This window comes from Lagenorhynchus albirostris, chromosome 11 (assembly GCF_949774975.1).
Source record: "Lagenorhynchus albirostris chromosome 11, mLagAlb1.1, whole genome shotgun sequence".
In the NCBI taxonomy this organism is placed as follows: Eukaryota; Metazoa; Chordata; class Mammalia; order Artiodactyla; family Delphinidae; genus Lagenorhynchus; species Lagenorhynchus albirostris.
Genome location: NC_083105.1, coordinates 65565127 through 65709305, shown reverse-complemented (window position 1 = coordinate 65709305; position 144179 = coordinate 65565127). Strand labels below are relative to the sequence as shown.

The 144179-nt window shown below is 38.4% G+C and overlaps 1 protein-coding gene across 1 annotated transcript; it reads right to left on the bottom strand.

Moving 5' to 3' along the window:
* Positions 1 to 39593: 39593 nt before the first annotated feature.
* On the bottom strand, positions 39594 to 107585 carry SLC38A4 (solute carrier family 38 member 4). The gene is made up of 16 exons (XM_060166454.1): positions 107455 to 107585; positions 69960 to 70189; positions 65516 to 65606; positions 64893 to 65008; positions 61820 to 61893; positions 61272 to 61364; positions 57004 to 57085; positions 56835 to 56917; positions 56676 to 56734; positions 55461 to 55736; positions 55250 to 55329; positions 53819 to 53919; positions 51957 to 52081; positions 44557 to 44701; positions 43589 to 43686; positions 39594 to 42087 (listed from the first exon to the last, which is right to left on the bottom strand). Exons 2-16 carry the CDS (start codon positions 70076 to 70078, stop codon positions 41986 to 41988), a joined length of 1644 nt encoding a protein of 547 aa, XP_060022437.1. The 5' UTR covers positions 70079 to 70189; positions 107455 to 107585; the 3' UTR covers positions 39594 to 41985.
* Positions 107586 to 144179: the final 36594 nt, after the last annotated feature.

Genomic DNA, 144179 nt, shown 5'->3' with positions numbered 1-144179 from the left:
GTGGGACATCCTCTAAGAATTATTTTACTATAATACAGATATAAAAAGAGCATTTAAAAAAAACTAAAATTTCTAAGTAATAGTCAGTGCATCTCTTCCTTCTTTACTTATAAGACTCTCCCTATATCCATAGACAAAATAAATACTTACGAAGTATAAAATACTCTCATTCACACTAACAATATGCTATATTTCTGGAAAAAATATTCTCAGCAGCACTTTAATATGATGTTTGTCTCCACAGAAATAGGATTGGACTTAGGTTATTTTTTCTGAAAAGGAACTGGTTACTGGCTTTTTAACTACAAACTCCTTTTTTCCCTATAAATAATATTTCTTTATGCTACATAATAATCAATGGATATTTCTTTAGAAAGTTTGATGAAGGAAGCATTACAATAACCAGTTATATAAATTACATTTAATGAGTCTGCTTCATAGTAAACCATATAAGATTCTTAATTTTGAACAACTGTTTAGTGCGACAAACGTGAAGACAAAGAATTGCCTTTATAAGGTTGGAGAAGTGGATTGAATATTGTCTATTTTGCTCTTTTTCTTACAGTGAATTTCAAGATCAGTTTTTCTGTTATTGAAGGAGCTGGAATCAATTTTCTTTGCAATGATGAGTACTAATACATATGGAAAAAACATTGTGTTAGAGTGGAAGTTGGCATGGTCAGATGGACATGGTCTGTTAAAAGCTAGTATGAGCGTTTGTGTGGACAAGAACCCAGAAAATGAAACAGATAAACAAGTCGCTAAAGGAAGCAAGCGCTTCAATGGCCACTTGAGAAATTAGATACAACTCAGATTATAATTTACAATGCTGTCTACTCATCTGGCTCTCTAGGCAGTGTTCCTTGTGCAATTACATCATCACTAAAGTTATATGATCACCTGAGGGAAAACCTAAAAATATCAGTTTCTTGTCACATGGGCCTCTGAGCAGAGCTGCTCACAACATGGCAGCTTACTTCCCCCAAGTGAGAAATCCAAGTGAAAGCAAGTGAAAGATGACTCCCCCAAGGCCGAAGCCGTGGTCTTTTTTTAACCTAATCTTGGAAGTGACATCTTATTACTTCTACCGCATTCTGTTTGTTAGAAGCAAGTCACTAAATCCAGTCCACATTCAAGGGGAGGGAATCGCACAAGTCACGATAGCATGAAGCAGAGACCATTGGAAATCATCTTTGGCATTGCCTAATTTATACACTCTTATAAAAAGACCAATGTTTCTGTAGCCATGGAAACAAATAACCACCATACCAATTTTAAACCCATTTACTAGATGAACTACAACTTGCCTCATTAAACCTGCTTTTGCAAGCCCAACCCATGCGTATTATTAACATCTCACTTTTGTAAATCAGTCAATCTGGAATAAATTCACTCCAGTTAGCACACCTCTGAGCAACAGTCTCATTCAAGTAACCATGATTAAACAGATGATGACCATGAAAATCCACCCATCTTTGAACTTCACTGATTTCCCCAAACTCTCTGTAAGATCAGTAGTCTGCTCTGCTTGGAGAGACTGTTCCTGATCAACATAGCTCTTCCCTACTATGTCAGCAATAAATTCAGTTTTATGTTTTGGTTTGTTTGAGGTATTGAGTGCAGGTCTACCACCCTCTGACAATCCAATACATACTGTTTTAAGCTTACTACTAAGTTTGGGTAGTAAGTTGTTAGGAAGCAAAAGCTAACTCATACACTCTGGCAAATAACAGGTCCATCACAAGTCATTCCAGTTTTCATCCTAAAAAGAGTAGGATCCTGGCTCATTTGACATGGAAGTTGGCGGGTATAGATTGCAAGTCACTAATGGAAATGATGGCTGTAAGAGCAGTGTCGACGTAATCACTGTCATGAATTCAGCTTAATTTGTGATTTAATACATTTTATTTTCTCACTCCTATTACAGCCCAGAATTACAGATGTCTTCAGTGTTTCTGGAGGAGTCCTTTCAATTTGGCTTTGAAATGCATTCAGGGATTTGATCTTTTCTCTTAAAATACTAAAAATGTTAGTGTTGGTCTTGTGAAGGCACATGCTCTCACACAACTGCAGAGTGATTTCTGAGAAGTCGGTATCTGGAAGGCATGTTTTAAAAGCTCTGATTTATTTTTATGGTGAAAGAAAGAGGAATTATTAAGAAATTCTTGGAAGTGGGATATGAGTAGGATTTTTTCCTCCAACATTTATAGGCTTTCATTTGAAGCTCCCTTAATGCAACACTGGTCAAAACATGGTCCATGGTATCTTGTGCTGATTTTCTTGAAGAACAGCACATTTTAAAAATTCTGAGGTTTGTCACAACCAGATGATCAGCGAACCCTACAAAGGAGGAATATGGCAAGAAATAGTCTAAGAAATAAAATTGATATTCCCAAAACCAATTGTATTCAATACTCATTTAACATCTTAGTGTATGAAAAGGACTGGGTTTAGGGGCTGGAATTGGAGATAAAACCAGGAAGGTTGAACCTTAAATGCCGTAATAAAGAACCCTAAGTATATTTTTAAAGAGCACAGGGAGCTTTTGAAATGGTTTAAATACAGCAATGACATAATTAGATCTGTGTTTTAGGAATATCAATCTGGTATATGTGTAGAATGTGTAGGATGAATAGCATTGGGGAGATAATGGAGGGAAGTAAACCAGTTGGGAAACCATCATGGTACTCCAGGTCGTGAGTTCATATTGCCGTTCTACCACTTAACAAATATGTAACCTTAGAAGCCACCTAACAGTTGCACTTCAGTCTCTCCATCAGCGAAACTGGGTGAGATTGATCTATATGATCCCTAAGATCCTTCATAGAACCTAGAAAAGCAACACAAAACTCTTTAATTCTCTGGGGTTCTAGGAAGCAAAATTAAAGCAATGTAAGAATTTGGGTCATTGAAAGAGCAAAAACAGCCTTGATAAGTGTGGGTCAAGGATAAACTTCCTTTATTACTTTAACCCTCACCCAATGCAGAAATATCGCCTACGTACTGGTTGGCAGATGGCCCCCGGGCTCTGCTTCGGTACCTCCAGTGATAGAGGACTCTGAAGGGTACCATTTCATCCATTGCTGGGCAGCCCTAATTGTGTTTTCGTTTGCTTTTATATTGAGGTGAAATTTGCTCATTATTATTAGGTCTGGAATTACACTGAATAAGTCCCTTTTCTTTCTTCTGTGTGACCATTAAACTTGAGCCTAGTCCGTCCCAGCTAAACATTCTGAAGTATTTTTAACTGTTTTCTGAGGGTGTGGTTTGGGACCCTTCACCATCTTGAATATCCGGGGTGACATGGGTGTAGTTTCCATGATCATCAGAATGCTGCAGTGACAGCCCCTGGGTCCTCCACAACCCCCCCCATTGCTGTTGGAGTGAGAGCAGAGCTCAGACTCTCCCTCTGCAATCAAAACTTGTGGTTCTCCAGTGTGCAGGCTCCAGGGATGATGCTTGTGCAATGATCCAGGACGTCTCTGTAGATTGTTAACAAGTGGGCTGGGACTGAAGGTCCCTCTTTTCCAGTGGGAGGGGCTGCACCTGAACCCAACTTGCCAAGGACATGGTGGCCTCTGGACTGGTAGCTTCTTTCCCACAGCAGGAGCAGCTGTGAATTCCCATGGGCCCTGGGCGGGTACCATTTCTCAGTTCTCCTGCAATCAGCAAGCACTTAAGTTCAGTCAGCTCAGCACCTGAGTCCAAAAGAGTTTGTCCCCCCACCGACTTTTAAGTCCACTTTCAAGACTGTACAATAAGAAGGAGAGGGCTCTCCAAATGTCCTTGGGTTTCATGTTTCCCCAGTACCTTTATGCCTAGTCTGAAGGTATGGTATTCACCCTCATCCACTTCACCATAGAGTTATAGTACACACACACGGTTCCCCTCCTAATTTCTTTTTGCTGAGAGATTAGGTCCCAGTTTTAGCACTGGATATAATTTCTCTTCTCCACACCATGTGTGGATTGAAGTTTTCACTTAATGGGTTTTCTGAAAGCAAAAGATTTAATCCCAACCACCTGTCTCTTACTCAGAGGTGATCCATGCCCTTAACCCAAAGGACACAGACGTATCCCACAAATATATGAACCAGCTAGAGATAAGGTCTGGGGGAAGTTGTCTCGGGGCCCCAGAACATCCCTCTGTGGGTGGCCCCTCGATACATCCAGCCTCTGGAGAGCAGCCATGAAGGGAACAGGAACTGGAGCTTGCCTGGGCAGGTCTCTAATCTCTGAATAGTCGTTTCAGAGGGCTCTGGTAGTTTCTTTGTGAAAGTGAGGATTTTAGTTCCTGAAAATCTGAACTATTATATTATTATTCAAGCTGATCTCTGGCCACTTAGTCATCATTCTGTCTAGCACGATACCGAGGCAGGAAAAAAGTGGGCTTCAGGCTGGACACTTACAACTAGCCTCCTGTTTGCATTTCCTGAGACAGGAGATAGGTGGGCTCCAGGTTAGGCACTTACAGTCAGCCTCCTGTTTGCTCTCTGAAATGGAAGTAACAACAGAAACATGGTACATAACCAGGCTTTGTCTCCTGTGGACACCTTAAGATAACAGTCATGGCAGGAACAGAGGGGGGCTAACCCTTGTTTGAGTAAAGGATCAAGACGTCATATATTTCCCAACCTTCGGGAAAGGGAGACATTGCACATGTGCAGAAAGTCTTCTTGGGGGTCAAAAAAGAGGGGGCACCACCCCAAAATATATGATGCTAAGGCTGTCCCATAGGCCTCTGGGCTGGAATCCATCTTGGAAAAATGTTGCGCACGCATGTTGGGGAGGGTCCTAGGGCAGGTCAGGTGTGGAAAAAGAAACCAGATAATTGGCCAGAGGTAAACAAAGACCCAGAAGAACTGCCCTGTATAAGTGACTTAACGGCCTCTTTACTGCACTTCTCATTAGGGAGGACGCCCACATCCTTTCATTCCGGGTGGGCATCTCTGCCTTGTTTCTGTCTTAACTAAACAAACTGTTTCTCTGTGTGCTCTCCCACTTGTTGTTGTGCTATGTCTCTAATAATAAACTCTGTGCCTGTTTTTATAGTTTTTGCGTCCATGAGAAATGCATTTTTCGCTGGGGGCAAGAGCCAGGGGGTGTGGTGACCGGTTTTCATCCAGGCTATCTAGATTCAATTCCTGGCCAGGGAATTAAGATCTCTCTCCACACCAATGCTCACTGCTGCCTCTCCGAGATCAATACCCTTGGTCCTCTAACCACCAGCAAGAAGGAAGAGGTGACGTCTGCTATTGGCAGGAGGTTCCAGTCGGCAGCTGACAGTCCTCCTTTGGGGGTGGAACTAAGGAGCCTCATGGAGGTGGGGGGTGCCTACAGGTATCATCCAAAGAATAGAAAGTCTGAGGAACAGTTCACACCTGTTCTTTTAAGAAACCTCTGCTTATCTCAATCAGGTAAATGGCAGAGCCGTTTCTCATATGGGAAAGGCCCATTGACTTGGTAAAGGCTGATCAAATGTCCTCTGAGTGGCATGCATTTGTAGCCTGCCTTCTGGCTATGTCACTTCAGGATGAATATTTCAGCCTGCTAATAGGAGCTGGCCAGCTTTTATTGGGCATTTACTATGCGCCAGGCACATTTCCAATTGCTTTACAAATTTTAACCCTTTTAGTCCACAGAAAAGGAATACGGCAAAGACATTCATATTAACTTCATTTTATAGGTGAAGGAACTGAGACACGGAGTTAGAAGTCTGCTCTGGGTCACACAGTGAATAGGCAGGGCCGAGCCAGGAGTGAGACCTAAACAATCTGGCTCCAAAGCTCAGGCCTGACCACTGCACCACCCTGCCTACCCAGATATTGCTGCCCCTTCAGTTTGGCCCCTACTTACCTTTCCAAGTCCATCTCTTTACTTCCAAGTAGCAAAACTGGAGCATTCGCTCTTTCCTTGACAAAATCCATTCCCCACCTCTGTGTCCTCTCATGATCTTCTTTCTGCCCAAAATGCCTGTCTCCAGGCCCCTTCTCTGCCTGAAAACCTCACACCCATTTTGGGGAGAATCCATCTCAAAGATACCATCAAAGCAAAAGAAACTAACATTTGCTAAGTTCCCACTATCTTTGGGATACTCTACTAAGGAAATTCACATAAAATATTTTGTTTAATTCTCAGTCCAACTCTTTGTGGTAGGAGAGACAAGAAAAGGCTCTGAGATGAGTTTTCTGCTCAGCTAGGAAAGGGCAGAGCTGCATGGACCCTTGTGTAGAGTGTGGTCAAGGGCACTAGGGGTGTCCTTTCTTTTCCTTGTTCCTCTCACAGAGCACTTTGTCCATCTCAGGATGCGTTACTATACCTTATAGTACAGGGGGTTGTGTAATGCCCCTATCATAAGACTTCTGATAGCAGAAGTTGTGTCTATGCTCCCTTTCCTCCCTGAGGCACCCCGCCTAGTTCTCTGAACCTAAATCAATTAATAAATATCTGTGTAATTGAGTAAAACTGAATTGAGGATCAGGGAGGCAGCCTTGGTGGGGAAGACAGGCTCACACTTGCCAATTCCAGGGCTTCTTCCAAGTTCTGAAATAATGAGCTGTCAGTTTCCTTGAGAGGATAAGCCTTTGGGGAAGGAAGCAGTGAACTGAAACGAGCAAGTATATGCCTCAGTCCACCAAAAGAGGAAGCTCCGGTTCTCAGACATGACAAGTTCCCAAAATATGTGGTGTTAATTCTAATAGCGTGCATTTAACACAACTTCTGACTGCACGAACATGTGGGAACAAGCTCGGGAACAAAGAGACATCCTCACCCACAGGTGCCAGGATACATGAAAGCACCACAAAAGCCATTTCACTTGAATATTACATGGCTCCTGCAAAGGAAAACAATTTGTTTGGTAACTTTCTTTTATCATATGCCGTGTTTTTACTTAAACGTGTCTAATGAGCCTGTGTTTGTTGTGTGCCATCTGTGTAGGTAATTCTAGAAAGAGCCCAAGTCACTTGCCTATTCCACCATCGCTGGATCCTAAGTTCAGGAAAATAGAAAACAACAACAACAAAAATACATGTTCCTCTTCAATTCCTGCTGCCTTTTCCTCTCTCATTCTGAAGCAGAGGGCTGAGAGACATAAAGATAATCCAGCCATTCAGGGCTGGCAAAAAAAGTTTCAAGATGCCAAGACTCTTTATCTTGTCCTGATGCCATAGAGCTGAAAAACACAAGCGGCTTTAAAATACATAAACCTGATGAAACCATGACTCATAAAATACTGAAGGACAACCAAAAAGGGAACTTAGCTTACATTTTATCCTACACATCAGAACACAGGGAACTCAAGGGAGCATGGTGTGGTGGAAATTGGATTTGAACTTGTTCAAAAAGGCTGTACATGTGAGTGATACATTTCAAGGGGGACAGAAAATAGATGCAGGGAAACCAAAAGAAAACAATGGTAACTACTTTCTAAAAGTTGATAAGGACATCCTAAGTCAGTGTTAGAAGGAATGATGAGGCAATATTAAATCTGGAAACGATTTGGTAGGTATTGGGGAAGGGCTTGTAATTGATTGAGGATTGGTGAGGGGTGAAGGATGACTCCCTTTCTGCAGGCTTGAGTGACGGGGTAGGAAGTGCTGTTACCACATGAAACGTATCAACAGAATATAGGAGCAGCGGAAGGGCTGAGGAGAAGACCACGCGGAAGTTGTAGCAGCTTAAAGCTGCTTGCTCCAGTGAGAAGCAATGCCATCAGATAATAATGAGAAGACTGGCATGTGTTAGGGACTTGAGGATGGTCAAGGTTTACAGCGGTAACTGAATATAGAGAAGATGGTAAACAAAGGGAGCACAAAGACTGAAGGGCAGAACTGAGGACTCAGCAGAGCGTGGAGAACACAGATTGGCGGAGTAGTATGGTTTTCTCCACCTGTGTCAACTGTCCAGCTGTTGGAGGAAGGAGAGCAGAGAGTGGCACCAATTAACCAGAAATGAGCTTCAAAAAGGAGCCATTCTGGAAGGCATGATGATGACTTGGTTGAACGTACTCTGATTACCGAAGTCTTCACTGAGATAGTCAGGTAGTTTCTACCCAGGCCAGACACGTAACCCACGTGATTTGTGTTTCAAGTTAATCACTGTAGGGCTTCCCTGGTGGCGCAGTGGTTGAGAGTCCGCCTGCCGATGCAGGGGACACGGGTTTGTGCCCCGGTCCGGGAAGATCCCACATGCTGCAGAGCGGCTGGGCCCATGAGCCATGGCCGCTGAGCCTGCGCGTCCGGAGCCTGTGCTCCGCAATGGGAGAGACCACAGCAGTGAGAGGCCGGTGTACCGCAAAAAAAAAAAAAAAAAAAAAAAAAAAACTGTATAAACTAATGCACTTAGAGAAAGAGTTGAGGGAGCTAGGCCTGGAGGAAGGGAGACTAGCCTGGAAGGCGGCCTGTGTGAAAGAGAAATGGTTCTGGTCTGAGGCAATATTAGCTGAGCTATAAATTTGGGCCTATGAAGTCAATAGAAAGGTAGATTTTTGTTTGTTTGTTTCAGTTTTTTTTTGTTTATCTGATTGTCTGCACTAATGCATGACTGAATCCTTAAGAGAGAAACAAATGCAGATGTATTTTTAATTTTTATTTTTAAGAGACAGTATGATTTGGCAGGTAAGAACAGATGCTCTGGTACACAAGCTCCCTGGGTTTAAATCCCAGCTCTACCATGTAAGAGTCGTGTGATCTTTGACAAGTTATCTCAACTTCATCTGTAAAGTGGAAATAATGAGTTTACTTAATTATATGGTTGTTGTAAAACTTAAAGATGTTAATACGTTGAAAGAGCTTGGAAAAGTTGTACATATGAAGAACTCAATAAATATTGGTATTATTCTTGTATATATTTAATTCAAGAGTCATCATCTCAAAGAGTCATTTTGTTCTTGATATTAAAATTAAAATGGCTAAAGGGCCTATCTATGGTGCCCTCCCCCGGATCTGTGTGCTTTCCTGCATATTATAGCAGCTCTTGCTTACGAAGCCGCCATTTACTTCTCACGTCCTGTGGCTGTTCTTTGTTCTACGAAGAGACGGTTTCTTGTCCTAGATTTCCCGGAAGTATCTCCATCACAAGGCCAGTTAGAATAATTTCATCCAAGGCTTAGAGGGTAACAGCGGCAGTATACCACAGTGGCTGCAATTTACCACGGACCCTCAGACACCCCTGTTTTGGAAAGTCCATGGGACATTCCCATTTCCAGGAAGGTATGCTTGCACTACTTTGTCTCACTGGACAAGCTCCTAAGCCTCTTCCTCTCCCGTTCAGTTTCAATTTCTCATCTCTCTCCCTTTTTTAGTCCAGTCTCCTCAGATCCTCCTTCCTGGGCAACCAGAGGACCTCCATCTTTTTTCCTTTATTATTCACAGCAGTTAGTGTTCTCTTTGTTTCACACCCCTATCTTCCAGAAACAAGGCCTATCTGAGTGTTTTGTCAGATAAAAAATGAAGTCATGTTTTTAAAATAATATATTAGCAGAATATGACTCCATTCATCAAAGTGATCCTGGTTAATCATTTCCAAATGATGATTGACAGCCAAATGCAATTAATATTAACTGAAATGGTTAAAAATTAGAATTATTTAAATGTTTTTCACCAGTGAGGACACCACCATTAGCCTTTGTTCACGCCACTGCAAAACTGAGTTAAAATTTGTAGCTGTAAGTAAGGGCAAATGTAACCACATTGATAGAATATAAAAATATAAGAATTATTAGCCTTGATTTCAAGGCTTTACACAAATATTGCCTTACTTTGCAATTTAATCTAACTGTGACACTTTCTCCATATATATAATGGGAATAAATACCATATTATTCCTACTGCTTTCTCTTTGGGATATTGTAATGTCCAAATAATTTTAGTAAAAGGTCTTTATTTTGACATTATATGAGAAAAAGAAGAAATGCATATCCACTTAAGAACAATATTTTTAAAAACCCATATATTAACACTAATAAAATATGTTAATATTGCATATCCTATACTAACTAAAGAACCATTTTTTTTCTTAAACAAGGTGGGAAAAACAATTAAAGGACTAATAAACCAAAAAAAAAAAAAAAAGATTGTCTCACTAGGAAAATGCTGCTGTTGACTTTTCAAATAAATGTTTCCTCATTAAATGTACTTATGTAAACAACAAGTAGTTGTTCTAATATAAATGTCTAATTCCTTTGTATATCAGCGAGTCACAAACTCTAGTGAAAGTCTACTTTTATTCAATTTGTGGAGCATTTTTGCATCTTTGTTCATGAGATTGATTTGCAATTTTCTTTAATTGCAATTTTCTTCACAGTTGTTGGGGTCAAGGTTACACTGGCCTCAGAAAATGAGCTGGGAACACTTATACATTTTTCTTCTCTGGAAGAATTTGTATAAAAGTATTGTTATTTCTTCTTTAATGTTTGGAAGAGTTCACAGAAACACTGGACCTGGATTGTGTGTGTGTGAGTGTGTGTGTATGTGTGTGCATGAGTGTGTGTGTATCTGTGAAGGTTTATTGATGAGAACTCAAACTGTTTTTATTTTAATTTTTCTTCTATGTAAAAAACGAAAAATTAGTTATAAACTCAATATGGCCCATCATTCCTATACAGATGCAAGAACAAAACCAAATCATATGCTAAAAATCAACAAAGCTGTAAAACAAAGCTGTAAAACCTAAAGTATTCAAAATTAACAATATTATTTCAGTGTGATGGGTAATTGTTTTCCTTGGCTAAGTTGCAATTTGAAACCTAAATGCGTGTTGTTTGGGGCTTCCAAGTTTGCCCTCCCTAAGCTTTCTTGTGCCAAGCGATGACTCAAGTCTCCCACCCCTTTCTTCATTCAAATATAAGAAATATCTCTCATAAGGTACACAATGACATCATCTGGTCTTCATTTAGCAGAAATTAAAACCCGGATTAAAACCCTCAGCTGCTCTTTTTTTACACTGGCCTGGAATCGTGAGACTAGTTCATTATATTACGTGGTAGCAGGAGGTTGTTTCATATTGTCAAATCAAGCTCATTTATTAACTAATATTAAAAAATTGAAATAGCACACTATGGAAAATTTTTTAATTGAAAACAATCATCAAAAGAGAACCTGCATGTTCATAACTGGCAAAATAATTCAATTTCAGTGTAACTGAGAATAAGGGACAGGCATTTCTGTTTTGATATTAGGACACCTAAGGTCTGGCTGCTGATCTAGTATCAGGCAAACAAGCTTCCAATGCGTTGAAACTTAAGTGCGGTCACTTAAAATGACTCCTTGTGGCTACTGTAAACACAAATGGAGTAGGAACTAAAATTGCACGATGGTATTTGAGGATAAAGTGGTTGTCTAGATGATTACTAATATGTTTGTAGTAATTTTTAAGATTATCATCAAACAGAAAATATAGACTTAAAGAATTTCTGTAGGGAACATGTGGATCATTGAAAATGCATTTAAAGTAGAAACAGTAGATCACAGTAACAAATGCTAATATGTATAACTCAGTTCTATTGTTCTATAATAGCCAACAACAGGAGTTTGTTTCTGTAACCAGAAATTGTGGGAGAAAGCATATATACTATACAGTGACTATATTTTTGACAATAAATGATTAAATGAAAAAAAGAAGAAAGTGCACTTAAAGAACGCCGTGAGTCTAAGACCCCCAGCTGAGAAACACTATTCCATATAAAGGAATCAAGTTTTACAAATTCTGGTACTGTCTGGTGACCTATTCATTCATCATCCAGTTCTGTCGTCCTTTCCTCTGTGTGCTCTGCTGTCTTGTCCCAGAGTCAATGTTTACTTTTAACAGGGCCCTTGCTATTGGGCACAGAGATTTTAGGCTTTGCATCTGCACATGCAAAGTCTACTCCAAGTGTTGAGCTAAGACAAAGTGAGAGAGTGGCATGGACATATAGACACTACCAAACATAAAATAGATAGCTAGTGGGAAGCAGCCGCATAGCACAGGGAAATCAGCTTTGTGCTTTGTGACCACCTAGAGGGGTGGGATAGGGAGGGTGGGAGGGAGGGAGACGCAGGGGGAAGAGATATGGGAACATATGTATATGTATAACTGATTCACTTTTTATAAAGCAGAAACTAACACCATTGTAAAGCAATTATACTCCAATAAAGATGTTAAAAAAAAGAAAAGATGCCTTGGCTGTCCTGTAACAAGTGCCGTAAAGGAATAGCTACCAGCTATAGGGCAAGATCACATTCGTCCATGTGGTTTTTGTTGTTTATGTTATTTGTTTACCCTGTGACCTTCTCTTCTTGGGGATAGAGGATTTTATTGTCCCCCAAAGAAATCAGCACAGGAGAGCAGAGAATAAATGCATTAAATCCTTGCTTTTTAAGTGTTAAAAAACCTATCCTATTGAAACTACTGAGTGGTTCACCAGCCCTTCTGCTCCCGGCAGGGGAGGGGTCTTAGACAGAGAGTAAATTTAGAGGACAAGTAGAGAGCAAGCTGATAATGATACTCCCTGAACAGGTGTGCTGTGCCCTGCTTCCCTACTGTGTGGTTAACATGGTGGGTGGCTGGCAAATAGAATAATTCTCCCAGCAGTGGGAAACCCTGAGCAAAGGGGCCAGGTGCTCTTTTTCCTCTCCAGAACCCTGAGAAGTGCTCACTCAGCAGCAGCATCCTATGAAAATCTGAGATGGCTGACAGACTTGTGTTTGCAAGAGGGAAGGAGGTGGGAGGGATGGAGTGGGAGTTCGGGATTAGCAGATGCAAACTATTATATATAGGATGGATACACAACACGGTCCTGCTGGGTAGCACAGGGAACTATATTCAATGTCCTGTGATAGACCATAATGGAAAAGAATATAAAAAATAATGTATATATGCATAACTGAATCAGTTTGCTCTACAGCAGAAAGTAACACAACATTGTAAATCAACTCTACTTCAATAAAATAAATTAAAAATAAAAAGAGATAGCTGTATGGGGAGTAGGGCTGGAGGGTCTGAGGTAGCCCCAGAAGGCTTCCCACAACGCATTTTAAAATAGGAAGGAGTCAGAAGGAGTTGCAAGGAAAGCAGGATTTTTCCACACCCCAAGAAAAGCACAAAAACTAGATACGAGCAAACTGACAGACATGAAGTTGTTATATCAGTTGTAAGCGGATGTCTTCAAAGGACCTCGAAGGACAATATGTCTAAAAATCAGGGAGAATGTGACCTCTTAGAAGATGCTGGCATAAAGGGGTGATGCCATAACCAGGTGGGACAATGGCAATGGTAATGAATGTCAATGTGGACAGGTGACTAACATCTAGATGCCTCCCCTGATGCCATGATGGTACCTGAGCCTCAACATAGTTGCCACCTCAGGAGAAGGAGGGCGGGGAAAATCCCCAATGACTGACACTAGGACTAAATTTATCTGGAGTTGACGAATCACATTTTTATTTTTTTATTTTTTTTACTATTTTTCAGTCTCTAAAATAGCAAAAATTCAAAAGAATCATAAATTGAATTGGTAAGTTTTCTTCCGTAAAAATATTTATAAAAGAAATATATACTGAATGCAGGCAAAAAGACACTGAGAAAATATCTGGGTTTCAAAATTTTTCACACTTCAATATAAAAATATTGAATCAAGAATAGCTTCAGGATCAAATGACTCCTGTGATCTCAGAGACTTAAACCAAATCATTACAGCCAACAGCCGTGTGGATGAAAGGCTCTTGGTGCTGCAGCCAGGAGTCAGGGCTGTGCCTCAGAGGTGGGAGAGCCAACATCAGGACACTGGTCCACAAGAGACCTCCCAGCTCCACATAATATCAAATGGTGAAAATCTCCCAGACATCTCCATCACAACACCAGCACCCAGATTCACTCAACGACCAGCAAGCTACAGTGCTGGACATCCTATGCCAAACAACTAGCAAGACAGGAACACAACACCACCCATTAGCAAAGAGGTTGCCTAAAATCATAATAAGTCCACAGACACCCCACAACACACCACCATACATGGACCTGCCCACCAGAAAGACAAGATCCAGCCTCATCCACCAGAACACAGGCACTAGTACCCTCCACCAGGAAGCCTACACAACCCACTGAAACAACTTTAGCCACTGGGGACAGACATCAAAAACAACGGGAACTACGAACTGGCAGCCTGCAAAAAGGGGACCCCAAACACAGTAAGATAAGCAAAATGAGAAGACAGAAAAATGCACAGCAGATGAAGGAGCAAGATAAAAACCCACCAGACCTAAAAAATGAAGAGGAAATAGGCAGTCTACCTGAAAAAGAATTCAGAATAATGATAGTAAAGATGATCCAAAATCTTGGAAATAGAAGGGACAAAATGCAAGAAACATTTAACAAGGACCTAGAAGAACTAAAGATGAAACAAGCAACGATGAACAACACAATAAATGAAATTACAAATACTCTAGATGGGATCAATAGCAGAATAACTGAGGCAGAAGAACGGTTAAGTGACCTGGAAGATAAAAGAGTGGAAATAACTACTGCAGAGCAGAATAAAGAAAAAAGAATGAAAAGAACTGAGGACAGTCTCAGAGATCTCTGGGACAACATTAAACACACCAACATTCGAATTATAGGGGTTCCAGAAGAAGAGAAAAAGAAAGGGACTGAGAAAATATTTGAAGAGATTATAGTTGAAATTTTCCCTAATACGGGAAAGGAAATAGTTAATCAAGTCCAGGAAGCACAGAGAGTCCCATACAGGATAAATCCAAGGAGAAATATGCCAAGACACATATTAATCAAACTATCAAAAATTAAATACAAAGGAAACATATTAAAAGCAGCAAGGGAAAAACAACAAATGACACACAAGGGAATCCCCATAAGGTTAACAGCTGATCTTTCAGCAGAAACTCTGCTAGCCAAAAGGGACTGGCAGAACATATTTAAAGTGATGAAGGAGAAAAACCTGCAACCAAGATTACTGTACCCAGCAAGGATCTCATTCAGATTTGAAGGAGAAATTAAAACCTTTACAGACAAGCAAAAGCTGAGAGAGTTCAGCACCACCAAACCAGCTTTACAACAACTGCTAAAGGAACTTCTCTAGGCAAGAAACACAAGAGAAGGAAAAGACCTACAATAAAGAACCCAAAACAATTAAGAAAACGGGAATAGGACCATACATATCGATAATTACCTTAAATATAAATGGACTAAATGCTCCCACCAAAAGACACAGATTGGCTGAGTGGATACAAAAACAAGACCCATATATATGCTGTCTACAAGAGACCCACTTCAGACCTAGAGACACATACAGACTGAAAGTAAGGGGATGGAAAAAGATATTCCATGCAAATGGAAACCAAAAGAAAGCTGGAGTAGCAATTCTCATATCAGACAAAATAGACTTTAAACTAAAGACTATTAGAAGAGACAAAGAAGGACACTACATAATGATCAAGGGATCAATCCAAGAAGAAGATATAACAATTGTAAATATTTATGCACCCAACATAGGAGCACCTCAATACATAAGGCAAATACTAACAGCCATAAAAGGGGAAACTGACAGTAACACATTCATAGTAGGGGACTTTAACACCCAGCTTTCACCAATGGACAGATCATCCAAAATGAAAATAAATAAGGAAACACAAGCTTTAAATGATACATTAAACCAGATGGACTTAATAGATATTTATAGGACATTCCATCCAAAAACAACAGAAGACACATTTTTCTCAAGTGCTCATGGAACATTCTCCAGGATAGATCATACCTTGGGTAACAAATCAAGCCTTGGTAAATTTAAGAAAATTGAAATTGTATCAAGTATCTTTTCTGACCACAATGCTATGAGACTAGATATCAATTACAGGAAAAGATCTGTAAAAAATACAAACACATGGAGGCTAAACAATACACTACTTAATAACGAAGTGATCACTGAAGAAATCAGAGAGGAAATTAAAAAATACCTAGAAACACATGACGACCCAAAACCTTTGGGATGCAGCAAAAGCAGTTCTAAGAGGGAAGTTTATAGCAATACAATCCTACCATAAGAAACAGGAAACATCTTGAATAAACAACCTAACCTTGCACCTAAAGCAATTAGAGAAAGAAGAAGAAAAAAACCCCAAAGTTAGCAGAAGGAAAAAAATCATAAAAATGAGATCAGAAATAAATGAAAAAGAAATGAAGGAAATGATAGCAAAGATCAATAAAACTAAAAGCTGGTTCTTTGAGAGATAAACAAAATTGATAAACCATGATCCAGACTCATCAAGAAAAAAAGGGAGAAGACTCGAATCAATAGAATTAGAAACGAAAAAGGAGAAGTAACAACTGACAGTGCAGAAATACAAAAGATCATGAGAGACTACTACAAGGAACTCTATGCCAATAAAGTGCACAACCTGGAAGAAATGGACAAATTCTTAGAAATGCACAACCTGCCAAGACTGAATCAGGAAGAAATAGAAAATATTAACAGACAAATCACAAGCACTGAAATTGAAACTGTGATTAAAAATCTTCCAACAAGCAAAAGCCCAGGACCAGAAGGCTTCACAGGCGAATTCTATCAAAAATTTAGAGAAGAGCTAACACCTATCCTTCTCAAACTCTTCCAACATATAGCAGAGGGAGGAACACTCCCAAACTGATTCTATGAGGCCACCATTACCTTAATACCAAAACCAGACAATGATGTCACAAAGAAAGAAAACTACAGGCCAATATCACTGATGAACATAGATAAAAAAATCCTCAACAAAATACTAGCAAACAGAATCCAACAGCACATTAAAAGGATCATACACCAGGATCAAGTGGGGTTTATTCCAGGAATGCAAGGATTCTTCAATATATGCAAATCAATCAACGTGATACACCATATTAACAAATTGAAGGAGAAAAACCTTGATCTTTCTCTGATCATCTCAATAGATGCAGAGAAATCTTTTGACAAAATTCAACACCCATTTATGATAAAAACCCTGCAGAAAGTAGGCATAGAGAGAACTTTCCTCAACATAATAAAGGCCAAATATGACAAACCCACAGCCAACATCATCCTCAATGGTGAAAAACTGAAAGCATTTCCACTAAGATCAGGAAGAAGACAAGGTTGCCCACTCTCACCACTGTTATTCAACATAGTTTTGGAAGTTTTAGCCACAGCAATCAGAGAAGAAAAGGAAATAAAAGGAATCCAAATCAGAAAAACAGAAGTAAAGCTGTTACTGTTTGCAGATGACATGATACTATACATAGAGAATCCTAAATATGCTACCAGAAAACTACTAGAGCTAATCAATGAATTTGGTAAAGTAGCAGGATACAAAATTAATGCACAGAAATCTCTGGCATTCCTGTACACTCATGATGAAAAATCTGAAAGTGAAATCAAGAAAACACTCCCATTTACCATTACAACAAAAAGAATAAAATATGTAGGAATAAACCTACCTAAGGAGACAAAAGACCTGTATGCAGAAAATTATAAGACACTGATGAAAGAAATTAAAGGTGATACAAATAGATGGAGAGATATACCATGCCATGTTCTTGGATTGGAAGAATCAACATTGTGAAAATGACTCTACTACCCAAAGCAATCAACAGATTCAATGAAATCCCTATCAAACTACCATTCACAGAATTAGAACAAAAAATTTCATAATTTGTATGGAAACACAAAGGACCCCGAATAGCCAAAGCAATCTTGAGAACGAAAAACGGAGCTGGAGGAATCAGGCTACCTGACTTCCAACTATACTACAAAGCTATAGTAATCAAGACAGTATGGTACTGGCACAAAAACAGAAATATAGATCAATGGAACAGGATAGAAAGCCCAGAGAGAAACCCACACACATATGGTCACCTTATCTTTGATAAAGGAGGCAGGAATGTACAGTGGAGAAAGGACAGCCTCTTCAATAAGTGGTGCTGGGAAAACTCGACAGGTACATGTAAAAGTATGAGATTAGATCACTCCCTAACACCATACACAAAAATAAGCTCAAAATGGATTAAAGACCTAAATGTAAGGCCAGAAACCATCAAACTGTTAGAGGAAAACATAGGCAGAACACTCTATGACATAAATCACAGCAAGATCCTTTTTGACCCACCTCCTAGAGAAATGGAAATAAAAAAAAAAAAAGAAACAAATGGGACCTAATGAAACTTCAAAGCTTTTGCACAGCAAAGGAAACCATAAACAAGACGAAAAGACAACCCTCAGAATGGGAGAAAATATTTGCAAATGAAGCAGCTGACAAAGGGTTAATCTCAAAAATTTATAAGCAGCTCATGCAGCTCAATAACCAAAAAACAAAAAACCCAATCCAAAAATAGGCAGAAGACCTAAATAGATATTTCTCCAAAGAAGATATACAGACTGCCAACAAACACATGATAGTATGCCCAACATCACTAATCATTAGAGAAATGCAAATCAAAACTACAGTGAGGTATCATCTCACACCAGTCAGAATGGCCATCATCAAAAAATCTACAAACAATAAATGCTGGAGAGGATGTGGAGAAAAGGGAACCCTCTTGCACTGCTGGTGGGAATGTGAATTGGTACAGCCACTATGGAGAACAGTATGGAGGTTCCTTAAAAAACTACAAATAGAACTACCATATGACCCAGCAATCCCACTACTGGGCATGTACCCTGAGAAAACCATAATTCAAAAAGAGTCATGTACCAAAATGTTCATTGCAGCTCTATTTACAATAGCCTGGAGATGGAAACAACCTAAGTATCCATCATCGGATGAATGGATAAAGAAGATGTGGCACATATATACAATGGAATATTACTCAGCCATAAAAAGAAACGAAATTGAGCTATTTGTAATGAGTTGGATGGACCTAGAGTCTGTCATACAGAGCGAAGTAAGTCAGAAAGTGAAAGACAAATACCGTATCCTAACACATATATATGGAATTTAAGAAAAAAAAAATGTCATGAAGAACCTGGGGTAAGACAGGAATAAAGACACAGACCTACTAGAGAATGGCTTGAGTATATGGGGAAGGGGAAGGGGAAGCTGTGAGAAAGCGAGAGAGAGGCATGGACATATAGACACTACCAAACGTAAAATAGATAGCTAGTGGGAAGCAGCCGCATAGCACAGGGAGATCAGCTCGGTGCTTTTGACCACCTAGAGGGGTGGGATAGGGAGGGTGGGAGGGAGGGAGACGCAAGAGGGAAGAGATATGGAAACATATGTATATGTATAACTGATTCACTTTGTTATAAAGCAGAAACTAACACAGCATTGTAAAGCAATTATACTCCAATAAAGATGTAAAAAAAAAAAAAAAGAATAGCTTCAATTCAGCAACATTTTCTTGGAGCTTACCAGGTACCTCAATGCCTGTAGAAAGAGATTTTCTCAGGTAGACAAGGTTTACAGAACCAAGTCATTTAAAAGTATTAATCATTTCAAACCTATAAACCGTAAAATGCAAATTTGAGGAAAATTTTAGGCATAAAATTTTGTAAGCACCTTATTCAAAAAGATAAATTCTTCAAATGATAGCAAGACATGATACTAAAGATACTAATGCTAAGAAAGGGATTAAAGTTTGTGAATAAATAGAAAATGAATACTTTTTACATATTTTTGCAAGGAAGAGATTTAATTTAAAAGTTTACTTGTGGATAACATAAATATAGACATGAGCAAAATCATAAGTGTAGAGTTTATTGAATTTTCATAAACTGAAACCAGCAGCCAGCTGGTAAAAACAGGACACACCCAGGACTGTTCCCGTCCACAGAGCCCCAGAAGCCCTCCTGCAGTTCCCACCTACCCCTCTCAAAGTAGCCACTCTCCTGGCTTCTATCACCATAGATTAGTTTTTCCTGTTCTTGAATTCTCTTTATGCTTTCTTTTGTGTCTGTCTTCTTATGCTCAGCGTTACATTTATGAGATTCATCCGTGATTTTGTGTGTAGTTGGATTTTGTGTATTCCCGTTGCTTTGTTCCTCTATTGTAAAAATACACTACGATTTCTTTTTATTCTACTGTTGATGGACACTGTGGTGTTTTCAGTGGGAAGTTTTTATGAGGAGTGCTGTAAATGAGTGTATTCTTGTATATCTTTTGATATACACTTTTCTGTTGGGTTTATTCCTATGAGTGGAGTTACTGGATCATATAGTATACATATATTCAGCTTTAGAAGATGCTGCCCAACACCTTGCCAAAGCAGTAGTATGAATTTACATGCCCATGTGCTGTATCAGTAAAGCCTCAGGTGCTGAGTGTATCCTTATTAACATTGGCTTTTCTTCTCCCATTTCTTCCTTTTCTCAGTCTTCTCTGTCTTCTCCCCCTCCTCCTCCTCCTTCTATTCCGTCTTCCTTCTTGTTTCTCTTCCTTTCCCCCTTCCCCTTCTCTTCTCTTTCTCTTCCTCCTTCTCCTCTTTCTCCTCTCCTTCTCCTCCTCTCCCTCCTCCTATCACTCCCCATCCTCTTCTTCCTTCTTCTTTAGACCTTCTTTCTGGTGGATGTCTACCGGTAACATAGCGTGGATTTGATTTGGATTTTCTTGATGTCTAATGAACTTGAGCATCTTTTCACTGTATTGGCCATTTGGAGATGACCTTTTGTGAAATACCATTTAGAAAAACTGGGTTACCAACCTTTTTCTTATAGTTGTGAAGTTATTTATAAAGTCTGGATGTGAGTTCTTTGTCAGATACATGTATTTCAAATATATTCTCCCACTTGAAAGTTATTAAACAATTAAAACTCTGACATATATTGTAAGTTTTAATAAATACTCTATGAGAACACAAATTTCCTTTTTTAGTTCTAATTTGCTTTTCGGTTCTAATTTGCTAAAAGTTTATCATAAAAGAGTGTTGCATTTTATTTTATTTTATTTTATTTTTGCGGTACGTGGGCCTCTCACTGTTGTGGCTTCTCCCTTTGCGGAGCACAGGCTCCGGACGTGCAGGCTCAGAGACCATGGCTCATGGGCCCAGCCGCTCCGCGGCATGTGGAATCTTTCTGAACCAGGGCTTGAACCCTTGTCCCCTGTATCGGCAGGTGGACTCTCAACCACTGCACCACCAGGGAAGCCCCATGAGTGTTGCATTTTATTAAGTGCTTTCTTGCATCTTTCATATTGACCATATGCTTTTTTCTCCTTTATTCTATTAATGTATGTGAGATACATTGCATTTGAAATGATAAACCAATTTCAAGCTCTTGAAACAAACTCAACTTAGTCTACATACATTTTCCTTTTCTTTACACTTCAGAATCTTATTTTCTAATATTTTGTTTAAGGTTTTTGCATCTACTGAGAAAGACTGGTCCATAATTTTCTTTTCTTTTTATGTCCATGCCCAGGATTAATGTCCTCATACAACAAAACCAGTAAAAAGGGCTTCCCTGGTGGCGCAGTGGTTGAGAATCTGCCTGCCAATGCAGGGGACACGGGTTCGAGCCCTGGTCTGGGAAGATTCCACGTGCCGCGGAGCAACTGGGCCCGTGAGCCGCAGCTACTGAGCCTGCGCGTCTGGAGCCTGTGCTCCGCAACAAGAAAGGCCGCGATAGTGAGAGGCCCGCGCACCGCAATGAAGACAGTGGCTCCTGCTCGCTGCAACTGGAGAAAGCCCTCGCACAGAAACGAAGACCCAATACAGGCGAAAATAAATAAACAAAACAAAACAAAACAAAAACCAGTAAAAATTCTCTCTTTTTCTCTTCTCTGGAAAAAAATTATGTAAGGTTGATTATTGTTGCTTCCTAAAAAGTCTGGAAGAATTCATGGGTGAATCCAGCTGGATCTGGAATTCTCCTTCTAAGATGCTTTTAAATTACAGATTCAACATCTTCAATAAATATAAGAATTTTTTTCAATATTATTTTGGGGAAACTGTATTTTTCAAGGAATCAGTCTAGTTCATCTTGATTTTTCAAATGTATTGACATAGAGTTATATATAACTTCTCATTGTGATTTTTTTTTTTTTTTTTTTTGTGGTATGCGGGCCTCTCACTATTGTGGCCTCTCCCGTTGCGGAGCACAGGCTCTGGACGTGCAGGCCCAGCGGCCATGGCTAACGGGCCCAGCCGCTCCGCGGCATGCGGGATCCTCCCGGACCGGAGCACGAACCCGTGTCCCTTGCATCGGCAGGCGGACTCTCAACCACTGCGCCACCAGGGAAACCCTCATTGTGAGTTTATTGTCAGTAGGATCCATAATAGTAGTCTCTTTTTCATCCCTGATACTGTAATTTGTAATTTTTTCTTCTTTTTCTTGATCAGTCTTCTGAGGAGTTTATTCTTTTCATTAGTCTTCAAAGAGCCACCTTTAGATTTATTGACTATTTCTATAGTATACCAGTTTTCTATTTCAGTAATTTTGGTTATTTATTATATCTTTTTATGTACTTACTTTAGGTATAATTTGCTGTATTTTTTAACTTCTCTTTACGGGTACTTATGCCTTTTTAAATATGTGCATTTAACAAAATAAATTTTCTTATAAGCACAGCATTAATATCATCCCACATGTTTTGATCTGTAATATCTTTCCTAACCTTTAGTTAAAAATATTTTCCAATTTCTACTGTGATACCTTCTTGATCCTTATTTAATTTCTAAGCATTGGGAGATTTTAACTTATCATTTGTGATTAATTTTGAGCTTAATTTCACTGTGTTAAGAACATACTTTGTATGATTTTGATATTTGAAAAGTCTTTGAGGCCTATGAGTAATTGGGGTAACTATTCCATAAACAATTATAAAGGAAGTATATTCTGCAATTGTTGGTTCAGAGCTCTGCATATGTATTTTAGGAAAAGTTTGTTAATTGTGTTGTTCAAATTGTCTAGGTCCTTTCTGATTGTTAATCTGATTATATCAGTTACTAAGAGATAGCAGCTAAAATCTTCCATTATGTTTGTGGATTTATCTATTTCTCCTTTCCATTCTGTAAGTTTTTTTCCACTACCACATGAACAAACCCAGGCTATGCTATTGGAGGATGAGAGACCATATGAATATTCCACTGCCACCCCAGCCATTCCGGCTAAGATCTCAGACATGTGAGTGAACACAGGCATAAATAGTTGATCCTGGTCCAGACTAGAATGATCGCCCGGCTGTTCTTAGCCCAAACTGATAAAGACAGACTCATAAGCTAGGTAAAGCTTTTGTTGCTTTAAGCCTCTAAGGTTTTGGTTGATATGTTATGTAGCAATAGGTAAATTAATTAGCAAAGTTTTGTAATTTGGGGGCCATGTAAGCATTTCCTTCCTGGATTTGATTTTCTAATTGGTCTCCTGGGGCATGTTGGGATGCAGTTAAGCATCTGAAAGAAATGAGAGGTGGTATAGATGGAACGTGAGGAGACTTCAAGCAAGAAGTATTTCAGATAGAGAATGAGAGGGTGATTTTCTTGTCAAAGAATGATCAATAGAGTTGGGGGGATTCAGAACTATCTTATTCTCCCAAATGTCACCATTCTAATTTTCACGGTTCCACTCTTTCTCAGTCAATGCTCCGCTTTCACATAAAATTGTAAGACTTAATTTCCCAAACCACACGATGACACTCTGCATCAGATCTTTCATATATTTTTCTTGAGATAAGAGATTATATTAGGGTAATCTGAGAAATTCCCTGGTTCTCTGATCATGCCTTGATCTAAAAACTTATAACACTGAGCCTTGAATTTCCTTCTATTTCACTTCCTCTAAAGTGCAATAGAAGCATCTAGCCCTCAGTACTGTCTTGTATTTCTTGTGCCTCTCACACTGTGCTATGGAATAGTCCCCATCTGTCAAAAGTGCCAACAGGCACTTGCTCCATATGGCTTTAAAGATGGTTTAAGCAGCTATTTTGCCATTGCATATTGTGAATAATAAGTATTCTATTCTTTAACGGCAACTGGGTCGTCACTACCTTCCAGTCTACCAAGTCAGATAACCAGTCCCAGTCAATCGAGGTACCCCAGTGAGAGGTCAGCATAGTTAACTGAATCCATTCAAGCCAGTTTAAGCAGAAAGAGATTTAGGGTAGAGAATTAGATGCTTTTAAAACTGGAGGCTGGAGTAACAGGCTCTAGGCTCAGCTTCTAAGAATGACTCCTAAAATGGTCCTGAAGAACTGGCCCACGAAGGGAGCTTGTGCCTCGACCACAACCAGGAATCTGGGAAGATAGGAAACCGCCACCACAGCTACTGGTTCTAGAATGTCTCCTACCCCTGACCTCTGCCATGATGTGGGCAAGTAAATGTATCCCCTTGCTCCCAATACTCATAAAGCTAGGAGTGGACCTAAAAGACCAGCCTCTTCTATATCTGACACAGAAATACCCCCAAGGCACCATTTTCCAGAAGAACTAATAGAGCACAACTTCTCCCTTTCTAGATACCCTAGAATATTTTTTTTTAATGGAAATGTATTTCTTTTATTTATTTATTTATTTTATTTTACTTTTGGCTGTGTTGGGTCTTCGTTTCTGTGCAAGGGCTTTCTCTAGTGGTGGCAAGCGGGGGCCACTCTTCATCGCAGTGCGCGGGCCTCTCACTATCGCGGCCTCTCTTGTTGTGGAGCACAGGCTCCAGACGCACAGGCTCAGTAGTTGTGGCTCACGGGCCTAGTTGCTCCGCGGCATGTGGGATCTTCCCAGACCAGAGCTCGAACCCGTGTCCCCTGCATCGGCAGGCAGATTCTCAACCACTGCGCCCCCAGGGAAGCCCATACCCTAGAGTTTGATCTTCCAAATCTCATACAGGTATATCTGTTGGCCTAAGCTGTATGACTAACTGAACTCTTAAGGAATCACGGAAATGTGGTCTTTCACTTTTCATCTCCTATTTTCTGACTGCACAAAGTATATCGGTAGCTTAATGGCATCAGCAACATTAGTAAGGGAATAGAGGTGAGCAAGCCCATTGCAGAACCTGACCCAAGGGCTAGAATAGTTAATACCAGTGTCAGTGATATGGGTGATGCTCAGTACATATTATCTGCTTTTATTGTTATTGGTCTGGCATTGCTCATCAATGGGAAAAGGCAGACTCCAGGGTAGGGGAGCCTGAAGCTTCTTCAGGCCAGAGTAGAAACAAACCTTTATGTTGTTTTCTTTTTGCTGTGAGTGTCATGCTCTTACAAAAGGCTTTCCCAAAATACTAATGCTAGAAGGGGGCTAGTTTTTGATGAGTAACTTTTCATACTGTTTCTCTCTCATCATTAACTTTCTTCATCATTTAACTCCCCTCTTGAAAAAAATTCCACTTTCTAGCTCTCCTTACCTGGTCTTTCTGTTTCTGTTTCTTGGTTCCCTGCTCTCCCTCCCCTCTTTCCTGCCCTTCCGCTCCCTCCTTCTCTCCTTTTCCTGACTTAAAAGTAGGGCTTTTACATTATTAGAAACATTTTATATTATTGTTTTTCTAAAGTAAAGCCTTTTCTAGAGTAAAGCCCTTTTCACTTCACTATAATGAATTAATATTTGTAAAGCATTTAAAATAGTTTCAGGCACATAGTAAGCATTGTTTGTGCCATTTGTTCACTTTTATTTATTTACTGGTTTAAAAAAAAGACATAATTTAGGAATACTCTGGAGCCCACCTTGCATCATAGGGATTTTTCTTTTAAATCTTTAGGAATTAAACCACTTTGGATAGGATCCTATTTTTTTTACAGTTATAAATAATAACTGTAGATATAATTGAAACATAACATTATATTAGTTTAAGGTATACAACATAATGATTTGATACATGTATATTTTGCAAAATGATTACTGTAATAAAGTTAGTTATCCATCACCTCACACAGTTACAATTTTTTTCTTGTGATGAGAACTTTTAAGATTCACTCTCTTAGCAACTTTCAAATATACAACACTGTATTGTTAACTGTAGTCACCATGCTGTACATTACATTCCCAGGACTTATGTATCTTATAAATGGAAGTTTGTACCCTTTGACCACCTTTCCCCAGTTTGCCCCCTGCCCCGGCATTCACTGGTCTCTTCTCCATATCTTTGACTTCAGCTTTTTTAGATTCCACATATAAGTGAAATTATACAGTATTTGTCTTTCTCTGTCTAACTTATTTCACTTAGCATAATGTCCTCAAGCTACAACCATGTTGCTCTAATTATTTTATACTAAGTCCTGCCCTTGAGTGAAAAACATAAGAGGGTGATTTCAGAAAAGGACCCTGATGAAAGCAAGAAAGTAGAAGTACATTGATAGAGAATAAACACTTGCAAGTCTGAGAGGATGTAGCAGAACCTGCATTCAGGGCCCATGTCCTGGGAAACTCATGTCAGGGAAGGCCTTGCCTGTAAAGATGTCCTTTAGATTTGCAGGGGGCAGAGACAGGGGTTGTGAGTGGGAAACCCTGAGTCTGGCTCACCTGGGGCCCTTACAGCTATTAGCTGCTTTGTTTTCCTGCACTTCAAGCACAGTTGAGTTTAATAAGGCTGTTGGATGGTCTTTTCATCTATACATCCTTGCTTATGTTTTCCTCAGCTGTGACCAAGTCAAGTGGACACTGGGTGCCAAGCTTTCAGCCTGTGAGATAGCAATTTTATCTTTTAAGTCCCTTCAAAGGAGCATTTTACAGCCCCTGTCTCAGCTTTTTAAGGTGAGGAAATGATCATTTTAAACAAGGGCTGCAATAGACCTCACATTTGGCACCTTCTTTGTTAGATTTAGCCATTTCAGGAGTAAACAAGATGGCAGAGGAGGAGGTTCTTGACAAGAATAGTCATTAGCGGAGCCTGATTCAAGAACTAACAGATCCTACATCTGAAACTAAAACAACATTGTAAAAACTATACTCCAATAAAAAAATACCAAAAAAAACAACTAACAGAACCTGATGTTTGCAAACCGTTCCTTACATGGAATTACATACATTCATCAGAACGTAAGTTCTTCAGTAATGCTGAGGAAAACCCATCAATGATTTGTGGCCAAGCAAAGATCCAGCTGTTTTCTCCAACATGACAGGGCTCTATCCAGTGTAGTCAATGTGACTGACAGATGGCTACCTTATAGGCAAGATGACCATTTACCTTCATTTTCCAGGAAAGTGCTGGTTTATGCTTGTAGTCCTTGCATCCATCCAGTTAGTAGTCCCATTCACTCTCATGCATATACAGATTTGGATGATAATTCTTTAATAAACACACAAGTGGTCAGGAACAAGTTGCGCCGGGATATGCAACATCTGCTCTTGCCCTACAGGGTTCCTTCATAAATTGTGATTTCTGCTAATTGAATTGGGAGCTTAATGGAATCTTCAGTGACAGATTGGGGGAGGGGTGCTCCCCACTAACCTGTACCCTCCAGAGCACTGTACCCTCCCTCCAGCCTGCCCTTAAAACTATACAAGACAGGACCATTGACATCATGTTGCTCATTTCCCACCTCCCCACTCCTCTCCTTCATCCTTTGCTGCTCCTGCTTCCCCCTGCTTTCTCCTTCTTCCTCTCTTCTTCCCCCTCCTCCGTCCTCCCCGTCCCCCTCCTCCTCCTTCTACTACTACTACTACAACTATCATTACACATTATTTTTAAATTACATTTTCTATTTTAGGAGTCTTTGCTCAACAGTTGGAAAACATATTACAGCTGCACTATAAGAAATTATTTGTCTTAATTAGATGCTTTCCTGGTTACTTGTTCTATTTCTCCTATTCTTGTATTTCTTGTATCCCTTGTCATTCCCCTTCTTGGATTACATTTTTGTTTTGAGTAATATTTTTCAGAGGGGTCTGTGGGTGGCAAAATTTCTAAATTGCTTGCGTGTTCAAAATTATCTTCATTTTGCCTTCATACTTGAATGGTAATTCAGCTGGGAAAAGTTTCCAAATCCTTTTCCCTCAGAATATTTTGGGTATTTCTCCATGGTTTTCTAACTTCTTCACTTGCCAATCAGAAGTCTGGTGCCAGATTCATTCTAACTCCTTTGCGACGTTCCTTTCCTTCCACCCTCTCTCTCTCTCTTTAAAAGTTTGTAGAATTTTCTTTTTATCCTTGGAGTTCATGAAAATCACCAAAATGTATTGTTTGTTAATATTTGCATAAAGCCCACAGTGAGCCCTTTTGATTTGAACACACTTGTCTTTCTTTAGCATAGGGAAATTTCTTCTACTATTTCTTTGATTTTATTTTTCCCTCCATGCTCTCTGTTCTCATTTTCCTGGGTAAAATATCTGGATGTATATTTATCTGGATACAGCTCCAAGTTTATTAACTTTTCATGGTTTTCATTTTTCTTTCTTTTTGAGCTGTGTTCTTGGAAAAGTCCTTAGCCTAAGCTTCCAGGATGCTAAGTGTGTCTCTAGTCCTCCCCGTTCCTATATTCAGTCCTTCTAATGAGTTTTCATTTTAGCTACCAGATTTTTAACTTCCAAGAATTATTTAGTGTTCTCATGCTTAAGTTTCATACTAAACACTTCTCATTTAGTGGATATAACTTTCTTGAATTCTCAGAAAACATTTCTGTAAAGATTTTTTTAGGATTTATTTACTATCTTGCATTAATTTTGCTTCCCTTGATGATAATTCTTCTGCCTCTTCCATTTATTGGCTTTGTTTCTGTTTTATCAAATGCTGGGATCTGGCTCTATAGTGAGTTGTCCGATGTGATAAGTGGGCTTCTTTTGAAGTCCAGAGAGGCTTATCTTTTGAGTGTGAGGCTGTATGTCCACAGAGAAGCCAGAAGTGACCTCGGACATTACACTACCTCTCTCTCCAGCCCCTGGGCTCATGTTGGGCATTCTCTACGAGTAAACCTATTGTCTAGAGAGGTGTTCTTAGGACTTTAACTGGGGCAAATGCTATAGGCAATGGCCTGGAAAGCAGATTCCCAAACTCTGTTAGGTTTTGCCAACATCAAAGTCCAGTCCATCTGCTTTATATCATACAGAAATTCCTTAATATTCTGGTCTGCTAAAGTCAGCTTTCTGGTTGACTAGTGTTTCTAAAGATTTGGTTTTTATCCCTTCTGTGATATTTAGGAGCGAACAATAAGTAGTTCATCCATTTTGAACTTTAAGGCACACCAATTCTCCAACTATTCTCATCTCAAGGAAGGTTTGCCCAATCTGAACAGTATGGATTTTATGGTTGATAAAGTTGCCCATACAACACCTCTTACTATGTACTTCTATTTACTGCTTTCTAATTATGTCTCTAATTCTATGGTTTTTTAAAGTTCTAACTCATTAATGTTGAAGGAAATCCTATCATATGCTACAATAATATTACGACGACATTATGCTAAGTTAAATAAGCCAGTAACAAAAAGACAAATACTGCACGATTCCACTTATATGAGGTATCTAAAGTAGACAAACTCTTAAAAACAGAGACTAGAAAGGTTGTTGCCAGGGGCTGGGTGTGTCCAGGATGGGGGGATTGTTCAATGGGTACTGAGTTTTAATTTTGCAAGATGAAAAATGGTTAAGGTGTGTTTTTAACCGCAACAAAAAATATTAGAGCTTTAAATCTCAGTTTGAGAGAAGATTTATATGTAAATACTCCAGGAAGAGGGAAACAACTGGCTTAAATTTAGCCATAGCTGTAACTGACCAGTATCAGACCCTATTCTAACAGCAGGTTTGCAGAACAGGAAGGGTGGCTGAGAGTTTGACTCTGTGGGGCTTCTGAAGGGGCAGGGTGGGCACAGCATGATACCAAAGGGTTAAACAAATGCTGACTGTTACACAGGAAAGTCAATGGTATTCTGATGCTGACATTTAGGAATAGAGCAATAGAGATTTGATTGGTAGTTCAGTTTCCTACAAAATTCCTTCAAGGAGTCAAAGGATGTTTGGAAAACGAATCCTATGGAATCCTCTATGTAGTTCATGAGATTATGAGCTTCTTTTGAAGATTATCTTGTGTATGTGAGTGTGCTCTGAAAAGCTAAAAATATACAAGGTAGGTATTCAGGGTGACAAAATCAGCAACAAGAAATTGTTTTGACCTGCTTTTCCATTTTAAATCCTTAGTCATCTAACTTGCTAAAAGCTAAATTTAAAAAGCCTCTGTGTTACAGGATAACTCTTCACCCTGCTGTTCTAAGTGCATGCTTCCAATTTCATGGCAGTGACACCACACTGAGCATTAAGGAGAAGTTACAAAATATCAAAATTCCAAATGAACTAATATATGAAAATTAAGAAATACTAATGTTATCTTTTGATGAAAGATCATGAAAACAAAAATGGAACACTCAAATTTCTAAGCTGTAACCTTATTTGGAGCAGGAGAATTTTCGTTACATAAAGTTAATGGTTTTAAACACCTCAGGACAAACTAATCCAAAAGCAACTTTTTATTTCAGAAGGGTCTTGCTTAAGTGGTTTTCTATCTTCTTATCTTCTCATTATTGTGAATATTTGCTTTATAAATATATTCTCCCATGCAATCAAGATCAAGTTATCTGCAGATCTGGTATCTGGTGAGAGCCCTCTTCCTAGTTTGCAGATGGCTCTGCTTCTTCATGGCAGAGAGAGAGAGATAGAGAGAGAGAGAGGGAGAACACTCTGGTCTCTTCTTCTTATAAAAACACCAGTCCCATCATGGGGGCCCAACCCTCAGGACCTCATCTAAACCTACTTACCTCCCAACAGTTTTACCTCCAAATACCATCAAATTGGGAGTTAGAGCTTCAACATATGACACTGGCAGGGGTACAAACATTCAGTCCACTGCAGTGTGTGTGTGTTACTGATGAGTGATACATGGGACTGAGATGTGAAGAGTTGCATAAACCAGGAAGCTATGTCCTGGCCCTCTACTTTAATGCGAGATTCTGCCCAAACTGTTGGGCAATCTGTCTTTCAAGGAGATTTTGAAAGTATCACAGGAATACAGCAATTTTGCAACTTTCACTTGGTAAGTTTTCCTCTAAATTTTCCTCTAGCTGAAGGTGCCTTTGTAGACTCAGCGGGTGCCCAGGGAGGATCTGCTTCAGGTCATTTGTGTTTCTGATGGTAGGGCTTTGATGCAGGGGGCTTTCCCAGGATCCCCTGGCAGGGGGTGGTAACGACCACTCAAGCCTCCAAAGCCTCACTTCTCACTTTTTCTACTTTCCCATCAGCAGAATTGGAGTTGGAAGTAAAATAATTTAATTTAGTTAACTCTTATTTTAAACAAGTAGTGAAAATAATTACATAAAGTTCTACTAAATAGTACTTCATTTCATAACATTATCAAATAGAAAATTATCTACGTGATGAGCAACCTTCATAGATAAATAATTATTTTATGAAATAGTCCATCTTCTTCTTTTCCTTTTCCTACACAGCAAGATGAAGACTACTGTCATTTCAGCAGCAGCAATACTCATCCAGCAACCCATCAGCAGCTGGCTAAGATTTGTACCTTTAGGAAGAGATAAATGCAAAATGGCAACTCTTTTTGGTTCTCTTTAAGTTCCTGAGTTAGCATAGGCTAAAAGAAATGCTGATTACCCATCTAGGAACAGAAGTTTGGGCTGCAGACCAGGTTTAGACAATGTTTTACTCACCAAGTAAAACTTGTTGATTCCAAAATTTTAAGTTAAAAACCTGTCAATGACAGAAAAAATAAGCCCATCACTTTATGGAGAACAGTCAAGTTTTCCTTTGAGATAACAATACCAGGAACCTGACCATAAAATAATCAATATCATGTAGCTTATTCACAAACGACCCTGATAAAATGTTCCATGACCCTGTGCCAGGGAGGCTGAGCTATGAACAGGGGAGAACTGGGGTTCTGGTTTTCTCCCTGCACCCACAGGGCTGGTGGAAATACTCCAGCTTAGTGACAGTTACACTTAATATCAAACTAAGAGTAAAGATTCTTGTCTAAGAGGCTTATTGCTGGAACTACACGCTGCATGAGCCAGGCTTGGGACTTACGGAGACCAGGAAGGCCAAGTGCAGTGTGGAGACCATTTCACTATTATTCCTTCATTCCTGGAACTTCAATTTCCCTTTAATAAAATGAATATAATATTTTCTTCCTAGGAGTCTAATAAATTGACCAGTTAGACCAAAATTAGGCTGATTCGGAAAAAATTCAGATTGCAGTGAGTTCATGTTTTATTTGGTCACCTTCTGTAACCCTCCTTTGGTTGGCCTGGCCCGCTCCATCCCACCTCCAAAGCACAGACACACACACACACATACACACACACACACACACACACACACACACACACACACACATACAATACATTCTAGAATTAGAGTAGCCCATGGTGATAGTAACCATACTGTTTTGTACTACCATGCACAGGAACTCTAGAAAAAATAGACCCCATATACTTTTGACCAAAGAATGTTAATAAGGTGGGGTGTTTTGTTTTTTTTTACAAAAGTATATTTTGTTAAACTTAAGGCGTTTTTAAATTTTAAGATGCACCATTATTTTATGAACCACTAGAAAAGGAAAATTGCTGTCAATTAAACTAAAACACTGCTTTCTTTTCTCTTTTTATTTTGTCAGTCTTGCTAGAAGTTTATCAATTTTGAATTTTGCAAAGAATCAGCTTTTGTTTTGTTGATTTTCTCTATTCTTATTTTCAGTTTCATTGATATATGCTCTTACCTTTGTTGCTTTTCTTCCTTCTGCTTTCTTTTGATTTATTTTGTTCTTTATTTCCTAGTTTCTTGACATAGGAACTTAAACTATTGATTTGAGACCTTTCCTCATTTCTAATGTAAGCATTTTAGTGCTATAAATTTTCCTCTCAACACTGCATTAGATACATCCCACATATTTTGATATGTTTTTTTTTTAATTTTTAGTCAGTTCTATGTATTTAAAATTTCCTTTGATACTTTTTCTATGACCCATGGATTATATAGAAGTGTGTTGTTTAATTTCCATGACTTTGTGTTATTGATTTTTGGTTGATTCCATAATGGTCAGAAAACATACTTTGTATGATTTTAATTCTCTTAAATTTGTTGAGGTTTGTTTTATGGTCCATGATAAGGTCTATCTTGGTCAATGTTCCATGGGTGCTTGAAAAAATTCTGTGTATTCTGCTGCTGGAGATGTAGTGTTCCATGTGTATCATTTAGAACATTTTCGTTGATTGTGTTGTTCAGATCTCTATCTTTGCAGATTTTCTGTCTGGTAGTTCTATCAGTTTCTGAGAGATTAATGTGGAGATCTGAAACTAAATTGTGGATTCATCTTTCTAGTTCAGCTCTGTCAGTTTTTGCTTCACATATTTTGAGGCTCTGCTGTTTGGTGTGTGCACACTTCTGCTGGTTTGATCCTTTTATCTTTATTTACATGATAGGGACAAAGGCTCATCTTTTTGTCCCTAATACTTTTCTTTCCTCTGAAGTCTACTTTATCAGATATTAATATAACCACTCCTGCTTTTCTATTATTATTAATTTTTGGTCTGTATATATTTTCTCACCCTTTTACTTTCAACCTCTCTATGTCATTGAATGTGAAGCAAGTTTCTTGTTATCAGCATAGAGTTGGGTCATAATTTTTATTCATTCTTCTAATCTTTTTTTTTTTGATTGGTATACTTAACCATTTACATTTAAAGTAATTACTGGTATGTAATTGCTTAAGTCTGTCACTTTATTATTTCTTTTCTTTTTGTTTCTTCTCATTCTCATTATTCTGTTTCTCTTTCCTTGGCTTCCAGTGGGTTAACCATTTCTGAGGAATTCATCTTGGTTTATTGATAGTGTTTTTGAACATATTTCTCTGGATAGTTTTGTAGTGGTTGCTCTGGGTATTGCAGTATACATATGTTACTTATCACAGTCAACTGGTATCAACATTTAATCACCTTGAGCAAATTGTGAAGACCTCACTTCTATTTAGGTCTCTGTTACCTTCACCATTTAAAAAATTATTTCCTTGAGTATGAGATGGTATTATGATTTTTGTTTCAATCACAAAATGTATTTATAAAACTCATGAAGAGAAGAATAGTCTATTGTATATATCCATATTTCTGGTCTTTCCTTTGTTTCTTCTTTACTGTTGCTCTAACATCTGTTCTTTTATCATTTATTTTCTTTTTGAAGGATGTTCTTTAGTCAATCATTAAGAGTATGTCTGCAACAATTCTTTCAGTTTTCCTTTTTCTGGGAGTGTGGTTATTTCCCTTCATTCCTGAAGGATAGTTTTGCTGGATATAGAATTTGCAGTTGACAGTTCTTTTCCTCTCAGTGCTTGAAAAATGCTGTGCTGTTTCTTTCTGATCTCCACATGTTTTGATAAGAAATCCTCAAACATTTGAATTAGTGTTCCTCTATAGATAACATTTTATTTCTCTTGAGATGCTTTCAAGACCTTTTCCTTATCTTTAGTTTTTAAAAGTTTGACTATTATTTGGTGTGGACATTTTTTGATTTATCCTTTGGGTATCACTGAGATTTTTAAAATATGTAGCTCTGTATCTTTCACCAAATTTGGGAAATATTTAGTCATTATTTATTCAAATAGTCTTTTAGCACCAATTTCTTTCTCATTTCCTTCTAGGATTCTGATAATACAAATGTTGATTTTTTTGTTTGTTTTTGCCACATATGTTCACAGCTCCGTTCTCTTATTTCCTTCTCTCTTTCTCTCTCCCTCCCTCCCTTCTTTCCTTCCTTCCTCCCTCCCCTCGTCCCTCCCTCCTTCTCTCTCTCCTCCTTCCTTCCTTCCTTCTTCCTTCATTCCTTCCTCCCTCCCCCTCCTCCCTCCCTCCCTCTCTCTCTCTCTTTCTCTCCCTTTCTTTCTTTCTTTCTTTCTTCCTTCCTTCCTTCCTTCCTTCCTTCCTTCCTTCCTTCCTTTCTTTCTTTCCCCAGTCTCTTTCCTTCCTTTCTGTTGTTCAGATTAGGTGAATTCTATTGATATTTACTCAAGTTCACTGATTCTATCCTCCATCATCTCCATTCTACTACTGAGAACAACCAATGTATTTTTCTTTAAATTTCTGTTATTGCATTTTTCAGTGTATAATTTCCATTTGGTTCTTTTTGAACTTCAGTTTCTTTGTTGAGATGTTCTATTTTTTTCACTCATTTCACGGAAATTGATAACTGTTCATTGAAGCATTTTTATGATTGCTGCTTTAAAAGCTTTGTCAGATAATTCCAATATCTGATTCATCTCAGTGTTAGCATCAGTTGATTATCTTTTTCAGTCAAATTTTAATTTTCTTCATTCATGGTATGACAGATGATTTTCAATTGTGTATCAGACATTCTATTTAAATTTTTTACTGTAGCAGGCAGTCACTCTGTTTAGATTTGACACAAAGGTCCTGGCCTACTTTGTGGCTGTAGTACTAAGTACAGTTTAATGTTAAGAATCTTTGTTGTTTTATTTGCTCTACTTGGTTTATGTGACTCTGCTGGGGCTTCTACTGATCCCTGCTATTTCTGTGGTAAGAAAATAAAATATATTCTTTTAAGTCACTAAGTGTGTGGTAATTTTTTTTTTTTTTTTTTTTTTTTGCGGTATGTGGGCCTCTCACTGTTGTGGCCTCTCCCGTTGTGGAGCACAGGCTCCAGACGCGCAGGCTCAGCGGCCATGGCTCACGGATCCAGCCGCTCCGTGACATATGGGATCTTCCCGGACCAGGGCACGAACCCGTGTCTCCTGCATCAGCAGGCGGACTCTCAACCACTGCGCCACCAGGGAAGCCCATGGTAATTTTTTATAGCAGCAAAGGAAATCTACTACACAGTATGTGGAAAGCGTGTGCATATATGTGTGTGTGGGGGTGAGTGGTCAAAGAGAGGAATCATGTTCTTGTGCATAATGCTTGCTCTTGTACTCCATCTCTTTACCTGATAACTCCAATGTGTACTTTAGGATTTAGCTTATGGAGTATCTGTTGCCAGCAATCCCTGACAACTTCTCTTTCCCAAGGCTGACGTGGGCATTCCCCTTAGTAGTTCCAGGGAATCCTGGGTATATACTAAAGAATTTTCCATTTTATATTGTAACTATCTGTATACATGTGCTCCCTCCTCTAGACTATAAGCTCCTTAAAGATGAGGACTACTCTGTATTCTTGTACCTAGTGTGGAATCTGGCACATGTTCCTCACTGAGTAGATGTTTACCTGTTAAATTATTCAGCCTGAATGTCAAGGCAGAGTGTCCTTCAGAAGCACTTGACTTTTCTACTCATTTCCAGGACCAAGCTGCAGAAATCATTGCTGCATGGTATGCTTTGGAATTCTCCCATTGGAGAGAGTTCTTCCATCCCTTATTCATGACTATTGCCAAACATTTGAACTAGAGTTGTGACTATGTTCAAGAAAGAATCTTCTGACATTTCCAAAAATTCCAAGCTAAATGATCTTGGGAATTGCATTACACAGAAATTATTCCAGCAAAAATGAAGAAACTAAAGCTCAATAAAATTAAATGACTTGACCAAAACATGTATATGGGACTCAAATCCTGGTCTACTGACTATGCTACACCATTTTCTTCATGTCATCCCTATCTTGTCCCAGCCCTACCTCTGGCCATGGTCTGCCCCATCCTTTTAGGTTCTGCTTCAGTCATCAATGACTATTCCCTAATTGTGAATTGCAATTTCATTTAATTCTGCCTTTAGACTCAGCTGAAAATATAGAAATTGGCAGTATGCATTCATTCTTTTTCCAGAAAATATAAATAGAAAATTTTTTTCTTCTGAGAAGTTTTTCCTAACAATAAAAGGAATATATAGTCTTTGTAGAAAATTTAGAAAATAACAGAAACATATGAAGGTGAAAACTAACATTGCTAATTATTTTACTACTTACAAATATCTACTTTTAACATTTTAGGTCTCTTTCATTTTTTTCTATGCCTATTTTTTCTATTCTATGTAGTTTTAATATGTAAACTTGGGATAAGAAAGCATTTATTCTTGGTTTTTTTTTTCACTTAATATTATACCATAGTTTTTCATTTCATTGGTGATTATTCAAAAACATTTTTAATGACTGTGTCATATTCTAGCCTATGAAGGTCCTAGAATTTATTAAATCATTCCACAATTTTGGATATTTGGAGTATTTCAAAATTGTAACCCATTATATGTTGAAAGAATACATGAGTACATATTAGTCAATTCACTTCTCTGATTATTTCCTGAGAATAGATTCTTATAAAAGAAATTGGTGGATCAAAAGACAACAACATTGAATTTTGTAGTTTCATATTGCTGCCATAACAAATTATCACAAATTTAGCAGATTAAAATGACACATTTATTATCTCACAGATTTGTAGGGTCACAAGCCTGGCTGGCTCAACAGAGTACTCTGCTTAGGGTCTCTCAAGCCTCAAATCAAGGTGTTGGTGCCCTAGGCTCCTATTTGGAGGCTCGGAGAAGAATCATCTTATTGGCTCATTTAAGTTGCTGGAAGAATTCATTTCTTTTTCACAGTTTCCATGTGGTCTCCTCCATCTTCAAGCCATCAATGACAAGTTGAGTCCCTCTTACACTTTGAATATTTTTGACTTTAGCTGAAGAAAGTTCTTTGATTTTAAGGGTTTATGTTACTAGATTATTCAGGATAATCTCCCTGTTTTAAGATCTGTATTTCATTTATATCTACCAAGTCCCATTTCCCTACATATTTTCAGGTGCCAGGGATTAGAGTGTGAATACCTTTGGGGGACCATTCTGACTACTACAAACATTTGTGAGGATCTTTATAAGTATGGTCAGAATGCTTTCCAGATAAGATTAGCAAAGCAAAGATTTCTGTCACCAGAATGAGAGTGATCCACTCCCCACACTCACCAGGACAGAATATTACTTTTTCTTTATCTTAGTACTCTGACGGGCAAAACAATTTTATTTAATTATGTTTTTACTTGCCTGTCTTTGATTCATAGCGAGGTCATACTATTTGTAAATACTCATTCACCATCCATTTCTTGTCAGTGATTTCATGACCGTTGCCCGTTCTTCTATCAGATTCTTGGTATTTCCCTTATTAATTTGTATTATCTTCATACATTAAGGATATATTGGTCTGTATTTTGTAGTAGCTATTATTTTTAATTGTTTATTCTTTAATGTACAGAATTATTTTTTACTGTTGTGTAGTTATGTGTATTCATCATTGCCTTTGTGATTTCTTCCATTGTGTTCTACTTTCACATGCAGCTATCAAATAGTTTTTCCTAAAATGTCTCCTGGTTATGTTTTGGATTTCATATTGAATTTTTTCATTTTGGTGTGCGGTGTAAAGTTTTTTTTTAAACTTTAAAAAAAATCAGTTTCTTCAACAGTAATAATTAGTACAAATTTTTTTATTGGGAAAAGACAGTCATGAAGATGCATGCTACAGAAGCAAAGGTTATGCAAACTGCTTCTGCACATGAAGGAAAATGCAGAGAAAATGGCAGAACTTCCAAGCTGGTAAGTAAGAACCAAATGAAATAATTTCTCATTTCCTCTATATGTGCCTGTAACAAGGGATGAGAGAACTAATGAAGTTGATTACAAGTAGCCAGAAAGGATTTTTGATGTTCTGGGCTTATCTAGGTAGTTCTGGGCCTCCTAATGAAGATTTAAAGTGACTTAGAAAAAGTTATTTTTAATCAAAGAGCTGTATAAAAGAAGAACTAAATTAGCATACATTAAATAAAGCTAACTACAAGGCAAAAATACACCAACATAAAAAAAAAAAGAGAGAGAGAGAAAGAAAAGAAGACTCTTACCCTCCAAATTTGAAAATCTAAAAATTAATTATGACAATACCATTCCAATTAATCTTATCCCAGTAAGAGAGGAATTGCAGAACACCTTTAGGAAAATGAGTAAACATGCCATAGACTGGGAAAATATATTTGCAATTTGACAGGGGACATGTATTCAGAATACATAAAGAACTCTGACAAATACACAATAAAAAGACAAACAACTTAATTTTAAAAGTAAGCAAGAGATTTGAACAGACCCTTTACAAAAGGATAGATGAATGGCTATTAAATACATGAAAAGTGCCCAACACTAGTCATCAGGGAAATGGAAATGAAAATCACGATGAGATAACATTTCACACCTACTTGAAAGGCTCTGAAGTACAAAAGACAATGTCAAATGTCAGCAGGGATGTGGAGCAACTGGAACTTGTATGTATTACTGGTGAAAATGAAAATGGTGGAACCACCTTGGAGACCTACTTGGAAGTTTCTTAGAAAGTTAAGCATAAACTTAGCACATGACCTGTCAATCCCACTACTAGTCCATTTCTACCCAATCCTCATCACTCCCATGTTGCTTTCCCTTGTCCCAAATCTTCCATGTCTTTATTTTACTATTTTCATCTTTCTTCTAGTCCCTCTTTTTCCATCCCAAATGAATTCTCCCTAATTCACCATAAAGAGTCATTTCTTCCACACTCATTCTAGGATGATATAAAATAAGAACGATTTAGAATTAGCTGTGTATTTTGCCAAAATAAGATGGCAACTATATTTTTGAAAGGTATAAATGTTAGTTATATGTCAAGAGGAGCAATAAAAATGGAACATATACCAAAATAAAAGAGACAATATTTAGATTAAAAATGTTTTTTCATGTATAAATAATTCACAGCCTTCAACAATAGAAAGAAAATTGCATCATAGTCATTTGAAAAGTTCATTTATTATATACCAATATACACTTTCTGTAATAAAAAAGCCTCCCAATACATTGAACCATCTTATAAATGAAATAAGAAAATAAAGTTTTCATCTGTTTTTAAATGGGGCTAAATTAACCAGTACAAGATGCCATATGTATGTCTGCCCTGCAGTCTATGAGATCTATGATCCTGAAAAAGGCCGTGAGAAAAAAATGGTGCTTTATTATTTGGCACTGTAGTATTGCTCTTGAATATTTATATAATTAAACATGTTGATATTTTCAAGTCAGTCATTTCAAATGTAAAGCATTCAAAATATATACAGATTTTACAGTTTTTCAATTTTTTGGATCAATCTTTGTTATTTACATTTAAATACATTCAGACCAAACATTTTTTTTAACACTCAGAAGGTACCTTTTTTCACTTTCTATTTTGATACACTCTTTAGATGAATGAAAATAGAAATATATCTTAAAAATGCTATTTGGCAAATTTTTTCCAATAATAGTATGTCAGAAGTTATGATAGTTTCTAGTAATGCTCAATTTCCTTAACAAAGTGCACCATTTTACAGTATTATGACTCTAGAAAATAATACAGAAAACAAATATATATTTACTTAAGGCACATTCCAGCAAAAACTATTGAAATATGATTTAATTTTATCATACTTATATATACCTATATTTCATACTTGGCTGTACTAAAATATACAATAAATGTGCTTGATACTGATTGAGAAAAAAAAAAGGAGCAAACTCCAGAAATTCTAGGCAATGAATACTTAATTTTAAATCCATTTCATGAAATTATGTTGTAGAAGTGAGCAAGAATAATCATTTGCATCTCTTTGTAGTGTTAGCATTTTTATTTTTATAGAAAATGGCTCAATATTGTATTAAATAGCAAATGAATGTCAGCAAATACCTGTGCAAGCTAAACTGAATGAAATCCTATTTTAGACCTGTTAAATTAAAAGAACAACCTTAGGGCTTCCCTGGTGGCGCAGTGGTTGAGAGTCCGCCTGCCGATGCAGGGGACACGGGTTCGTGCCCCGGTCCGGGAAGATCCCATATGCCGCGGAGCGGCTAGGCCCGTGAGCCATGGCCGTTGAGCCTGCGCGTCCGGAGCCTGTGCTCCGAAACGGGAGCGGCCACAACAGTGAGAGGCCCGTGTACCGCACAAAAAAAAGAAAAAAAAAAAAGAACAACCTTAGTATTGATAATTATTTGCAAATAGGGAACTTACTTTCTTCTAGATGATTACGATAATATTGTAAACATTGAAGAAGAGCATTACTGAACTATATAACTCAGATTTCAAATTTAATATATCCCCAATAAACAGATACGTACACATGGATTTTTGAGCCCATCAAATTAATTCCCTACTCTCATCCCCAATAATATAAATGTTTGACTGTGAAGAGAGAAAACTACACATGTAAAAAATAAAAATCAAATGTACCATACATTAAAATTCTGATGACTACAGAATAAGATTATATACATAAACATATAGCAATCACAGTTTCCTGCACTGAATGTTTATCAAATAAAAATGTATCAAACAATACTGGGTAGTGTAGCTCCACATGAATCGTGGTCTTCTAAAAATTCTGAATGAGAATGGAAGACGAGAGGGAGGGCATTGTTCAGTGACAAAACTATGACAAGAGGATTGGGAATACCATTGATAAATGCTTCCAGAACACGCAGTTTAGATATAAGCATTGTTTTGCTGTTGTTCTATAATTTAAATAAAGCCCCTCTCTATGTTTCGTAAGATGTTTTAACATTTACAAAAGATCTACTGAATGAAGAAGTCACTAATTCAATGTCACAAACAGGATGGGCAAAATATTCCTTTAGCGTTGACCATAAGATGTTCTAGCCTGGTGTCTCATGTACCGTACAGAGACAGTTCATAAAACATGCCTTTGCCTCTGTTATTAAATACACCCAGAGTATTTGGTGCAAGATTGAGGGAAGGTGTTAAATAGTAATAGCTTTGCCACCAGGGCATTTTTGTTTGATGTTCTGAGAATACAGGAATTTGGTACTTTTGTGGGGGGAGAAGGTGGGAGGAGAGGGAAGAGGGTATTATCATGCAGCTACCCTTATTCTGCTTGTGCAGAAGCAAAAATACATCATCTCACACTGCTCTAGTAAAACCTGGGTAGAAGTGTGCACCACAGATTTGAAACACATAAACAGCCGTTTGTGATGAAAATGATGATTTCCTCTTCTGCAGGTGCCTGGTGATATTGCTGGTAAACATCTTTGGAATCTTCCTGTTATTTCCTGTGAATAACATTCCAATCGAGATAACTCAAAAGTCTTTGGGTTTGCAACTACCTCCAACAGGAAAATACGGTATTTTTCCTTGGGTTAGTGATGCTTGGAATTTGGGGGATTGTAAATCCAGTCAATTATAATGAGTGCCATGCTTCCAATCATAAAGATGATTCCAACCACAAGGAAAATTAAAGCCTGTAAGTCAGAGAGAACTTGTCAGGGAACACAGAAACTATACTTCCTGAGTACAGTTTGCTTTTATAAGTTGCTTACTTAAGGCAGCCATCTGATTTGCATATTGAATTGTATTATCCTTATAGCTTAGATGTCCATGCCTAGCAGTTCAATCAGTTTAGAACCCTAGCTGGGGAAAGAGGGTGAATACAGTAGTAGTGAGATTTAACCCAAATGTTCAAAATAGAAAAATGGTTAATTGATTTGGTACATCAGAATGATGGAATACCCTGTAATCATTACAAATCAAGCAATAGAAAAAGATTTAATGACCTAGGGAGCGCTCACAATCTTTTAGGTGAAAAGGGTCAGGTTATAAAAGAGTAGTATGTATGATATGATTAAATTTTTTAATGCAAACAAAAACAAAAGCCTACTATAATGCATGTTTCATATTCCTTGAAAAACTTCAAAGTGTATGTGTGTGTATGTAATTACATATATACACATATATATACATGTACATATAATTACATACAAATATTTCATAATTTTAACACTAGAAGGAGCCTTATATATTACCACACAGATCAATCTCCTAATTCTGCATATGAGGAAAGAGCAGCTAAAGTTTTTATTTCACTAGAAAGGATCTAGTAGATAATTTTACTCGCTTTTATATCTGGTCAAACTGAAAATAAAAAGACAAGTAATTTGCCAAGGTCACACTGCTATAAAGTCCAAGCAGAATGGACTACATTGAGTGGAAATTATGGGGCAAGATGATGGGGGGAGCTTTTGATACCAAAGTCCCTGAACCATCTAGAGAGGAGAATGATTCCCAGGCAAAACTCAGGGTCAGTCAGTCAGACTCAAGCCTTAATATAAGACTTTATCAAGCAGTCATTGATAATATTTAATATTGGAAAAACAATTATTTCTAGTACATATTTTTGCAGTACTATCATGGGAAAGAAATATATACTCCCCAGGTTAATAAGACTGTAAATTATACTGTAAGAGATTAACTGGAAAACGAATGGTTCTGTTTCTTAGTCCACACCAGGGAACAACAAGATACCGAGGAGGGGAAAACAAAAGCAACATTTTTTTTTTTTTTTGGCCTTACAAACCTAACGAATATGACCAAAATGTTTAAATTTTTTCATCACACTGCTAGGGAGCCTAATTCCTTTCTGCATAATTTCCGGTGGATAATGCAGCAATAGCTTGGTGGTGGAAACTGGAATATATGGAAACCTGTGGGCAAACTCCATTAGCATTTGACAGGTAGGAAGGACTCAGCACAAGACATTTAATATTTGAAGAGAAGAAGTCCTGGAATCATCTGAGTGACAGAAATCCATGCCCCCTTTCTCTCCACCAGAGAGTTCCAGCCCATCTTTGATTTTTGGTTCTTGTGCACCAATTCATTTTTTGGAACTGTGTGCATGCATTTCCTGGTTTACTCTATGTAGTCAAAGAGCAAGTTATAATGGGAGAGATTGCAAACCTTACTTACCCCGACCTTTTGGGGTGACCTAAGAGGTTCTTTCTTGACAAGTTTAAGATAAAAAACTGCTGGAAGAATGAAAATCAGCATAGTGGCAGAAGAAGCCCCTGAGGAGAGACACCGGACAGGTCAAAGTCTTACTCAGCAGGGCAGAGACCCAAGGGCATACACTTGAAAGAAACCAAATCTAAAGCGACCCTAATCAAAGCACGAAAAGCTCTATAAGCTCATGGATGCTTATTCAAAGAAGTTATGTTTATAAATAAAGTTTAAATGCACCTAACATCATAGCTGGCTAGTAAGTATACATCACATATAATAAACAACAAAAAGGCTGAATGTTACAAATTTATAGGAAATTAGTAATATAAACACATACTAAGAAGGCTGAACTCATTACACACCCTTCTGATCCACTTCTAACTTTTCAAGTTGCCTACACCTGAGTTTTTAAAGTTTTATATTGTATTTAAAATGTGAGTAAACCCTCAAATCAGCAGAATGGAAAATCAAATATATTACAAGGCCACCCAGTTAAGGGAAATAATATGCTTTACAAAGTCAACCTCCTCTTCCTCCAAAGACATCCTTTAAGGCTCAGCTGATACTCACAGACCTAAGAGGGCATCCTGTAGGTAAAATCTATCTTCCTTCCTCTTTTTGATGCAGAGTTAAGACCTAGGTCCAAATCCTGGGTTCACTCCAAGGTATATGACTTGACTTCTATAGGGCTCAGTTGCCTTGTCTGTCAGAAAAGGCAGCTAGGCTAGATGATCTATAAAGTAGGTTTTAGCACTAACATTTTCTGATCCCATGAATAACGTCCAGTGTTTCCTGGGAGGGAGGGACGGTGACCAGCTGGACTACCAGGAATTCTGTGAGCCTGAGATGGACTGGGATGCTTGACCTCCTTTCACTGGCTCCCTCCATTTATGGACAGCTTGAGTTGATTAGATAAAAACCTTTCTGAAACTTACCTATGAATCCAAAGATGTATTTTATAGTTGGCACCAGGATGACCAAAACATTATTAAGTGCAATAAGTATGGCTGCAATCAGGAAATGTCTTATCCAGCTGAAGGGTCTTTTGGGAAATAACAGTGTGATCACTGATGTACGAATCTACAGCAAGAAAGTGCAAAGGCAAGGTCACTGCTTTGTTTTTGTTTTTAATTGAAGTATAGTTAATTTATAATGTTGTGTTAGTTTCAAGAGCATAGCAAAGTGATTCAGTTATACATATATATATATATATTTTTTTTTTTTCTCTTTCAGATTCTTTTCCATTATAGGTTATTACAAGATACTGAGTATGGTTCCATGTGCTATATAATAGGTCCTTGTTGGTTACTTATTTTATATACAGTAATGTGTATATTTTAATCCCAAACTCCTAATTTATTTCTATCCCCTGTCACTGCTTTGTTTTTAACTTTATCTACTATTTCAAATATTCTCACCCCTCTAAAGCATTTTCTTTGTTTTTCCTTTTTCTCCCAGAAAAGATCTTGATGCTGATTTTTTTTCAAATTTTAAAAATTTCAGTAAAGTAAAAATAACATAAAATGTACCATCTTAGTCACTTTTAAATGTACAGTCCAGTGGTATTAAGTACATTCATATTGTTGTGTAAGTTTGATGCTGATTTTTGATGTTTGGGAAAGTGTCATTTTCCTTGGTGATCTATCTTGTGCTCCCTTTCTCTGCTTTCAGAATTATTTTCTTGAAAATAATCTCAGTCAGAAAGAGATAAAAGAACAGATAAGATATATAACTCAGAGACACAATAAAACCCTTGTTGATTTCTAATCATGTCTCATCAGCCTGGATTAAGTATGAAGGCCAAGCACTGAATTTATTTGCATGTGATTGTGAACAGAATTTTTACACACCTGGTGTTTCTTAATTTTACATTTGATTTACCATTTTTGCCGCCTGATATTTTAAAAAATATGATATATTTTGCGTTCACTCCTTTCACCTCCCCACAAGTATAGATTATAAATGCACAAAAGGAAAAGAACAAGACCTAATTATCTTAACATTCCTCATTTCTACCTTAGTGTCTTGCGTGCAGGAGACACTCAATAAATGTTGACTTAAATTGAACAGAGCAAAACTTTTTCCTCCCTTTGAGATCCTTGACAGATTTCAGCCCTATTTCAGCAGCTGAAATAAGTAGGGGAAGGGTCAAGAGAGGCTCCAGTTGTAGCACCTGCTCAAGTTACCCTGATGTAACCGGATAAAAAGATCCTTGTGGGTAGAGGGAGGGAGTGCCATTTATGTTTGAACAGCTTAACAAAGTTGGAAATATTCTTATCTTTGGAATCTTTTAGAGGACACTTTTGGACTTAGTGGAATTCATTTATTGGCTTTTCAATAAGTGAGCACTTGAGTTAAGCTAGAACTTCCCATTTTTAGAAATGCTAGGATTGATTTTCACTTTAAAATTTTGCTTCTGAAGTCTCTTAATGGTGTGGAGATGGGAATTCACTTAAAAGAGAGAAAATGTAAAATATATTTTGAAACACACATATGAATGACAAAAACTTCGAGCTGAATTGCTTGCAGTGTCTAATGTGACATTCTCTTCATACCAGTACACCAAAAATTAAAGCCATCTGCTTAGGTTTAAAAGGCAATTTCACTTCCAGAATGGCAAGGCCAGAGAGTCTCTGGAAATGGTTTGTTTGTAACGGATTTTAAAATTTGGATGAGTGAAAATTATGAATGTCACTCTGAAAAGTAGACTGAGGAAAACAAATGGTTTGATTTTGTTTTCCCCAGCAGCTTGGAAATTCTCCATTATGTCCTACAATTAGTTCTTATTCAATATTGTCCAAACTTAATAAGCTTAAAATAAGCTTTCTATGGTTCATACATAGTGCTTAAGGATCTATTTGTCTGAAAGTGATAAACTTACAGCATACACAAGTAGAATACAGGTTATTTTCAGGCAGGGGTCACATGTATGTGCTTTTTTAGCCCTTTGTTGAAATAATGCCTTTAATTCTATAAGCTGAGTTAGAGGCAAACCTATCTGTACAGGGCCTCTGAATGTAAATAAATACAGTTTCCTAAGGTCTCATGTCTCCCAGAAAGATTAAGATTTGGCCTAATGATGTAACAGCATAGAAAGTTTACGGGAATAATGGTTGAAGCAAATGGTGAAATCTTGCTCTTCAGAATGAATAAGGAGTAACAAAATCCCAAACAGAACTGAAGGCATTTAGAGTTGCCAATGCATTCCTAAAATGGGCAACAGGGCAAATAGGGAGATGGGAGGCTGCTGATGGTGGTAGTTGGTGGAAAAGAATAGAATGAAACTTGCTAGTCATTCCATGTGTAAACGCTGCCTTGAGGAGTGAGCCTGGGATCGCGAGGTCCCCCAGCAGCTCTGTTTACCTGTGTGTCAAGATAGAGGTGACTCTGACTTATTACCCGGAAAGCCTTGCCTTCTGCCCCACTTATCTCAGTGCCCTTTTCTCTCTGACACAAACTGATAAGAACCTGGAAATGTGGGTCAGATGCTGCGCGTGGGGAAGTCCCCAGCCACAGCCCCGTGAATAATTCTAGAAAAGTTCCATGCAGTTCTAGAGAAAACTTCTGTTATTTCCAGAGACAGCGATCTGAACAGGAGCCTGTTAGGACGTGCTGTGTTCTAAAGTGGGGACTCAATGTGAGGTCAGAAACGTGGAGGTTGAGTAGAAATCGGGAGCCTTAGTTTGCACTCTAAAAAAAAATCCATTCTGTTGCTGAGAAGTGAACCATACTTCAGTAGGATTGCATAGGACAAGGGTGTAGCAAATACCTCTGCATTACTGTTCTATTCCAGTTCATAGCAACATCTGCCATATTTCTAGGCCTATATCTATATTCACTTCAAAACAGGAAGTCTGAAGGCAACATAAGTGAGAAGATTGGTTTTACTAAAATAAAATGAAGAGGAAGTAGCCAAAGAATCTGAGACACGACCTCCTTTTTTTTTTTAAGGTGCGGTAGGTAGAATTTGAGTCTGTGTGTTCTTGATAAACACATTAGGGTTATTGGGGTTTCTGTTTTTCATGGTAATGTGTGCATTTTCTGCATAAAGGGAAGCAGAAGCTGAAAATGGCATTATTCGTCCTTGGGAAGGAGGTGCAGTCCCGTAATAGACATCCCACTCCATATCACCTCCTCCCACTACTAAGAAAGACAAAACAGTGTTGAGTGGCTTGTGAAAAAGCTAGAGTCTTAATTCTCTTTATTTATTTATTGTTCAATAAACACTTCAAGCACTTACTTTGTGCACTTTCTAAGAAGGAAAAAGCTAACCTGTCTGGAGAAAAGAAAGATAATAAATGGAGAGATAAAAGGAAAAAGTAACCACCACCATCAACAACACTTGTCATCTCTTCTTGGGCTCTTAAGAAAAAGAACCAACATATTTGTTGAAAATAGGAGAATACAAAATAATACCTAAAGCTGATAGATTTTAATCCAGATTAAACCTAATACATATTAGGTTTTATTTGTTTGTTTTATTATTTGTATGGGGGGATACCAAAGCAAAGTCAATAAACTTATTAGTCAAGAGTTTTCTTAATTCAAAGAAACTTGTCAGGAAAACCATGCTGTTTGACTCAGCATTGGACACATGGAAAATCTTGGTTCTAAACTGTAAGAAACAAACAAATACATCACAACCAACTTCTATCACTTTGGGAGAGAAGTGTCTGAAGGTAGCCTTGTGGCACTTGACTGGGACAGGGAGGCTGGACCTACCTTTATGTCATCCGTCAAAGCCATGGAGGCTTGGTTCAAATAGCTAAGATCCTCACCCAAACTGAAGTTCATGGCAAATGTCGGCACGGGGACGAATCTATGCTTTTGCTAGAAAGGGCAGTTTATACACCTCAAGAAAGGGCAAGATTCATTTGGAGACGATTTGCCTTAGCAAACCTTGTTGAGCTCATCTTGTGCCAGTCACTGCACACCGCTTACCTCCAGGGGAAAACGTGGACAATCAAACAGACCATCTCAATGTAACGTTGTAGGGGGTGAGGCAGAATTACACGCAAGATGTTTCATAAATGCTAATGTTGACTTTAAATGCATAATGAAGGATAGCAGTTAGTTTTCTGAAATTTGGTTCTAATGGTCAATTTTGGTTTTAATGGGCATCGGATGGGAAATGTTTCCAAACTACTATGGGAGATACAACTAATGGGAAATGTGTTGCCATTCCTGGTGGTCAGATTTATGCCACTGTTATACAAAGGAAGAATTTCTGTGGACAACCTGGATTGTTAATGTCAAAGTGAAATGGTCATCACTAAATGAAAGGTTGACTTGCATTTCGTGTTATCATGACCACAGCCATCAGTGTCATGCTGTGAGCAATGCATTAGTTCAACTATTAACAACTAGCTGAGTAGCGACAGCCAAGTTCATTAATCTCTTGAGACCACGGCTTGAAAGCACTGTATTTAGGGTTTATGAATAAAGCAATACAGAAGCATTTTCTTTTACAAAATGCTTTGATTCAACAATGATATGAGTGCCCACTGTATGCCAAAATTTAATCAGTAATATCTTTACACACAAAAAGAAGGGTTCCAGATATTCTTTTCTTGGCAATGCTGTTTGCTTGGAAATTTTACCCTATGGTACCCTTTCTGTCTACAGCTGTCTTCTGCCTTGTCCCCACAATGGAGCTGATTTTAGGCTAAAGATGAGTGCATAACATTTGAAATACTTTCAGATATATGAGAGGCAAGACATTATTTAAAAGTAAACTCTTGGGGCTTCCCTGGTGGCGCAGTGGTTGAGAATCCGCCTGCCGATGCAGGAGACACGGGTTCGTGCCCCGGTCCGGGAAGATCCCACATGCCGCGGAGCGGCTGGGCCCGTGAGCCATGAGCCTGCGCGTCCGGAGCCTGTGCTCCGCAACGGGAGAGGCCACAACAGTGAGAGGCCCGCGCACCGCAAAAAAAAAAAAAAAAAAAGTAAACTCTTGGCCACCATAGTAATAAGGATCTGATTTCATGCACTCATGAAAAAGGAATGTGCTAAAAAATAATTCAGCACACAAGCTGCATTTAAAGTGACCGCAGTGTCATTATATGAGCAGTCCTCATCTGCTTGGCCCTGTATGGAACATTCTGTGCAGGACAGTGCTGGCTACTGATTTCTCCCCCTAAAATGAATGGTAAATTCAGTGCTTATGAAAGTAGAAGAGTTGGCAGGAAAGTGCAGACTTGTGTTTACCCACAGGTGGTGATTTTAACTCATGCAGCCCAAGTCTCCATGGCCAGCCCTGCTCTGTGATCCTAGAACAACTGACGCCAATGGCAAATGCCATGTAGGGACCATCTTAGTACGAGTCTGGCAAGAGGGTGTGTGTCAGTCTTGGGGGCAGCAGAAGAAGAGACATGTGATGGATAGCATGACTATTTTTCAAGAAATTTAGTTCTAGTGTGTAACTTACTTAACATGAATCTCCTTCTCATTAGCCTTCAAGAAATCAGATTAAATAAGGTGACTTTTGGATGTTTAGGTAGCACAATAAAATCGGGGGAGAAAATGAAATACCTTCAGAACTGTGGTGAAAATGTAACATGATTTGAAAGTGAATGTGGTTTCAGCTTTCAAATTTCAGAAGTCATATGAATTCCTACTCATTTCTACTAATCCACAAGAGAGAAGCTCAAGATCTGCTTTTTTGAATTTGAGCTTAAAAATTAATTTCAGTTTCATTAGGTGCCATTTGTTAATTTTTGTTTTTATTTCCATTTCTCTAGGAGGTGGGTCAAAAAGGATCTTGCTGTGATTTTGCACAGCAAAGGAAACCATAAACAAGATGAAAAGACAGCCCTCAGAATGGGAGAAAATCTTTGCAAATGAAGCAACTGACAAAGGATTAATCTCCAAAACATACAAGCAACTCATGCAGCTCAATATCAAAAAAACAAACAACCCAATGCAAAAATGGGCAGAAAACCTAAATAGACATTTCTCCAAAGAAGATATACAGATTGCCAACAAACACATGAAAGGATGCTCAACATCATTAATCATTAGAGAAATGCAAATCAAAACTACAATGAGATATCATCTCACACCAGTCAGAATGGCCGTCATTAAAAAATCTAGAAACAATGAATGCTGGAGAGAGTGTGGAGAAAAGGGAACCCTCTTGCACTGTTGGTGGGAGTGTAAATTGATACAGCCACTATGGAGAACAGTATGGAGGTTCCTTAAAAAACTACAAATAGAACTACCATACGACCCAGCAATCCCACTACCGGGCATATACCCTGAGAAAAACATAATTCAAAAAGAGTCATGTACCACAATGTTCATTGCAGCTCTATTTACAATAGCCAGGACATGGAAGCAACCTAAGTGTCCAGGGACAGATGAATGGATAAAGAAGATGTGGCACATATATACAATGGAATATTACTCAAACATAAAAAGGAACGAAACAGAGTTATTTGTAGTGAGGTGGATGGACCTAGAGACTGTCATACAGAGTGAAGTAAGTCAGAAAGAGAAAAACAAATACTGTATGCTAACACATGTATATGGAATCTAAAAAAAAAAAAAAAGTGGTCATGAAGAACCTAGGGGCAAGATGGGAATAAAGATGCAGACCTACTAGAGAATGGACTTGAGGATACGGGGAGGGGGAAGGGTAAGTAGGACAAAATGAGAGAGTGGCATGGACATATATACACTACCAAACGTAAAATAGATAGCTAGTGGGAAGCAGCTGCATAGCACAGGGAGATCAGCTCGGTGCTTTGTGACCACATAGAGGGGTGGGATAGGGAGGGTGGGAGGGAGGGAGATGCAAGAGGGAAGAGATATGGGGACATATGTATATGTATAACTGATTCACTTTGTTATAAAGTAGAAACTGACACACCATTGTAAAGCAATTATACTCTAATAAAGATGTTAAAAAATTAATTTCAACCTCAATAAAACTGTAAAACAAACAAATACATAGAAATAAATTTTGTGATTTTCCCCCTACATTTAAAAAGTACTTAACATTTAAAAATACTTGCTCTAGCAAGTATTTCCTGGCAGTCCAGTGGTTAGGACTCTGTTATTTCACTGCCAAGGGCATGGATTGGATCCCTGGTTCGGGAACTATAAGCCCTCAAACCACGCAGTGCAGCCAAAAATAATTTTCAAAAAATTTTTAAATAAAAAGAACACTTGCTTTGTCTACATATTACATAGTCAATTTTAAGTGGGTTCAAACTGCTATATAAAAAAATAATGTTCCTGGGCATTTCATTATAATTAAATCAACATCAAGTCAGAACGTATGTACTAATCTGTGGTGTCAAGCAAGATTCTTTCACCAAAGCCATATACTTACAGGGAACAGCACTATGGGCACAGTTAGCGTTACAGCCACCAGGACGGCCAGGCGTACCATGAGGAGAGGGGTGTCAAATGTGTACACTTTGCTGTAAGCATGAAGCAATTCATCTTCAACTTCTCCTGCAAAGAGGAAGAGGAGAATGAGTTCACTAGGTGTAGTCAAATCGGCACTGCTTACCGAAGACAACGTTTTATAGAAGGAACACAGTATAGTAGAAAGAACCCAGGTCTGGGAATCCAAACACCTCTGTTTTTATCCTGTCTCTTAGGTTATGAGCTATATGACCTTTGTTCAAATGAACAAAGGAGCCCTGAAGCTTGTAAAGTTGCAGGAGGTAATATAAAATTGCTAAGGCTCTTCTCTAGGTCATTTGCATTGTGATAAATCTTTCTCTGCTATACAGAAGCACCACAAAACAGAGGACAGGCTGAGGTCTTCTGGTGAAAGAGATGAAACAGCCAAGCCTCATCAGCCTGTCCGTCACGTCTTGCCACCTCCCTCCACCCTCACCTGCCCAGTGAGCCCCGAAGCAGCTTCTCCAAACCCAGCATGGAAACCCTAGGACAAATGATCTTTAACATTTTTTCAAACGCAACCGTTATGACTCCATCATGACACTGACAGACATACTTCTGGGCTTTTTCAAGTTTTTGTTCGTCTCACTGAGTTGAGACTCATTGATTAAGTAACAAAGATGAATTAGTATGATTGTTATAGGGTCTCCCAATGAATACCGCTATAAGATTAAGATGCTGCCCTCCAGGAAAACACACTTCTTTCAGAATTCCAGGCATAAATGACAAGGAAATGCTTACAGAATCAGATGTACACTGATTTTCCCACTACTCCCCTCAAAATCAGACAAAGGGGGTTAAAAATACTTTCAAAGGCATTGACCCAATTTTCATTAGTTTACAACCAGCAAAGAGCTAATGCCCAATCTAAATCAGTGCTTGGTTAAAAGCCAAATATTAGTCAAAAAAAAAACAAAAACAAAAAACAAGCAAATGGTGCCCCTTCCAGTCTCTTCCTACCCAATTTGTCTTGCAATCAATTTAATTTACCAAGTCAGCAGGGAAAAAATAATGCAAAATGTTAGAGAGGCTTATTTTAACAATATATTTATGTTGATAACATTGATTTGTGTTAATGTTTGATTCCCTGAAATTTGTCTGTAGGGCCATGCTTCGTCGAAGAGAAGAACAATCCTGCTCCTTTTGTGTCCTGTTAAGATGCCACAGAGGATATGTTTTTGGCATAATCAAACGTGGCCACAGTCACTTTGTTTTTTGATAGTACGTCCCCAGATCGAAAGGAATTCTGTCATGCCCTTTTTTCTTAGGAAACCATTCACTATAACAGAATGGAATGAGATAATCCAGAAAATTTGTATAATGCTCTAAGCCCCCAGATTTGGCTTGACTGGTAAACAAGAAGCAGGTTCCAACTCAAGGACTTGGTACTTTTTCTGCCATTTGCTTGGTAGGTAGTTATTCCACTAAAAGAGCTTTACAACATGCAATCCGATTCACTCTCACAGTATGTATGTAGCTTTAGATGGCTTAGAAAATCAAGCCAAAGAAATATCCTCTATCCCCTAAGGAAAATAATTAAATTAGAGGGACGGTTTTTACAAAATATGTGTGAATTCACAAATTATTATAACCTGTTAGGCAGCCTGGTTCAGTTTCCATTTTCTTAGGTCAAATGAGACTAAAATAGCATGATAATTAAGCATGTTCGTCTACAGATCATGCTGTTTATTGAGAGTAATTAAAAGAATTATACCTACCCGGATTAATGATCAGTCCAACTAGGATTTGCACAAGGAAAATGACTTTGACAGAGTGACCTACCGTAAAAGGTTAGGTAACCAAAGAGGGCAGCGAGCAGGTACATGACGAGCATCCCCGTGATGGAAACATTTGACACTGTTTGCATCTTCCTCCGGGACCGACTGAAAAGAAAAAGAACACCGAGCTTTGGTTTTCTGAACAGATGAAAATCTCACTACTTACAATTAAAATTTTAAAAATAATAAAAGAATGTGTGCCTGTGTTACTCATTATAAAACCACATTTCTAGTGCAGAAACACAGCTTATTTAAATTTGCCTTAGGGAATTATGGAGGATTTGTTTCCATTTTTCTTAAATGCTACTTCTTTAGTCTTAGAAAGGACTATTTTCCTATATGAGGATCAGTTTATTTTATGTTGATAAGTATGCTTGTCTATTGACTATTTAAGAATGTAATTAGCACAAAGGTCAAACTGGCTCCTAATGTAGAAAGACTTCCTATTTCATAGTGAGATGGATTTGAGGACCAGAATCCACTAGAAACTGCAAAGCACTACTCCCAGGAGTCCAGACAGCCTGAAGCCTGATAGCATTACCTGGACAGCTTCTGGAAACCATTCTAGAGGCACCTGGCTGCTGACACTGGGGTAACTGCTATCACTTCTCTGTCTTTCGGCTCAGATCAAGTGTAGAGTAACTGCTACATGGGATTTTCCAAGTCAATCAAAGACATCAAAATAATTGAAAGTGCTCTATAAATTTTTTAAGAGGTAAATCTGAATATATGGGGCAAGTTATTGTTATTTAGTGAGAACAAAGACTGAGGTTATTGATGTCTGGATAAAGAAGATGAGAATTATAGGACCACCTCCCCTCAGGGTAAAGGAAGAAGCTGCTGTAGTGGGCTCAGATCCACTCATCCCCAAGGGCATGTTAACAACCTCAAAGGGAAAAGCGTATTAAGGAATCATAGAATATGAGCTGGAAGAAAGAAGATTGTCTAACCAGTGTCTCCATTATACAGATTAGACTATGAAGGCCAGGTACTGGCACATCCCAGTGGTGGAATGTCTTCTAGGCAAGGGTTAAAGACTGACCATAGGTGACATCAGTGGCTTAGCCAGGCCACCCTAATCAAAATTTTTGGTCTTCACGGGTGTGGGTCATTTCCAGTTCAGGTGACCTCACTTCTTCCCACCAATATTCAAATTCAAATCCCTCATGCTTGCCAAAATCCTTACAGACATTGGCTCATCCTCCCTCTGTCCTGAACCCCAACCCTGGATCCTTAGGATGAAGGAACAGGAGAAAAGGAAGCAGTGAGGGGGCTGATTCACACCTTTGTGGTGAAAGCACATTACTGATGAGTGGTTATAGCATAAACCTCCTGTGAAGGCAAAGCTGTAAACTATGCTTCCGTATAAAGCACCTTTGAAAATACGAGCACATTTTCAAAGCAAATTAGAACGCTAAAATGATGGCTGCCTTACTCTTTGAGTTCACTGTAGATGGGAAGGACCTCAGGGTGGCATACAAAAGCAAATGCTAGGATGGGAATTGCATAGGCCGTCTGAAAAACAAAGACAACACCGCACGTTTAGCATTTCAACACAGAGAGCTACCCCAGGCCATCTCAGCTTGTGAGATAAAAACTCAGAGGCCACGTTGCTAGGCTCTTAGAAGCCTAGACCTCTCACTTACCCGGGAGTTGAATACAAAGTATTTGGGCTGACACTTGTCATCACTGTGTACTTCATACTCTACTCCACTGCCATGAATAGAGCCCTTGGCCTGTTTCTCATCTAGCTCTGCAGGATTCTGGTGGGTGTAATCCATCATGAAGTTCACACCACTACTCTCAGAGTTGTTGGGTAACATCATCACGTGCATTGGAACTGTATTGTTGAATGTCAGATTCCCAACATTGTGATCCAGAACAGGCAGAGGGCAGGGTATTTGGAATTTCTTGTAAATCACCTAGACCCGGTCATTAACACAACAACAAGAAGTCAGCCTTTTGAGGAAAACAATGAAACAAAAATCCCTGTGGGTGGTTTATGGGGTAAAGGTGAGGGAACTCTGCTGAGGATTCCTTTTAGACTAATGGACAACGGAGACTCCCTCTATCCTCAGTTTGATGTAAGGAGCTGGAACTATGGTTGGCAACTCTCTCCCTTAGAGTCAACAGGACAGTATTTTGTGTGAATCTATCCCAAACTTCATGCATACTCTTCCATGAGAAAGATGATCATTTTCTTGCTACATTGCATCTCTTTCATGTCTTCAAACTAATGAAAATATGGATCATCAGGAAATTCCCCCCTCCTCCTTTGCCTCTTTGGGGAAATGTTATATAAATTTTGGCATTCATGATATTAGCATAAATTCCCCCTTTTGGAGGGGAGAGGGAGTGGGGAGGGGAGAGGGAGTGGGGAGGGGAGAGGGAGTGGGGAGGGGAGAGGGAGTGGAGTGGGGAGAGGATTTCTTTCTTTAATTCCGCTGTGGTCACCTTCTCTTCATGGGTAGAATGAGTAAGAGAAAATGGCTGATTCACGTAAATATGGCTAATTCTACAGCCTACTCATTTATCTTCTGGGACTCTTCACTTCTTTTTCCTCCGCCTGTCTAAATACTGGGTTGTTGTCACACTTCTGCTTGAAGTGTTCCTTTCATCCAAATATACATTCAGTATGCCTAGAACATACTATTAGCAATGGTCTTGACATTCTAACTCAACTATTTTTAAACTCATGACTGTTCTTTTCTCTTTCCAAATTAGAATACAAGGAAATTGCTTGTGATGCAAGAACTATTTCATGCTAATGATGTGCTTGAACAAAAATGAGGACACCAATTCAGGCACTGAAAGCATCACACCCCTACCAAGTTACAAGGATCATGTCAAAAATCACTTACCACACTGACAAAAAACACCATGCAGGTAAGAGAAAATCCACTGGTATAACCAAGGTAACCTAGGGGTTAGCAGAGAAATTCCAGAAGGTGAATATGGCATCCACAATCAGCTTACCTCTTGGAATACAAAATGAAAATAAAAATGGAAAATGACTTTACCTAAATTTTTAAGAAGAGAAAGTGGAAGAATGATTCCAACTGACACAAATATGACGAGGTAGTTGCCATTGACATACCATTCTCTAGAAAAGAGAGACCAGAATATTAGGATCAGAAAAGACCAAGTAGAATGAGTCTCTTGATGTTACAGAGAGAGCAGAAGACATACCCAGTATTTTCTTCAAGTCCCATGAACGCTCTGATTACTTCAGGTAGTTCGTATTTAATAATGAAGAGGTAGCTTGACATGGCTAAAACGGAAGACGTGAGAGCTTAGTGGTGTGCACGGCACCAAAGTCACAGGCAAGTTGTGAGAAGTCCAGGCATTGGTACACCCCTCCTTCTCAGTAATTCCCAAAGCGAAAGAAAAGCCACCCACTATGTATTCTGTACTGTTTCCAAGTTCTTCTCATGAATAGACATTCGGCCCTTTGGCTCTTGCCTATGGACCTTTGCTAACAGTATCAATGCTGATTCTGTGTTAAATCCAGCTCTGAGGTTTTCAGTGAAGCTACAGTTTCAAAGTTTTTTTCCTGGAGTCATACTGGATTGATAAAAAAAAAAAGTACAAGAGAGGATAGCTTCTCTAACCTTTGTCAATGAAGTTTTTTCTATATCCTTTGTCCAAATAAGAAATCATACAAAGTGGCAAAATTTCTTGAATGTCTAGATAAGTGATGTATGTGTGATCATGTACTCTTCTGAATACCTGATCTATAAAATCTATAAACCCTCTCCTTGGAAAAATAGTTATGCATAACATACAATTTTGCCTACAATTGTAGGGATGTATGCAACATCCCTTTCCCAGGTCCATCCACTCAGTGAAGAATAATACTAATTTGCTATTTCACACGTGATCAAAAGACTCAATTGAAAATAAAACTGACAAGTTTCGCATTGCAAGGTTTAAGTGTGTGCTACGTCCTTCTGGTGAATTTTTGCTAACAGACATTTGAAGCAGATATCTAAGTTGCAGATCGAACTATTAATAGTTTAAAAATATTTCCTTAATCTCAAACGAAAGTAATAACGGTGATAACAATTCCCCACATTGTTTAGTTCTGCATGTAATCAGCTGGAAATCCACATGAAAGAGCAAGGTGCATCTTATCATCTTCATTCCACAGCTGAGGATATAAAAATTTTGAGAGCTTAACTGACGTGTCCAAGATCGCACAGCTTGAAAATGACAGACCACGTCCAAAATATAAGATTCCTGATTTCAGGCCAGTGTGTCTTCTCTATTGTGAAATGAAATGATTTTTACAATACCTGATGTGTCTTCTGTAAACATGATTTGGTTAATCTTTACAAAGACCTTGGCTAAAGCTAAATCTTACAGAGGGTAAACAGAGGAGATATTTCTGATTAACTGGTTCAGCGAGGTACCATTCAATTTTAGAGCTATTAGTTGCTGACTCTCAGTGATGTCACCACTGTTAATGTGTTTGGTCTTTGAAAATTCAGAATGATCCAGACCTGTCTGGGTAATGTCAACATTATTCTGCTAATGGTCAGTGTTAATTTTTCAGGGGATTGAGAAAATTAAACGTTCTAAATGTGGAGTTGCTAAATACAGAAATACAAGTGATTTCTTTTAGGCTACAATAACCACTAATCACATAGAGTAACCAAAGTGAGAGATTTTCAGGAAAGGTGTATGAAATTTCATCTCACTCCCTTAAAGCCACACTGCGGGGTGAGGGGCTTGACTGAGAGACCATGTTATAGTTTATTCCATTGTTTAGAAGCATAATAGTAGCTATACTTGGAATAATAGACCATGCTGTTGCCACTCAGCCTGTTGAGCTCAGGACTAAGCATGTGTATGTCCAGTTAGTTCAGTGGTCCAGACAAGTATATTAGATCACCTATGAAGAGATTCTATGAAAGGTTTGATATTTTATATCTTGATAAGGCTGAGAATTTGAACCAAATGTAAAGCAGTTTATTTGGTGGGGAATGGGAGACTTATATGCTTGGGACCCAATGCCAGTCAAATGAATGAAACAATTCCAGTGTTACTGCCAAGTTCTACCCAGGACTGTAGTCTTACTATACAAAAAATATGAAAGGCATAAATATAAATCATTAAGATATGACTGATTTTATTTATCTGCCTACCAACTATCCGTTATCAGGAGCAGGTATAGTTGGATAAAGGTTACTAAAGAAATTGCTGCATTCTAGAAATGCTGGATAATTCCAGTGATTTTATTAATCAAGAAGAAGGACCTCCTTGCAAGATCTCTGTGTAAGTTTATTTATTGCAGCATTGTTTACAATAGTAAAAAACCTGGAAACGATCCAAAACTGTTCATCAAGGGATTCAGTAATCCAATTATGGTGTATTTATACAATGGAAAGCTCAAAAGCCATTAAAAAGAGTAATATGCAAAAACATTCAAGGCATATTGTTAAATAAAAAAAGCAAGCGGTAAATCAGTATTAGAAGATGATCCTGTTTTAACAGTAACAATATATTTGTTAAATTTGTCATAGAGGAAAACCTGGCATGGGTTTTTCTAAGGATGATTTACATAAACATTTCTTTGTAATTTATATATTTATGTAATGTTTTTATCTTTCACAATTAGCATATATTTGTCTTATAATTATAAAAATGCCATTTAAAAACAACCAGGAAGGCTCCAGTGACATGGTTATTGAATCCAAGAACTGGAGAGGAAGGGTGCATGTACTGAACCTGTAGTATTATGACACTGTGAAGATGAGCTATTACTCTCAATTGCATAGGTGGAAAAATTGGACTCAGAGGTGTAAAGTGATTTTCCCAAGGTCATAGATAGTGACAGAAACAAGCTCAAATTCAGGTGCTACCAGGCGCCAGAAGTCTATTCTCTACTCATGGGTTTTAAAATGTCTTTTAAAAAACAGTGACGTACCAGATATATACAAACAAGGCTAAGGGAGCCCAGAAGAGCTAGTACCTAATAGCCTAGAGAATGATGGATCATGGAGCAAACAGAGAGGGAGAGCCAGAGAATGTGTATGTGTTAGGTCTGTAAAATTGTAAAAGTAGGGGAACTAAATATAGTTTGTTATAGTATGACACAGGACACATAGGGAACAGATGATAGATAGGTAGAGAGAGAGAGAGAGGGAGACAGAGAGAGAGAGAGAGATTGGGGTTTGTAGGAAAGGTATCAGAAAGGTAGGCAAAGGAAAGATGATGAAAACCCTTATATGTCAGACTAAAGAGTTTAAATTTTATCTTGAAAATCATGAGGGCATGCTGAAGAAGTTTATGCATGTGAGAAGCAAGAGTAGATCTGAATTTGAGAAAGTTCATTTGGAAGATGAATTACAGATGGAAGAGGGGAAACTAAATACAGGAATAACAGGTAGATGTCTACTGCAAAAGTCTGAGCAGAAATAGTAATCACCTGAAGTGTGATAGTGAGACTAGAAGGAGAGGAGAGATTCAAAGGCTAAATAAGAGAAAGAATGGATAAAAACTGGTATTTGATTGGATTGTCAGGGTTAGGGAGAGAGGGAAAAGTTTAGGCTGACACCCAGATTGCTGGCTTAAGAAACTGGACGCTGCTGGTATTGTTCACTGAGATGAAAGAACAGAAGTATAGAATAACAGGTTTGGGGACTGCGTAGGAGGTGAGGAAATAAGTTCTACTATGTGGTGATATAGTCCAGGTCATGCAAGAAGACTTAGCCAGTAGGACATCTGAAATATGGGTCAAGATGCCTTTTGAGGGTCAAAGACACAATAGGACCGGTGAAGCTGGTGGGCATACATATCATCTGGAACACTATTTAAAAAATGTACTTATCAACTGGAACACTATTAAAAAAATGTACTTCTCGGCTCTCCTCTGGAAGGGATCATTCAGTAGGAATTAAAAGAATCTGTAGAACAAGAAATCTGTGGTTTATAATGCTTCCGATGCCTAGACAGATTTTTGCCTTAGCACAATTTCTAGGGATACTCTACAGTGGGCTGGCTCTGTGCAGGCTGTGTCTCAAGGACCCCCAAATTTGGCTATGTGCCTCAGATACTAAATTTTCCCTTTTATGAAATAAACTCAATCATACATGTGACACATCAACTGTTTGGGCAATGACAGATATAAGCAATAGTGCTTTAACTTTTAAAAGTAATAATTAAAGCCATTTGAAATCAAGAAAGGTTTTATTTTATATTTTAATTCTAGAATTTATTTGGTAGGGTTTTATATAGTATTTCATTTCTTAGATATTGCTATTTTCAATTAAAGAGGGATTAAGGAGCAATTAAAGAGCAAATCTATTTAGGAAACTCTACTTTTGAAATTTAAAAATGGTAAAACAGCTATTTTTCTGTATTTAAAGGGCCTGTTCATTGCCATTGAGTTTTCTTATTTCTTGAACATCTTTTTAGAAAGTTTAAATGGTTTGTTGAAAGCCAGATCCTCTTACCTCCAATGTTCTGCATTGTAATGGAAATAAAAGCTCCGATTTTCCCAGGCCATCCAAATGCCTTTTCACCTAGCTTTTCATAAATTAAAGATCCTATAATCAAAAATGAAAAGAAACTTGTTTAAAAAAAAACTGTCTTAGTGACTGAAATATTTCTATGTAATTCTCCACTGGAGCCTCAAACATGTAAATAAACACCATATAGAAATTACAAACCCCAAATACGCAATCTCAAAAGCCATTACAAAATATTCTCCAAACAAGAAGCGATGCCTTCATTCATCTTGGCTCCAGGCAGCAAGTCAGAACTGTTATTTCTATCATCCACCAAAAGTCTTTTTCTCTATTTGGCTTGAACCTGAGCAGGTTGACTTTCACTTGTCTCACTTGCCCAGATAACTAAAAACATGGAGAGACCATGTGATTGGGGTTAGAAGAAAATGAAATGTAAAATTGACCAACACCATCCTATAGGTATAGAGCTAAAGGCTGAAATACCCTTTAATGAGAATCGAAATAGCATGTCTTAGGTCTAGGGAGTGGCATACCTCCTTCCTTGGCAGTCTTTAATAAAAGATGAACTGAATAGAGAGATAGGATTGCCACGGCAAGCAGCATGATTCTGTGAAGGGAATAGAGAGGAGACAATAATGTTTCTATAAAAAATAAGATGTAATAATATTAGATGTTACAATACATTATTACACTGGTCTTTTCAATCATTAACTTTCCAAGAGTATGTGGATTTGGGGGAAGCTGAAAAATTCTTTTCAGAACTCCACCAATGCCCTTAAATGTCCCAGAACTGGAATTGGCTTTATTTTATCAGCCAAAACATACTATTGGAAGTTCCTAACGCACCTTTTTTAGTCTTAGATTCTACCCAATGGTAGAATCTGGTTTATAACTTAGATGCTAAATGCATAGCAAAATTAGCAAATACTTACTCAGCATATGGGTATATGTACACCATATCTGCGTGATATTCCCATGAACATTTATAATTGATGGGCTATTCAATGACCTGACTAAACATTAATCTAAAATCTAGAAATACAGAAGTCAAAGCAAATTCTGAGCTCCGTTACTACTGAGTCTGCATATTAGATGACAGTGATCAGATGTGTGAACCAGAGGGTCTGGCAATCGCCTGTGTAATAGAGAAAACAGAGAAAGGTAAGTCTAGGGTGCAGGAAAACCTTTGCTGTATTCAGAAAAATCATTTCTGGTTCAGGACCCTCCACATGTCCACAGGCATATATGATTTCTTTATGTATACAGTGATCAATGCTTCTCCAAAAATCAAGAATTGGACAGCAAAAATAAAGAGTGTAGATAGAAGCATCTATATAATAAATTAATGCACAATACTAAACTTTACCTGAAATTAAAAAAAAAATCTTATCCTTTGTCTAATATGATGACAGCATACCAGTCTCCCCTCAATTGATCTAATTCTTTGGTAATTCCTTGGGAAGTCAATGTTACAAATGTAGATTTAGACCGAGTTACAAATGTTATAGCTATTCTAGCTCTATTGTACTGTTTTTTTTCTTTCCACAAAACATGTTCACCAGAACTGCCTAATCAATGTCTTATTCATACATTTTTCCATATACGTTATGAATTGACCTGTTTTTAAAGAATTATGTAATTCAGATTATATAATTTTGTTCCCCGGAAGAATAATAAGCGTACCCTGTATTCTAAATACATTTTCTGCTTTGGCAGAAAATACTAAAAGTAACACCGATGAAATCCTGTGTCACTTGTTGGGAATTGAGGCAGATTGCTGAATCCAGTTTGGGCTACTTGGATACACAAAACACACCTCATGATATCTAGCTATGTAATTGTTCTGGCCAAATTAATCTGCTAAATGTTTACAGGCCTGAAATGAGGCTTTCAGTTTTAAAAGTGGAATATTCTCCTGCCATGAAAATGAACTCTAGGACTGGGGGGAGTGTTTCTTTCTTTTTTTTTTTTTCCTGCGGTACACGGGTCTCTCACTGCTGTGGCCTCTCCCGTTGCGGAGCACAGGCTCCGGACGCGCAGGCTCAGCGGCCATGGCTCACGGGCCCAGCCGCTCTGCGGCATATGGGATCTTCCCGGACCGGGGCACGAACCCATGTCCCCTGCATCGGCAGGCGGACTCTCAACCACTGCGCCACCAGGGAAGCCCCCTAATTAATTTTAATGGTATGTGTAATTAGTAAGGAGAAGGCAGTCTTTTGTCTTAGAGATACTGTACATTATAAAAGTGTACAACTATGCATATGAATATACCTCTAGCCATTAGGAGTCAGAAAATTTTTAAAACTTACTTTATTTCAAACATGGCTTAGAAAAGTAAAGCTGATATCAAAAGCCATTCAGCTAAAAAATACGACACCTAACAGTTCAATCAAAGCACTGACACAATATAAATATTTATAGTTCAGCCCGATCCTTAGCCCTCAAATAGCTGTGTGATTACCTAATCATAAGTGATATTCAGAACACAAATAGCATATATTTATAATATAAATGTTGCATTCTTAGACAGTTATTTAAGACTCCAGCACTGCATTAGGGGTTGTGATCTGCATTCATACTGATGCCTGACTAACATTAGACTTTGTTCTTGTGAAGCATTTCACTGCCACCAACTGTGTCTTTGAAAATACCAGGCTGTACGTAATGCACCGATGTCTGTGGCTGTCTGTCACAGACAATGTGGTGTCCATCCTCCAGGTTGGGTATGGGATGCTGCTACCACTAGGCAGCATTTGACCAAGTTTGGATAAAGTGCATTGGTCTAGGTATAAACTTTGGCCACTCTGCAAAATTCTCCGCGCCAAGCACTGTTTCTAGGTCTTGGGGATACAGACGTGCAGTGAGTAAAAACAGACATGGGCTCAACCCTTTGGAGATGATAGTCTAGCAAGGGAGAGAGACATTAACCAAATGAATCAGACGACCGCACTAAAATATTAACACTGTGATGAGTGTCTAATAAGGTGGTTTGTCCAAGTCACGGAGATTGGGGGAAGGCATAACTGAGGCGAGGCTGAGCTGAGTTATGAGGAGTTAACTAGCTGAAGAGGAAAGGAAAGAAGGTTCCAAGATCACGTGCAAAGGACCTGTGGTGAGAGGGAATGGCACCTTCATGGGATGGAGAGAAGGTCACTGTGCCTAGTATATCTTGTATATAGGGGCACAGGAGATGGGACCAGGGCATGCAGGACCCTGTAGGTCTGGTTTGGGAAGGGATGTTTTTCCTAAGAGTGTGTATAAAGTCAGATTTGCTGCCGGGAAAGATCTTTTTAACTATTAAACACCAAATTATTTTATAACGAATTACTTTGTGAAGTGGTTTCTATGGACTGGTAGGGCTGTTCCAGCAGTTTGGGGGATTGGGCACATAAACTTTCTGCCTTTTGGTTAGGGATGGCTGGTTGAACAAGTATGGTGATTAGACTGCTCTGATTACTTTTTGTTGCTGTTTTATTTAAAAGGAAGAGAATATGTTAATATTTTCTCAGATTATTCCTATTCACAAAGATCAAACTTCAGATTAATTGAAAGGGCACCAGGTATGCATGGGCTTTGAACCAAGTGGAGATATGTCCATTCACTTACATAAAAAGGATGATCCCTGTGTTGGCCATGGCATAGGACAGGCCCAGGATTCCACTGCCCATGATGGCGTTACTCAGATTGAATGAAGACATTCCAAAGGAGGTGGTTCCAGGATGCTTGAAGACAAAGGGATGCGTGACAAGCAAATATTTGCCAAAGGACGAACCTTTTTTTGGATTATTCTTATCCTATATTATCTTTACTGGAGGAGACTACCGTCCAATAGGGAAGATTAAGATAAAATCACAGTGAATAAAAGTCATGACTCAACTTCAATAAAAGTGTATAATTTTCAGTGGAATGTAGTACTCGATTTAAGCAGGGGTCTCAGTAAAAATAAAAAATACAAGTTGAGTAACATAAAGAAGGGAAAGCATGTAGGATTGCAGATTACATTTGGGTTAGAATGATTTCTCCAAAAAACAAATAAATTTCATAAATGATTTATGCAGCCATATGGCGAACAGGAAAAACAAGCCCTTATTCCAGTAAGGGCCTGAATAAACAGAGAATGTGCTGATCAAGGCTTGGAAAATTTCAGTCACTTTGTTTTCGCACAGAGACCCAGGTAGATCAGACATCCTCAAGTCCTGTTTACTGCCAGAGAGCAGAAAGTCACTTACATGTTCATCGTCATAATCTGCCAACTTCTTTTTCCCCAAAAATCCATTTGTCAGAAATTTCTGACTTTCAGCATCTTCATTAGTAAATTGACTGAACACACACACACAAAGGAAAAGAAGACAGTAAAAACATCTGGTAAATGCTCTGAGTTATACTTATGTTTCAGGTGATCTGTCACTGAATTAGGAGAGGAAAAACAAGACACTTAAGACTTGTTTTTCTCTTCTCCTCCACATACTACTGTTCCTTCCAGATCAATGACTGAGCCCCATTTATGAATATACTTTGGGAGCGAGGGAGAAAGTTATGAAGGAAGAAAATATTTTTTTAATTGGGATCTTTTATAAGCCACATTTCTTCTTCACACATTGACTATGCAAAAAAAAAAAAAGAGAGAGAGAGAGAGAGAATAATTAGAGCTAATTTTGTTGCCATTTCGAGCCCTCCCAAAGAAAGGGAATAGAGTAGTGACTGAGTTTTCTCAACTGCTAATATACCACGATCAGAGGATCTTATTAATTCAGTAAATATTTATTAAGTGCCTTGGCAATGTGATCCCATCTCACTTGATGCTCAAGTGTCTCTGTGAGAGAAACTTCCATGTCTCTGCTCTAAATATGCAGCGACTACGGCTCAGAAGAGTGAGGTATCGTGTCCAGACGCACCAGATCCCAGGTCTAGGGTCTCCCACAGCGCCATGCAGCCCTGGGCAGGGCACTGTAGCTGGTATTTTCCTCTTTTTTGGCTCCATCTTTTTATATACATATCCCTTGCTGGAAAGGAGTTGGATGGTAGCTCTGTGCTGTGTTTGGTTGTGTGTGAGTGTGTGTAGTTTAATTACTCTGAAAATGTACTTGAATTGTTAGACAATGAATGAAACTAAGAAAAACATTAAAGAAATCCAATGAATTAGTAGAAGAGTTGGGAGGACTTTAAGATGTCAGTATCCATGGAACATTATGACTGCGGTCTACTTGGTACAGGCTGGAAGCCGTACATCCCCTGACAGTACTGGTCGGCTCCTGAAGCTCTGTGCCAGAGGTTTTGAGGATATGGATCTAGTACCAGTCACGTTTCCGAAAGGCTTGACTAATGACTTCAGCTGCCACCATTGCATTCTTTTTTTTTTTTTTTTTTTTTGCGGTACGCGGGCCTCTCACTGTTGTGGCCTCTCCCGTCGCGGAGCACAGGCTCCGGACGCGCAGGCTCAGCGGCCATGGCTCACGGGCCCAGCCGCTCCGCGGCATGTGGGATCTTCCCGGACCAGGGCACGAACCCGTGTCCCCTGCATTGGCAGGCGGACTCTCAACCACTGCGCCACCAGGGAAGCCCCACCAGGGAAGCCCCACCACTGCATTTTGACACTGCAAAATATCACACAGGCTTTCTTTTTGTTACAGGAAATGCTCAAATATGTATACTTAGTTCTTAAAAGTGCTTTATAATTAGATCGCAATTTTAGGACACTTCTTGCATGAGAAAGTAAAATAAAATGATTGGAGAGTATTTTATTAAAATAACCCTTAGAAATATAAAAGGGGAAAATAATTATTATAGATCTGTACAATTGATCTCTTATAATAGAAGCTACTTCTGAATATACCTTATGAGAAAGAAGGATAACAAGGTTACTTTTTGAGAATAGAGAACAATATAAAGTGTAGCTAGAACGAGCAGACAAAATCATAAAGTTTTGTGTGCTTTTCTAAAACTCAAGAAGTGGATTTTCTTGAACCTCATGGTGTACAAGTTAGGAACATATCCTGTCATTTTCCTCCTATTTCTGGAAGGAAGTATAATGCCCTCAGATGCTGCCTTCTTCCATCTCTGCACTTCTGCACTCCCCCTCCCTCTTGTGCTTTATTTTAATGTCCGTAGTTAATATACTTGCTATGTGGAGACTGGTACACAATGTTCATAGTTGGAAACGGAGACCATAAAATGAACTGGAGCCCCAAATGGACCTAACGATTATAAACACAAAAGTGTCATCTAGATTTAAACTCTGGAACATTCAATGTTCTATTTTAACCTTAATCAATAAGTTAGAATCCTTTAGTCCATGAGTAATTTTTAAATGTTTAAATGTGAAAGTAAATAGACTTTCTCCTTTGAGGCATTTGCATGATCTTATTTTGGCATGAGATGAGTTGTAGTCATAAAACATGCCAAGATTGTATAAAATATACGAGAAATGTCCCCAGTGTCTTCAATGATTTAATACCAAACCCAGCATATATTGAAAACATAAGTATAATGATTCCAAATAAATGTATTATGTTGAACTTCCCTCTAAATTTACATTTAAGAGATCTCTCCAAACATAAACAAAACCCATCTTTTTAAAGTGATCATACAATTGCAAAATGATGACCCACTTGAGTCAGGAGTTACAAGCTAGGTCACTGTAAGTGTTCCAGAACACATTATCTGAAGCTAACAAAAGCATTCTTGCTCTTTCCATGACGGCTTTCAGAGGACCAAATGTCCTGTAGGACTGTTCTTAGGACCATGTCCCCTTCAGCTCTGCCACCCCCATAGAGCTCATTTCTGTGTGCATCCTTCTCAGAAACAAAAGAGCCCTCAGATTTGATCAATTTCCTGAGGGTGATGAAGTGGAGGAGGAAAAAGAAAAGTTTACAGAGTATCATCTATCTCAAAGGCACTCACTTAATCCTCAGCAAAGTAGGTGTTGGTTTGCCATTCTGCATTTTCCACTGAAGCTCAAAGAAGATAAATATCTTCTCCAAGATCAGATAACTCCTCTGCAGATTCCAAAGCCCTGGTTCTGCTACACTGTGCTTCCTCAAGGGTCACCTAACTAGAAAGCATCATATTTACATCTCCAGAGTCTCTCTCGTCCGACAACACTAATGTTTACTACTGCGCTGGCTTCTTGGAGGAAGAGCAGTGCTTCCTCCCGACACCCTTCCTGGATGTTGTGAATGCAATAAGATGTCTTGGTTTGAGGATAATATTCTCTACTTCAGACTGAGATTTGGTCAAATATTCACTTCTGAATGTCTTAAGTCGTGCATAATTTGTGTTATATAATATTTTGTGAGAAATTAATAAACTTATCAAATAACAGTTGTGCAGCTACTATGTACCAGGTAGTACCATTAACATGTTGTAGTGGCATCGTGAACATCTGGACAGGGAGAGGTTATGCAAAGCAGGGGGTGGTCACTTCTAACTGGGGGAAGGCTTCACAGGAGAACTAACATTGAGCTGAGTCTTGAAGGATGAGTGCAGTCAATAGAGAAAAAGGGGAAGGTGAGTGGGTAATACTAAAATAAAAGGGCATTCCAGGCACACAGAGCAGAGTTAATGAAGGAACAGGAGCTCTGAGTGGCTCGACAAGGCTAGGAAAGAGGGTACAAACAGGGAGCAGGGCAAGAGATGGAGAGGAGAGCTGGATGAGGGCCAGATCATGCAAGGCCTTATATGCCAAGCAATGTATGTATAGTCTAATCTTTCTCCTATAGCTAATGGGGAACCACTGAAAGGGTTTACCCAGGGATGGAACATAAGTCAATTTGCAATTGTAAAAGATTACTTTTGCAAGGGATGTGCAGGGCTAGTTGGAAGAGAGCAAAATATAAGACAGGAAGACAAATCAGGGCTCTTCTAGTAGACAGGTGACAGATGATGAGGATCTATAATAAGATGGCAATAGAATAGGTACAGACAAGTGGGTAGATTTGAAATATTAATGAGGTAGACCCAACCAGATATAGTTGAACATTGGATGTGCAGTTTCGGGGAAAGGATGAGTCAAAGTTGACACCAAACATCCTTTGATTGAGCTCCTGAATGATAGTGATGACTTTCACCAAGATGGGTTTGCTTGAGGAGGGACAGAGTTTGAAGGGAATGGCAGTAGTTCAATATTAGACATTACAAGTTTGACTTTATCAATGAGGCAATTCAGACACATGAATCATCCAGTAGAGATGTGTAGTAAACACATCTGTGAGTTGAAATAGAAGTGGAACCAGCGGAAGATATGGCATATGTTCAGTGGGTGAAGCCTGATGGCTGTGAATAAGTTTGCTCACAGGACACTTTTAGCCAGAGAAGAATCCCTGCAGAACTCTGGAGATGTAGCAACACTTACAGGGCAGTCAGAGGAAGAGGAGTCTGAGAGAATAGTCCAAAAGGTAACAGAAGTGATAGGCTAATATCATTTAAATTATTCTATATTATTAATAGGGACAAGAACACTGTAACTGCAATTCTAAATTAATCACACAAAGATTGACATACAATAATAATATAATAATGTGTACTTCAGGATCAGGGAGTTGATGTGTTAACATCAAAGTCATTGTTATCTCTCAAATAGGTAATAAATCCAACTTTTCCCAACAAAAACCTTGTTTTCCATGTCCATAAAGGTCTCTCATTTTTCCATGGAACCTGGTTATTTTAACCCCATACCTGCTCATTGCTGCCTTTTCTAAATTTCCCATCCCGGTGTAGCTATCTTGAATACTTTCTCCACTGATGCTCTCATCATCAGGTTCGATGTTGACATTGCTCAGTTCCATGGGATCCATTTGAGCTGTCAGCGCTTTCTTGTCCACACACAAGCTCCTTCAGTGTAAACAAGATACTGTACCTTCAGCTTGAGGCTCTTCTACTTGGAGTTATGTTCAGAACACTCTGTTCTGCACACAGAACACAAAATAAATCATTATAATTTACTTTAAATTAGATAAATAAACACTAGTCACCTATTTGTGTATGTTCTCTGTAAAAACATGGAAAGGAAGTAAACTCCTAAAAACTTCACATAAACATGTCCCCAAAGGTTCCATTACCCAATACAAAAAAAAAAAAAAAAAAAGAAAATGGAAGAGAAAAAGGAAAATTCTTAATAAATTGCCAAATCAGCAGGTATTTATAGAATGCCTATGTGTGGCAGGTGCTTTGCTAGTCACCGTAGGAAGAAAAAAAAATCTTAAGACATGGCAGCAGTCTTTAAGAAGCTTTAGCTATTTGTGAGCAGATTGCATGACTTAAAAGGGCGACAATAGTAAACTGTTGATAAAGGAAGATCTGCCAAGGCAGAATCTACCAGTGTCTCTACCAGCAGTAACACAGAAAATTACTGCTTTAATTTGTTAATTGGGCATGAAAGAATCAACACCACCAAAATGTTTGATAACATGCAACACAGGGTAGGATCAGCCTCAGGGAACCACTTTCCAGGCACTTGGATCATGAAGCCAAAGTTAAGAATAGTAACCAAAGCAAGTACAGGTTTATCTTTGAATCAGCCTCAGTCACCATTTATATAAAGTTCAAATGCACTTTAACAAGAAAAGGGTCCAGCTTTTAGGCTCTGCTCTGCCTTTAACTTATTGGATTTCAGCACAAGTTATTTAACTTTTTGACCTCATTTTCCTCAACTGTAAAGTGAAAAGGGATGGACTGGCACTGTGTTAAAAGATGCCATGAACCCATTAATGGTAATGTTCTGAAATCTTTACTATTGAAATTCTTGTTGAATCGTTATATTGGGAGAAACACTATTACTCTTGGAATGTGTGGTTCTGAAACATGCACTACCCATTTGGTAAGGAAATCCTGAGTAGAGAAACTAACATAAAAATTGCTCCAGAATTCATGGAATCCACAAATCGCCTGACAAATATGAAACAGCCACACGAGAAGGCCTCCACAATCCAGTGCTGCAGCAGCACATGTGTGAAAGACAACTCACACTCAACATGAGTTCACACCCCGAATCACAAAAGTTACAAATCACACATGGAAACTCATTAGGAGTGTCAGCAGGCACAAGAAATAATAAGATTCATACCCAAGTGACTACCAACTGCAAAGTAACTTAAAATGGACTTTAAAATTAATATAATAAAAAGTAATAAAAGATTCAAAATAAGAAATAACATCCACAGATTAAGAACATGGTAAAAAAAAAAAATCAGGTTAGTTTGAGAAACAGCCAAAAAAGAATTCTAAAAATAAAATGTATAGTCATATAAAAAACTCAGCTGAAGGGAGAGTAATGAAACTGGAAGATAGATCAGTGGAAATCACTCAGATTATATCACAAAGAAAGAAAGAAAAATATAAAGAAGTTAAGAGACATGGGGAAGAAAAATGAGAAAAAGAAGGTTAAACATACCCTAATAGTTATTCTAATATGAGAAAATTATGAGACTAGGGAGAGACCAAAAGGACATAATGGCAAAGAATTGTTGGGAACTAAAGAAAGATAGTAGTTCTCAGGATTTAAAAAAACACACAGTACTTCAAGCAAGAGGAAGAAAAATGAAGATATTCATTAATATGAGGTAGTGTAAGTGTATAACATCAAAGATGAAGAGAGAAATGTTAAAAGCACTAGAGAGAATAGAAGTAAGACACACATACAGTTAAAAAAAGAGAGGGCTTCCCTGGTGGTGCAGTGGTTGAGAGTCCGCCTGCCGATGCAGGGGACACGGGTTCGTGCCCCGGTCCGGGAAGATCCCACATGCCGCAGAGCGGCTGGGTCCGTGAGCCATGGCCGCTGAGCCTGCGCGTCCGGAGCCTGTGCTCCGCAACGGGAGAGGCCACAACAGTGAAAGGCCCGCGTACCCGAAAAAAAAAAAAAAAAAGAGAAACTTGTACTAACTGAGTACAAAGGCTTCTCTCAGCACCACACAGTATCAGTTTCACTTCCCAGTAGCAATCACTAACGACAGTTACTATTTTTAGTTCTTCATTTAAAGTTAGTCATTCTAAATTTAAATTATTCACTAAAACCTCTCTGACTTGGTTTATCAACTCTAGACTGACACTTAGGAAGGATAAGGAAATTAGCATACTTCTTTCTATACTCCTAATTCCTTCCCCCACCCTCCTAATTGTTTCAGTTCATGAAATACTTCTACAATGTTAAGATGCATAATAATTTCATCCTATTCTGTAAAACAAATCATAATTTATCTAAAGGATGTTTCTGAACACAGTATTTACAACATTATGATTGTGTAAATAGTATGCCCAAAGAACCTACAGTATATTTGACTACATAATAAAGGAAATATAATCCTATATTACTAAAACTTTGAATGCAAATTATCCATGCTCTTTTACTTTCTGAACGGCTTCCTCCTACATCCTCTGGGTCTTGTTCAGCTGCCAATGTTTCTTGAATGCCATGCCATCTCCGTTCTTCAATTCATTTTGCATTGTGCTGAAATACTGCCTTGAATAACTTTTTTTCACACAATAGGTCCATGTTTGTAAGCAGAATTTCTGAGTTGTGTCATGTTGGAAAATGTCTTTACTTTGCCCTCAAACTTTTTTGATTGTTTGAATTCTAGATTCAAAATCACTTTCCTTCATTATGTTGAAGATATTTGCCTCTTGACTTCTAGCTTCCACTGACGAGTCAGATTCTCATTTCTTTGACTTTTTTTCTTTTGGAGGGTTTTAGGATCCTTATCACAATCTGAAATTTCTCCAGTATGTAACTAGATGTGAGTAGTTTTAAAAATTCATCTTACACCGCACATGGAGAGACCATTCATTGAAAAGACTTGTGTCTTTCTTCTGACCATGAAAATGTTCTACTATTTTAAACCTCTTTCCTCTCTCTAAAATTTGTATTAGTCATGTATTGGACCACTTGATCTCTATTGCCAAGATTTTCTCTTTATTTCCCATCTCTTTATTACTCAATGTTCAGGGATAGTTCCTCAATGTCCAAAATAACAAATTTGATCTTCAGTTGTGTGACATTGTGATATAATAATAAATATACATTTGATCTTCATCCTCATTCCCGGCACAGAGCTCCAAAAGCAATACAATAAATTAATATTTGGGTTTTGTCCCCAGTTCCTGAAATAGCTCTGGAATGATAAAGCAGTTTTTGTTGTTGTTGTTATTCATAACAAGACCCTTTCAACCACACCTGAGTTTACCTTAATGAAGTGACTTTTGTAAAGCCCCTAAGGATGAGGGGGCTGGTTGCCAGGGGAACCAACCAAGTGATTAGACAGTTGGAGCTTTCAGCCCCACTTCCAACCTCCTGGGAGAGGAGAGTGGGTGGGGACTCACTAATGGCCAGTGAGTTAATCAGTCATGCCTAGTTAATGAAGCCTCTATAAAAAAAGCCTAACTAAAGGGGTTTGGAGAGCTTCTGGATTGGTTATCATATGGAGGTGCTAGGAGGGTGGAACACCAGGCAAGGGCATGAAAGCTCTGAGATCCCTCCCTTCATACTTTGTCCTATGCATCTCTGCCATCTGGCAGTTTCTGAATTATATCCTTTCATAATAAACCAGTAATCTAGTAAGTAAACTGTTTTCCTGAGTTCTGTGAGCAATTCTAGAAAATTATTAAATCTGATTTATAGCCGGCTGGCCAGAAGTACAGGAGGTCTGGACTTGCCATTGCATCTGAAGTGGAGGCAATCTTGTGGGACTGAGCCCTTAACCTGTGGGATCTGATGTTGGTTCCAGGAAATAGTGTCAGAACTGACTGAACTGTAGGACTCCCAGCTGGTGTGGGAGAATTTGTCAGTGTGAGAAAAACTCATACTTTTGGTATCAGAAGATAGTATTAAGAGTAGAGTAGAAAAACATTGTTTACTTTTAATCTGCACCCATTTTATTTTTCAACCTGTCCACTAATTATTTTTCACACTCATGTTTTTAATTTCTGAGAATCTGTTCAGTCTCTTCCTCTCTTTTCATAACATCTTTTTTTGTTTGTTTTACAGATGCAGTATTTACTCAACCCTTTCTAAGGCTATTGATTAGAAGTTTCCAAAAGCTCTTTTTGTCCCCTAAATTATGTCTTTTTTTCTGGGTTATTCTGTTTGTTAATCTTGGCCCTTCTCTTCCATATGCCTGGTTTTCCTCAAACTCTTAGCGATCCTAGGTTGTCTGTTCATATTTGTGAATGAAGAATATATTGGTTAGCTTAGAAAGCGAGTCCTTGGGGTTTCTCTGAAATCTTGCAGGCTCATTACACTGATGGGTTGCTCCCTTGTGGGTCCTGGGTAAGTGGGGTCTATGCACCCGGTCTGTGTGCAGAGCACCCGCAGGACCCTACTCACAGACAGAGCTGGCACTGTAGGCGAGGTGCCTCTGGAAGAAAAACACAGTGATGTATTTTCCCCTTTTGACGGAGCTTCCATTCCTGCTTGTTATCCCTTTTTGCCTGCTGTGGAGGCCCTGGTATTTATTATAGAGTCCATTCTCAGGCTCTCTTTCAGACTAGATTACAGCCTTATCCTTTGGGCAAAAGAGGCAGCCCGAAAGACCAAGAGTCCAAACCAAGGCTCCTTGGTGAACACCTGGTCAATGGTTGTTGGTGATTCACGCCTCCTCTTTATATATATTGACTTAACTTGGAACCGCTACTGGGTCCTTCTGGAGAAAGCCCATTTACCCGGTTTACCCCGGTTCCTTTTCTCTTTCACAGGGTTTCCAGCCCTATCTGCTTTCTGGCTTCTAGGAATTCTTAAAACTTCCATTTGTTATTGACACTGCTATTATTTTACAGAACTTTTGTTCGTTTATAAAGTACCATTTTGTTTGAAGTTTCATTCTTTGAATCCCTCAAAGGTAGGTCATAAGCCCCCCTATTTTAATCTACTCTCAAAACTTCGTAAACCAAGGATTCCTCAAGTCACAGCTTTGGCCCAGGCCTCTACTGTGATCTCCAGTTCCAAGTGTCCAGATATACACTTGCATATCTCAAAGGTAGTTTAAATTCAATGTGTCTAAAAATCTAACTTGTGATAGTTCCCCTTCTTCCAATATTTCCTCTCCAAAGAATGTTGTCACCATTTATCCAGCTCCTCAAATCAGAAATATCAGTCTTTTATTATAATTTTTTTTATCCCTTACATCCAGTCTTTTCCAAAGTCTAGTTGATTTTACAAACAAATTATTTCTCAAATTAGACTGCTTCTTTCCCTTTCTTACACCATCAGTCTTGTCCAAGTGACCATCATTTCTTACATTGTCAATTGCAACAATTGTAATTGATGCCTTGAGTCCTTTCTTGCCTACTTTCTCCCTCCTCATTCATTTTCCACACGACATCCAGAGTGATCTTTTAAAAACAAAACTTAGGTCATGTCATTTATTTTCATAAAACCTTCTATTGTCTTCACTTTACTCTTAGGATAAAGTCTAAGATTCTCAGCATGCCCACAAGGTTCCACATGTTCCCTCCACTTCTGGCTTCATTCCTTCCACACTCTCCCCACCTCGCTGTACTAGCTACTCTGGCCTCCTTTCCATTTCAGGGACTTCCCAAGTTCTCTACCACCTCAGGCCATTTGCACATTCAGGTCGCTGTGCCTGGAATGATCTCCCCCTCCTGCATGCCATGATTTGCTTAGTCAATCCCTCTGGGGGATTACAGGAGTATACATGTCAGCAGTCCTGGGAACTTCAGCTAAAGTCTATTTCACACTGTACTTATTCATAGGAACATCATTAATTTCATTCACATTAAGCAATGCTAATCCCAGGGTTAAAAACAAAAGAGAAAATGTCAAACACTCTTATGGTACTTACTACATGCCAGACATTATTACAAGGGCTTCACATCTATCAACTCATTGAATTCTCACAGCATCCTACTGAGGTGGGCACTATTTTTGTTCTTATTCCCATTTTACAGATGAGGTAATGAAAGTCCAGAGGGGTTGAGCATACTCTATGCTACACCACCTCTGTGCTGTTGTCTCTACTACAGAGAACTAAAGCCCAGACAGGAACAGAAAATCTGGCTTTGGTGATAAATAGAACTGGTTGTAAGTCCTGACCAAATTAACTAACTTCTGACTTTCTGTCATCCCATATGCAAAATGAGAATAAAGCAGTGTGAGGGTTTAAATGATATTATGCATGGCAAAGTGTGGTTTGTAGTAAGCCCTCAATAAATTTAAATCCCTCTTCCCTCTCCCAATCATCAGAATTTAATTACTGCTTACATCTGCATGCAAATGTGTATAGTATTTCATATGAATATCCACACACGCATATAATTTACCATAGGCAGTTAGAGGACCTTACAGTTCTCAAACTCTCACAAACATTGTAAGCAAGGTAGGTACTCCTTCACAAATAAAAAAATTGAGACCTAATCTTATACTATTTTCACCATATATAAAACACTTACATTTTTCGTTGTGTGATTATTTGATAAATAACTGTCTCCTCCAATAGGTAAAAAATTTCATGAAGGTGGGAACAGGGCCAGGTTTGTAGACTATATATACATATTCCCATCATCTAGCACAGTGCCTGGTGATACATTCTCCTAAGAGCAAGGGAACTTTGTATGATCTCCTTTATAGATACAAGGACACATTCTTGTTATAGCTTTCTAGGTTAATATTTCAAAGTGAAATAGAAATGTTCCCTTCTGGTTCCCAAGAGAAAGAACAGCTTTGTTAGACAAAGAATGTTCAAAATTCTTCTAAAAGAGAAATCAGATTTGGTTTGACAGAACTTTTGGTAGTCTAGCCTTTCTAGCTAATGATGTTAAGTTTCTCTGCAAAGGAGATTTTGCAGAAACAGACTGGATATTCCGGTGCATTGGTCTTCTGCATTGCCATCTTACTTCACTCATTCATGAAGGTGCAAAATCAAAACTTGAAACAAAGGTATTTGGCACACTATCACCATTTGGAAGCCTTTGTTTCATCATATTTATTAAGCCAGCCAGATGTCCTAAATAGCTGATTCCTTGTATCCAATTTCTAGTTATTAAACATTATGCATAACATTTCTTTGTAACATGATTTATAAGCATTTATTTTACCCGATAAGTGAAAGTGAAAAAGGAGCTAGCATTTCCCACTATCGCTATTTGTTTTGTCTTTCATGCCAGCCCAGTTCTGGGCCCAGTTCTGAACATACTCTGAAATCCAGGTTTAGGTGGCAGAGTTTACACTTTGGTTGAGTGCGCAGGAAGTAGCTCGTCCTGCAGCTTCTAAAAGCCAAATTATCTTGCATCCGAGGAACTGATTTAAATCCACATCCAAAATATATCTTAGATAAATGAACATAGGTTTGACAATGAAATAAACCTAATTACCTTTATGTGAAATTCTCTTAAACAATTTCCCCAACAATGCCATTCTAGTCACACATTGATATTCAGATGGCTTATGAGCCTATGGCATGATTTCTCACAGAAATTAGCTTCCATAAAAGCTTTCACTGTCATTCAGTCTGATGTATGTCTTAGAAAAGAAACTGTCCATAATAGCAGAACCATATTCATTTGACTACTTCCTATTGCTGGTGATAATAGTTTAGCATTTTTCATTCCCTTCCTCTACTTAGACATAGCTTAGAAACAATATCAAGGGAGAACTAGAAAAGTTAAAAGAAATAACCTTATGCTGAGGTCTTGTCCCTTTGCTAAGAATATTACATGCTTGTTAATATAAGAATTAAAGCAGCCCTTTGATGAGGTATAAAGGACTATTCATAAAATCTGAATACATTATTTTGCTTACAAATTTTCTAGCTCTGCTCTGAGAAAAAGACATAGATTTTCTAGTCATCTTAAATGTTAAGAAATATCTGAAATTCCTGCATAAATTTTAGTTCCTATTTTCCCAAACAATAGTTTGTTTCCAGAAATGAACAGCAATATATAGCATATATGAAATTAACATAGTGAACTGTTTGTTCTATCCATGTTAATACATGATATTTAATAATCTGTCATAAATTATGCATACACTAAGTTCCAAAATGTCTACATTCTATATAATAGATACTGGACCACCCCCAGAGTTACTTTTCTTCTTCTGAAAATAATTTTTTTTACTTTCTTTAAAGTAACTCATGTATTAAAAATAATAGCTTCAATAACCCATAAAGCACACTGTATAACATGGTTAAAGAAAACTCAACAGTTTAGCTCTCAAAACTACATTTCTCGGTACTTAAAAGTTACTGATATACTCCCTAGGAGTATAAATATAAAGACTTTCCAGAAAATCGCAGAACATTATCTAAATATAAATTGCAACAAATAGAAGATCTTGGTCTGTAAAATAAATGGCGATCTTTTACAGGAAACATACCTAAATTTCTTTAGTTCATCAAAAATAAAAATGCTTTCATCCAACAAGTTGCCCATAAATATGATATATATCATTTCAATTGCTTTTCACTGAGTTATAAAACACTCAGTTTTGCTATCACCTGTGCATTTAATTAAAATAATCACCATACATTCTGTAAGAAGCTCAAAATACAAGGGTACTTAAATCCATTAAGAATTCTCCCCATCTGATTAATAAATTTGAGGAATAGAGCTCAAATTTTTAATGATTCCAGTCCTTCCAAATCCAAAGCTTTGCTTATATTCTACTCAATCTCTCAGTTTCTTCTAGTAAGTTTGCTGCAAAAATACTCCTTCACTAAAATGGTTACATAAGAAGACAAGGTAAGACACAACTTCTGTTTTGCATTTGACAGTGATGCAGCCCAAACATTTAGCCTTTCACATCTGCTGCAGTGATGTGATGTTCCTTCTTTGATTATACTACATTTTTGTGGGCGTTTTTGTTTTCAAGATAAAGAAAACCTTTAATGTTATAACACTGAGAATGTACTTCTCAAACATTAGACTTCCTCCTAAGACAAATCAGGTTGGTTCCTCAGGAAATGTAAATAACTAAATCCTTGTTACCTGCTGGTTTTCAAAGTTTCCCTTTTCTATTATCCACCTAAACTTATCTGCAAAAGAAAACTGCAATCAGGATCTGGGTAAATAATTTCAATGTCTGACATTATATTGAATTGAGCTTTTTTTAAAGAGAAAAAAAAAGTTACCCAAGTAGTATTTTCAAACATTTTAATTTGTAATAAATAATCAATACCATAAAAAGAAGAAAGGAAGCATTATTTTAACACTGCAAATGTTCATGTAAAATAGCTTTACCTTAATTATTTATCCAGTCCTGTGCAATCTTTCCGGAATTGTTTGGAATGGCAGACCCCTGTTGCAGAGGTGACTTATGTGAACCTTTGGGGATCTAGACAATGATTTAAAGACCAGTGGGAGTGAACTAGACAAGCCAATCACCACCACCACCTCTCACCCCAACACCTCCCTCTGTCCAACTTGCGTCAGCTCTTAAAAAAAAGAGAAGCTAAATCAGTTTACTGTTGTACATTTGGATTAAACATCAGTTACACCAATTTCTATTTGCTTTTAGAATTTTGGCTTTTATGCAACAAACTACTCACTTACTGAAAGTTTTTTCTTGATTCGTGTCATTCTGTATGAAGATTCTATAGGTTGGTTGACTGATAAATCTCAAAATGTTAATTTTTCAACAGGTTTATGAACTTAAGTTAAAGTGAAATAATACCAGAATAACGGAGTCAGACTGCTTAATGAATATTGTAATCAGAATGCATAGAAGATATTAATTGAATAGCAAAAGAGTTGTTTTCTTTTGAATTGTCGATTTTATTCAGAGGAAATGTTATAGAATAACAGACACTCCCAACAGCACCAAGTTACTCAAGGTGCCGTGAGGTTGGAAATCATAAGCCCTGTCCACCTCTGCTACCATTTCAAAGGCAGTGTGCTGAGTAAGCAAAACACTATTTGGAGTTTTTAAAGAATTTCTAAACAGACATTTTCTCCCTTTCAAAAAAATCTACTTGGCTTTCCACGTATTAGAGGAAGCGTTCAAAGATGTTGGCAAATAATTCATTCTGTTATGAAAATGTATAAAGCAGACTTATTTCTGAAAGTGAGGTGAGAAAAACAAATTTAAAAATCAATCCAGAATTAAGGGTTCTTTGCCTTTTTAATATTTATAACGTGGATAAACTATCCGATAACCAATCAGAAGGAATGCTAGATTGCAACAGTTGTGTCAATTCCCTATTTCTAAAAAAAAACCCGACTAAACATTGTTCTTTGAGTAGAAAATTCTTAAGTTGATGCAAGACATTAAACATTAAACAAAACGTCCAGTTATCCATTTCTCTTTTCCATTTTAAATGTGCCCATTTGGTCTATTAACTTTATCATGGTATGTTTACATTCATTTGTCTTTTAGTTAGCTGCTTCTTTATTTTTCAGAGTTACCTTGTAGTTTTGTGCCTTATCAGATAAAAATTATTATGGTCTAGGGTAAAAATGATAATCAATACACTAATTTTAATTTCAGATAAGTTTAAAGACTATTCCTTTTCAAATTACTTCCATCATTTAATTATAATCTTTCCAATTTAAGATTTCCTTCTGTTTGCAAAGTTACCAGATGAGTATAAAATTAAAAAAGGAAAAACCTGCACTAATTGTTAGAAAATGAAACACTTGTATTCTAGTAAAAGTTCATTTAATAGTGGAAATCCATTTCATACTATATCTTCATATAAAATAGGGTGGAGATAAATGTATAAACACCTACAGCTTTACTTCTCTTAAAATTTTAAGCTTTGGCTTCCGTATAATTCTGATCTTCAAGTTCACTAAATAATTATAACAAATTAGCGTGTTGGATTAAAATTAAAAGTACACATAAGAGACTTCTATGAAGGGTCTTTTCATATTTCTTTAGAACCTACTCTAATTGCAAAATTCTTATCACAGAACTTTCCTAACATTGACTCAAAAATCAAATACACACATACAAAAACTAATTTGACAAAAGTTGGCTGAATTAAAATGACTTAGGAACGTTTTTGTTATTTAACTATTTTTCCCCTAGATATTTGGCATGTTTAGACATGCAAAAATTAATGAAGAAATGTACGGTCTGGTCTTGACAAAACTCACAGTAACTTTCCTTTCATAAGGAAAATACAGACTTAAACATTATAGTTTCATGTCCTGAACATTTCTTAAAATCATATCATAATGTGATTTCACATATATATTTGGTAATAGGTTATTCTCTTTTGGTTTTTAAAAAATGCAAATGCTACATTTTCTGTTAGGTTCTGATTCGGTTCAAGCATCACTGTACAAAGAGGTAATGGACCAGAATATGCACAGAATTTTAAAAAATGAATAAAATGAAAATGAAATGAATAAAATGAAAAATATATGGGTGGTGAATAATGAAGCAAGTCCTTCACATAAGGAATTCATATAAATGCCACCAAGAACAGGTATATGAAACTTGGTCAGGGTAGGGGGGTAGTCTGCAGGCAGTAAAATATGTCCACTTAAAGGGATACCGGGCTTCCCAAATTATAACATGATTAATATTAGCAGAATTGCACCATATACGCCATAGGATGCCAGAAGATGAAAAGTCCCCAGGGGCTGAGGCCATCCAAGACGACTTCAGGGAGCCTAAGGACCTAGAAGAGGGCCTTAAAGTCCAGGTGAGATTGCAACGGGTAGAGAGGAAAGGGAGAGGCACCCTGGACGCAAATTGCAGACATGATAAAAGCATATTCTGGCAACGGTGAGTAGCCTGGCTGCAGCAGAGACTTTTCAGAGCAAAACGGAATAGAACGGAAGAGTCCAGGCTGTAGAAGGCGCTAAATCTTGGGACTCAGATTTTTGCGATCAGGATCTCTTGAAAGCTTCTGAAGAAAATCATAGAATCAGCAGGGAAGGGAATAAGATGGGATGATAGGGCGGAGCTAGAGATAGGGACAAGAAGGATGCTGAGGATGTTGGCTGATGGCTGAGCTTTGGTGCTATTGGCCTGTCTGAGAACAATGGCAGAAGAGAAGGCAGATGGAAAGGATTTAAAGTGGGGTCAGTGGTAGTTTGACTCTTTCTTATACTACTGCTTCCATTTATCATTCTCACTAGCTCACAACACACGCTGTGAATTTTATGTGATCATTCTATGAGAAATAAGAAACTTGCAATAAAATCTTCATATTCCTTTACATAGAGAAAGAGAATATATGGTGGTAACTCATCCATTTCAGGACCCCTCCCATTAATCTGTGGCTATTCTTTTCAAATAGTACACAGAAGGTCCTAGAATGTATATCCCAATATGTTATCTATTAAAAGTACAAAATTGCTGACTCAAAATAAACTGATTCAGATCACATCCATGCATTGAATCAGGTTTTTTTCTTGCCCATACTTAAAAGCATTGCTCTTCTTGTTTCAAATTTCTACCTTCATCGATATCTTCAAAGGGAAAGTTCCAGCTGGATAAAGTTAAAATTGGTCAACAATTAAAAAAAAATCCCTTAGCCAGATCATCATGGCATTTTTCAATGACACTGGGAAAGGTAACCTCTTGTTCTCATCATGACTGTACCCAAATTTCTAATTTTAGTCATGGGACAAAATAATACTTGGCAATACAATGTGCTTATAGTCAAATTGGAAGAAGATGGGTAGCAACAGTAATAACTAAGAAACACAATGACCTAATTTTTAATAATTTTGTATCGCCTTTCTATCTGTATTCACTTACTTTTCTTTGCCCTTACTTCAATTTCCCTTTAGGTCACCTACCTTTTTCCTTGCTTCTGTTTCTTGTTAAGTTTTCTGTGTCTTTATGATGTCTTAATTTCCAAGAAGAGAATTTTATCATGTCCAGGCTTTAGATTTGTAAACTCAAAATCTGGTATAGTAGATCAGTTTCCAAGATTATAGGTCTGTTCTCATCCAACAGCCAATATTAGTGCTTCCAAATACGGACCAAATGTGCATTAATCCAACTTTTCTATTTTTTTTTATAGTATTATAGGTAAACGTCTGTCTGACCAAATCACTCCTAGAAATGGAAAACACTAGCACAGCTGCAGTTAGAAACAAAATTTTGGTTACTTCTTTTTAACATAAGATTTACTCTCTGGCTTTTGGGTTTCAGGCTTAGGGTGATGTGATCTTTTTTGATGTCACTCTTTGGCCCTCCAAATTCTTCACCTTATCTCTCTTAGTATGAATACATGCAAAAAAGAAAAATAAGAAAAACCATACAGAAATGTTGCAGAAATCTTCCTAAATCATTGAAATAGCAGACTTCATGTTATCCTAGAGGTGACCTGAGCACGTTGGTCCTTCCTGCAGAGTGAGGGAAGCATAGGCGTGCTATAGTCTCTCTCTTCATGGTTATGACATTATTAATCTCAATTTACAGAAAAAGAAATAAGGACTACAAGAAAAATATGAATATGACTCCCAAAAGCCATATACCAAATTAATTGTAAACACAGAAATAGAGATGAATCATTTTCTAATTCCCCTTCAGCGGAGTCTCTCAGATATCTATGGAAGCTTAGGCCACTTCTATTTTTTGAGGCTCCAAATATACTTTTTAAATTTTTTAAAAATCCTGAACGGGGTTTCTAAATTGTCATACATTTTTCAATGATCCTATTCCACAAAATAACACCTCAACACAAATATAATACAAGTGACTTAATGAATAGCCTTATTTGATGATAACTTCAAAAAGTCTAAATTTGGGACCTTCTCAAATATGAGGCCTTAAGGGGCTGCCCAGCCCTGGCCCCTGGGAGAGGCCCTGCTTTTCTGTTCAAAAAAAAAACCTCCCTGACCAAGAGAAGGGCAACAACCCACGTGTGCTGAGGAAATTTCTCGGTTGACAGCATCCCCCTCTCTTGAGCCCAGCCTAAACCACCTTTACAGTTATACAATGGAGCATTTTGGAAATGTTTGAATAGTCACTGTGTTGCAAAATTAGCAAACAAGTTTGGTGCAGGTTGACAAACTTACTGACTTGGCCACAGACCTAAATAGAAAATTCCTTTTAGCCTTAGCTGACGAAAAAAAAAAAACTAGTTAGAAGACAGCTCGTGCTGTTCATGATATTTTGTTCTCCCCATTTTGCCTTTCAAGCAACTCAAATCTTTCTGGTCCATTTCATTTCTTGATCCCACATGGAAATGATGCAGAGAAAAGGGTATCACAAGTTCATTCCAGGCTTCTGCTTAAGCAAATACACCAAGGTGAAGAAGGATAACAAGGTCTGTGTGGCTTATGGGTGATTATAACTTAAATAATGTACTGAAATTCTAAATGTTAAATGAGAGCTCTTAAAAGCTTGCCTTAAAGAATGATTCTTATCCTTTAAAGTGCCTGCTTGAGAAAATAGCCCTGCTAGGAGATGTATGATTATAACGATTAAATTACAACAACACTTCCTAAAGAACTAAATCACGTTGTTAATTTAAGTTCTTCATACAGAATACAGTATTAATATGGTGCTAAGCTGAGTCGACTGCTTTTCTAACTAATAGCAATTGATGGTTTAAAAATTACATCCTGGGCTTCCCTGGTGGCGCAGTGGTTGAGAGTCCGCCTGCCGATGCAGGGGACACGGGTTCGTTCCCCGGTCCGGGAGGATCCCGCATGCCGCGGAGCGGCTGGGCCCGTGAGCCATGGCCGCTGAACCTGCGCGTCCGGAGCCCGTGCTCCGCAACAGGAGAGGCCACAACAGTGAGAGGCCCGCGTACCGCAAAAACAAAACAAAACAAAAAAACAACAAAAAAAATTACATCCTATTTGGGCAGCAGCACATTCATTTCCATTGCTCTCTTTCGTAGTCCCTCCCATCCCTTTCCTTTCAAAGCAAATTCTCTTCCAGAACAATTTCTGTGTATTTGGATTTTGTAATTTCTTCAGTGATTGGACTTTGTAAATCTGGTGTCATCTTGCTTGAATTCAAACAACCAACAGTTTCTAGAGCTGGGACTCAATAGGCTGCCTGGTTGTACTGGGAGGAGAGAGAGGGCAAAGGAGACAGAAGAGTGCCCAGCAGAATTTTTAAAGGGAAGGGGCTCTCCGGAAAGGTGATGACATGAAACCATCCTGTAAAAGAATCAGTACCCCTAATAACAAAAGGTATGCTCAGGTGGGCTCACCAGTATATTGAAACAAGGAATGCAAGTCCACCATAAAGTGTTCTTCAAAGGAATTTTTGAGCAGAATAAGACATATAATAGTGATGTTGACCTTTCTTAATGGACTTTTCAGGGAATGAAGAGGATTTCCTGAGTCAGGTCTCCTCAGTGAGAGGGCAGGTTTCTGCCCAGGGAGCTCTGTCTCGCTGAGCTGTAAGCAGCCCCAGGGCCCAGCCATGTTGCGGTCAGAGCTCTTTGCAGTATGCTTGTTGACAGGTGTACTGTCCTTTGCTACAGGTGTTAGCAGTGTCCAGCATGACAAGATGCACTGAACTTTTTGTTCTTTATGTGTTGCATGAGTTAGGAATTATACTTCCTGGAGGGCTGGGTTTACAGTTGGTAGCACAAATCTTTCTTTAAACATAGGAAAGCTGACTCGGAAAAAGTAAATGTCTTGACCTCATTCTTCAGGACAGCAGTAGAGGGGCAGATGGTATATTTACGAGGTTTGGGGATGGATTCAAGTATGTCTAGACAGCCGATTTAGATTAGTTGTAAGCAATCTGTTTTGTTTGTTTACCTTATTAATATTAGGTTATGCCTGGTTCATAGTAGGTACTGTATAAATTTTAAATGAAAGTCTTTATTAAATGTACTGATTCAATCTGTGCATCCAAAACAATTCTTTAGAATTTATGTAAGGGTTGCAACAAGAAATATTCTAATAATTATTCTAATCGAGGATCCTGCCATATATTAAAATGCAGTAGTTCCTTCTTATGCTCAGAGCCAATTGTGAGATGGTAAAGTGAAAGCCCATGCTATATGTAAGGAGCCATTAGTCCTTTTATAGAGTGCTGCATTCCCGGAATATTAAGCAGTAATTACCAATGATGTGTTCAAAGAATATTCAAAGAATAATAAGGATATCGGAAAATTATAATAAGTTTTCAAAAGCAAGATACAAAATCTAATGGTAATATGCTCCCTGTGTTGTTTTTAAAATTATACATATAATATATAAAAACATATATTTTTTATATATTAATGTATAATATACTATTTCCCTTTTCAGGCCAAGGGAAAAATGCCTGAAAGAACACATATCAAAATACAAAGAGTGGTTGTTTCCAGATTGTGAAAATGTTGATAATGGTTTTTTTCTCATCTATATTTTCCAAATAACCTTTTATTTTTTAAATTTATTTATTTAATTAATTTATTTTGGGCTGTGTTGGGTCTTCGTTGCTTCATGCAGACTTTCTCTAGTTGTGGCGAGTGGGGCTACTCTTCGTTGCTGTGCGCGGGCTACTCATTGCAGTGGCTTCTCTCATTGCAGAGCACGGGCTCTAGGCGTGCAGGCTTCAGTAGTTGGAGCTCGCAGGCTCAGTAGTTGTGGCTCACAGGCTCTAGAGCACAGGCTCAGTAGTTGTGGCGCATGGGCTTAGTTGCTTCGCTGCATGTGGGATCTTCCCGGACCAGGGCTTGAACCCATGTCCCCTGCATTGGCAGGCAGATTCTCAACCACTGTGCCACCAGGGAAGCCCCAAATAACCTTTAAAAAGTATGGATTACTTTCACTATGAGAAAACCAATAAACATTATTAAAAACAAAAGCAACAAAATCAAAGAGTTCCTCTCTTAGGTTTTGTAACAATTGTTAATCAATGCCAGACATGAGCCACTAGCTCTGTTCTTAGTGAGAATATTTTGGGTGCTTGACTAGGAACAATCAACTCTCTTTAAAAAAATCTTCAATTCTGAATGGGCACTTGTGAGTTATTTAGGGTCTAGATGAAATTATACATGTCCAGTTTGTTCTGGAGGGGTGGATTGTTTTTTTCCCCATCAGCAAGAGGTACTCTAAGAGATCTCAAAATATTGTGGAGAAAAATGGGATTTTAAATATATTTGGAGCCCCAATGTTTTCTCATAATGCTGTGAGATAGTCAATTTCTATTACAGCTTAGTAAGCAGTCATCTTCATTTGTGCATTCAATAAATATTATTGAACACCTATGTGTCAGGCTTCATGGTAGGGGCTCAGGCAAGACAGACAAAAACATATAAGACCCAGTCTCTGCTCTCAAGAAGCCCTGGTATCTCCAGGGAATCCATTGCTTAAGTAGTCATGATGCTATAATGTGGCAGGTGAAATGCCCGTGAGAACTGAGGGGTCGGAGAAGTGTGGCACCCAACTCAGCTTGAAAAGGACAGAGAAGACTTACTGCAGAAGGTGACAGCTAGGCTCAGACTGAAAGAATAAACAGAAGCTGGCCAGGAGTAATGGCATGGGGAGTGGACTGCAGGCAGAGGGACAGCATGAGAAGAGGTAAGAAACTGCTCCTGGCTGCCTGTTGTTCCTGGAATGCTGAGAAACACGACTGGAGAGGTCACTGGTGGGATCACAGCAGGTCAGGGGGCCATGTCTTTTCTTTGGTCTGTTCAGTTCAAATGAGTTCATAAAAAAAGACCAGTCCAGCAATGCCACATAGAGCTCACAGTTTCGGCTATGTGAAGAAAATGTGCTTTGTTAGGAATAGTGATAATTAAGGTTACTGCAAACAGTAATAACCACCAGGGTAGCACGAGGCAATTCTTGAGTGCGTTGCATCCTTGGTGTGTTTAAGTGGGCTGGGGCCTCTGCTCTGTGTTTGGACTACCAGGTTTGTTGTATTATAATTTGGCTAAGAACAGAAAAATTCATGTTCATGAGGTATTTTGCTTCAAATGATGTAAAATATATAAGGAGTTAAGGAGTTAATTACAAGACTTACAGGAGTTGAATTTTTAACTATAGAAATCTTGACTCTTTAGTTATTCTTAGATTTTTTTTTTTTTTTTTTGGTCGCACTGCGTGGCATGTGGGGTCTTAGTTCCCCAACCAGGGATTGAACCTGTGTCCCCTGCAGTGGAAGTGCAGTCCTAAACACTGGACAGCCAGGGAAGTCCCACATTCCTAGATATTTGAAGATTATTTTTTAAATTAGAATCTAAGTTTCAACCTATTTAAATTTTTCTTAATTATTTTAAAAATACATCTAAGTAAAGATTGATAACTAAGTAAATTATATGAGTAATTTATTCAGTAATATTAATGTCCTGATTTGCAAGCATCTATAGTCTCTAATTCTTTTTTTTATAGTATCTAGTGTAGTATTATAAATAACAATTGGAAGACTGATACTTGCTTTTTAATGATGGGTGATTTGATTTTTACATGGGCATAAGACAATCATATTGATGAAAATAATTTTGCTTGTGGCCTTTTTTCAAGTTTAAAAGGACATTTCCTTTGAAGCCTAATGCTTTTAACAGAGGTCTGAGAGGAGCTCACCTTTTTTGTGTTGAAACTGTATCTATTCATCTCTCTGACCTCTGACACCCAAAGAATCTGAATGGCTGAACAAAGTCTTCCTCTTTCATTATGCTATCATTAGCCTTGCACTTGATTCCGTAGATTTGGGTTCACTCCATCACTTATTAGCTGTGGAACTATCAACTCGGTAAGCTATCTGGGCCTTTGTTTTCTCGCTTCTAAAATGTATATAATTCCTGGGTGACAAGACCATTGGAAGAAGCAAATGGAATTCATTCATTCATTTATTGAGGATTTCACATGTGCTGAAAATACACTTATAAACATGACTATAGTTTAAACTGGCAAAACTGTTATTTATTTCTTCCCGTTGAGTTCCTTTTGCCATTGTTTGGACCACAAAACTTAGAACTGTAAATAGATGGTAGCCACACTTATATAGCTATCAAAGAAATAGCAAAGTGGGTGTCCACTAGAGGCACGTTGGACATAAAATTCTGATATGTTGACATAAAATTCCAATTCTAAATATTTAGAGTTAATTAATTCTCTTTATCAAAATTTTTACCAAGTTAAAAGGTGAATAATGAAATGAACTGCCTTTAGGCTTTTTTTTTCTTTCCCTTTCCCGTTTTCTATCAGTCAATCAATCAATCATTCAATTAGGGAGTAAACACTGAACACCTATTATACACCCAGAATGATGCCATCAGGTTTTCCCCTTTAGGCTTTCCTTCTACTTCTGAACGTCTGGCTCTGTTTTTCCTGACTGACCACAAGTTTTAGAGAAACTGGAGAGCTTTACAGTTGAGTTGAGATACACAAGAGTTCTGTGGTTATCTACATGTATATTACATTATATATTCTATGTTACATATAGAGAGAGATTCGTATCTATGTTTATAATTGTATCTATTAGGATCCACAGTACTTTTTTTCCCCTATTTAAAAAACTCAGCTTTTATCCTTTGTTCATATGCTATCCTCCTGCAAGTGCATTGTTATTTTCTCATGGTAATTCCAAATTCTTTTATTAAGCATGGAGTTACCTGTGAAATGGAGAGCACACTGACTCTGGAGTTCAAATTCAGGGATTCAGCTGTGATCCCCATTCTGCTATCTACTAGTTGAGAGACTTTACAAAGTAGAATTAATCCCTCCCTCCTCTGTGCTATCTCTGCTTCCTACAAGCTTTGCTATTAGGCCTACATGCTGTACTAGCATATTTGTCTGTGTGTCTGCCCTTCTAGATTTTGAAGTCCTCTGGAGCAGACATTGTGCCTTATTCAGTGGAGCTGAATCTACTATAGCTTCTAGACCTTGACTACCTAGACTTAAATCTGATTCCTGCCACTCAGTGACCATCTGACTTTGGGCAAGTTGTTTGCTATCTCCATGCCTCAGTTTCCTCCTCTGTAAAAAGGAGATAATAATAGTGCCTACCTCACCCTGCTGTTATGAGGATTAACTAAGTCCCTATTTCTAGAATATTTAGAAGAGTATCTGACACATCTTAAACATGTAAGTATTTGTTAGATATGTATACTTAAGGAATTGTCACTAACTTCAAAATCTAGTTTGGTACCTACTGAATAAGTCTGTTGAAAAGTAGATAAAGGCATGTAAATATTCTAGAACTCAGTTTTCTCATTAAAACTGGGTCTAATAAGAACCATTATGACTGTGAGGATAAAATGAGATAATGGATATTTAAGCATCCTAAACATAAAAAGTATTTTTATGGCTGTTTGATTATAAGGGTAACGCAACATTAGCAAAATTTCTCATAGAATTAAACTGGTTTCAACACCTTTTGCCTTGGAAGTGTATTGTCACTGTTTATTTGACTATTATTTCATCTGTTAAACTATTGATTAGCACTGTTGAAAAGCTAGAAAATGGCAGGTTTTGACCCTGACCCATGGAATCTCAGAAAACAACCTCGTAATAAGACATGGTTTGCAAGCCGTGTTTGTTTAACATTAACCAACCAACCTGTGAAGCTGAACGGTACCATGGTACATATTTACCCCTGAACCTGCTCTCAGAGCCAGTGTTTAAACATGCAAACGTGCTGGTAGATTTTGGAAGGTTTGATTTGGCTTTGCTCTGGATTTTTTTTCTGTGAGATTGGCAAAACACGAAGACCCCCACACGTACCAAGACGCATGTTCCAGATGCCACAGTAAATGGTCCACCTTTTGCTTACATTCTGGGATTTGAGATGGCTGGCATTTTCACACTAATTCTCAAATTGTCCAGCCACATAGTTTTGGTCTAATCAGAATCAGTTGATTCAACGGTAAGACCTTTTCAGTCATTATGAATCAGTGTCTGGATAAGCTGGCAACGTGACTGGACGACTGGCTCTCTTTGAGGCACCTTCTTGATCAAACAGGACCCACAGCTTCCATCTTTGCACCTCTTAAATACAGGGAAGTCTTACAAGCATGTGCGTATGCTACTTCTTATTCATTTGAGGTTAACCTAGATAAGACTGGTTAGATTTTGAGTTGAAGTCTAGAAGACTGTTGTGTCAAATTTTTTAGTACATTCAGGCCAATGTTCTTAGAAATTTAGAAATGAGGAAACATATATGCAGGTGTTTTCAAACAGAAAGCTTTATAGAAATGAAAAACAACATTATGTAAAAATCTTTAGTGTTCTTATCAAATATTCTTATGCTCTTTGGGAAACAGGCCACTTTTTTCCTAGGTGCTGTGGGTAGAAACGGGAATAAACATAATACTGGTAGAAGTTGGTGATGTCCACTTTGAGACTTTACTTTCTTTCCATCTCCTCCTCTTTCAAACAGTTAGTCTTCCAGTTGCTGACTTACGGAGCTGTTCCCACATGAGTGTAAGTATACTGACATCAGTCTCTGTCTTTATCCTAAACAGAATAACGTTTAAGTATATTTATTACATCAATATGGATGTCTTGAGGCTTAATACTTATCCAGACTACTAAGACTCATGGTCTCAACAACCCTGTTTAATTTTTATAATGTAAATTTAGCTGTTGTTTTAAAATCGGTCCCACTATTAGATGGTAGGATAACAATAAATAATCTGTTGCATTATTCATTGTCCAATGTGCAGTCATGTAGACTGGTTTTCCTGGGGCAATCATTAAGTAAGCAAGATTTTTGTCTGTCCCATGTCCAATTATGAAAAGCATCAACAGGAACAAGAACTATGATATGAAATAGAAAAAATGAGGCTGCAGTGAGTTGTTGAAAAATCCCCTAAGGATTTTACTCAGTGTTTTCTGGTCATGTTTTAGTCACAAGAAATATTATTTAAATATTTCTTTAATATCCAGTAGAGTTAGTTTTTTATTGCACTAATATAAGGATTTAGAAATATGTGGCAAAGAGATGAAACACATTTTTAGATGTCTTCTCACTCCAGCTAGAGTGAAAACTGCGAGATTCTGTTTATGCTTTTTTTCCTAGGATTTCAGCAAATAAAAGTATTCAGTTTCTATTTGCATTATCACCAAGTTTAGATCTACCCATGAGGAATGTTTAGGTGTATGTACAGGTTCATTTTCAATGTGTAGAAACAGATGCGGTCACATGGCCTCCTAGCGCATGAGTTTCCACTAAAAATGTTTAAGAAACAATTTTCTTTCAAAGTTTTGCATTATCTCATCTAATCATACTTAGTTACTCTATGCTGTGACCACTGAAATTATTTGAGAGTAATTGACGCAGGATGTACATGAGACAGTATGCCTATACTGAGTAGATTTGGTGAGGGAGGGGAGGAAATAACTTTTCAAAGATTCTAAAGGGTTAGAAAGCACCTATCTTGCTCTCTCTATATAGCTCTATGAATCAAATGGAGATGACCTTTGTTTTATATCTTGAGTAGACTGATAAATTAAGACTTTTTATTTTTTATTCTATTACTTTTTCCTTCCTTCCCTCCTTCCTTCTTTCCTTCCTTTCTTACTTTTGCACAGAACACAGTAACTTACTAAAGAAGGCATGTGTGTTCTTTATTTACTTTTCTGCAAGTGGGATCATACATGTACAGAGCTTAGAACAGGGCTTGGGATATAGTAATAGAGATACAGATATAGAAATATTAATAGTTGTTGTTGGTTGTATATTTTTAAATCAGTGAACCACATAAAATAGCCTAGGAACTTAATATTTTTATGAGAACCTTCTTAAACAGTAGATTATTTTTGATTCAGAAGAACAGTTATCATATATTAACTAAACTCCAGTTTACACATTTCATTCCGTATTCTTGGCTGAAAACCAGGTGGCAAATGTAGTCCCTAAGCCTACTGGCAAACATTCCAGGAATGGTCCCCAAACTTTCATTATTTGCAATATTCACAGATCCCCAGGAGAAATAGCTTCTTTTCGTGGGCTTCTTAAAATAGTCAGCCTCTTAAACATTAGCATTCATTGCCTCGTGTTAACTTGCTTTGGAGTTAACATTTCACATGTAGGAAATCCTGAAGACATATATATTTATAACAGAAATGCTGACATGATCTTGGTGTTTCCAGCTACCTTGGCCTGCTGTTTACTCTGGTCCGGTATTTATTAAAATATACAAACTTTCTATAGCAACCATTGCAACACAAAGCCTATATGTGTTTCTAAGATAAGGAGAACTATTTTTAAAGAAACATACAAAACTATGTTAGTTGTCCAGGTCCAGATTAGATATTCTGCAAAATGGAAATGTGTATAGTAATAACATTTTCATATGGGACCATAAGAATATTTCCAAAGATTATACTTAGACTGTTTCTAAGTATTATTGCTACTATTATTATTATTTACAAAAGAAATCTGAAAGGTGTGGGGTATTTGGATGTATGACAGTGACTCTGGCAAAGAAGACACAAGCACAGCAATGTAAGAATTTGGGTTGATGACTACCATTTTATAAAAAACATGATTTGTAAATATAACGCCTTATTTTTATTTTGCACGATACTTTACATACATGTTTGAGGGATTGGGGGATCTGGGTATAGAATAACCTCTCACCAGTTGAAAGGATCAAATTCCTGAAAAGTCTATGATGGGAGAATTCCAGGTTGAGTAATTAAATAGCTTAAGAGAAGATATGGTTTCCGGGGTTGGGGCCAATCCTGAGTGAATCTGTAAAATACTTTTACACTCATAAAAGTAAAAATATCATCATTGATATTATTACATATTTTAAATTGACGATGATAAATACAATTAAATTTTGACTTCTCACCTTTTGCTCACTAAAATGTTTCTAGAATCTTAAATTTTGCTGTTGCATAGCAGATTATAATTAAAAATTAACTATTATTAAATAAATTAATTAAATGTAGTACCAATGAAGTAATAGAAATTTATTATTAATGGGAGCTAAATGTCCTTTGAAAAGTGTTTTCTAGTATATATAGCTAATGTAAGCATAAGGTATTAATTCTCTTATCTTGTCAATCGTTAAACAGAATAAAGAGAAACCAAACCAGAGTTAAAAGCTAATAGGTTTTTGTAAAGTTTTGCTTTTGACTTTCACCTTGGAAAATAAAACCTGGGTGTTCATCTGGCATAATAGCAGAGAAAGCTCATAAGTATGACTGTCAAAATCCATCCCAGCGTATTTTCTTATGGGATAGTCAAATGGTTTGGGCCATTCCTCTCCAGGGCGTCTTTTGTCAGCTATTGGTAGACCACAGGGGTGTGTCAATGGCTTCTGCATCCTAGAGTCTTAAAAAAGGCAGCTTAGACACATCACAAAACCTATGAAGCACCTCTGCAGGAGTCATATTTTCAATCACTCCAACCCATTTCCCCATTCTATTTATATATTATTTAATGCTGATTATTTTAACCTTAAAGCTGACTGTTTTTAGGCAAACCAGACTTGCAAAATGAGAAAAGCAAGTATATTCTTCCTTAGACATGATTTTTTGATTGTCCTGGGCAAAAATATTACAATAAAGGTTCCCAAAGTGAAATGTTTCATTATGTAACTTCGCTTATGTAGTATATTTCATTTTTATTTCGTATTAGGAATAATTTCAAATTTATACAAACGTAGATGGAATAATATAGTCAAACCTCACATGTGCATTATCAAGCTTCAACAGTTATCAACCACGGCCAATCTCATCACCTCCAAACCACCACTCCCCTCCTCTATTATCTTAAAGCAAATCACAAATATGTAATTTCCTAGTAAATATATCTTTGCATATCAGTAATAGAAAAGTACTTTTTAAAAAAGTAGTCACGTGGCACAGTTTAAAAATCTAAACACCCCCTACTGTTTACTGGCGATGTCTTGCAATCTTAGAGAAAGTTGAGTAAGCACCGGGGTTAGTAGACCGGTCCACATTTTGAAACCAAACTGAAAGGGCACTCTAGGTTGACCAGATTCTATCATGAAGAAATGTTAGGTAAATTACGGATACTAAGAGGAAGGATATTTGTGCAAAACTGGGCAAAATGTAGGCTGGAGGATCCTCAAGGAAACAGGCAAAGAAATGACAACAAGGTGCAATTTGTCTTTAAAACAGAAGCAATTTCATGAGGGTTAGATTGAAGAGGGCAGCAAATTATAGAGTTTGACATTTTTAAGGTTGTATAAATCAACAAAATTGAGAATATTGGAAATTCTATAGGACAGAAGATTGGGTTTCATCATCAAATAAATTGCAAGAGGAAAGAAAAAAAGAGATGAAGGGTGGTTGAGCCTATGTATTCAAACAGATTTAGGGGACTACCCTGGTGGCACAGTGGTTAAGAATCCACGTGCCAAGGCAGGGGATACGGGTTCGAGTCCTGGTACGGGAAGATCCCACATGCCGCAGAGCAACTAAGCCTGTGTGCCGCAACTACCGAGTCCTCATGCCACAACTACTGAAGCCCGTGTGCCTAGAGCCCGTGCTCCGCAACAAGAGAAGCCACCGCAATGAGAAGCCTGCGCACCATAATGAAGACTAGTCCCCACTCGCAACAACTAGAGAAAGCCCACGTGCAGCAACAAAGACCCAACACAGCCAAAATTAAGTAAATTTATGAAAAAAATAAATGAAGGCAATATAAGAAAAGAAACAGATTTAGGAGACACATCGACCAATGAGCGTGTGAACCTGTTTCAATTCTGATTCAGACAAACTAAGGGTAAAACGAAAAAGAGGAGAGAATCAGATATTTGAACACTGCCTGGATATTTGATAATATTAAGGAAATGTTGGTTTACTTAAGGTGTGATGGTATTTTAGTTATTTTTAAAGACATCTTTTTGAGATACATCCTGAATCATGTATGGATCAAACTGTATGATGACTGGGATTGCTTAGAAATAATCTAGTAATGATTATGTTAGGGGTAGTAGGAAGGAAAGGCTTGGGTACAGATGAAATGCAACAGACAAGTATTAATAATTGTCGAAGTTGAATGAAGATGGAGTTACATTATACCATTCTCTACTTTGAAATATGTTAGAAATTTTCCATTTTAAAAATGGTTAAATTTCCTAGTTCAGAACTACTACATGTATTTTCCTTGATATTTCTCCCCAAAGTTTGAAAGCAGAGGAAGATACTATAAATTTCTTCAACCAACCAGAAATTTCTATTAACTGGCACTTTTGAGTTTTGCTGTTACAGATGAAGTTCACAATGGTGAGCCTAAGGTACTCTGAAACGTAGAAAGATTAAATTATATTTGATAAAATCGTGATTTGATAATGGATCTTGCTGTGTTCTAATTCTTTGAAAATTGCCAATCCATGGAAGGTATAATTTCCTCTTAACCAGAACACTCCATTCCCCAATCATTTAACAGAGTTTTTCTATATCCTTAGTTAGACAAATGAGACTTTTAAGCAAATGTTCCTCCCCTGTGCCTGTGAAATTTATATATATATCCATGTGCATATATGCACCTCACCTAATTTTGAGGACACCTTCGGAGGGGGTTGTTATTCTGAAACACTTGCACACAAATCACTTAACAAAGAGTAATTATTTAAGGCGTGGCCCCAGGAACAGGAAAAAGTCAGAATCTGTATGGGCCTGCCCCCCTTATCCCAAACCCAATCTACCTTGCTATTTATTTAAAGTATGGCTGTTCCGTTTGTAATTGCATGCTATGGTCTAAACACATCCTTTTTAGGTTCTGTAATTCAAAACAAAAAAGCGTTTGTTTAGACATCATTGTAACCAATAAAAGTGCTAATGGTTATGCCGTTGATTTGACTGAAGGCATGCTTCAGTAAAACACCAACCTATTTGTAGGGAAGTATTAGAAAATCTAGTAATTTGGTATTATGTAGCTCAAACAACCAGTTAATTCATCAAAATTTTCCCTTTTCTAAGGCTACAGGTTGTATTTGTAAATAGCTTCAAGGATAGATGATTCATCATGAGACTATTTTAATTACTCTTTGAATCTAGCATTTGTTCCCTTCTTTATAGAAATTCATCCATCACTTGATTATCTCTAACCAAAAATAAAATCTGTGCCAAGCCACACATATTTCTATTAGATCTAAGAAGGGAAGAATCATTGTTTCCATCTGTTTGTGTCCAGTCTCAGTGGGTGGGCAATTGGAGACTCTCTCTTCCTGGTTGACAGGCATAGAGGGACTCTGTTCCTTCTTATGATAACAATTAGGGTTGAAAGATACTGAGAGGCCTAAACAATCAAGTTTTGTGGTCATCATCCTCCACTCACACCATTATCCTGTTAATTCTGTAAAGTCTGAAATCTTTTGTTTTTTAAGTTCTCATTAGTAATAATCAGATTCATTACAGCCCTGCATTGTGCCAGGCACTTCACATGCATCAAATCAGTAACAGCCCAAACTTTGGGGTATGTATTATTATCTCCCCATCTTCCAAGTGAGGCAACTTATGCTCAAAAAGATTGAGTAATTTATCCAAAGACCAAAGCTGGTGAAGGATTGGCTGAGCAGGACTCACAACCCCAAGTCTAGAGCCCAGTTCCATGGCCATCGAGTACCTACTCTGTGTCGGACACTATTCCTAATAGGATCCCCATCTTTAAGTCATGGAACTGAACTGGAGGGTTCAGCATGAGAGTTGGGGCAAATAGAGCAGGTGTCATGGAGGAAAAATGGTGAGGCTTCTGAGAGAGGAGGGGGGTTCCAGGCAGGAGAAATGGGATCAGAAGTTTGGGCCTAGAAATATCAAAACAACTAGAGTCCACTTTAGCTCAAACGGAATGTTTGTGTACAGTCTGGCTGAGGTTGACCTTGACCGCCAGGTTAAGGAGTTTGAACTTTCTGGAATTCTGGTTTAAAATGTAATGTAAAGTATTGGATTTGGTTTCATTCTTCAAAGTATTGATACTGCTATAGTGTTACAAAATTGTTCGAAAGTGATTGTACAGCTAATGCTTGATTTCTGTCTACATTGATACAATACATGAGGTATTTCTATTTTATTTATCTTTCAGAAAAGCTCTATTTCTTCTCTTTATAGAAAAGTTCAGAAAACAAACACACCTTCCCATCACACCTTAAAAAACAACTCCTGCAATGTTGAGACCCATAGTCTATGTATGTGCTTATATTTTATGTCACTGTTCCCCTACGCCAATGACTGTCACCATTAGTCATATAAGTCAATAGCATAAGAGAGGTAAACAAAACTCAATGGGCCTTCTGTTTAGTCTCCCCATTTACAGCGAAGTGTTGGCTCCTTCAGGATTACAGGGCTGAGTTATCTGCCCCACCCCATGCTGTGGGACCATATGGTCCAAGCACAGGAGATAGGACCCAGAAGAACAGCCTGTGAAACAACACAGGGCATCTAACATTTACACAGAATAAAATAAATCATAAAGACAGCACGATTATATTCCAATTTGAAAGATTCAGAAAAGTAGATTTGCCTGTCAAAGGAGATGTAAGTTATTTTACCTATGACGATCCCCTCTGTGTTTTAGGCTTTGGAACCAGCATCCCGTATCTACTCTCCATCCTTGGGCAGTGTTTCAGATAAGGAATATTTTTCTGGTAACAGAAATCATGAACATGGAGACTTAAGGCAATGCCTTCAGTTAAACTTGGGTCTAGTCAGTGTTCCAGACTGATAGTTTGTGTTATTTTGTGAATTGTTATGTCTCAGAAATTCCAAAATGTGAAATTCTGAAAACTTAAAGGAGTATGTGCACTTTCAGATAGTAGTGGATATTTTGTTTTCTCCTCTGCTCCGGGGTACGGTGGTGTTGCAGGGTAGAGAGCTCTCTAATAGGAGCTGGCTGACAGAGGGGCCAAGCCTATCTCTTCTCCATAGTATTCAGAAGTGATTCATTTCCCTTAGCCAGTTACAGCCACCAGTGTCCAGTTTCCCCATGCTTGTGGACATTCAGGTGAAGGATAACATCCTCTTTTAAAATCTGGCTTAAGTGATCTCTAGGAGATGCTCCTCCCATCGGCAGGTGGGATGAAAAGCCAGAGTAGGGTAACACTGATTGGCTCTGGACCCTTGATAGTTGCCCTGGGGCTAAAGATGCTGTTTTGACTCTTGGTGACCCCTATCAAACTAAAGGGCCATTGGCTGGCATTTCCAGCCATGCATCTGTCCCTGAGTTATCATCTATGTGGCAGGGAGTTTCCTACTGCAGAGGTTTTGTTTTTGTTAGTTTCAAGAAATCTGAGTTGTCTAAACTAAAAGTAAAAATCACAGAATGCATTATTATATGGGTGTGGAAATTTTAACAGGTACTAGATTTTATACCTTATTGTCTGAAAACATACTTTCTCTGCCCTATTCCTTTCCTCCTTTCCACCCCTCCAGTGCCTCCATTTTAAATGGAGATGTAGTTCATACCTCTTTTTGCCCTATCATACAAATGTCATTTTTAAGAGAAAAACAGTCAAATTTTGTCCTCATACTTTTCACTTTACCAAGTGCCTTCAGCACGTCTTTAATCCAACTGAAGTTCTAAATAAGTATATCAATTGAGAGGAAAAAATATACCAGTAAATATAGTCAAGCAACTGGAATACTACTTGGCAGTTAAAAAGGACCCAACGATGGATACAACAACTTGAATGGATCTCAAGAGCATTACACTGAATGAATGAAAAAAATCAATCCCCAAAAGATCACATACACTATGATTCCATTTATGTAATATTCTCAAAATGATAAAAATATAAAGAAGGAAAATATCTAGTTTCCATTGGTAGAGAGAAAGAGGTGTGACTATAAAGGTTCTGTATCTCTGTGGCATGGAAGCTCTGTATCTTGGTTGTGGTGGTAGTTGCATGAGTCTCTGCATGTGATAAAATGACACAGAAATTATATACACATATTGCACCAATGTCAATTTCCTGGTCTTGCTACTGTAAGAAAATTATGTCTCATGTAACCATTGGAGGAAACTGCGTGAAAGCTATATAGGGCCTCTCTGTGTTACTTTCGCAACTTCCTATGAACCTATAATTACTTTAAAATAAAAAGTTTAAATATATACAAGTCAACCAAAAGTGTGGACTCCTCCGTACAGCACGAATAAATACAGTATAGCAGAACAATGCCCCCAAAGTGTCAGATCTTTTTTTAAAGATGTGCTGTCACTAAAGAATTGCTTCAAAGGCAAGAAGGAATAAAACCGTGATGAAATGTTTTCTCGGGGCCATCACAGAGGCCTCCGTTTCTGCAGTGCTCTCAACCATCTGACTGCTTTCCAGGCCTTTCCAAAGCAAGGCTGGAAACAAGAACCCCTTTAGTTCGATCTCACGAACAATCAAGGGCAGTTTGGTCTTTTCGTTTACAGGAACATTCTGCATCCAGCTACCACATTCCTCTCTCCCATTTGGAAAAATTCCGGAAAATAAGACCATAGCGTGTAGCCCCACGTAGCACGCAGGAAACGTTTCTCAAAACAGAAAGCCACCTTAGCCTCTCTCTTTAACGAATGCCTCCCTCTCCCCGCCTTTTTCAGTTCTTTGCTACTTCTCCCTCCAAGTTCGTCTCACTCACTAGCCTGGTCTTTCTAGCGAAGCCGTCCGTAGCATCGGCAGGCAAACCTGTGAGCGGTGCAGCGTCCCCAGGCGGCGGCCTCCCGCGGTCCTCCCTGCGCGCCGCGACCCAGCTCATGCTCCCCACGCCCCCGCAGGACGCGCGCGTCACCCGCGAGGCACCAGCCAGCCCCGGAGGTGCTGCTGGGCAGCCCGCACGGGGTGCCAACACTGCAAACAGCCTGATCAGCTGGCGGCCAAAGTTGCCTCCTGGTGAATTGCATCTTTTTTCCTTTTCTTCTTTAACATTTTTATAGTACCGTGAGTGTGTGAGTGTACCCAGTGTTATAAAATTATGCCAAAACAAAGAGCAAAGTCCTTGTCCTGAGGAGTATGTGGTGTAAAAGTTGCGAATGACGCAAGGCAAAATGACAGGACAAACACTGGGTGGGGAGGAAAATGTAAGGTAGAATCAATAAGACTTCCAATGGACCAAGAATGGAAAGGGTGAGGCAGGGCTCCAACTCCTTTAGAGCACAAAACAGAAAGATTTGCAATAATAGCAATAGTAACAGAAACATTTTGGGGGGGTTATTAGTTGCCATGCAGTATCATCAAATTAATTCTATAAAGTAAGTACTTGTGATTATATCTAACTGGAGAACCGGGGTTTCTTTTAACTGTTTAATTTAACAAACACCTCTAATGCTTACAAAGTGTCAAATATGTTTCTGAATGCTTTATACATATTAACTCATTTAATTCTCATAAAATCCTTCTGAAATAAGAATGGTTTCACTCCATTTACAGATGAAGAGGATGAAGCAGTCAGGTTAAGCGACTTGCTCAAGGTGGTTCAGATAGCAAGTGAGCGAGCCAGAATTTGAACCCAGGAAAAAGTCGGAAGGACGGCGCCAAGATCTGAATCCAGGAAGCCCAACTCCACGATGGCACTGGGATTCACACCCACACTCCCTGACTCCCAAGCCTGCATGCTTAATTATGTGCAACAACGCACACTGAATAAATCATTTAATTTTAAAATATTTATACTGACTATGAACAATGCAGATTTACTTTGTAAAGACCTTTAACATGGCGATGAAATAGTGTTTAGTTGAACAATAAACATTGTTTAAAAAAAAAGGTGGGGGGGAGGACAGTTTTCCTCCTTCCTTCATTCAACAAACACGCATGAGTGTCTGTTTACCCCAGGCACTTATGTGAGGTACCAGGGCAACAGCCGCGACCGAAAGAGACAGATATGAGAGAAAACAAGGGAACCGGAAATGATGTTCATTTTAATGATGGATACATGCTAGATTTATCAGGAGCAATAGGTGCGAATAGCCAACAGGAAACAAGGGAACATTTCAGTCTTATTATACAGGGAATGATATTATCTGGGCTGGACTGTCCTGCATGAGTATTATTTAGCCCGTTTTTCGTTTCCTCCCTTCTGTTTCCTTCATTTTAGTTACGGCAGTTAGAGGAAAACACATGATCAAAGAACACTTAGTATAGACATTTGTTAACATTTCTAATAGTGCTTTGGGTGGCAGGGGGAGTAACATTAAAAATAAGAGCTTTCACACGTTGAACGTTTATTATATACTAGGCATTAGTCTAAGAATTTTACATGTGTTAGCACATTTAATCCTCAACAATCTCATGAGGCCGATACTATTATGATCCTGATTTTATAGATGAAGAGATGGAAGCTCAGAAAGATTAAGGAACTTGCCCAAGGACATAAAGCTAAAAAATGGAGGTTTTAATCTGTTAACTGAAGTTAGGTTTTGGATTATTTATAGGTTTCATTGACTCTTTGAATTCCCTTACTAATGACAACATGAGTGAGACTACTTTACAAATGTGGAAATGGTGACGCGGCATGCAGACCTCTGAGCCTGCAACGAAAACTTGGCATAAAAGATCCCTAAAGAAAGAAGAGACATTGGGAGTTAAGTTTGTCAAAGTCTGTTATCAAAAGCCAGACTCTTAACTAGCGTAAACGTCTACTTTGCAGATAAGAGGGTGAAATTCATTACTGTCTTCTCACCTCATTTTTTAAAAATACATTTTTACTTCCTGATTCTTCTCTAGCACGCTAAAATAAAAAATAAAACCATTAAAAACTAAAATAAGGAGAGAAATCCCCCCCCACCCAAGCTACCTCCTAAGAAAAACATAGAAAAGCATTTGTTTGGAAGTCATTTTCATGATTGCGTAGACTGCACCTATGCTAAAATAAAACATCCCCTTGAATATAAGAAAAATAATTTGGTTTGCCCATACAGAGGACAACAAAGTCTGGTCTTTGCATTTGAGCTTAGGTTTTAAAACACTAACATTATAAAAATTAAACTATAGTTCTCTATTATAGGGCCATAATAAAATGATAAAATAATAAAATGTATTGCTGACTCCTGCATTCAGTTATTTTGTTCCCTGTTAGCACAGTTCACTTCCGACATTCAAGGGGAGTGGGCAGAGCTATGGGACATTTGCAGAGAAACCATGCAAGGACCTCTGGACCACACCTCCCCCCCACCCCCCTTGCCTCCCCCCAGCAATCTCTACTGAACTCTTCAATTCCCCAATGTCTCCTTCTTTCTTTCTCTGTTTAGGCCAGTCTTTCTGTTGAGAATCCTCCCCTATTTCCTTCACTTCTTTGCCTGGCTGACTTTCATTTCTGCTTCAAAACCCAGCTCAGGCATCATCCGGTCTAGAAATGTTCTCTGACCCCTTTCCTAAGCCAGGTTCTGTGGCAGAGTGCTCAAACCTGACTTTTTCCCCTGACCCTTCACATGCTGTTAACACAACTGTTCGTTTATTTATTCTTTCCCCCACTAGACTAATTCCTTTATTCAACAAACATTTCTTGAGCACCCAGTATTTGCCCTGGACTGTGCTAGGTGTTAGGGAGACAAGGATAAAAGAAACTCCCAAATATACTTTCTGGGGGATAATGATACTCAATGGTTGTTTGTGGAATGAATGAATAGAATTAAGTCATTACAAACAGAGTGGAAGGAAGACCAGAAGATTAGCAGGCATGTAAAAGTGATTTGGTTTTTGCATTCCCCCACCTCTCACAGGCTGCTCTGTTGTGTACCACCTCTCTGAGCTTCTTGTTGCTTTAAACATTTGCTCTCCGAGTAATCTTTATCTTATTGCTGTCTTTATTGGAAGCAGGAACTTTGGCACAGGAGGGACCATAGTTCTGAGGCCAGCCCCGTCACTTACTAGCTCTGTGACCGTTGGCTCTTCCCTTAATTTCTCTGAGCTTCAATTTCCTCCTCTGTAAAATGGAGATACCAAACACCTAGACCATGGAGTATCATGTGAAGATAAATGTGATTTACACACGGAAGGGGCTTGGTTCAAAGTCTGGCTTGGAAGACTCTTCCTTTCCTGTCTTTTGTCTCTCCCCTTCTTCCATTCCTCACCTTCCTGCAAGATGTCATCAGGGTAGCAGTAGCATGTGAGATGGTTTCATGTGATACATGGAAGCACATTTTTCAGAATTGTCATATTATTTATATACATACTAAAATATGTAAATAGTCATTAAACTCCATGAAACCTTTGATTTTTATAGAAATGATTGCTTTGGATTTGTAAAACTTTTTTTAAAAAGAGGGGTTTAAGTTATTTAAAACAGAGGAAAAGAATTGGAAAAAGAATGGATGTATTGAATGTGTATATATACATATATATATATATCTGAATCACTTTGCTGAATACCTGAAACTAACACAATGTTGGAAATCAACTATACTCCAATATAAAATAAAAATTAAATTAAAAAATAATAAAAAAGAAAACAAAAAATAGAAAATATTATTAAGTCAGTACAAAGCATAAGGGGGAAAAAAGGAATATATGCCTAAAAAACACTGCAGAAATGGACAAAGACGATGACATAAAAGAAGAAAGACATTTAGCTCAAAAGTTCACAAGGTAACCAAAGTTATATTATGCATTTCTCAAACGTCACTTGTAAAACAATCCAATCCTGGGGCTGGCAAAGATTAATTCTTAAGGTACACGGTCATGCTTTTGGCTTTCTTAGGATAGGATTAGTCTCTAATAGACTGAGAAGTCAGTTGTGGGTCCCTAGATGTCACCTGTCCAGTTCTGACCATGATAAAGTGCAAAGGGAAAGAAAATTGTTCTTTACACTTAAGAATAATGTCCAAATAGAACTTCCAAAGATGTTCTATGCTCCCCACACTGTATATCTCCATTTCTTGATCTATAAAATGGGTAGAATAATAGAATCTATCTCATATGACTGTTACGAGGGTCAAATGTTAACATAAAAGAAACACTTAGTAACATATAAGGAATATAGCACCTAGTACTGCATACTCTCGCAGAAGAGCTTGCCTCCTATCCCTGCCGCAGGCTTGAAAGATTTTTATCCCTTTACCCCAGTCTTCCTGCTTTTTGAAGTTTTGTGATAAAATCAGACCAATAGAAGCTTTCTGTCTCTGAACACATATGGTAATCTGTAATTTGGGGAGATCAGATATTCTCTTCAGTGTCTCTGTTCTTACAACTTTTTACCCAGAACACAGATTTTCTGTAGATTCATTTGTTAGAATCTCAGAGACTATACCACACACACAGAGAGAGAGAGAGAGAGAGAGAGAGAGAGAGAGAGATTTCTTGTGTTCCATATGAGAGAGTCCACCAATCTCACCCAATCCTTAGAGACTTGTTTGCAGTGGGGACAAAAAAAAAATACCCATGGGCTAATTTAAACCTCCTCCCCCCAAAAGTTAAGGTCTATAAAAAGTTATAACCAAAGTTAAAACAAACCCAAGCTACCAGGCCTTGGAAATTGTGATCTGGATGAAGGATGCTCTCTTTACAACATAAGACAATTTAGTCATAATGATTATGTCTGCACTGCCGGGAAGCAGATAAAGATGAATATAGGAAGCTAGGAAATTGGGAAACAGACCATTCCTGGTGAAAGGCTGGCCACTTCCTCCTTTCCTTAAGGGTGACAAGGTGCACCACTACTCAGCCGATAACAAAGCAAGCAGCCAGCAGCTTGGGGGATGGGGTACCTGACCAGGAGGCCGCTGAGGTAAGTGCCTGGCCAGGTCTGCTTACACCTCCAGGGCAGAGGCTACCCCTTCTCTTCTCTTCTCTTTTCTCTTCTCTTCTCTTCTCTTCTTCTCTTCTCTTCTCTTCTCTTCTCGGGGTCTCAGATCCCTCTTAGACAGGTAGAGATACACCTTTTGCACTGAGAGATACACATCAAGAGCCAACCCGTCCTCCTCCGGTGAAACTAGACCCAGGTATTTAAAGGCTCTGCGGAGGACTGCAGGTGGGGATCTCCAAGTCATCGCCAAGTATCTCAAGGCCCCCAAATCTTGCCCCCTCACTCCCCCGTACATGCCCTGCACACCAGGGACCCAGTCTCCCTGGCTGTGGTTCCCCGGCTTAGTTCACCCCGTTCCTCTAACCAAGTCAACCGCCCGGTGCGCACCTCCTGGGCTGGTCCCGGGGCACATGAAAGGGGCACTCTCCACCTCTCCCTGCTGGATCACTCAGGGGAGCTGGGGGGCGCGCGAGTTCCGCACTCCGCGCCTCCACCCCCAGCCCGCGCCCACCAGGACGCACGCCCACCTGTGCGAAGAGCCCCTACCTGCACCGCGCCCACCTCTCTCCTCTCCCGGACTCGGAGGTGCTCTCAGCTCACCCTCCCAGGGGGCTCCCTGCGTCCCCGCTCCCGTCTCCGTCCTCCCTTCCTTTCATTCATTCTCTCCTCCTTTCTCCATTTTCCCTCCTACTCCTACCCCTCTCAGGGTCTGGACCCTTATCGTTCTCTCCTTCTCCTCTCCTCCCCGACGTTCTCTCTGCGTTCCTTCCGCTCCACTCGTCCTTCCTGCCCGCACTTTCTGCGGCGCCCCTTCCTTCTTTCCAGCGCCCCCCAGGCTTCTCAGTCCGACGGCGCGCGATGCCTCCCTCGGAACCTCGGGCTCAGTCTTGGAACCCGTTCACTGCCCGCAGCCAAGGCCCCCAGACCCAGCACTGCTCTCGCCTTCCTCCTCCCCTGAAGGAGCCTCCCGGGCCGGATCCCCGGGCCGGAACCCCCGACCCAGGGAACCGTGCTGGCCTCCTGGGCGGCCCAGCTGTCAGCGACGATGGGTCTATTTTAGGTTCTGCACCCAATGTCCCCGCCCTGAGGACGCGGGCACGGGTCCCGCGACTCGGGTAACACCTTGCCAGCGCGATCCCGAGCTGACGCAGAGCCAGCTCCTGCAGCGGAGTCTCGGGGCCCCTGGCCAGGCAGGCCGGGCCACGGTGGTGGATGGCGGTCTCAGTACAAGCATCTCGAGATTCAAGCGCCCAGGGAATCCCGGGCCCGGGGGCGTGGGCGCCCCAGCGCAAGGCACCCCTTGCCCGCCCCCCAGGACCAGGCAGCCTTGGCAGTCACCTGTCCTGGAAAAGGGATTCACAGGATCTCTCCCAGCCTCTATCCTTTCCCTCTGCTTGCCCCGGCTTACTTAATTTCTAGTCAATCCGGTCATTAACCTGCAGTAATGCACCCAAAGGGGATCCTTTGTTAAATGATAAGGATTTGGGGCCATCAACAAGATATGAGGAGCCAGAGCGCCGGACCAAAGCCCCAGACGGGTGAGAGACCGAGCTGCACACGTGTGCGTGTCCCCATGCGCACAGGCGCGCGCGCGCGCACACACACACACACACACACACACACACACACACACACACGCATTCCGGCTGGGATCCAGCCACAAGTTTGCACACTGACAAGTCTTTTAAGTCTAACAGAAAATATAAACAGCTTCACTCACCCTACTTTTTCTTCCCTCTCCCGATTGGGATCCAGGGGAAAAGGGTGGATTGAGAGACCCTTCTTTCTTTTCTTTTCGCCTTTCTAAAGAGTGGAAATTTCCATCATGTGATAGGGGGCAGCATCCCCAGTGTCGCGTTTCCTATGGACCCTCCCTTCCAGCCCAGCCACCAATCATCAGGCGGCAACCTGAGATGTCAACAAAAGCATCCTCCCAGGTGGGGCTGAGTTGTCCAGCTGTCCCTCAAGAGTGAAGCCTGGGACCTGCCAGCCCCTGCTCCAGTTTTCTTGGGTTCATGATAACAGAGAAGATCTTGGTGTGAGTTGAGCTTTTCTGTGGGCTTTTTTTTTTTTTAACGATTAAGTTTCTTCATCAGTCAAGGTGGCATTTATTGGATCTGTCCTATACACAGAAATACCTGTCAGTGCTCATTTTGAAGTCTGTAAAAGAGTCTTTCTTTCAATAGGTGGCTCTAAACTTCCTCCAGGTTTGGGGATGTCAAACCTGAACTTGACATAAAGGAAAAAACATTTGGGGAAGGGGTACAATCGAAAAACCTGTCATTCACAGTAAAAATCACTTAATGCAAGAGCAGAGCAGAGGATATCTTGCTAGCACTTAACCATGGCTAGGGGTCTTTTGTGGTCATTTTTTTCCTGGGATTCCACTGTAAGCATAATCCTCAGTACATATGAAGAAAGAATTAGGATATAATAAATAGCACTAAAATTTCAGTTCTGCTCATTAAGGCACCACTCACCATTTTAAGGAAAATTGTTTATATTTTAAAAATTTACAAGCAGCTCAATATCAAAAAAACAAACAACCCAATGCAAAAATGGGCAAAAAACCTAAATAGGCATTTCTCCAAAGAAGATATACAGATTGCCAACAGACACATGAAAGAATGCTCAACATCACTAATCATTAGATAAATGCAAATCAAAACTACAATGAAGTATCACCTCACACCGGTCAGAATGGCCATCATCAAAAAATCTACAAACAATAAATGCTGGAGAGGGTGTGGGGAAAAGGGAACCCTCTTGCATTTTTGGTGGGAATGTAAATTGATATAGTCACTATGGAGAACAGTATGAAGGGTCCTTAAAAACTAAAAATAGAACTACCATATGACCCAGCAATCCCACTACTGGGCATATACCCGGAGAAAACCATAATTCAAAAAGAGACATGTACCAAAATGTTCATTGCAGCTCTATTTACAATAGCCAGGACATGGAAGCAATGTTAAGTGTTGTCCATCAACAGATGAATGGATAAAGAAGATGTGGCACATATATACAATGGAATATTACTCAGTCATAAAAAGAAACGAAATTGAGTTATTTGTAGTGAGGTGGATGCACCTAGAGAGGTGCGATAGGGAAGGTGGGAGGGAGATGCAAGAGGGAGGAGACATGGGGATGTATGTATATGTATAACTGATTCACTTTGTTATAAAGCAGAAACTAACACACCATTGTAAAGCAATTATACTCCAATAAAGATGTTAAAAAAATCCCCACCATTTTCTGACATTAACCAAAATTTTTGTTTCCAAAAAGCCCATGTAACATATATGTTCACCATCCCGTTTATTTACTACTCATTTGTCATTCTTAAGGGAAAAAACATTCTCCTATGGAGACTCGATCCCCACAGTTTAACAAACTCATCAGGCGGCACAGATTACTTTCTAAATTCTCACATATGCGATTTAACTTTATTCAGAATGGTAAGGCTCATTGTTCAGACCATGAATATCTAGAACCATCTCATTTTACAGTTCCCATCAACTAATACATCAGCGGCACATTAGCACTTAAGAAACAGGACAAGAACAGCAAGAACAAAAATCCATCTGGATAATGCAGTTGTATATTAGTCAGGAATATTAAAAATTCCATTAACACACATGCACACATGTCAAATTATACTAAAATCATCCAACAATGCAAATCCAATAGAAGAATGATAAGATGAATGCCTTCACTGGAGTTATCATTTTGAAACCTAAAAACAAATGCACTATTTAAACGGAGTATAGAAGAAATATTTTTTTATGAAAGCTGATTATCCCCTGCCTAACCAAATATGGTAAACCTCTTTAGTTTGTCATAAGAGGTTTCCATTTTATGAAATTAGAATACATCAGAATAATTTAGAGGTCCCTTCAAACTTGTTGAAACTAGATTATCTTTATCACACTTTTTCATTGATTCTTATTTAATAAATATAAGCATCTTTTATAAAACTACTAAATTGTCAAAATTGGTAAGATTGGGAGGGGATTAATGGGAGATCACGATAGATATATATTTCTCTCTACTTAAACTGAGATTTAGTAAAAGCAAAATCCAAGATTCTAAAACAAAAAGCCATTCCAGAGAAAATATAAATGAAGATGGGATCAATGCAATCCTAAAATAGATACTAGTTCACTGCGCAGCTACTTAAGTTTTTAATGAATTGCTTATTTATTTAGTCAGTTCTTGGTGTCCATATCTTAGCTAGTACCGATAAGCTCAGAAGCAGTGGTTCATTGCCTAATTTACTAGAGAACTATAGGTTGTTCATCTACATATGTGCTACTTATTTTAACGATGTGTGGATTGAAATAAAATGAGTTGCATTCATCTATAAAGCAACAAAGTGCTGAGCAAAATTCAAATTTGTCATCTTTTGTAGCTATTGTATATCCTTAGAGTTTTAGGAGAGCTCCAAGCAATGTCCAGGTGGTATGAGATAACTGGCAAGCCATTGTCCTCCGTGATACAATCAAAAACTTGAGCCTCTGATGACTACACTGGATCTACCCAACAATCCTCAAGGGTTTCTTTTTTTTCTTTTTTTCTTTTTTTTTTTTTTTTGCGATACGCAGGCCTCTCACTGTTGTGACCTCTCCCGTTGCAGAGCAGAGGCTCCGGACGCGCAGGCTCAGCGGCCATGGCTCACGGGCCCAGCCGCTCCGCGGCATGTGGGATCTTCCCGGACCGGGGCACGAACCCGTGTCCCCTGCATCGGCAGGCGGACTCTCAACCACTGCGCCACCAGGGAAGCCCCTCAAGGGTTTCTTTAAAACTTGTATTTGAAAGAATGTGAAGCAACCCTAACCAGCAACATGAATATCCCTGCAAAACCGCACTGTGAAACACATTTTGATTTACCATCCAAACATTTGCTGGCTCTGGAGCAGACAACTTGAGTCCTGATTTCAGAGCTACCACCTACCAACTGTGTGGCCTTCACCAATGGGCTTAAGTTCTAAGTGACTCAGTTTCTCAATGAGAAAAATGTAGAACATTCCTTAATACATTGTTTTCCTTACTTATTCTCAGACAGTACTACAAACTCAAATAGTGCTGGAGGAAAATAAAATGTTTGCAACCGAGAAAAAAGGGTGACAGAAGAGTTCGAATTTCTACCATTTTGACAAAGCTGAATTGATTGAAGCTTTCCACTCTAAAATTATATTAACACACTGGTCCTAGGAATGATTATTGGTTTGTCAATGGAAGCTTCTGCTTTAAGTCTCTATTAAAAATATTCCCAAAATATATTCCTTTGAACTAAAGCTAATACTTGAAAACGGAGTTCCATGCTGCTATAAGTTTGGAAAACATTGTGCTAAAAATTATTGTGGGATTCCTCTGGGGTTTGAATCAGTCTCTTAAAGGTGGATGGAGCATGTAGTATCTCTCTATCACCATGAACCCTTTTTGGAGAAACATTTCTAAGGTTTAATCATCCAGAGAACAGTCATTACTAAATTTTAGTATAAATAAATGTCTTAGGAAGGAAATAAAACACAATTATTATCCTGCCATCGTACGTATGAAGTTCCTTGATTTATGGTGAAGTTTGTTGCAGTGACTTTAAGACACTTTTGTTTAAATTCTTTCTTTGATAGTAGATTTCTAACATGGATTCTTTTTTCAATGAATAATTATTGAAATTAGTAAAATGACTTGAGGTTACAAAACACCTTAACATATATTATGCCACTTGGTACTAAAATAAACCCACCATGTAGCTATTATTTTCTCTATTTCATGGGAGAGGAAAATGAGATTCAGAGATGTTAAGTGACTTCTCCAAAGACACAGAGCCGATAAATGACAGACTGGAGCATGAACCAGGTTTTCTGGCTTCAAATTCAATGTTAGACCTTCCACAGCTCACCTCCTTTTTTTCTAAGCATTTTCTTTACTGAAACTGATTACTGTTTTTCTTCCTACAAGGTCACCAGCTGTGAATGGCATGCTTAGCCATAAAATAATGATTTTTAAAATAATTATAATACTATAAAAGTAATTATCTTTTTATTATAATTACAAGAGCCTCTACAAACTTCTAATGTCAGTATCACAGTTTTCTTTTCTATGAATTTGAATTTGATTTATGTGAGAAAACAAGACATACCATGAATTATGCTTATGGTTGAGTTTCTTTAGTATTATATTCTCTAAATGGACTACTACCTCTTACTGGCACTAGGAAAAAGACACTTGATCACTCACTGTCTCAGTTTCACACATGATGAAACAACTAGATACTGGATCTCAAAACAAAAAAGAATATCAAACTAGATGTAGGATCTTAGAAGATCCAACTCTAGAGTCCAAGATTGGGATGTCAGGTTCTAGACTCTGAAGTCCCATCCAGGAGGTGAAAAGGGGAGTAGAACCCACGTCCCATCGGGAAATAGCTCAGAGAGGAGAGTGGGCATCCTGTGGTCAATATTCAATACCAGCCCCAGGGAGGTCAGCTTTTGTCTCTCTGTTCTGGAAACAGCACTGCTTACAGAGAGCTGGCCAGTCAGATCCACCTTCCTTTTCCAGCTTGATGCTCTCGGCATCTCACTGACAGTCAATTACATCCCTCCGTACAACCCATATTCTAAATCACTCACTGCCTCCCAGCTCCCAGTCCGCGGCAGGTGGAATGTTCGCGGACCGGGGCACGAACCCGTGTGCCCTGTATCGGCAGGCGGACTCTCAACCACTGCGCCACCAGGGAAGCCTGCCTTAGAGCTTTTGAACACACTGTCCCCTCTTCCTGGAAGCCCTTGCTACCAGCTCTGCCTGTCAATTTCACTTTTTACTAGTCTTTCAAGCCCCAGCTCACATGTCACGTCAAGTGAATGAAACCCTGTCCAACTCATCCAGCTATTTTTTCTTTTTTCTTGGTAGACTGGGAACATGGAGTGGTGGGGAAGTTTGAAGAGGGGTGGAAAAAAAGAACTAGCATGTTTTGGACATGGAATTTAGTATTTACAACCATCCTGTGAGGTCGGTGTTTTTACCTTCGCTTTTCAGATGAGAAAACAGAGAGTGAATGAGTTGAGTGGCTTGCCAAAGGCAGAATCAGAATTAGGACTCAGCTGTACCTGATCCCAAAGCTCTCTCCATTCTGTCCCATCATTAGACTTGTCCTCATTGGGGCTCCGGAAGCACATCGTAACACACTAGTCTGGCCCCCACTAGACTTCAGACTCCTGAGCAGCCCGTCTCTGTGTCATTCTCATCAGTGTTCCTGGTATTTACCATAGCATAACTCCATAGTTATTTATTGAATGAGTGAATGAACAAATGAAGAGTACCCCTGTGATTTACATATTGTAACAAACACTATCTGTGCCTGAGCTAGTTGTTAAATAAAGTTATTTGTGAGTTATCCCTAATGATGTTTTCCATCTTCTATTTTTTCTCTGAAATTAAGAGGTACCATAATTAGGAGGCCAATTATAATTTTGGTGCCCAGAGAGACAATCACTGATTGAGTCTGCCAGGCTACCAGCTACGCTGACATGGTTTGCACAACTGCTGTTTGAACAGAGACTGACGTTGATGTGACATTGGCAGGTAACGCAATAGCCTGGCAGCTTTCAGAAAATATCAAATTACTCTAAAAGCAAATTTTCCCCTTTTTGACATTCCTCTGAGAGTTAGAAACTCATTCATGTCAAAACTTAACTTCATATTCCCTTTATTTGGAAAAATAAAATGAAACACCTTATCACCCAAAACTAGACATGTTCAATGAGAATGACCACATTTAAAATAAACATTATATATATATATGTTTTCCAAATAAATAAGAGATAGAACATGTAAAGTTAAACACTTGGTTTCTGATTTCTGGAACCAGACTCCCTGGGTTTCAATTCCAACTCTGATATTTACTAGCTGAAAACTAGTTATTAGTTATATAATAATTAGGTAAATTGTTAACCTGTCTATGCTGCAGTTTCCTTATCTGTAATTTGGGGACAACCGTTGTACCTATTCTAGAGTTGTTTTAAAATTTAAGTAAATTTCTTAATGCAGTTAAACCATCATTTTTCAAATGGAAAATACTGATTATAGTTGTATCATCTGTTACTGACAAATTCTTATAATTACCCTAAAACTTTATTCTATTCTTCTGGGCCTGTTTTCTCATTCTTAGTACAAGAGGGCAGATTATTTGATCCTTGTGACCTGCGCGATCTTAACATTCTACAATTGCACAGCTTCCGGGGATTTACTTTCATTCCCATGTTTCCACAACAAAACCCCAGTTTCCTAAAATTCGCCTTCTGAAGAGATGGAGAACAGGAAATTATTAACCTATTACTTAATTTTCACAAGACTAAATATAAAATTAAACAAAACTTGCACTTTAACTTTGAAACCATGTAGACATTTAACTTCTAGTCTTCAAATATAAGAGCTAGATGGTGTGAAAGAGGTTGGAATTGTGTGCTTATGTCTCCATTGCCCTGTTCCAATGCTGCAGTAGGTTTCATTCTTTCTCGTTGTATAATAGTTTGTTTGCATGTTTCCTCTTGAGACTGTAAGTTCTGTAGATGTGATATCAAAACATATTTGCTGAATAAATAAATAGATGGATGGGTCAATCAATTGATGCTTCTCTGTTTTTCAGGAGTTCAAAAACTGAGTAATAATTTTCTTAAAGATAAGGATGGAATGTTATCAAAAAAACATTTCAGTTTAAAATACCACTGTGAAGATGATTTTGGAACTCATTGGTTTTACATTTTTATTTATTTATTTATTTTTAACATCTTTATTGGAGTATAATTGCTCTACATTGTTGGATTAGTTGCTGCTACATAACAAAGTGAATCAGCTATACACATACATATATAACCATATCTCCTCCCTCTTGCATCTCCCTCCCACCCTCCGTATCCCACCCCTCTAGGTGGTCACAAAGCACCGAGCTGATCTCCCTGTGCTATGCGGCTGCTTCCCACTAGCTATCTATTTGACATTTGGTAGTGTATATATGTCCATGCCACTCTCTCACTTCATCCCAGCTTACACTTCCCCCTCCCCGTGTCCTCAAGTCCATTCTCTACGTCTACATCTTTATTCCTGTCCTGCCCCTAGATTCTTCAGAACCATTTTTTTTCTAGATTCCATATATATATGTTAGCATACAGTATTTGTTTTTCTCATTCTCATTTACTTCACTCTGTATCACAGACTCTAGGTCCATCCACCTTACTACAAATAACTCAATTTCGTTTCTTTTTATGACTGAGTAATATTCCATTGTATATATGTGCCATATCTTCTTTATCCATTCATCTGTCGATGTACACTCAGGTTTTTTCCATGTCCTGGCTATTGTAAATAGTGGTGCAATGAACATTGTGGTACATGACTCTTTTTGAATTATGTTTTTCTCAGGGTATATGCCCAGTAGTGGGATTGCTGGGTCATATGGTAGTTCTATTTGTAGTTTTTAAAGGAACCTCCATACTGTTCTCCATAGTGGCTATATCAATTTACACTCCCACCAACAGTGCAAGAGTGTTCCCTTTTCTCCACACCCTCTCCAACATTTATTGTTTGTAAATTTTTTGATGATGGCCATTCTGACTGGTATGAGGTGTTACCTCATTGTAGTTTTGATTTGCATTTCTCTAATGATTAGTGATGTTGAGCATCCTTACATGTGTTTGTTGGAAATCTGTATATCTTCTTTGGAGAAATTTCTATTTATGTCTTCTGCCCATTTTTGGATTGGGTTGTTTGTTTTTTTGTTATTGAGCTGCATGAGCTGCTTGTACATTTTGGAGATTAATCCTTTGTCAGTTACTTCATTTGCAAATATTTTCTCGCATTCTGAGGATTGTCTTTTCATCTTGTTTATGGTTTCCTTTGCTGTGCAAAAGCTTTGAAGTTTCATTAGGTCCCATTTGTTTATTTTTGTTTTTATTTCCATTTCTCTAGGAGGTGGGTCAAAAAGGATCTTGCTGTGATTTATGTCATAGAGTGTTCTGCCTATGTTTTCCTCTAAGACTTTGATAGTTTCTGGCCTTACATTTAGGTCTTTAACCCATTTTGAGTTTACTTTTGTAGATGGTGTTAGGGAGTGTACTGATTTCATTCTTTTAAATGTAGCTGTCCAGTTTTCCCAGCACTGCTTATTGAAGACACTGTCTTTTCACCATTGTATATTCTTGCCTCCTTTATCAAAGATAAGGTGACCATATGTGCGTGGGTTTATCTCTAGGCTGTCTATTCTCTTCCATTGATCTATATGTCTGTTTTTGTGCCGGTACCATACTGTCTTGAATACTGTAGCTTTGTAGTATAGTCTGAAGTCAGGGAGCCTGATTTCTCTAGCTCCGTTTTTCTTTCTCAATATTGCTTTGGGTATTCGGGGTCTTTTGTGTTTCCATACAAATTGTGACATTTTTTGTTCTAGTTGTGTGAAAAATGCTATTGGTAGTCTGATAGGGATTGCATTGAATCTGTAGATTGCTTTGGGCAGTATAGTCATTTTCACAATGTTGATTCTTCCAATTCAAGAATACGGGTATATCTCTCCATCTGTTTGTATCATCTTTAATTTCTTCCATCAGTGTCTTATAGTTTTCTTCATACAGGTCTTTTGTCTCCTTAGGTAGGTTTATTCCCAGATATTTTATTCTTTTTGTTGCAATTGTCAATGGGAGTGTTTCCATAATTTCTCTTTCAGATTTTTCATCATTAGTGTATAGGAATGCAAGAGATTTCTGTGCATTAATTTTGTATCCTGCTACTTTACCAAATTCATTGATTTACTCTAGTAGTTTTCTGGTAGCATTTTCAGGATTCTCTATGTATAGTATCATGTCATCTGCAAACAATGACAGTTTTACTTCTTCTTTTCTGATTTGGAGTCCTTTTATTTCTTTTTTGAGTCTGATTGTTGTGGCTAAAGCTTCCAAAACTATGTTGAATAATAGTGGTGAGAGTGGGCCACCTTGTCTTCTTCGTGACCTTAGTGGAAATGGTTTCAGTTTTTCACCATGGAGAACGATGTTGGCTGTGGGTTTGTCATATATGGTCTTTATGATGTTAAGGTAAGTTCCCTTTCTGGAGAGTTTTTTCATAAATGGGTGTTGCATTTTGTTGAAAGCTTTTTATGCATATATTGAGGTTACCATATGGTTTTTATTCTTCTGTTTGTTAATATGGTGTAACACATTGATTGATTTGCGTATATTGAAAAATCCTCACATTCCTGGAATAAACCTCACTTGATCATGGTGTATGATCCTTTTAATTTGCTGCTGGATTCTGTTTGCTAGTATTTGGTTGCAGATTTTTGCATCTATGTTCATCAGTGATATTGGTCTGTAGTTTTCATTTTTTGTAACATCTTTGTCTGCTTTTGGTATCAGGTTGATGGTGGTCTCATAGAATGAGTTTTGGAGTGTTCCTACCTCTGCTATATTTTGGAAGAGTTTGAGAAGGATAGCTGTTTGCTCTTCTCTAAATGTTTGATAGAATTTGCCTGTGAAGCCGTCTGGTTATGGGCTTTTGTTTGTTGGAAGATTTTTATTCACAGTTTCAATTTTAGTGCTTGTGATTTTTCTGTTTATATTTTCTATTTCTTCCTGATTCAGTCTCAGAAGTTGTGCTTTTCCAAGAATTTGCCCATTTCATCCAGGTTGTCGATTTTTTTGGCATATAGCTGCTTGTAGTAATCTCTCATGATCCTTTGTATTTCTGCAGTGTCAATTGTTACTTCTTTTTCATTTCTAATTCTGTTGGTTGAGTCTTCTCCCTTTTTTTCTTGATGAGTCTGGTAATGGTTTATCAATTTTGTTTATCTTCTCAAAGAACCACCTTTTAGTTTTATTGATCTTTGTGATCGTTTCCTTCATTTCTTTTTCATTTATTTCTGATCTGATCTTTATGATTTCTTTCCTTCTGCTAAACTTGGGGTTTTTTTGTTTTTCTTTCTCTAATTGCTTTAGGCATAAGGTTAGGTTATTTACTGAGATGTTTCTTGTTTTTTGAGGTAGGATAGTATTGCTATAAACTTCCCTCTTAAAACTGCTTTGGTCGCATCCCATAGGTTTTGGGTTATCGTGTTTTCATTGTCATTTGTTTCTGGGTATTTTTTGATTTCCTCTTTGATTACTTCAGTGATCGCTTGGTCATGTAGTAGTGTATTGTTTAGTCTCCATGTGTTTGTATTTCGTACAGGTTTTTTCCTATAATTGATATCTAGTCTCATAGCATATGGTCAGAAAGATACTCGATATGTTTTCAATTTTCTTAAATTTAACAATGCTTAATTTGTGACCCAAGATATGATCTATCCTGTAGAATGTTCCATGAGCACTTGAGAAGAAAGGGTATTCTATTGTTTTTGGATGGAATGTCCTATAAATATCAATTAAGTCCATCTTGTTTAATGTATCATTTAAAGCTTGTGTTTCCTTATTTATGTTCATTTTGGATGTTCTCTCCATTGGAGAAAATGAGTTGTTAAAGTCCCCTATTATTATTGTGTCACTGTTGATTTCCCCTTTTATGGCTGTTAGCATTTGCCTTATGTGCTGAGGTGCTCCTATGTTGGGTGATTAAATATTTACAATTGTTATATATTCTTCTTGGATTGATCCCTTGATCATTATGTAGTGTACTTATTTGTCTCTTGTCTTTATTTTAAAGTGCCTGTGTTCTGGTGGGTGAGGGTGGATCTTGCCTTTCTGGTGGGCAGGACCGCATCCGGTGGTATGTTTTGGGGTGCCTGTGACCTTATTATGATTTTAGGCAGCGTCTCTGCTAATGGGTGGGGTTGTGTTCCTGTCTTGCTAATTGTTTGGCATGGGATATCCAGCACTGGAGCTTGCTGGCCATTGAGTGGAGCTGGGTCTTAGCATTGAGATGGAGATCACTGGGAGAGCTCTTGCCTATTAATATTATGTGGGGCCAGGAGGTCTCAGGTGGACCAATGTTCTGAACTCAGCTCTCTCACCTCAGAGACTCAGGACTAATACCCGGCCACAGCACCAAGACCCTGTTAGCCACATGGCTAGAGTAATAGAAAATGGATTTATGCTTCCTGATGTTATCACTTCCTTTTATTAGGATTTTCTTGTCAACAACTCCCTTGATGTTATTGCTTCAGATATTTGTTCACTCTCACACGCTGGCCCATTCCTGCATGTAACCGCTGACATCACGGCTCACTGTTACCCAATGCAGCCTTTGTCATCTCTGTTCTGCCCCCAGGGCTCGAACTCATTGATTTTAAAATTATAACCTGGCTATATTGGAGGTCTTATCTTACTTCAGTCTGGAAGGGGGGTCTTCCTAACCTATGTGGAACATTGGAGGTGTTGAGTCTTCCAGGGGTTTTCTGTGCCAATCCATGCAGCTGCCACGGACCAAGAGATATTCTGCCTCTATTCCGCCTAGGCAGCCAATGCTTTTCCTGCCTTCTATTCCACCTAAGGGGACAGTGCTTTTCCAGCCCCTTCTCTGATGAAGCTCTCAGCAAAGTGGAAGGTCCAGGCCCTTCTCTTTCATGTCATCTTGCTTGGACAGCCTTCAATAGCCCACTAATGCAGGACTATGTAAACATGCCACGTTCTGAAGAGTGAGGTCCATCTCCAAAGGATATTCCAAGGTAGATGGTTCAAGGTTGAAATTCTGACTAATTTGACTGAACAAAGGAAGGCTCTGACATGAAGCCTCACAAATGTTGCCTTCACTTGAGACATCTCTCCCCTCTGAACTTTGCCTGCCTACAGGTAGCCCCCTATTTAAAGTTGGCAACCCCATATCCTCCCTCAGAAAATCCAGTCCTATCTGCATTTGTTCATTCTCTTATTTAACAGACATTTATTGGGTACCTCCTAAGTTCTAGGTGCAAGGAACTGAATGGTGAGTCAAAACAGACACAGTCCCTGTCCTTGTGGAGTTTCTAATTTGGTAGGAGAAAATATTTTAATCAAAGTGTGACACTAATAAACATAAAATGACAAAGACTGCAGTGAAGGATGGATACACTGATCATAGGGACAGATTTCCCTGAGGAAATGAGTCATGAAGATGAAAGTGAGTGACTTTAGCATATTCCAGTGCTTGTGAGAAGCCCATGCCTGTGGTAGAGGGAGGGCAGATCTTGTGCTCATGAGATGGTGGGATGGGTGGATCCATCTCATGTGAAGTGATCACCTTTGGTAACAAGAGGGACACCTTCCCTGCTCAGTTTTCTTCACTCAGTCTCTCCAGGGGTGGAAAATCTCCTCTCTGCAAAATGGGATAAATGCAAGAACCTGATTCTAGTTCTGTCTCCCCACCAGTGAGAGGCACGGGCTGGCCAGTCTTTGTTACTAGGTCCCCTGCAAATTCACACACTTCTCAGAGACATGATTTACTCAATTAGAGATAACCAGAGTTACTCCTCTTTTTGCTTGATCCTTTAGGAATCGTAGAGAATTCCATCCCGCCCCTAACACAGTGCTTTTGGCTCTTTTTATGTCCTGTTTTAAGCCAAGCACATCACATTAAACGTCATAGTAGTTACCAGAGGCTGCTCCCTTCACTTTCTGGAAGAAATGATCCAGCTTGATGGAATCTTTTTCATACAAGATCCTCTGCTGACCCTCTAGTAGGGGAGGGAGGAATCTAGTTCAATCTACCATATAGAGTTCAAGGTAAAAAAAGCGTTCTGGCTCTTATATATAATAAGCCAGACTGTAAACTGGAGAGAGCATCTGAGTGAGACAGTATTGAATGAGTCTCAAACTTGGGGACACTGCGTACCATCATTTTGAGGAGGGTGTGGTAAGTGAAACAGAGAGAGTTTCCTTTAAACCTTAAACAAACAAACAAACAAACAAGTGGGGAAATCAATTTGAAACTGAGATTTACAGTCAGTGCCTGCATTTTTTCTTAAACTTATGTTGACACATTGCAGCATGTAGTACGTTAGGAAAGACCTGTTGCAATATTTAATGTGTAAAGGACAAAGTCACACCTCAAGCCCAGGTTCTGGGTTCTGGGTTTTTTAATGTAGCCAATTTTCATGTTAGCAGTTTCACTTATAACTTAAAGGGAAAATCCCACCAGAAAACTTGGCTGTCCTTCTTCAAAGGTATGAGCTAGTACACAAGTGTGTCAAGGCGATCATTACAGTTAGTTTCCAAACGTAAATTTCAAGTATCCTCATCAAATTGAGTCTTCTGCTCATGAAACTAGTATTTTGTTACCTTTTCTCACACTTTAAAATCAGCTCACCACACAGCGTCCCCATTCTTTAGGTTGGCCTTAGACAGAGGAGCAAATGGGATGGAATGCGACTGGCACATTGTCTTACTTTTCCCTGTTGAGTGTCTTCGGGTCCCTGCCTGTCCACTGTCCTATTTCTTATTTTTTGCAGAACAAGGAGCATTCTATCCATTTAGGAAGGCAAACTCCCTATTTTGCTCCCTGAGATAGTATCCCAATCTCTGGACACCCCATCAAAACTTAGTGCCCTTTCTTTCATTTTATCAGAAGCTTGTTCTTCTTTAGGGCAAGCAGACCTTAGGCATCAAATAAACCCAAATCCTCAGAATCACCCACTCTGTGAGCAAGCCCTGAAAAGAGCTCTTTTATGGCAGCTTAAGAGGCATCCTGATGTGGAGGAGACATCACCCTTTTAGAACTGACCTCAGCACAAAAGATGACTGTTTGACATCTGTCTGATGTGTCTTCAGCTTTCTCTTGCCCCGTGGGATGCGGGGGGTGGGGGGTCCCCTTGTCCTCACATTCTCGTCCTTCTCCATGTCAAAACCTGCTCAGAGGAAAAGGCCTGTAACTCACTGGCATTAAGGTGTGAGTATTTAAGGTACTATCTTCTGTTTATTAACATGCTGGATAATGTCTAAGATACAGAGACTAATTAGACATTCTCTGTTCTTAAGAATTTGCAGTCTAATGGAGGGGAGCATACAGGTAAAAATAATTATTCTAAATGAGAATAATTGTTGGGGTGGGTGGAGGACAGTGTTGAGAAGCAAGTATGAAGGAATGTAGAACTAACCAGCCTCATGGTTACATCTGAGACATCGCTGGAAAATATCTCAATACCCTCCCCAAAGCAATGTGGTAGTGCTTAACGTTAATTATTCCTATTCTCCTGAATAGGGACCTACTTTCCCAGGAATGTTTGCTTGAAGGGACCTACTTGAAGGGACCTACTTTCCCAGGAATGTTTGCTATTAACAGAACAACCTTTAGGCCAAAGGAATGAATCACTAATTGTGGGATTTCAGGCACCAGGAAGAAATATGCTATATGCTTATAGTTTCTAATCACTGACAGGTCCACACACAGATTTATACCAGATTCACCTGGAGCATGGGGTATATAGAAACTCCCAAACTCCATTCTGGAGAAGTTGATTTGGTAACATTGAACTGTGGTCATCCTAATGTGTGACCAGGTTTAAAAATCACAGTGCTACCTCTTGAAAACCTGAAATTATATCAGCTCAGAGAATGTCTATCTGGAAGGCCAGCTCTCACCCTTTCTCAGGAACCTAACTTAATGTCAGGGAATGACTTAGGCCCCGAACAGATTGGGTTCTTTCTATTTCAGTGTCCATACCTGTTACATGGATCCTGCTGGCTTTGGAATCCAGGTCCATGAACTTCAGCTGGATGGGATCAACCAGCCTGGGACCTGGGATCAGATCAAAACTTTGCAAAGCAGGGTCCCTGGAAGGCCTGAATGGGAATTCCCCAGAGTACTTGTGAAAAATTCCCTAATCCCAGCCCAGGCCTGCTGAACCAAAATCTCTAGAATGAGGGGAAATCCACATTTTTAATGAATTCCTCAAGTGGTTCTCACTCCCGCTAAGATTGAGAACATCTAGACCAGACTTACCCGCTGAGGAGACAGATCTGAGGGATGTGTTGGGAAGGTGACAGGTCCGGCAGTCCAAATACATTACTTAAAGGGTCTGGCGACAACTCACTATATTATCTTTGATGCAGCTTCTTCCATGAAGGAGTGAGAGGACCAAGAAAAGGGGGATGCTGAGGAGGAAATTCTAGTGGGTGGTGTGGGGAGGATGGAGAGAGGCCCTGACATAGGAGATTCAGGAAGCACTTGATCATGAGCAGAAGGAACCTGGTTATGACACTGAGAACTGAGGACAGGTGGCACTTTTGCACATGAATTTGCTCAGCAAGAATGACTCATCTCTGCTATACAGAGCATCAGCTGTGAGAATTCACTTGCAAGACAGCTCACTGACATGGCTGGCAAGTTGGTGTTGACTGTCAACTGGTGGCTCAACTGGAGCTGTGGTCTGAGAGCTTCAGTTCTTTTCCACATGGGCCTCTCACGTGGAACTGCTTGAGTGTCCTCATTGCCATGGTGACTGGTTTCCAAGAGTGAATGGTCCAAGGGTTAGGAATTGGAAATGCTAATCTCTTTAAGTCAGGGACTAAGAAAAGGAATAGTGGCACCTCCAGCATATTCTATTGGTCAAGCAGTCACAAAACCTGACCCTCATCCTCTTAACAAAAAAGGTGTCAGAACTTTGAGACCATGTTTAATCTATCACAATGAGAATGAATTGAGTCAATAGGAATAAGAAATATGACCAATTACAATATTGTGTTAGTTTCAGGTGATTTAGGTTTCTTTTATATATAAAAAGTTTTTTTTAACTTTTTATTTTATGTTAGAGTATAGTTGATTAACAGTGTTGTGATAGTTTCAGGTGTACAGCAAAGTGATTCAGTTATACATATACATGTATCTATTCTTTCTCAAATTCTTTTCCCATTTAGGTTGTTACATAATATTGAGCAGAGTTCTCTGTGCTGTACAGTAGGTAGTTGTTGGTGATCCATTTTAAATATAACAGTGTGTACATGTCAATCTCAAACTCCCTAACTATCCCTTCCTCTTATTCTTCCCCAGCTGGTAACCATAAGTTTGTTCTCTAAGTCTGTGAGTCTGTTTCTGTTTTGTAAATAAGTTCACTTGTATCATTTCTTTTAGTCTGAAAGTATACATGCACACCAATGTTCATTGCAGCACTGTTTATGATAGCCAAGACATGGAAGCAACCTAAATGTTCATAAACAGAGGAATGGATAAAGAAGATGTGGTACATATATACAAAGGAATATTACTCAGCCATTAAAAAGAATGAAATAATGCTATTTGCAGCAACATGGATGGACCTAGAAATTGTCATACTGAGTGAAGCAAGTCAGACAGAGAAAGAGAAATATTGTATGATATCGCTTATATACGGAATCTAAAAAGAAGTGATTTAGTTTTTTTGCAGATTGTATTCCATTAGAGGTTATTACAAGATATTGGGTATAACTCCCTGTGCTATACAGTAAATCCTTATTGCTTATTTTATGTATAGTAGTTTGTATATGTTAATCCCATGCTCCTAACTTATCCCTCCCCTAATTTCTCTCCTTTTGGTAACCATAAGTTTGTTTTCTATGTCTGTGAATCTGTTTCTATTTTGTATGTAGATTCATTTGTATTATTTTTTTAGATTTCACATATAAGTGACATCATATAGTATTCATCTTTTTTATTTCACTAAGCATAATATTGCCTAGGTCCATCCATGTTACTGCAAATGGCAATATTTCATTCTTTAATTTATGGCTAATATTCCATTGCATGTACCATATCTTCTTTATCCATTCATCTGTTGATAAGCACTCAGTTTTCATGTTTTGGCTCTTGTAAATAGTGCTGCTATGAACATTGGGGTGCATGTATCTTTTCAAATTAGTGTTTTTGTTATTTCTGGATATATATCCAGGAATGGAATTACTGAATCATATGGAAGTACTATTTTTAGTTTTTAAAGGAATCTTTATACTGTTTTCCATAGAGGCTGAACCAATTTACATCCCCACCAACAGTGTATAAATGTCCCCTTTCCTCCACATCCTCTCTAACATTTATTTGTAGACTTTTTGATGATAGCCATTCTGACAGGTGTGAGGTGATATCTCTTTGTTCTTTTGATTTGCATTTCCCTAATAATTAGTTATGAACATATTTTCATGTGTCTATTAGCCATCTGTATGTCTTCTCTGGAAAAACATCTATTCAAGTCTTCTACCCATTTTTTTAATTGGATTGTTTGTTTTTTTGATATTGAGTTGTATGAGCTGTTTGTATATTTTGGGCATTTAACCCCCCATCAGTCACATCATTTGCAAATATTTTCCCCCATTCTGTAGGTTGTCTTCCTGTTTTGTTGATGGTTTCCTTTGCTGTGAAAAAGGTTTTTAGTTTAATTAGGTCTCATTTGTTTATTTTTGCTTTTATTTCTCTTGCCTTGGGAGACTGACCTAAGAAAGTATTGTTACTATTTATGTCAAAGAATGTTTCAACACAGCATCATAAGTCAACTATGCTTCAATAAAATTTTTAAAAAAAGAATGTTTCACGTATGTTCTCTTCTAGGAGTTTTATGATGTCATGTCTTCATTTAGGTCTTTAAACCGTCTTGAGTTTATTTTTGTATAGATGTGAGGAACTGTTCTAATTTCATTCTTTTACATGTAGCTGTCCAGTTTTCCCAGCATCACTTCTTGAAGAGAGTGCCTTTTCTCCATTGTATATTCTTGATTCCTTTGTTGTAGATTAATTGATCATAGGTGCCTGGGTCTATTTATTTCTGGGCTATATGTTTTCTGCCACTGATCTATGTGTCTGTTTTTATGTCAATTACATGCTGAAAAAAACAACAATTTAAAGTCTCTAGAAAATGTCCTAAAAGCATACAGCGAGTAAAGAAAATCTTACTTACTCAAGAAAATCTACTAAATTTGAGTAAGAATAGCAAGAGTCTGTGGCTCTTGATCCATGATCCTCTCCTCTACTCCCCACCTCAGTGTAATGGAAGCTCCACTCTGGGGGATGTGGCTAAGAAAATGGAGCTCTCCTCAGATCTCAGTTAAGGGATATAATTTCTCACCAGTAGGGCAGGTTGCCAGCATTTCTCATCACTCATAGCTCCTGGTTGCAGAGGCTAAATTCCTGGTGAGTACAATCAAGAGATCAGGGATTCCTTCCTTTATCTAGCTTGAATTTATAAGAGAGATAGTTACATCAAGAATACTGGGAACTGAGAGCAGAAGTTCCACACTGAAAGAGCCAAGCTGACACGAGAGGTTATCGCCGTCACCCAGCACCCTGATCATAAAGAAAGGGTGCCAATCAGAGAGAAGTAGACAGCTATCCTCATCTGCAGCTCTAGAGCAGGGGCTCAGAGATTTTGCCTAGAGAGAAAGGCAGTCAATAAAAACAGCTCAAAGCTCTTCCTAGAGAAACTGATTTTATTTGAAACAGACTTTGCAGAAGTTCGAGCCTAAGCACTCTTAAAAATAATGGAGGTTTTGGTGGTAAGCAAGTAGAGTCTAATAGCTTTATGAAGTAACAAGCTAAACTGTAGGTCAGCTAGTTTAATGAGAGAACCAGGAAAAGAGACAACTGAGAAGATCTCTTCTGGAGTCAGAAAACCTCAGAGACTGGCTTCAAAGACTACCGTTGCAAAGGAGCCTGAATTTAATTGGATCATATTGTGGGACAATGTATACTTTAGGGCATCATCAAAACAATAGGGTAACCAGACAGCACTTAGTGGAGCCTAACATCTGGATATGATACCAGCAGAGGCAGACAATTTAATAGTGAAATCAGGGAAAGACAGTCAAAGAGAACCCTGTTAAAAGCACTATACTCCCAGGGTGAATATGTACTTGCCCAAGACTGAACCCTTTGAGAAAAAACATCAGAGACTTTACATTGCATGGGAAATAGACCTCATTTAAAATATTCCAGTGAAGTCACTAAATAAATGCACAAGCAAACAATAGGAAAAATAAACCCTAGGGAAAGGGGAGAACAGTATCCAAAATTACTACAAATTTTACCTAAAATGTTCAGCTTTTAACATACAAAAAAAAATGAGACATAAAAGATGAAGGAAAGTATGACCCATACACAGGAAAAGAAGCAGGCAACAGAAGCTACTTGTGACTTCTGTTCAGATGTTGGATTTAACACACAAAGACTCCACTGCAGCTATTATAAATATATTCACAAAACTAAAGAAAATCATGTTTAAAGAAAAAACACTGCAGCTATTATAAATGTATTCACAAAACTAAAGAAAATCATGTTTAAAGAAAAAAAAAGTTATGATGATAATGTCTCATAAAATAGAGAATATTAATAAAGAGATATAAATTATTCAAAAGAACCAAATAGAAATTCTGGCAACAAAAGGTAAAAGACCTGAAAGGAAGAATTCAATAGAAGTGTTCATCAGTTTATTTCTGCTGGCAGAAGTAATTAGTGAACTTGAAGACAGATCAATAGAGATTATGAAATGTGAATAACAAAGAGAAAAAAAAGAATGAAGAAAATGAACAGAGATGCAGAGAAATGTGGGATACTACTAAAGTGCACCAACTTATATGTAGTGGAAGAATCAGAGAGAGAGGAGAGGAGAGAGAGAAAGGAGCAGAGAAAGAAAAGAGAAGAAAAAACTCAAAGAAATAACAGCTGGGGACTTCCCTGGTGGTGCAGTGGTTAAGAATCTTCCTGTCAATGCAGGGAACATGGGTTCAAGCCCTGGTCTGGGAAGATCTCACATGCCGCGGAGCAACTAAGCCCATGCGCCACAACTACTGAGCCTGCACTCTAGAACCCTCAAGCCACAACTACTGGGCCTGAATGCTGCAACTACTGAAGCCTGTGTGCCTAGAGCCCATGCTCTGCAATAAAAGAAGCCACCACATGAGAAGCCTGTGCACCACAATGAAGAGTAGCCCTCGCTTGCCGCAACTAGAGAAAGCCCGAGCGCAGCAATGAAGACACAACAGACCCAAAAATAAATAATAAATAAATAAATAATTTTAAAAAACAGAATTAATGGCTGAACACTTACCAATTTGATTTAAAAAAATTAATCTGCACATCTAAGAAGTTCAAGAAACTCCAATAAGATAAACACAAAGAGATCTACACCCAGACATATCAGTAAAATTCCTGAAAGCAAAAGACAAAGAGAAACTTTTGAAAGAGCAAGAAAAAAACTATTCATTATATGAGAAAACTAATAAGATTAACAGCCAACTTCATTGTTCAGAAACAATGGGGCCCAGAAGGCAGTGGGATGACATACTCAAAGTGCTCAAAAAATAAAAATGTCAAATAAGAGTTTTATATTCAGCAACACCATTTTTCAAAACTTAAGGTGAAATATTTTTCAAGAGAAATAAAACCTTTTTCATTTCAGAAAACAGTCTAGCTGTTCCTCAAAAAGCTAAACGAAATATTACCATATGACCTAACAATTCCACTCCTATGAAAATATACATCCACCCAAAACTTGTACACTGATGTTCATAGCAGCATTATTCATAGTAGCCCAAAAGTGGAAACCACCCAAATGTTCATTGATTGACAAATGGATAAATAAACTGTGGTATGTCCATACAATGGAATATTATTTGTCAAAAAAAAGGAAGTATTGATATATGCTATGACATGGATGAACATTGAAAACATTATACTAAGTAAAAGAAGCTAGCTACAAAAACACATATACTGCATTTGTCTTTATATTAAATGTCAAAACATAGACAAATTGGCGGAGAGAAAATAGATTGGTGGTTGCCCAGGGCTATGGATGGGGATGGAGGGTTAGGATTGAGAGGAAATGATGAATGACTGTTAATGGGTATGGGATTTCTTTTAGGGGGTAATGAAAATGTTCTAAATTTGATTGGGTGTAAATAAAAACCTCAATGAGATATAACCTCACACCTGTTAGAATGGCCATCAAGAAAAAGAAGAGATAACAAATCCTGGAGCAGATGTGGACAAAAGGGAAACCTTGTGCACTGTCAATGGGATTGTAAACTGGTACAGCTACTATAGAAAAGAGTGTGGAAGATGCTCAAAAAATTAAAAATAGAGCTAACATATAATTCAACAATTCCATTTCTGGGAATATATTCAAAAACACGAATTCAAAAAGACATGTGCATCCCCATGTTTATAGCAGCATTATTTACAGTAGTCAAGATATGGAAACAACTTAACTGTCCATTGATGGATGAATGCACATGGTAGGATTCCATCCTTTTTTATGGATGAGTAATATTTCATTGTGTATATACACCACATCTTTATCCATTCATCCATCCATGAACACTTAGGTTATTTCCATATCTAGGCTATTGTAAATAATTCTGCAATGAACATAGGGGTGCATATATCTTTTCAAATTAGTGTTTTCATGTTCTTCAGATAGATACTGAGAAGTGGAAGAGCTGGGTCATATAGTAGTTTTATTCATAATTTTTTTGAAGAATCTCCATACTGTTTTCCATAATGGTTGCACCAATTTCCGTTCCCACCAACAGTGTACAAATTTCCCCTTTTTGCCACATCTTCTTCAACATTGTTATTTCTTGTCTTTTTGATTATAGCCATTCTAACAAGTGTGAGATGATATCTCTTTATTGTTTTGATTTATATTTCCATAATAATTACTGATGAACATCTTTTCATGTGCCTGTTGGCCATGCATATATCTTCTTTGAAAAAGTGTGTATTCATGTCCTCTGCCCATTATTTAATCAGGTTGTTTATTTTTTGTTGTTGAGGTGTATGAGTTCTTTATATATTTTTGATATTAAATCCTTATTGGATATATGATTTGCAAATGTCTTCTCCCATTCAGTAGGTTGCCTTTTCATTTTCATGATAGTTGCCATTGCTATGCAGAAGCTTTTTAGTTTGATGTAGTCCCATTTGTTTATTTTTGCTTTTGTTTCCCTTGCCTTTGGCGTCAGAGCCATAAAAACATCGCTAAGACTAATGTTTATGAAGTTACTGCCTGTCTTCTTCTAGGAATTTTATGGTTTTGGGTCTTACATTCAAGTCTTTAATCCATTTTGAGTTAATTTTTATGAGAATTGATTTTTGCAAGATAGTGGTTTAGTTTCATTCTTTTACATGTGACTTCCAGTTTTCCCAACACCATTTATTGAAGAGACTGTTCTTTATCCATTGTATGTTCTCTGGTCCTGTGTCATAGAGTGTGGATTTATTTCTGAGCTATTCTGTTCTGTTAATCTATGTGCCTATTTTTGTGCCACTACCATGCTGTTTTGATTACTATAGCTTTGTATATAGTTTGAAATCATGGAGTGTGATACCTCAGCTTTGTTCTCCTTTCTCAAGATTGTTTTAGCAGGTCCATTACTGAGCCATATATCCCTTAATATAGGGGCAGAGTAATTTCTTAGAGAAAGCACCTTTCTAAAATCATCTCTTACCCTCTCTTGGGGGTAGTGGATAAGAAGGGATGTTGGCAGTTATAGTAGTAAATGGTACTGAGGAGGGAGTCAGAGGTTTCATTATTCTGTTATACTAACAAAGCCACTTCTGATTACAGATCACTTGTGGATCACTACTCTTATTTCAGACACACTTTGCTTCCAATTTTTAAATAATATTCTGGCTTATATAGTCTCACAGGAGTAACATCCATTCATTAAGCCAGACTAGTGACTTTGATGTGCAGCAAAAGCAAATAATGTTGGCCAATTTCCTGTTTCCCATTATTCAGAAATATAAATAGAGCCAAGATTTTATTTGTTATGGTTTCTATAATATTGGAAATTCCTACAGAAATACCAGCAGAATCTTTCATGGTACATCTTATTAGGTTGGGAATAAAACCTTTCCATTTGGGGCCAAGAGGCTCCTTGGCAATACCTATGATCCTTTATTTTTCCCTTAACTGCTTCTGGTGTTTAATTTTCTGGCCTGAGTTTTTATTGCCTTAGATTTTATTTCCTGGAACTTTTTGCTGTTACTTTTTGTTGTTTAATTATGAAATATGTCATTCATTCAAAAAGTACAGAGACATATAACAAACACTCATGTATACACCTCTAGACTTAAACAAGTGCAGATATCTTAAATAGTTCGGAATTTTTTAATAAGTAAAAATTTACAGATTCATTTGGGGCCACAGAGGTGCAGGGTTTTTTCCAAACTTCTTATTGATGTTAATATTTTTAAATATGGTTAAGAGAAATTTATTTTAAGAAGCTCATACATTTCTTCAGAGAATGTTTATTCTTTAAATGACTGGAAAGTGAATCCTTTACATGAAAGCATTCTGGCTGCTTCAGTCCTAGGCCTCTTCTCTTCTCACTCTATAGTACTTCCCTCCTTGATCTCATTCATGCCTGTGGCTTGATTACTACTCTGCTGATGACTCCTAAGTTTATATCTTTAACCCAGATCTCTCCTTGGAGTTCCAGACCCATACATCCAGCAACCATCTTATTATGCCACGAACCCTTCAATCTTAACATAACCCACCAAACCCAAGATTTCCTCCAAACCTGGACTTCTTCCTTTCCCTTTCTCATCAAACGGCACCATCATTCATGCAATTAGGCATCTCAGATGTCTAGGATGTAACACTGACACCTTATTCTCCACTTCTTACTTAACCTGTCAGCAAGTCCTACTGATTCTACCTCTTCAAATATGTATCAAATTGCCTTACTTCTCTCTTCCTTCATGACCACCACACTAGTCCAAGCATCTATGATGACACGATAGCAGTAGCTTCCTAACTATTGTCCATGCATCCTCCCTGGACCCTTCCAGCAAGGTTCTCTACACTGTAGCCAGAGTGAACCTCTAGAACGCAAATTTGATGATAAGATCCCATCAGGTTAGACTATGATTCTTAAGATTAAAAAGAATGGCCTGGTCAGCATAGTCTGACCCAGGCTACCCCTCTTGGCCTCTTTCTGTTACTCTCACTCTACACCTCAGCCTTCTAGGTTTTGAAAGCATTGTACCTCCTCCTCTCCCCAGAGCCTTTGCATATGCTGTTCCCTCATCCTGAAGTGCTCTTCTTCACCCATTTATGGGCTTAACTTCTATTCATCTCTCAGGTCTCAACTCACATCTCACTTCTTTAGGAAAGCTTTTCTGATGCCCCCCCACCCCAATCTGGGTCAAGTTTCTTTGTTATTAGCTTATATTTAACTGTACCCTTTTCCTTCCTGGGACTTTTCTCAGTTATAATGTATTCTCTTATTCACTTAATTGATTAATCTGTCTCCCCATCTCCCTGTCCTCTACTAATATATTGTAAGCTCTGCGAGAACATGAATAAATAAGTGACTCTCAAGCTACCTGATTATAGGTAGCCTTGTCTGGATCATGTGGAAACAAGTGAGATGGTGCTGATAACAAAGTTATGGAATTCTGGATTTTCATTGGTATGAATCTCTCCCTCCTATGTTTCAAAAACAACATCAGGCCATAGGTTAATGATATCACTGGTATAGTAAGACAAAGGAGAGAAAACTCCTGGCATAAGATATGCAATGAAAGATAGAATATTTTTTAGATATTTTAGTGACATGGAAAGAGCTGTGAATTCAAATGCCTGGTCTGCCTCAAGAGCTTTAGCCAAGGACAATTCCCAGCCTGTTTCATCATCTATAAAACTACAACATGCTATCTTCTAAGTTAATTTTAATAACTAGAAATTATATATCCATAGTGCCTGCACCATAGTAAGAGTCAGTAAATACTTACTGACTAAAGAAATAACTTAATGAATAAATAAATAAAAGTAAGTATGCAGTGAAGTTTCTGGCAAATAGCAAGTCCTCGATGAGTCATAACTACAAAAATATGATAAATGACAGTCAAGAATACTTTCCTGTAAGAGAAAGGAAGACTGAGCTGATGTAGGAAGAGAAGACTGCAAGTAAATGGGGAACGGAGCCGGACAGTCACCCAGAGCAGGTTTTGTTTCAAGGCGTGGTGCCCAAGCGCTCTGACTCTGTTAGCTGCCCCAGAATGGGAAGACACATATAGCCAGGTGCCTACCACACAATGTTACCTGATGTCCATAGACAACTAGAGGTAGAGGTGAGTGGAGAAATAGGGTCACACATAGAAAATTTTTAAAATGAGCCAGAGATAGAAGAGCAGAATCAGCGGAGGGGAGTGTCAGAGATGCCAAATGAAGAGACAGCAGTCAACAGAGTCAGACCTCAAGGCGTCAATTCAACTAGACTTGAAAGCATGTCATTTATATCTAATGATAGCAATCGATGATTTGACAAGATGGTTTTCAGCAAAGTGCTGGGGAAGAAGGCAAACTCCATTGAGTAAGGCAGTTGAGGGGGGGTGATGAATATAGACAGTGACCTTATATTTCTTTCAAGAAATTTGTCTAGAATTAGCAGAAGAGAGATTGGGCAGAGTAGTCTGAGGGGGAGACAGGGTTGAGAGAAAGGTCTTTTGGTTTGGTTTTGTTTCTTTTTTAGGTGAAAGAAGCTTAGCATATTTATAATCTGAGAAAGAAAATTAGAGGAAAGGGAGATGTCCAATGTCCAGGAGAGAGAGGATAATCAATAGAGTTGAAGTTCTGAAGAGGTGTCAGGTTGCCAGCTCAGCCCTCATTAACCTACTTGTTTACTGCTTAGCAAACTTCCCCCAAATTAATTTAAAAACGCATTCTCGGTATCCCTTCTCCATTCATCTATGTGGCCCTGGACCTCTCACTTCATCTTGCTTTGCATTTACATTCTTGACTTCCTGCTGCATCCCCCTGACCTTTTACTTTGCCTCTTATTTTCTGTCACCTGGATTCAGCCTTAAGATTTGATGACTGATTTAGCTTCTCTGGCACCTGGCCACTGCTCTCCTTGGCCACACTAATGCCATCACCCTCAGCTGTTGCAACTCTTGGCCACTATGAGTAAGTGCCCTGCCAAGCCCGCCTCCCTGACTTGTCCATGTGGAGGAGAAGTGCCTCCTAGAGGAGATCACAAGAGAATAGAATCTGGGGCAGAGGGGGAAGGTTAGCTCCTAAGGCTGGAGAGGAGGTGAGGAAGAGAGCTAGTGGAATTTATTGGAGAGGGTAACTTTAACATTTCCTCTAATATGATTCTGTACTATTCTGTTTTTTTTTAACCGTGGTAATATGTGTTAAAAACAAAACTTTTGTTTTTAAAACAAAAAGTTATAAATGAGAGGAAGGAACTGTGTTCATTCATTTAGGCAACAGCATTCTATTGAGCCCCCACCAGACCATGTGCTGGGTGCTGGGGACACTGGTGAACAGGCTCCATCCCTGATCTAACAGAGTTTTCTATCTAGCAGGACAGATGCCCCTAATCAGATGCCTATTTATATCAGAACAAAAGTTGGGACTCTGGGAGAGTTCAACTCTGAAAGCTTCTGTTTTTGCTGAAAGGTAAGAAGCAAGGTCATTTGCTCACAAAGGAGATGGAATTGAGCAGAGGGCTTGAAAGAAATGATAAAAATTAGGAAGAGGAGTTGTAGGGAAAGGGGGAGCAGACAGACCAGGAATATGTAAACAAATGCAGAGCTATGCATACTTTTTACTTGAATGTCTCCAAATTCAAGTCCCAGAACTTGATTTTCAACTGCCCATGGGTGCCACATATTTGTTTAAAAAAAAACCAAATCCCTTTTCTTTCAGAATCTGTTAGTCATTGCTCTCTTTTTAACAACACTGTCAACAATAATCTCTTTTTGAAGAATGTCTTCAATTCACAGTAATTTTACTGGTAATAAATAGCTCATCCATGTTTTCAGGACTGTTAAGTGACAAGATAGATTGTAAGATTAAAAGCAACACAACTGTGTCCTTATTCCGTTCTTAACTAGAGTTTAACACAATACCCAGAAGAGTCACCTGTAATTCCAGACCTCTTGAGTCTTGTTGGTGGGCCAACTCTCTTCCCCTGGGCTTTAGCAAGCTTGGAACACCACTTTCCTAGGACATAGGCATCATAGTCCTGGTTAAGCTTCATAGTGTATCACTAATAATTCCAGTTGTAGCTAGCATACTGCAATAATAACATCTTAAATTCTTGTAAATTATAAGTGCACTAGAATTTTTTTAAATCTTAAATGCACATTCCTTAATATTATTCACTATTTTATGATAATATATTTGCTGAATATTGGAAAAGAGACATCTCTAACATTTTTCTCTTGTATGAAGGATGCTTTATTTAATTTATTTATTTAATTTATTTATTTAATTTATTTAAATTATTTAATTTATCCACAGGTTTTATCTTCTATATAGTGAATTTCTAAATGTATTTAAATTTTGCTGCTGAGTGGTATACTAAAATCAGGGTGTTTTCAGATATTAAAGAATAACAACAATAAAGAATACTTCTCAACAAAGAGAAGTATTTTACTGATATTTTATGGGTAATAGATTCATTTGTTCTGTGTGTATCTTGCCTATATCCTTCCATTCATCTCATTTGTTTTTACAGGATATCTATCTGGGGCAGCTTGATCTGCTGTGAGCTGTGGAGAGGGAGACAAAGAGAAAAAAGATGTGTTGCTGAATTTTTAATAACATCTGTATAAGTTGCCAATAATAAGCAAATAATAAATATTTATTGACTTGAATTAAACTGAGCCAGGATCAAGGACGTGCAGCTGATGGTTGAAATATTTGTTGCTGTGAGATCAAGTTGAATCAATAGTACTGGAGGAAAAAGGGAAAAGGAAGGAGGCAAAATACAAAGCAAAGTGAGAAAACAGAAGAAAAGTGAAGAGAAAATGATTACAGTGATGATTATTGCTACATATATACATTATATATACTGTTACACACACACACACAGGCTTATATAGATAGCAGTCTCCATCTTGGTGTGTGTGTGTGTGTGTGTGTGTGTGTGTGTAGCAATAATATTACAGGGTCAAACTTTAATCACTAAGAAATGGAGTTAAACTTAATCATATCTAGTGCTTTCATTTTAAACCAACAGCTCAGTTTCCACATCTCCTCGCACCACGCAGTGATCCATTGTGTTGGAAGGCATATCAGTAGCCCAAAGCACCCTACAGTTAGTGAAAAACTCTTTTCTCCTTTAAGTCCTCCCTATCCATGGGCTGATCCCCATTTCAACTTTGTGCTGACTTCCTGTAACTTTCTATTGCATGTAGGCACCGTCTCATTTCTCTGTGCTTCAAATGCCAGGTAAAGTCAAAATAGAGGGTAAAAGAAACAAACAAGGACAGGAAACAGCAAGAAGTTACTGTTGGCATTCTCAGCTGCCCAGCAGAGTCTCTTCCCATGTTTGGGAAATTTCTCACCTCCTGGGTCTTGGTGGGTGGCTCATACACTGCTGTTATCACAGCAGAAGATGTCAGGGACTTGCTTTCCCCACCTTCTTTGAAGCAAGGGCCAAAAGCAACTCAGGTATCGCCACACCCTGGCACCACTGTCTCTGCCAGTAGCAAAAGGAGGGCCAGTAGTGTGGGCTGAGGCCCTGCTTGCTCTGTCACCCTACAGGCTGCAGTGCTCAGGGAGGTGCCAGTGATGGCATCCCTAGACCAGCCCTCTGGAGCGGTAGCATTGTCTGGATGTGTCACCCTGTATCAGATTCTTCACCCAAGACCTCTGGAATCCAGCTGAGGCCTTTGTGTGAAGAAGAAAAAGGCGCCCCTCCTGGCAGGTGCAAGGCTCTGCCGGCATATGGTGGCTTTGCCTCTCCATTCCGTAGGTCCCTGAGGTATCCATGCTACTTTTCTTTTCTTTTCTATCTAACTCAGTTTGCCTTGTTGCTTACAAATAAAAACTCTTGCTAATATAGTAAGACTACCACACTGTCCAGTTATATCCATAACCTCTTCATAGTGTTATGCCCCTTTTAACATAGGTCATATTCCTAAATAGGCATTTTTCCAAAGAAGATATACAGATGGACAATAGGCACATGAAAAGATGCTCAACATCACTAATTATCAGAGAAATGCAAATCAAAACCACAATGAGGTATCACCTCACACTGGACAGAATGTCTATCATCAAAAGTCTACAAATAATAAATGCTGAAGAGGGTGTGGAGAAAAGGGAACCCTCCTACTCTGTTGGTGGGAATGTAAATTAGTGCAACCACTATGGAAAACAGTATGGAGGTTCCTTAAAAAACTAAAAATAGAGTTACCATATGATCCAGCAATCCCACTCCTGGACATATATCCAGAAAAGACAAAAGCTCTAGTTTCAAAAAGGTAACATGCATCCCTGTGTTCACAGCAGCACTATTTACAATAGCCAACACATGGAATCAACCTAAGTGTCCATCAACAGATAAATGGATAAAGAAGGTGTGGTATGTATATATAATGGAATATTACTCAGCCATAAAAAGAATGAAATAATGCCATTTGCAGCAACGTAGGTGGACCTAGAGATTATCATACTAAGTGAAGTAAGTCAGACAGAGAAAGACAAATATATGATATCACTTATATGTGGAATCTAAGAAATAGTACAAATGAACTTATTTACAAAACAGAAACAGACTCACAGACACAGAAAACAAACTTATGGTTACCAAAGGGGAAGGCGGGTAAGGGATAAACTGGGAGTATGGGATTAACAGATGCACACTACCATACATAAAAATAGATAAGCAATAAGTTTTTACTGTATAGCACAGGGAACTATATTCAATATCTTGTGATAACTTATAATGGAAAAGAATTTTTAAAACTACGGTCATATTATCTGGCATTTCCACAAGACTATTATACCCTCCCTAAATAACACAACTAGCAAATATTTAGCCTTGATCTACTAACTCGGAGTAAATAATTAGCTTACATATACTTTTAAGTGTTCATACTCAGGCTTGAATGTTTCAACTTCTAGTATTTAAATGTGATACACTAAAAGCTGAGCTTATCCTGCCTTGGGAAAGGAGGAAAGGACAATCATTATCAGCTTGTACATGGAGAACCCCTTAAAGTACGCAAAACACGAACCCATTCCTGGGAGGAGTAAAGTGGGCCACCTGGAGACCCCACTCCCTCCTCACTGGGAGACTACAGGCTCACACTTACTGCACATTTTCTCCAACTATACAAACCAATCCTGAAAGCCACACCAGGTCCCCACTATAGTCACTGGATTTACTTCAAGGACACAGCCAAATTCCACTAAATCCAGGTGCTCACCTCCTCCATTGCACCTTCTAATTGAGTTTATGTGGGTCACATAAAATGCATGCAGGCATCTCTGGTCATCTACTGTCTGTGGAGTCCTCATTCCCAGGCTGCCTTCTGTGTCCTATCTGTTCACAGAACCCCAGATCCTCTCCTCACTCTCACACCCATACCTCTGACCTCTATACTTCTAGCACTGCAATCACCAATCTTCCCTAGATCTGCAACTTCTTTCCTGGACATGTGTTCCACCTCCTTGACTTCACTGAAATAACCCCCAGATGGCACTATCTCCCCTGCAGCCTTCTCACATGGGGGTTATTTCCTTTTGTGCTCTCCAGAGTCAGGTGGGTTGCTCTCCATAATTTCCAGGCCTGCATCGAGATTAATGTTTCCCTTCCTTCTTGTAAAACTCTTGCCATTGAGGCTCATGCTCTCCTGGTACAACAAATTTTTCCTTCTAATCACCTGCATCTCACAACTTCCTAAGCACTCTTGTTCATTGACTGAGACAGCTGCTGTTGACAGTTTTCTCCTCCCCAGTCCAGAGGGTTATTGGGCATCCATGCCCACAAAGAGGTCCTACCCAACATCCCAGTCTCTTGTTCCTTGACCTCCGGTGACCTCCTCTTCTTCAACTCAGACACCCACTTGATTTTTCCCTGTGCCTTGTCATCACCAGAAACACTCCTTCCCTGAAATCACTGATTCTAACATTCTTCTTCTATCACAACCTGATATCTTTCTGGTTCTTTGCTCAAGAACTCTCTGAAATATTTTAACCTCATTCAGACTTCTAACTCATTGACCATGCCCATTTCTCTCATAGCCCCCCTTCTACCTTCATTAACTCTTTATCTAGCCTTGATGTCCTGGTACATCACTACAACCTCTCTCCCCTGGTAATCTTCATTTCCTTGGTCAGAATTCAAATCCTGTTGCTTCATCTTTAAAATGAGAATAATATTAGTATTACAACTTATAGGGTTGTTAGGAGAATTAAATCTTAGTGTATGTGAAACACTTGGAAGTTCACCTGAAACTTAAATAGTACTAAATAAGTAGTATTCTGTCATGCCTTCCTGGAAAAACCCAACTCTGGATAAATCTGATCACTGGCATTCTCAGAATATGTGTTCAAAGACTGAACATTACCAGAAATTTTTAAAATGTAATTGTGAAAAATAACAGCTGTAGATACTCTTGATCATCAAACTCAAATTGCCCCTCAATACTGCTAGAAGTAAATTCATTCTTCCTTCTACAAGTGTTTCATATGCTTTTCCCTCATCTTCAACATTGCATCTGACTTCCCTAAACTTACATGACTATCTTATGACTACCTCATAAGTTATAAAGAATCACTCATGAGCCCCCACTTTTGCTCCAGCAAGTCTAAAACTATTCTTGTATCTGTTCCTTTCTTCTTTTCATCCTTTCTGCTAAGAGATAAGTGTTCCCACAGTTATCAAAAGCAAGTGTCTCCTTGAGTGTTCTGATCTTTTCCTGCCTTCCCAAAGACCTCCATCTTTGAATTATCCCATCCCTGTCCTTTACCTTCCCTTTTATGCAGGTCCTTCTTATCTTAAGAAGAAACTCTAGATTTACAAATTTTATACATATGTTTCAATACCCACTCCCAGTTTGTGGATTGTCATTTCAGTTTCTTTGTGGTGTCTTTTGATGAACATGTGTTCTTAAATGTAATTAAACTCCTCAACTTTTCATGCTTTATGCTTTTATATCATATTTACAACATTCTCCCATATGCTGAAGTCATTACGTATTTTATTTTCTATTTTTAATGTTTAATAATTTTGGCTTTCTCATTTAGTTTTTAATCTATCTGTGATTGTTTTTATTTACAGTGTGAGAAATGCATCCAACTTTATTTTCTTCTGAAAATATAGCTAAGTAATGCACAGAATGGTTTAGCGAAAAAAAATTGTTTCCTTATTGATCTGCAGTTCTACCCCTGTCTTATTTCAACAGCCCACATATTAATGGGTTTATTTGGGGAGTCTCTAATTTTTTTCTATTTGTCTATTTCCCCATGCCTGCATCAATACCTTATAGTATTAATTACTTTAGCTTGATAATGCCTTATGGAAAGGATGTCTACTTGGGTGTGACCCCTCACCTGTTTTTTTCTTCAAACATGTCTTAATTATTCTTGGCCTTTTCCATATATAAAATTTTCAATTAGCTTAACAATTTTCAAAAGAAACATTTTAGGTATATATTATGTTTTATTAAATTTATTTAGTGAGACAAACTTTTTTAAATATTGCATTTTCTAATCAATGAACATGGTCTATCTTTCCACTTATTTAGGCCTCCTTAAACATCATTCAGAAAAGTTTTATACATTTATCCAGAAAAGTTTTGCCTATCTCCTGTTATATTCATTATTAGATACCTCTTTAATGTTATTTTAAATCATATCTCTTTAATTTTATTTTTAAACTGCTGCTGGTATGTGAAATGCAAATCAACATTTATTTGATTTTATTTCCAGCAACTTTGCTAAACTCTCTTGTTATTTCTACTAATTTTCTGAAATGTCTTTTGTAGTCTTTATGTACAAGATCATATCATTTGCAAGTGATTTCAGTTTTGTTTCTTTCTTCATAATCCTTGTAATTTTACTTTCCTCTCCTTGTCTTCTTTTCATATAGGTATGCTAAATTCAAAAGGAACTGTGCTGTGTTGTACGTACTACACAAATTCCACCTTTATTTGTATCCATTTGCTATAGTTCTTTGGTGTAGAGGTAAATATATAATGAAGAATGTTCAATAAACCTATTAATGTCAGGTTAATAATGATTTCTAAGATGTTGTAATGCTATATCATCTTGATGCCAGTAAGTACACTTCACAGAGCTATCAAATTGTGCCTCATTAAAAATGCCATTTGAAGATCGGCAAATTGCTAAAATTTTGACTAATATGATATCTGATTATCTTGAACTAGCAAGCAGAGCTTTGATGTTAATAACATCACTTTTTACAACACATTTGAGAGCAGACACTGGCATTTATATTGTTGATGTTAAAAAAAAGAAAAGAAACAGGCTGCATCTTTCAACTACTAAGTCAAGCTTTGGCAATTTAGCTTCTGCAAAACAGCATCTTCTGTAATAGTATATTAATGTTCTAAATTTGAGTTATATATTTCCTAGTGTTTAATTTGTAAATGTATTGCGTTTAAAGCCACAAGAACTATAATTATACATTGTTTATGCCTAGTTTTATTACATGTTTAAATAACTTTATAATTAAAATAGGTTTAATAAATCCTGGTAGCCCATGTGCACTTTTTTCCTTTGAAATAGTCTCTCATTCTATTACTTACATTTGAGAAATTCTGTTCTAATGAGTAGGAGACTCTTCTTGGTCTCACTTTGGGGATCCTGGCTTTGCTGGTCTTCCTAAATGTATAAGTTACCTACTTATATTGGGTGATTGTACCTCACTGCATCTGTTTAACCACAAGGGCTCCTGAGTGCTCTTTCTAAGAGGCAAATTGATTATAAACTTTGTCTATTTAAAAGTATTCAATAATCTTCTTTTATTTTTAAGGTAATATTCAAAACTTCTTAATGTAATTCAGAAAGCTCTGTATAATTTTTTTCCTACAGACCTCGCTAAATGCATCTTTGCAAACTGCTTCTCCCACAGTTGACTCTATTTCAATGGAAACACGATCTTTGCAAATGCTCAGACCAAAAACCTTAGAGGGACACTTGGCTCCTCTCAGTTGTAAACCAGATCAGCAAATCACCCAGGCTCTACCTTAAAAACATACACAGACCCACCACTTCTCATCACTTCCATACTGTTGCCTGGACCATGCCACCAACATCTCTTACTAGAATTTTGCAGTAATTTCTTGATTAGTGTTTATGCCCTTACTCCTGTATTAGTTTTCTGTTGCTGCTGTAACAAATTATCAAATAAAATGTTCAAATAATTTGCTGTAACAAATTATCAAAACTCAGCATCTTAAGGGACTTCCCTGGTGGCACAGTGGTTAAGAATCTGCCTGCCAACGCAGGGGACATGGGTTCAAGCCTTGGTCCAGTAAGATCCCACATGCCGGAGCAACTAAGCCCATGCACCACAATTACTGAGTCTGTGCAATAGAGCCCGCGAGCCACAACTACTGAGCCCTGCATGCTGCAACTACTGAAGCCCGCACGCCTAGAGCCTGTGCTCTGCAACAAGAGAAGCCACTGCAGTGAGAAGCCTGTGCACCACAACAAAGAGTAGCCCCCACTCGCTGCAACTAGCAAAAGCCCGCACGCAGCTGCAAAGACCCAACACAGCCAAAAATAAATAAATAAATTTATGAAAAACAAACAAACAAACAAAAACTCAGCATCTTAAAACAACATTAATTATCATTTCACAGCTCCATAGCAATCCAATCGGCTTGGCTGGCTTTCTGATGTGGAACCTACAAAGTCGAAAGTATTGGCAGGGCTGCTCTCCTTTCTGGAGGTTCTGAGGATTATTCCATCTCAAGCTCATTCAAGTGGTTGGCAGAATGTCGCTCCATGTGGATATAGGCAATGCAATGTTTCTGTGCTGACAATCACGTGCAGACTGAAGGTCTTTGTAGTGTGGAGAATCATGCTCCAATGACTGAGCTGGCTCTCACTGAGCATGGGGGGAACATGCATCCACAGTGCACTGCCATAGAGTGTTTTATATATAATGTGCTATGGGTGTGTCTTGTGTGTGTGTATTTTTAAGGAAACTGTTTCAAAATAAATGGTGTTGTAACAAATCAATGCTGCATACATAGGCTGGCTTTAAAGGAGGTTTGTGTGCACTTGCAGGACTGTTTATTATTAGGCTCTTCCCCTGCTAGACTGTAAGACTTGAGGGCAGAGGCCCTGCTTATGTTGTTTATCACTCAGTCCTCAGGGCCAAACACAGTGCCTGGCACAGAGGAAGTAGTCAGTAAGTACATGTTGAAGAAATAAATGAACAACGGTTTTATATTGGTCACCAAAACGAGACTACAAAAATGTTTTAAATCTTAGTTAAGTGTTATATTCATAAGCAAAATAAAACCGTTGAGCATAGCTTTAATCTGCACCTGAGTGAGTTTAGGAGAAAGTAAGTCTATGAGAAGTAAATTTCTGTTCCTCATGTAGTAGCCCTGGGGTGGATCAACCAGAGATGAGCAGGTCCTGCCCTAATGGACAGATATGGGGTGAGACCTGAGCCCCAGGCAGGCCAGGGCTGCTGTTTTATCTAGCTCACTGGTTTAGGTGGTGCTTTGAGACCGACCTGTTCCCTATGTCTTCTCCCTCTGGACAAGATTACAAGGATGGAGATGCAGCAACAATCAAGCCTTGGTCCAAGAAGAAGCCCTAATTCTTCATTTGTCCCAACCACAGCTGCCCCAAAGGAGACCATGTAGACCCTCAGAATACACTACCTTAGAACCAAAATAGCAGGTTATATGGGGGATGGGCTAGTCAGTCTTCGTGAATGTTTGTTATTGTATATGATTCCCTTCAAGTAGGCCCTTCGTCCTTGTGTGAGGGTCTGTACTGAAGACTCAAAATCGATCTGACAATGTGGGTGGCTTACAATGGGTTGTCTTTAACTCCACTCAACTACTAGAGAAGAGATCCAGATGAAACTGTGCAAAATAAAGAGAATGAACTAGTGCCATTTGTGAATACTTTTCTCTACTTCCAATATTATAGAAGCTGGAGGAATGATTATACTAATGTGTGGAGTCTATTCCATACACCAGAAACTATTCAGTAAGCTAATGATGAGCAGGATTCATAATGAAAGTACCTCTTTAAACAGGAATATTAGCTCCATATCTAAAAGTTAAAAACACATTTGTTCAATTCATACCTTCAAACAGACATTTAAAATAAGCATCATTCAATTTCTGCTAATCGTCCAAAAAAGGAAGTTGTATTGGATAACCCCCTCTGAACACTCCCAGGGTTTTGTGGATTTCCCTAGTATAGTGAGCAGTTACACGTCAGGGTCAAAGCCAAGGAGACAAAGACACTTTGTGGTGAGAGCTAATGATTTGCCACATGACTTTAGATGCTGTTTTCTGATCTATCTGGGCTCAGTCCCTAATCTCTAAGAGAGGGTGAGCATTTCTCCTTAAGGGTTTTGAGAAGCAATCAACGAGCTAATTATAAAACACTTTGCCAAAGTACCATGCCACACAAGTGCTCGAAAATAAAGGCTGCTTTGTAATTGCAGAATGTCTTGAAAGCTGATCAGAGATGATGAGGGTGATGTTCATTTCGAAGCTAAAGTTTTGGTTAGATTTGTTTTCTTTTCTTGGGGGGTGGTCCTGTTGGGAGGG

Coding starts and splice junctions, on each gene's coding strand:
- SLC38A4 (XM_060166454.1), bottom strand. CDS start 70,078: ATGGATCCCATGGAACTGAGCAATGTCAACATCGAACCTGATGATGAG. Junction 43,687..44,556: donor ATACATCTTTGGATTCATAG/GTAAGTTTCAGA, acceptor GTCTCTCCTCAG/GGGCTTCTTCTGCCACTATG. Junction 42,088..43,588: donor GGTCACCCCAAAAGGTCGGG/GTAAGTAAGGTT, acceptor TCTGACTTACAG/GCTTTAATTTTCCTTGTGGT.